The 144179-nt window shown below is 42.5% G+C and overlaps 3 protein-coding genes and 1 pseudogene across 4 annotated transcripts in view; 1 reads left to right on the top strand and 3 right to left on the bottom strand.

Annotated features, from left to right (window-relative positions):
• Positions 1–27177, top strand: part of HEATR1 (HEAT repeat containing 1) — a 51885-nt gene extending 24708 nt beyond the window's left edge. Inside the window, exons 21-45 of the mRNA XM_046653743.1 lie at positions 4094–4263; positions 4677–4835; positions 6152–6394; positions 6673–6804; positions 7638–7741; positions 7908–8051; positions 8705–8823; positions 8921–9042; positions 10840–10968; positions 12381–12611; positions 13377–13503; positions 14735–14895; positions 18010–18056; positions 18167–18290; positions 18913–19053; positions 19563–19852; positions 20562–20712; positions 21664–21822; positions 21987–22121; positions 22269–22373; positions 22461–22629; positions 23137–23291; positions 24072–24230; positions 25704–25812; positions 26798–27177. Coding sequence (XP_046509699.1) covers positions 4094–4263; positions 4677–4835; positions 6152–6394; positions 6673–6804; positions 7638–7741; positions 7908–8051; positions 8705–8823; positions 8921–9042; positions 10840–10968; positions 12381–12611; positions 13377–13503; positions 14735–14895; positions 18010–18056; positions 18167–18290; positions 18913–19053; positions 19563–19852; positions 20562–20712; positions 21664–21822; positions 21987–22121; positions 22269–22373; positions 22461–22629; positions 23137–23291; positions 24072–24230; positions 25704–25812; positions 26798–26886 — 3674 coding nt within the window. The 3' untranslated portion in view covers positions 26887–27177. The remainder of the gene's footprint in view (positions 1–4093; positions 4264–4676; positions 4836–6151; positions 6395–6672; positions 6805–7637; positions 7742–7907; positions 8052–8704; positions 8824–8920; positions 9043–10839; positions 10969–12380; positions 12612–13376; positions 13504–14734; positions 14896–18009; positions 18057–18166; positions 18291–18912; positions 19054–19562; positions 19853–20561; positions 20713–21663; positions 21823–21986; positions 22122–22268; positions 22374–22460; positions 22630–23136; positions 23292–24071; positions 24231–25703; positions 25813–26797) is intronic.
• An 832-nt stretch (positions 27178–28009) lies between these two features.
• LGALS8 (galectin 8) lies at positions 28010–49202 on the bottom strand. Of its 2 annotated transcripts, XM_046653744.1 has the most exons (10): positions 49046–49202; positions 47385–47534; positions 38983–39071; positions 37796–38006; positions 36165–36284; positions 35275–35331; positions 34231–34353; positions 33662–33750; positions 32741–32906; positions 28010–29804 (listed from the first exon to the last, which is right to left on the bottom strand). In XM_046653744.1, exons 2-10 carry the CDS (start codon positions 47424–47426, stop codon positions 29655–29657), a joined length of 1047 nt encoding a protein of 348 aa, XP_046509700.1. In that variant the 5' UTR covers positions 47427–47534; positions 49046–49202; the 3' UTR covers positions 28010–29654. The 2 variants fall into 2 exon arrangements, with proteins under 2 accessions (XP_046509700.1, XP_046509701.1); XM_046653745.1 differs by lacking the exon at positions 34231–34353 and having other exon boundaries at positions 49046–49200.
• A 6318-nt stretch (positions 49203–55520) lies between these two features.
• LOC124236548 (uncharacterized) lies at positions 55521–55670 on the bottom strand (annotated as a pseudogene).
• An 18951-nt stretch (positions 55671–74621) lies between these two features.
• On the bottom strand, positions 74622–135678 carry EDARADD (EDAR associated via death domain). The gene is made up of 6 exons (XM_046655091.1): positions 135184–135678; positions 125797–125855; positions 121743–121782; positions 113938–113996; positions 91622–91667; positions 74622–80575 (listed from the first exon to the last, which is right to left on the bottom strand). The coding sequence occupies exons 1-6, from the start codon at positions 135212–135214 to the stop codon at positions 80193–80195; spliced, it is 618 nt and encodes a 205-aa protein (XP_046511047.1). The 5' UTR covers positions 135215–135678; the 3' UTR covers positions 74622–80192.
• Between the last annotated feature and the right edge of the window lie 8501 nt (positions 135679–144179).

Raw genomic sequence — 144179 nt, 5'->3', positions numbered from 1 at the left:
CTGTAATTTTCCTTCTTTGTGTTGTCCCTGTCTGGCTTTGGGATCAGGATGATCTTGGCCTTGTAAAATGTGTTAGGAAGTGTTCAATCTTCTTCAGCTTTTTGGAATAGCTTGAGAAGGATAGGTATTAAATCTTCTTTGAATGTTTGGTAGAATTCTCCAGAGAAGCCATCTGGTCCTGGACTTTTATTTTTTGGGAGGTTTTTAATGACTGTTTCAATCTCTTTATTTGTGATTTTTCTATTCAGATTCTCTGTTTCTTCTTGATTCAGTTTTGGGAGGTTGTATGAGTCTATGAATTTATCCATTTTTTCTAGGTTGTGCAGTTTATTGGCATATAGTTTTTCATAGTATTTTCTTATCTTTTGTATTTCTGTAGTATCCATTGTAACTTCTCCTCTCTCATTTCTAATTTTATTTCTTTGAGCCGTCTCCCTTTTTTTCTGAGTCTGGCTAAGGGTTTGTCACTTTTGTTTATCTTCTCAAAGAACCAGCTGTTTGTTTCATTGATCCTTTCTACTGTTTTTTTGTTGTTGTTTCAATTTCATTTACTTCTGCTCTAATTTTTATTATTTTCCTCCTTCTGCTGACCTTGGGCTTTATTTGTTCTTCTTTTTCTAATTCTGTTAGGTGTATTTTACGATTGCTTATTTGAGATTTTTTTGTGAAGGTGGGCGTGTATTGCTATGAATTTCTCTTGTAAGACCTCTTTTGCTACCTCCCATGTGAGTTGGTATGGTGTAGTTTCATTTTCCTTTGTCTCCAGATATTTTTTAATTTCTCCTTTAATTTCTTCAGTAATCCATTGGTCGTTCAGTAACATGTTTAGTCTCCACATTTGTCACTTTCCCAGCTTTTTTCTTGTAGTTGATTTCTAGTTTCCTAGCATTCTGGTCAGAAAATATCCTTTATATGATTTTAATCTTCTTAAATTTATTGAGGCTTGCCTTGTTGCCCAACATATGTTCTATCCTTGAGAATATTCCATGTGCACTTGAGAAGAGTGTGTATTCTGGTGTTTTTGGAGGGAGTGCTCTATATATATCTATTAAGTCCATCTGGTCTACTTTTTCATTTAAATCCACTATTTCCTTGTTGACTTTCTGTCTGGATGATCTATCCATTGATGTAAGCAGGGTGTTAAGGTCCCCTACTATTATTGTGTTGTTGTTAATACCTCCTTTTGGTTTGTTAACAGTTGCTTTATGTACTTTGGTGCTCCTGTGTTGGGTGCATATATATTTATAAGTGTTATGTCTTCTTGGTGGAGTGTCCCTTTTATCGCTATATACTGCCTGTCTTTGTCTCTCGTTCCTTGTTTTATCTTGAAGTCTGCTTTGTCTGGTATAAGTATGGCAACACCTGCTTTCGTTTGCCATTAGTTTGGAGTATTGTCTTCACTCTGAGCCTATGTTTGTTTTTAGAGCTCAAATGTGTTTCCTGGAGACAGCATATTGTTGGGTCTTGTTTTTTAATACGTCCTGCCACTCTGTGTCTTTTGGTTGGAGAATTCAGTTCATTTACATTTAGAGTGATTATTGATACATGAGGGCTTAATGCTCCCGTTTTATCACTCGTTTTCCAATTGTTCTGTATTTCCCTTATATCTTGTCCCATGTATTTTGGACTAGCAATTCAGTCTGGTAGTTCTCTATGATGGTTTTCTCACTATTTGTCATTTGTGTCTCTGTTCTGATCATTTGTTTAGTGGTTTTCATGAGGTTTGTATAAAAAATGTCATAAATGAGATAGTCCATTTTCTGATAACCTCTTATTTCCTTAGTCTAAGCTGATTCCATCCCTTTTCTATTCCCCCTTTTAAGTTACTGTTGTCACAACTTATTCCATCTTGTGTTGTGAGTTTGTGGTTAAAATGGTAAGATTACATTTATTTTTGATGTTTTCCTTCCCTTTATCTTTAATGTTATAATTAAGTGTTTGGTAACCTGTTCTGATAGAGAGCTGCAATTTTCTGATTTCGTCTGCCTATTTATCTTCTTGCTCAAGGCTTTGTAAACCCTTTCTTTTGTTTTGTCAGGTATGAGGGCCTTCTTGATCATTTCTTGTAGGGGAGGTTCTTGTGGCAATGAACTCCCTTAGCTTTTCTTTATCTGGGGAAGTTTTTATTTCTCTTTCATATCTGAAGGATATTTTTGCTGGATAGAGTATTGGCTGAAAGTTTTTGTCTTTCAGAATTTTGAATATATCATTCCACTCTGTCCTAGCCTGTAAGGTTTCTGCTGAGAAATTCGCTGAAAGCCTGACGGGGTTTCCCTTGTAGCTTATTTTCTTCTGCCTTGCTGCCCTTAATATTTTTTCTTTGTCATTTAGTTTTGCTAGTTTCACTACTATATGCCTTGAAGGTCTTTTTACATTGATATATTTAGGAGTTCTCTTAGCTTCTTTTACATGTATTTCCAGCTTCTTCCATAGGTTTGAGAGTTCTCAGCTATTACTTCTTTGAACAAGCTCTCTGCTCCATTCTCCTCTTCTCTCTCTGGAATACCTATAATACTTCTGTTGCATTTCCTAATTGAGTCAGATATTTCTCAGAGAATTTCTTCATTTCATTTTAGTCTTAGTTCTCTCTCCTCCATCTGAATCATTTCTATATGTCTGTCCTCCAGACTGCTAATTCTGTCCTCCGTAATATCAGCTCTGTTATTTAGGGATTCTGGATTTTTATCTATCTCATCCATCGTGTTTTTCATCTCCAACATTTCTGATTGGTTTTTCTTTGTAGTTTCAATCTCTTTTGTGAAGGATTCCATCTGTTCATTAATTTTGCTCCTGATTTCATTAAACTGTCTGTCTGTATTTGCTTGTAACTTGCTGAGTTTTTTTATGATAGCTGTTTTCGATTATCTGTCATTTAGATTGTAAATGTGCCTTCAGGATTGATTTCTGGGTGCTTGTCATTTTCCTTCTGGTCTCGAGTATTAATATATATCTCCATACTGTTTGATGGCGTGGATTTGTGCCTTCATATAGTGGTAGTATCTGGTCACACATTCCACCTGCTGCTGCTGAGGGTGGGTCATGAGCTGTGTATTCTCAGCCTGCAGCAATCCCTGGTGTCTGTGCCTATCCTTAGAATGTATGCTGACAGGGCCTCTCTGCCATTTCCAGCTCGCTTGTTCATAGCTGCTGCTTTTCTAACATATGTGCAGGTACTCTGGCTGATGGGCTGAGCTGGACTGCCAGGCAGGGGTAGAGGGGAGGTGTGCTTTCTTCGTGCCCACTTCCAGGGGCATTCTCGCTCTGCCCCTGCTATCTGCTCTCCTGGGGTGCTGAATTGATGAAACCCCTACTATAGCTTAGCCACCTCTGTGTGGGGCCTTCCCACGGGCTGTGAGGGAACTTGGAGAGTGAAGGTGTTCCCACGGAGAGTTGCCTCCACCGCCTTTTCTCAAGCTGCATGGTCCCATGCCCTTGGTTGCTGCCAGGCAGGGAGAGGAGATCCCTTTACCTCCTTCTACTTCCTCCCAGGGGTCCAGCACCTCTTCCTTCAGGTATATGGCTGCATGGGTCTCTCAGATGTCTTTTGTGTTGTGTGACTGTCCTCTGTTGGTAAAAGAATGTCCTTTTCAAACGTCAATTCAGGACAAAACACTCACAAAGCATGATGCACAAATGGGTACTCTGCATACTTTGCAAGGATGTATATACACGTGAGTTTGTTGCAGCGGTTTTAAAGCCAAAAGACTAGAAACAACCTAAACTTTCACCAGTAAGGTACTGGTTTTAAAAATATGCGAAATACAACAGAGAGCTGTATGATTTTGAAAGGATAATTTCATTTAGATGTGTGTGTACTTATATGGAAAATACTTCCAAATACATTGAGATGTGATAGCAGTTGGTGCAGAATAGGGTATATGTACTATGCTCTCATTTGCATATTTTCAGAAGAATGCACTAGTGTATGTCTAATTTTTCTAGACTTGTAAACAATTACACAGTGAATAGTCTTTGGAGAGGGAGCTTGATTTGGTAGGAAAACTTTTCGTCTTATACCCTTTGGTACTATTTAAATTTTGTACTGGTTAAATTTTTTAAATTGTTCCTTAAATTTTTTTCCCTTTGGTTTTAGTGGTGACATCTCTACTCATTAATTTGGGAAGCCCAGTAAAAGAAGTCCGTAGGGCTGCCGTTCACTGTCTGCAGGCCCTCAGTGGAGTGGCATCCCAGTTTCATCTGGTAATAGATCATTTGGTTCCCAAAGCAGAGGAGATCACCTCAGATGCCACCTACGTTGTTCAGGTAAACTCATTAGCAAAGAAGGTTTGAGTGTGCACGTGCCTGTGTGTGCACATGAACAGTTTGCCCCTTTCTTGACATTTTGCTTTGCAGAGAGTTTGATCTACTAAATCATTGAATTTAGAAACTGATGTCAATGTCTGCAGATCTTTCTTGCTGCATTTTAAAAAGATAGCTGTCATATTTCCATTCTGCTATCCTTTCATCGGCTAACAGAGCAATGTTTGTCTTTTGATGGTAAGCTAACTGAGATGGTAAGCTAACTAATTGATAACCTTCCTATTAAGGTTTCAAGGTGAGATGAAAAATTTTGAGCCATGTCTCATCATTGGGGAAAGAATCTTCCATAATTAGTACATGCACCCTTTGTAGTTCCTTAATCCTTTTTTTATCCAATTTTCTTTTTCGTATCCTAGGATTTGGCTACTTTGTTTGAGGAACTACAGAGAGAAAAGAAACTGAAATCTCATCAGAAGTTGTCTGAAACTTTGAAAAACCTACTTTATTGTGTATATAGTTGCCCATCTTATATTGCAAAAGATCTGATGAAAGTACTTCAGGAAGTCAACAGTGAGGTATACGCAATTTGAGTGGATTATACATTCCATATGATGTTACTAAAGATTATTCTAAGGAGGACATTTGCAAGAGTTACATATATGCACTTAGAAGTGAAAATCTTCTTATTGATTTGGAAGGGGAAAGAGTTGGGGTGGAGAAAAAGAGAGAGTGAGTTTCTTTCTATTTGAAAATTGTGTGTTATTATCCCTGTCTAATCACTGACTTGGTTTTAAGTGAATTTAAAAGTCATGTGGGGAAATACACTGAAGTGCACTATTGAAAGAACTGTTCGTTTACGTCTATTCTTTAGGTAAAAATTCTCCCCGAGGTAATATATTTGGACATAAGAGTCTGAACATTCCCAAATCATTTGCTCATTTTTAAAATGTATGTAGTTGTACATTTTTCTAGGGGGAAAATCTATACCTTTCAGTATGTTATCGAGGAAGCCTATGATACAAAAGAAAGAGGTTATGAACCCCTTGTTTATATGATGATATGTGCTGATGAGCAGTGAAAGAGTTCCTCATCCTAGTGTTCCAGAAATGCTTCTGTCCTTCACCAGTTTTGGACTGACTGCAACTTAAAGAACTAAAAGAAGGATAAAGTGAAGTGAAAACCATTTGATTTTATTTTCTTGGTGTGAGCCAACAGATGGCATTTATCAGCTCTGTGTTGTGCCTGGTATAGTTTAAACTAGGAGTTGAGAGTCTTGTTCTGTAAAGGACCAAATAGTACTTATTTTAGGCTCTATGTGCCATACAGTCTCTGTTGCAGCTACTCAGCTCTGCCATCATATTGCAAAAGCAGATGCAGACAGTATGTAAACGAATGAGCATGGCTGTGTTTTGGTAAACAAAGTTTACAAAAGCAGATGGTCCTCTGGATTTGGTCTGCAAACCATGTCTTGCTGGCTCCTGATTTGTTATTAAAGGCTTCACATACGTAATTTGAATTAATATTAATTATACCAAGATGGAAACATTGGGGAAGTGTGCAGTGTTTTAAAAAAGCTGAAATTTATTTTTATAGTCTAAAACTTTAGTTTGTATTTCCTATTTTCAGAAAGTCTTGGGACACTCAGATTATTTCTCCTCTGATCTCTGAAGGGTTTAGAGCGTTTGGCCTTTACAGCCTGAGCAGCAGAGGGGACCGAGTGCCTTAGTTGGATTAATAGTCATCCCTGTGTCCAGAAGGTCATCATTTTGGGGTTTTTTCTCTAGGCTGAGCTCCCAGTCTTCCAATATGATATCTTTGGATGTCTTTGTAAAGCAAGCAAAACTATTATCAGTATAGATAACTATTTAATAATAAATGTTCCAAATTTTAGATGGTGCTTTCTCAGCTATTGCCTATGGGTGAACAACTATTAGAAAAGATTCAGAAGGAGCCCACAGCTGTCCTGAAAGATGAGGCCATTGTTTTGCATCTCATTCTGGGAAAATATAATGAATATTCAGCTTCCCTTTTACATAAGGACCCAAAGAGTCTAGATATGTTTATAAAAGCTATGCATACAACAAAGGAACTGTACACAGGAATGCTAACCATTCAGATTACAGCCCTCGAAAAGGTCAGTGACTTCTTTCAGAAACTAAAGCATGTTCAAGCTTTTAGAAATTTGAAATGTTTGACTTGAAGAAGATAAAGTGGACTAGACATGTTTTAAAGGAATATGATATATTTGACCCATTTTACAAAACTACACGATGTATTTGGATCATTAAAAAGAATTGCATTTTAACTGATAAAATTGGGAACAATTTTACATTGTAAGAGAGAATGATATAGGGTCATTTTGTGGAATTCAAGTTTGTTCATTGAGCTCAATTGCCTTTTTTCTACCTCTAGATTACAAAGCCATTTTTTGCATCTATATCAGATGAACAAGTTCAGCAGATGCTTTTGCGTATGTTGTTTGATTTATTGGTGAACTGTAAAAATTCACGTTGTGCTCAGACTATTAGCAGTGTTTTTAAAGGGGTAAGTTGCAAACTTTCTGTAATTTGTTTATTAATGTCTGTTCTCTTCCGAGTAACCCCATGTTTAAGTATCCTCCATTTGACACTGCTTTTAGACAGTCGGCTGTTGCCATTATCAAGAATCGTGGAAAAGGTGGTCATAGAGAAGTAGAAAATCAGAATTAGAAGTCTTCACCATTATTTTTATTGTATGAAGTATTATAGTTTTAATCAGGTAGGGTGTGTGTTAGTTTGGATCTTACTTGTATTACGTAGGATCTACCAGTTTTATGCAAGGAATAGGAATGAGTGATGGCTTGGTGTTCACCTTGGTAACAGATTACTTAATTTAGATAGTTGTTTAATGACATTTAATGGGATTGAGAATCTGCTCAGGGCTTTATATGTGTATTAAAACCTAGCTCTACATCAGAATAACCACCTGGTTATTCTGTTTTGTTTTGTTGTGTTTTTTAGGAGAAAACACATTCACAAAATAAATAGTAGTATGGTGAAGTCCTAGTATCCAGACTCAGCAGTTCTTAGAATTTTAACATATTTATTTAGGTTTCTAAGATACATTAGGTGGAACAAATTAAGGTACAGAGCAATTTTTAATATGCTCCTGTTTGCGTTCTTTTTTTGATCTTTATAGAGCTATTAGTATATGGAAAATTTCCAAAAGAATACATAAGAAATTGTCAGTGGTGTTTGCCTTTGGGATTGGGCTGGGCCCTAGAGTTGTCGAGAGACATAAAAGTGGACATAAACGTTTTCATTGTCTTTCTTAATGTTTACTGCTCTAAGTTTATCCCATGGAATTCTATCATCAACCATTCTTCCTTCATATTTCAGATTTCTGTCAATGCCGAACAAGTCAGAATAGAACTGGAGCCACCGGATAAGACTAAGTCCTTAGGCACAATTCAGCAAACAAGAAGGCAAAAAATGCAGCAGAAGTAAGAGCTATGAATGCAGTGAGAATGTGCTGTTGTTCCTGAGGCTTTGAATGTTTTGAAACTGTTGTGATTTTTTGATACCCATCATTTTGGTATAATCAGGTATGATAATTGTTGCTTGGCATTGTGTTTGCTTTTCCAACTTTTTGTCTTATCTGTTTCCCAGAAAATCACAAGATCTAGAATCTGTTCAGGAAGTTGGAGATTCTTACTGGCAAAGAGTAACCCTCATCCTAGAATTACTGCAGCACAAAAAGAAACTCAAAAATCCTCAGATATTGATACCGACTCTTTTTAACCTGCTATCAAGGTAATGACACTTGCCCTTCATCTGTGAGGGAATAGGATTCTACTTCTTACCCATCTTATTTTATTTAACATTGTGTTTTCAAGATATTCTCTTCTTGCTTAACTAGTCTGTAAAATAAAGCAAATTGAGTACTATAGTTGAAGATTTAAGGAATGGTTTCAGGTACCCATTGCCAGTGCCAAACCTGAGCTTCATCCTGTATCGTGTATAAATGATGACTCACCTTACAGCCTCCTTCCTTTCCTAACTTTCAATACTGTGTCCCTGGGGCATCATTACTGGTATTTGAAGGTGCAGTGTGACACCCACTGTATTTTGTAGGTATATATTATTAGATAGCTATAGTGTATGACATTGAATTGTGGATTTGTGCTTTCATCTGGAAAGCAAAGTAATTCTCAGGCTTGTCCTCTGAGAAGATTCCAAATAGGTTGATGGAAAGTACAATAGAGAAGAGAGGTAATTTGACATAAGCAGCTGCCTGTATGAGAAAAAGTGAGAGAAATCTTACGTCTTGGTTTCTGGACTTTATGTTTAATGTTATTTTAGTTTATTCCTTATTTAATATGTGTTCTGAACAATGGTCATTAATGTATCCCTGAAACTGTACAACTGTTTCATTTTCCATCATTTCTCTTCTGGGGGTCCCAAAGGTGTTTAGAACCTTTGCTACCGGAGCAGGGAAACATGGAATACACCAAACAATTAATTCTTAGTTGTTTGCTCAACATCTGCCAAAAACTCTCTCCAGATGGTGGCAAAATACCAAAAGGTATGTACTTCATTGGAAGGAAAAGGTGGAAAAATTATTTACTTTGAGTGTGAATGTACCTCCCACTTAAGAGATTTTTTATTTCTCACCACTGTAGATGTTCTTGATGAGGAGAAGTTCAATGTGGAATTGATAGTTCAGTGCATCCGCGTTTCAGAGATGCCTCAGACCCATCACCATGCCCTTTTACTTTTGGGTACTGTTGCTGGGATATTTCCTGTAAGTGTTAATGATTTAAGGTTCTAGCAGATACTTCAGATAATTTCTTCCATGAAAATGCGTAGATGCTTGCTGGTTTGAACTCAGTTTGGGATCTTACAGCCCTGCCTCTTGAATAGCTGAGACAGTGTGAGCTGGTTGATCTTGCTGAGCTTCGGTTTCCCTTTTTGTAAAATAGAGAATAAAGTAACCTTCTTCATAGGATTATTGTGAGGATAGGATTGGATAATTGACGGTTAGCATTTAGCACAGTGCCTGACACAATGTTACTTTCTAATAAGTGGTAGTATTAGTGCTATTTGGAAAAAATTACTGTCCCATGAATCCTCAGATAACCCTCAGACAGCTTTCAACCTGTGACTTAAGGAAATTAATTTGATTACAAACTACCTCAGTTAAAGAAATCTCTGCAAATCCATTGTCCCTAATAGAACTACATCATTTAAAGATTTTTGAAGAGATTGAAGCTATTTTTATATTGGGGATGCAGGCCACAGGTTCTTAATCTGTGGTTTCTCCATGAGCTTTAGGGGGTCTTTTAATCTACTAAAATCATGTGCAAGATTTATGTGTATAGAATTTTTTTTTCCTTGGAATAGTCAGTGGCTCTCAAAGGGGTTGATGATCCAGACACAGTTAATCATTGATATTTTTTCCTTTGTTTTTATTGAAATATAGTTTGCCATAAAATTAACCCATTTGTAGTATGGACTCAGTGGTTTTAGTATATTGACAAAGTTGTGTAACCATTACCATTTATCTACTTCCAGAACATTTTCATCACCGCAAAAAAAAACCTATACCCATTAGCATTCACTCCCAATTCCCTCTGCCGCCACCAGCCCTGCCCCTGGCAACCACTAATCTACTTTCTGTCTTGATGGAATTACTTATTCTGGAAATGTCTTATAAATGGAATCATATGATATGTGGTCTTTTGTGTCTGACTTTTTTCGCTTAGCATAATGTTTTCAAGGTTCATCTGTGTTGACACTTGACTCAGTATTTCTTTTTATGGCTGAATAGTATTCCATTGTATTTATATGGCACATTTTGTATATCTTTTTACCGGTTGATGGGCATTTAAGTTATTTCTACTTTTTGGCTGTTATGATAAAATTATACTGTTATGGACATTTGTATGCAAGGTTTTGTGTAAACATGTTTACAGGTCTCTTTGGAGTATACCTAGGAGTGGATTGCTGGCTTAGATGCTAACTTTATTTTTAACTTTCTGAGAAACTGCCAGAATACTTTTCAAATCAGTTACACTGTACACCAGCAGTAAATGAGGGTTCTAATTTCTCCACATCCTCCCTGAGGCTTATTACTGTCTGTCTTTTTTATTATAGTCATCCTAGTGGGTGTGAAGTGGTATCTTGTGATTTGGATTTTGCATTTCCCAATTACTAGTGATGCTGAGCATCTTTTCATGTGCTTATTGACCGTTTGTTTATCTTTGGAGAAATGTCTTTGCAAATCCTGTGGCCATTTTTTGTTTGCTGAGGAAGATTAACCCTGAGCTAACATCTGTGCAGTCTTCCTCCACTCCTCCACTTCATATATAGGTTGCCCCCACAGTTTGGCTGACGAGTGGTGTAGGTCCATGCCCAGGATCCTCACCTGTGAACCCCAGCCACTGAAGCAAAGCACACCAAACTTAACCACTAGGCCCTGGGACCAGCCCCTCCTTTGCCCATTTTTAAATTATTTCTCTTATTGTTGTTGAGTTATAATGAGTCATTGATATTTGATGTGTTTAAAATAGAAGATGTTGAAAGATGTGTATTCTTTCAGGATAAAGTTCTACACAACATTATGTCTATTTTTACATTTATGGGAGCCAATGTCATGCGTTTAGATGATACTTACAGTTTTCAAGTTATTAACAAGACAGTGAAAATGGTTATTCCAGCACTTATTCAGGTAAGCTGTCTTTATACTGACATTACTATTATTTTTAAGTTGAAAAATCTTATGTAGTATGAAATTCAAGTAGTAGTAAATCAATGACATTAAAAGCCTTTCTGAAATGTCAAGTATTCATGCCTGTTAAATTTTAGAATGGTGAAGCTGAGAAGTAATCTTGGAAATAATGTCTTTTCCAAAAATATGAGTAAACATGCATAGCTGGTTCTGCTGTGCTGCAAGGGTGTAACTATAAAAGCGCCTTAACATTACTCTCACAAATGGATTTACATTGACTGTGTATTTCAGGACGTTGCATGAGTTCGTTAATACCCTTATGCAGGTCGATGAAGACAGGACATTCTGGAGCGATGGTGGCAAATTTGTTAATATGCACTTCAACAAACATTTTTTAAGCATTTTCTAAGCGCTAAGTAGTCAAAGAGATGAGTGAGACGTAGTCTTTGCCATAGGAATCAACAATTGAAACTAAAAAGCAGCCTTGAAGATGAAAGAGCTTGGTCGTCTTCTTGAGTTTTCTGTTTACCCATACTCGGCCCCTTCTCCTTTGAATCTTGCTATTAGATTGGTGTTCTCTGTGTCTAACAAATTAGCCGGTACAGGACACGTATATATAAAAAAATAATTATATGCATTAATATGACATATGCCAAAAGAATAGATAAATATGCTGAAGAGTTCAGAATAGGCGAAAGTCCATATGGGCCAAGGAGACCACAAAGTTACATAAGAAATAAAATTTGAACTGGTGTGAAAGAAGGCTAGGATATGCTCAGTGAGATGGCAGAGCCATCAATAGCATGTGAAAAGGCCTAGTCTAGGAATGTGCACAGTGTGTGTGAAGAATGTCATCTAGATCAGTTTGGTGAAGAGCCAAGAGTTGAGACAAGTAGAAGGAGTGGAAGGCGTTGTTTAGTGGTACACTCAAGTATTTATTCGTTCTTCCACTCAACAAGCATGTTTGGAGCACCAATACCAGCGTAAAATGGTTTGAATTTATTGTGGAAGCAATAGGGAGTTGTTGGCCTTTCTGTGCTCTGCTTCTCTAGATTGTACCCATTCTTCTCAAGGCACAGAATCCTGCTTGATTTTTGCAGCTTCCCAGACGGCGCATATTGGGATCTGCCATGTAGTGCCTCCTGTTGTCTTTTCAGGTGTGTTTCTTGTTTCATATGGATGATAAATCACCTTTGAGGCAGAGCTCACATCCTATGCCTTGTATTCCCCTCAGGGCCAAGTAGTGCCTGGGACATAGCTCTACTCATTGCGTATTTCCTGACTGGTCTTTGATTATTAAAGTTATTTTGATAAGTTTTTTGGGCACACGTGAAGGCCTTTTCGTTTCCACTTAAAGCTTGTTTGGTGAAGGTTGTTGCTCCTACTCACTCTCCCTGCTTGCTCTTCTGTAGTCTGATGGTGGAGACTCTGTAGAAGTCACAAGAAATGTGGAAGAAATCGTGGTCAAAATCATTAATGTGTTTGTGGATGCACTGCCACACGTTCCAGAGCACAGGCGCCTGCCCATCCTTGTTCAGCTAGTTGATACACTAGGTGCAGAAAGATTCCTCTGGGTTCTCCTCGTCTTGCTTTTTGAACAGTATGTCACTAAAACAGTGCTGGTGGCTGCCTATGGAGAAAAGGTGAGAATATAGGGTGGGATGATAAGGAAAACGGTGATGTCTCACACAGATTTTGTGACATTTTCCAGTTTAAACATGGTGCTGGTGAATGCTTACTGTGCATTACTTAACAGTGCTTGCTCAGAACTACTTTTAAAGATGTTTTTGGCATTCTTTAAAACTGCTCTCAGAGCCTGTGGCCATCTGAATATCCTCAGTAGCAACAAAATATCTCCTGAGGGTGATTTGACTTTTCTAAGAAACAGGTCTGATACCAGTGCCATGCTGCGTGGTTCTTTTAAGCCCAACAGCGTACTGCTGTAAAGTAATGAAACTGTCTCTTGAAAGTGGTTCTAAGGGCCTTTCGTGGGGAAAGGGAAGATTGTCAGTATCATTGAAATCACAACACAGGTGACTGTTTTGAAGAGCCCTGTTCGCATAGATGAGGGTAAAACTTACAGGTCCAGGGCTGTTTTTAAATGACTTCTTAGACATGGGCTCTAGGACTGGACCTACACCTACTCTGAATAAAGTCGTACGTTCAGTTCTGCCAGAAATCGTAATGCAGATTATCCTGGAATGAGGCCCTCATAATTCTCATAAATTGGCTTCTTCCTGTAAGGAGCTCAGTACCTCATTCCTCTGGTGATGCATGTGACTGTAAGGAACAATATATAGTGACTTTGTGTGCTAAGAAATATTTTTAAAACATTTCCCTTACTTGTACTTATTAAAACATAAATTTAATAGGTACAGTTTTGTTACCTATTTCTCTTCTCTGAACAGGATGCTATTTTAGAGGCAGACACTGAATTTTGGATTTCAGTCTGTTGTGAATTTAGTGTCCAGCACCAGATACAAAGCTTGATGACTATCCTCCAGTACTTAATAAAGCTGCCTGAGGAAAAAGAAGGTAAGCAGGAGTCAGGTGTGAATCATTGTTTAATCTGAAGGCTCGGGAGAAGCAGAAGACAATGCAGGTTGTCCTTAGAACCCATAGTACATCTTTGGAAGGATTTTAAGGAAGTTAATAATGTTTAATTTGAGTATGTGGTTGTATATGTTCTCAAATCTTTATGGAAAATAGTAAGTCGGGTTTCTCCTTGTCTTTCCTCACACACTGGCTTTTATCCCTCTGTACCTTTACGCTGATGTGTTGGCTGTGGAGTGTTACAAGTGTCAAGAATGAATTATGGTACAATGACAGTTAGCAGGACCTTATTAGCTATCTCTTAGTTTCCCATTAAAGTATCTGTGAAGACGTTTGCAAGAAGGAAAAAAATAGATACCACAGCAGTGGTAACTAAATATTCAAATTTTACCATATATATATGGTCTTGAAAATTCCACTAATTGCGGCACCAATGTGATTACCTTAAGAAAGGGTAGATGTGTTGAGCGTTCTTAGTTCTCTGCCCTTCGAAGCAGAACAGGAAGGTGCATTAGAAAGGAGGTTCTGAGGACTCCGCGGGGACTGTTATCTGGGTGGCTGACCGTTTGCCCCGTCTTCCCTGCTTGGCCAGGCAGTCATCTGACTCATCCTGCAGTCGGCTCAGGTTAGGCAGGGACAGACTGGAAGGTGCCTGGGGAGATGTACATGGTGACATGCTTCAGGAAGAAGTCTTTGTTTTGAGTCACTCTTGGACAGTAATTTTTAAGTGGCCCACCATAGCCTCCCAACACTGCACCCCTTACCCCTTTCATGGTAGATACACTTGAATACAAGATAAAAGTTTTAGGATATACATTTTCAAACTTTTAGAATTAAACATTGAAGGCTAGAATTGACCCCGCTTCAGTCTATTGTGGGCCACCAAGTAAATGCCTCTGAGGCTTCAGAAGTTGGGTATGGAGCCAACATTTAAAGACTCCTCTTGTAGTATTTTTGTCTTCCATTTGCTTATCTCAGTTGCCCTGCTTTTGTTTGTTTTTGTCATACACTGTCTTCTCAGGGCCGTTGGGTACTTTGTTGATAAGTACACTCACATCTTTCACTAATTTAGAAGAGGAAAAACTGGGTATAATAGATGAACAAATTTCTCTCTCAGAATTGTATCCCATTTACCATTCTCCTTATATCTGTATCTACACTAAAGAGTCAAGTGAAGTTGAGTGCAGTCACTTGTTGTATTGCTCTTTTTCAGAAACCATTCCCAAAACAGTGTCCAATAAGAGTGAATCACAGGAACAGATGCTACAGGTTTTTAATGTAGACGCTCACACTAGCAAGCAACTGCGGCATTTCAAATTTCTGTCAGTGTCCTTCATGTCTCAGCTCCTGGCTTCCAATAATTTTATCAGAAAGGTGATGTGTTCTTTAAATGTGTTTATGATAAAACGGTTTTGCTTTTTCTAAAGGAACTGTGTTTTAAACTAGTAAAAATAGCTTGGTAAATAATCTTATCAAAACATGAGACATGCCTTTAAAGATAGTAGAAAAAGAATAGTACAATTCACCATGAAAAACCGTTTGGCGGGATCTACTAAGTTTGTACATATATAAACCCTATGACTTGGTAATTCCATTTTCAAATGGTATATACCCAACAGAAATGTATGAACATGTGCACCAAAAGACATCTTCAAGAATGTTAGTAATAGCATGATTCATGGTAGCCCAGAAGTGGCAGCAACCCAAGTGTCTGTCAGTACTGGAGTGGATGAAGTGTCTGTTGTCATAAATGGACACGGGTGAACCTTGGTGAGACACAGCCGTCTGATGATTCTCATAAACATTATAGGAGGAACGATGGCAGACACAAAAGGGTGCATCCGTGATTCCAGTTGTATAAAGTTCAGAAATAGGCAAAATAAATCTGTGGTTTTATAAGTAAGGATAGTATTTATCTTTGAGAAGGAGGAAAAGAGTAGTAATGGAGGTCAAGTAGAGGAGGGATTCTGAGGTACTAATAATACGCTTTTTTTTTTTTTTTTTTTGAGGAAGATTAGCCCTGAGCTAACATCTGCTGCAAATCCTCCTCTTTTTGCTGAGGAAGACTGGCCCTGAGCTAACATCCATGCCCATCTTCGTCTACTTTTATATGTGGGATGCCTGCCACAGCATGGCTTGACAAGCAGTGCGTAGGTCCACGCCCGGGATCTGAACTGGCAAACCCAGGGCCGCCGCAGCAGAATGTGCAGACTTAACCACTGTGCCACCAGGCCAGCCCCAATATGCTATTTTTTTTACCTGAATATAGTGAGCTCTACACATATGATTTGTGCACCTTTCAGTTTGTGTTTTAACTTTAAACAATGAAAGAGAAAGGAGGAAATACAGAAACAAAATGAAGAAATACAGAAGCATTGAGAAAGAAGGGCCACGATCCTGACCAGGAATATAATATTGGCTGAACATTAGAATATCTGTTATGTATCTCTTATTATGCATGAAAAGATCAAGAGGGGAAACCGTATGATGATTGAAATATTTATAGGAAAATGATTCAATGAATTCCATATTTATTCATGATTTAAGGAAAAAAATCTTCTTAGCAATGCAAGATGGATGGAAACTTCCTTGGCCTGATAAAATATCTGTCAGAAATCTGTAGTTTACATCACACTTCACGATGAGACATTAGCAGTGTGCCTGTTAAAGTCTGGAACAAGGAGGCCCTTGTTTCAATTGAGCAAAAGAAATGAAGTGTGAGAGCCCTGGTGGCCTACTGGTTAAAGTTTGGTGCTCTCACCACTTCAGTGGCCTGGGTTCGTTTCCTGGTCGCAGAACCACACCACTCGTCTGTCAGTTGCAGCGCTGTGGTGGTGGCTCACAGAAGAACTAGAAGGACTTACAACTATGCTATGCAACCATATCCTGGGGCTTTGGAGAGAAAAAATAAAAAACGAGGAAGATTGGCAACAGATGTTAGCTCAGGGCCAATCTCTCCCTGCAAAAAAAAGGAAGTGTAAGAATCAGAAAAAAGAGAATCAAGAAGCTCATAGAACTAATAATTAGTTTAGCAAGCTTGCTTGATGGGGATGACTGTAGACGCTGCTCTGTATCAAACAGGCTATCCAAGGACAGTGGTGGTGCAGAGTGATCACATGGATCAATGTGACTGAACATAAGCCCTGACACACACCCGTGTGCGTGTAAGAAATGCGTCGTGTGGCAGGTGACATTACAAAGCAGTGGGGAGAAAGGCTTGTCCAAGAACTAGAGCTAGCACAATTTGTGTTCCATGTGTGGAACAAAGACTGATCTCACACTGTAAACAAGAGGCAATTTTAGGTAGGTTAAAACCTTTGGTCTGAAAAGGAATACTTAGAACTTTGAGGAGAAAATCAAGGGGAAAATCATTGTGACCAGAGGATGGAGGAGAATTTCCTAAAAACTTCAGTTCAGCAAAAGCCACCATAAACAAAATGCAAAGAAAGCCGCAGACTAAGAGTAGATTATTACTCTATAAATCAGAAAGCATCAGTTTCCATTAGAACAATTGGCAAAGAATATGAATTCACTAAAGAGGATCACAAATGGCCATTTAATGCTTGACCAAACAACCTCCCTAATGAGGAAAATGCATGTTAAATGAGATGCCACTATGATATCCATCAAACTGGCAAAAATTGAAAAGCTGTTAATACCACAAAGTGGCAAGGCTGTGGGGAGACAGTCGTTTCTTACCCAGGGATGGGTAGCGTGAGTCAGTACAATCATTTTAGAAAGCAGTTGGCAGGTTCCAGTCAGGTTGAAGATGCTCATCTCCTGTGATTAGTAACTCTTCTCAGTATATACGCTCTACGAAAACTTGCCTAGATGCTTGAGACATAAAAACGTTCTTTTTTAGCCTTGATTACATAGGTTAAATGTCTGCCAACAGAGGTGAATGAATAAATAAGTTGTGGTATATACAGAGTAATAATACTGTGTGCAGTTAAAAATGAATGAACCAGAACAACATAAGTCATCACAGGTAGATCTCAAAAATCTAATGTTATCCAAAAAGCGTGTTGCTGACTGATATGTACATTCATGTTTGTGGGGCCTGAGGTAGTGAGAGACTGGGATCAGGGAGCAGTGCAAAGGGGACGACAGCTGTATCCATATGTTTAACATCTTGAGATTAAAAGCGAGCTATTACATAAGAGCTAACGAAAGATGAGTGTTTCATAAAATTAGTAGGTAAACGGGTGTTGATTGTTTGCCATATTTTCCTGAATCTTTGTACTACTTTAAAGATACTACTAATACCTATAGAATATAACTAAAATAAATGAACAGAATAATTTAATTAAGGGAAATAGAGTTATTGTATGATGGGGATGATCTGAACCTGATTAAATTGTGCTGTCAGAAAACACTGTTGGAAGTTTGAGTTCAGTAGTCTTAGATGAGTTTCATCGAGCCCACTTCAAATGATTTTTTTATTATCAGCTTCCCTATTGTTCTAATGACGCCTTCTTTAAAAATTAGGTAGTTGAAAGTGGTGGTCCTCAGGTTTTAAAAGGCCTTGAACAGAGGTATGTTACTTTTCTTTTTAAAATTTTTATTTGATAGTAATTTCGAACTTTTTATCAAAAAGCTGGAAAAATAGTACACAAAACTCTCACATTCGTCTCCTGTGTTTTAGGTTGCTAGAAACAGTCCTTGGCTATATTAACACCGTAGCACAATCCATGGAGAAAAATGTAGACAAACTAACTGTGAAGTTTTGGCGAGCGCTCCTTAGTAAAGCGTATGACATGCTAGATAAGGTAGGTTCTCCTTTCTCCCCACCTGCTATGTTTGGTTGGTTGCTGTTTTTATGTCATTGTGGAATTATTTAACAAAGTTCTACTTTATACAATACACTTAGCAATAGCTTCCCTTAATGCAGCTCAGATTTTTCTTGGAAAAGAATCTCTTGATGACTAGAAATAAATTTGTCTGGAAAACAGTTGTTTCTGTACCAATTAGGAGATCATGTGCCTTAATATTTAATGTGCTTAAATGTTCGGTCATGTAATACTTTATAATGTTCCACTTTATTTATGTGGAATAAAAGAAACAGACCCATTAGGTAGAGTGTGTGGTATATTAGAAATATCACTGGCCTGGACATTAGGATCTCTGTTTAAAATCTAGCTAAATTACTTAGCTCCGTGGCACTGAGCAATTCACTTAGCATCAGGTTGTTGTTGCTGTTATTGTTTTTTTAGTAAATGTGGTTAGTAATGCCTACCTGAAAGGGTAATGTAAGAATTAAGTAAGAAAATGTGTATCAAAATGCCTGACCCCTAGAAGATATGCAATGAATAGAAGTCTGTGTTAATCTGAATTGATCTTCCCTTTATTATTATTTTTGTTGTTGTTGTTAAATGTAAAACTGCCGTATAGGTCAATGCCTTGCTGCCCACAGAAATGTTCATTCCTGTGATTAGAGGGCTGCTGGGTAACCCACTGCCATCCGTTCGCCGGAAAGCTTTGGATCTTTTGAACAACAAGCTACAGCAGAATACGTCCTGGAAGAAGAAAATTGTAAGTGAAGACTGTGTAGCAGCCCCAGTTACTGTTCTAGGCTTTATCAAAGAGTTGCATTGAACTCCCTTAGGCTTCTCTAGTGGGTTTAAATAAGTATATCATTATCTGAATGCAATGCTGTGATGTGTGTATGCATTTTAAAATGGGATATTAATTCTGACGGGAGCGTGTATATATGTTGTAAGAGCTCTCAGAATGGAATTTCAGCCTAAGGGAATTCTTGCTTAATATAGACCATACGTTGCCTTGGCTTTAGCATAACTCTAGTCCTCTTTTACTCCAGACTAGTAGAGTGCTTTCTATAAATCAAAAATTGGGCACAGGTACATGCATTCACTTAGTAATAAATGAAGCAGATAGAGAAACAATTGCTTGTGTATAATCATGTGGCTTAGGACCTTGGTCTGATTTCCAATTAGGCAGTTTCAAGCAATAAAAATGGAGATAGGGACTAGCATTTTTTTCTGCAGCTTTAATTATTTGGGAATTTTGGCTGTCCTCTTCAGGTTTACCATTTCCTAAAACTGGTTCCAGTCCTTTTGGCCATTGTGCAGCATAGAAAAAAGGCAGTAGAAGAGCAAGCAATAAACAGACAGACAGCGTTGTATACCTTAAAGCTTTTGTGCAAGAACTTTGGTAGAGAAAATCCGCAGCCTTTTGTGCCAGTGCTGAATGCTGCAGTGAGGCTGATTGCTCCCGAAATGAAGGAGGAGAAGAATGTCTTGGGAAGTGCCCTGCTGTGTGTAGCGGAGGTGGCCTCCACGCTGGAAGCACTGGCCATCCCCCAGCTTCCCAGGTATGCTGGCTGGGGCCTGCCACAGGAGCCGTCACACCGGCTTTCTGTACAGATTGACAGATGATACCTTAGTGACTTTTTTTGCCTCTAAGTAAAAGTTACCTAAAATTAGATTTGTTAAAGAATTGATGTTTTCTTCAAACTGAAAAACAAAACATTCTCGTTTACCTTTATGATGTTTATTATCCTCCAGTTTTCACTCCCCTCTGACCAGCTGCTGTTAGGAAGCAATAGGTGCTGCTCCTTTCGAGGGGCCCCGTCCAGTTGGGCAGAAGCTGCCTCGTGCTGCCCGCGTTCGGAAGTTGGATGCTGCTGGCTCTCTCCTTGGCTCTGGCGTCTGTTGGCTGTGGGGCCTTGGGCAGGCTACTCGGCCTGTTAGAGTTTTGCCATCTATAAAACCGACACAGCACCTACCTCGTGGGATTCCCGTGGGGCAGTGTGTGTAAGGCTTTTTGCACAGTGCCTGACACTTAGCAGGTGTTAAATTGAAAGATGTTATTTTTTTAAATGACTGTTCTGTCAGTACTGTTGGCACTGGGAGATTTCTTGCTCTTAGTCATGTACAATGTGTAGACGGTACTTTGTAGGCTGTGACACACGCAGAGATGTAATGAGCACAGGTGTTTGGATTTTTTCACAACTTCTACTCCATTCTCCATTCTCTGCTTCTGCTTAAAGTTACTCTAGAACTCTCATTCTTTGTGTGCAGTCTGATGCCATCATTGCTGACGACAATGAAGAACACCAGCGAGCTGGTCTCGGCCGAGGTCTATTTGCTCAGCGCCTTGGCAGCCCTGCAGAAGGTTGTTGAGACTCTCCCGCACTTCATCAGCCCCTACCTAGAAGGCGTGCTGTCGCAGGTGGGTCACAGTGACCACGACATGTATGTGAGGTGGCAGCAGGAAGGGAAAGATTATAAATTTAATAGTTTTATTTATTAAGTTTTTAGTTTTTGTTTGGCAGGAAGTTTATTTCTGAAAAGATTTGCTTGTTTTTACTGTATATGTTCGTTTTTCTCTTCCATTTCCACCGTCCCTATCTGCTTAATCATGACAGTGATATGGTATCACTTTGTCATGAGACTCTGCTCTTTTTTTGATTTTGCAGAATGTATTTTATTGCTTTTTTTCCCCCTGAGATATCTTTGGGGTTGGGTTGCCTCTTATTACTTCTTCTAGAAACTGGTGTGCCCTATTTGTTTCTACTGTGAAAGGTTTCTTAATCCTCAGATGTCTTTCAAAGCAGAATTCCTAGGTTGCAGGCCATCGGTTATTTGCAGACAGACAATGGGCAGGTGGCACTTCTAGTTGAAGATGCCTGAGAAGGACCCCTTGTTCTGTTCTGTCTTATGATCATCTGCCATTTATGAGGTGAAGAGCCGAAACTGCCATGATGCAAGTGACTCCACCAGTTCACCTACTCTAGAGCCAGGGCTTCTTACAGAAAAAGACCTCTGCATCTGAGGAGCTTTCTAGATTTTTTTAAATAGAACTTGATTCTTCTCAAGGTCCCTGGATTCATGTCCTCTAAGAAAATCATCAGTCTGGATGCTCTGTGTCCTTCCCCCTCCCACCATCTACCCCCATCCCTGATTCCCACCTGGGAAGGGAGCGTCTGCCCATTTTTATCTACAGACATTCGGGGGTTGGCTTTAAAAGGGATTCCATGTGAAGCTGAAATGCACTGAGCTTTTCCCAATCACTAGCATTTGGATTGATTTCTCACATCATCATCCTGACTTTCCTTAGGTGTGTAGACGCTCTCAATGAGTGCCCATTATGGCCTTCATCACTGTTTTGATGTTCCTATAGGTGATTCATTTGGAGAAAATCACTAGTGAAATGGGCTCTGCCTCACAGGCTCACGTCCGTCTCACATCTCTTAAGAAGACACTGGCTACCACGCTCTCACCTCGAGTGTTACTGCCAGCCATCAACAAAACGTACAAGCAAATTGAGAAGAACTGGAAGGTTAGACCACATTGGGTATTTGACTTTGGAGAAGGGAGATATGGTACTGAAACTTTTAAATTTTCAGTTGAAGAGGAGTGTGGTTGTTTAATTCATTTATAAATGCATTAGTGAACTCTAGGAATATTGAAAATTGGCACATCTCTTTACTGTGTTGTTGGTAGAATCACATGGGTCCATTTATGAGCATCTTGCAAGAGCACATTGGGGTCATGAAGAAGGAAGAGCTCGCCTCCCATCAGTCTCAGCTGACTGTATTTTTCTTGGAGGCCCTGGACTTCCGAGCACAGCACTCCGAGGTAAGCTTATTTCCAGTCCCCCAAATCCTGAACTTATCTATACCTATTTAAGAGCCAGAGAAAAACCAGCTGTGTAACCTGTTGTACTTGCCAAAATTATTAGAGCTAGATGTCAGTACTGTAATAAATCAGCTCTTCTATTCCCAGAATGATCTGGAGGAAATTGGAAAAACGGAAAATTGCATCATTGACTGTCTAGTAGCCATGGTTGTGAAACTTTCTGAAGTCACATTCAGACCTCTGTTCTTCAAGGTACGCTTTCTTCCTCCACATCTCCTATGGACTCATATATGTGTTACAGGATGTGTAGAAGAAACTAATACTACATTATCTTTTTAGCTGTTTGATTGGGCTAAAACAGAGGATGCCCCAAAGGACAGACTGTTGACATTTTACAACGTGGCAGATTGCATTGCTGAGAAACTGAAAGGGCTTTTTACTCTGTTTGCTGGCCATTTAGTGAAGCCTTTTGCTGACACCTTGAACCAGGTGAACATCTCCAAAACAGGTTGGTAGCTGACTCCGGTTCTGTTGATCTCCTTGCTCTATGTACCTTGCACAAAGTACAGTTAGTATAATAAGCATGAGGAGGGTGAATTTTATAGTCAGGCCTTAAGCATTGACGTGTTTGTTTTAGCATAGGGAAAACATGCTGTGATTGACTCACTTGGAAGGCAGGGTAAAGTAAAATGGGCATTGTTATAAGTTATTGGAAGTAACTTTAAAACATTGAAGTTAAGATTGGTTTGTTCTTTAATACTATTAATCAACCCACTTGACAACTGGTAACTTGCCAAACTAAGCAATATTAACAACTGAGAATCTTAACTCTAAAAGGAGGAATCGCTTATCCGAGAGACCATCCCTTTTATTTGTGTTCTGTCTTCATCCTGATTATGACCTAGGTCATTTTAGAAAACCCTCCTGATTTAATAGTGACTTGAATTTAAACACTGGAGATCAAATTGTGAAATTCAGTTTTTTTGTTTTTGTTTTCATTCTCCTCTATCTACAGATGAAGCATTTTTTGACTCTGAAAATGACCCTGAAAAGTGCTGTTTGCTATTACAGTTTATTTTGAACTGTTTATATAAAATCTTCCTTTTTGACACTCAGCATTTTCTAAGTAAAGAGAGAGCAGAAGCCTTGATGATGCCCCTGGTGGATCAGGTAACCAAGAAGAACCATCTTTTGTTAAAAGATGAGGAAGCTATTGGTTAAATTTTTATGGGTTTTATATCTACCAAAATGACAGTTGCTGGGCTTTTTTTTTTTCCTCCAAGTTTTGTTTTTCCTTTTTTACAAAATTTTAATTTCAGAACCAGTTTCTCATTTTTCATGGATATAACTTATCTTCGTAGTGGTGTTTACTGAGTTTTACTTTTGAATTTTTTGAGTGAAAGGTGTGATACAAGGTCTAATGGTTACATTTTTTTTTTTTTAAAGATTTTATTATTTCCTTTTTCTCCCCAAAGCCCCCTGGTACATAGTTGTGTATTCTTCGTTGTGGGTTCTTCTAGTTGTGGCATGTGGGACGCCGCCTCAGCGTGGTCTGATGAGCAGTGCCATGTCTGCGCCCAGGATTCGAACCAACGAAACACTGGGCTGCCTGCAGCGGAGCACGCGAACTTAACCACTCGGCCACGGGGCCAGCCCCCCCTAATGGTTACATTTTTTTAAAACTGGGTTTATTGAGGTGGTTTCAGAGTTTGGCTGCCCTCTGAAAAAAACTCTCTAAGGTGTTCTGCTGGAGGAAAAGAGATGAAGCTCAGGGCGATGTGATTTTCTATTTGAGTCCCAGAAGGTGGTAAATTTGCTCTAGAGAGAGTATTAGAATACCTGGTTTTTGAGCACACTAATATTATGAAGGATAGTAAAATATTATTTACACATTGGGTATTTTTTCAAACAGAAATGAAACCTGTTGCTCAAGTCCTTGTCTTTCAATAGCTGGAAAACAGGCTCGGAGGAGAAGAGAAGTTCCAGGAACGGGTGACGAAGCACCTGATACCATGCATTGCACAGTTCTCAGTGGCCATGGCAGACGACTCTCTGTGGAAACCACTGAACTACCAGATTCTGCTAAAGACGAGGGACTCCTCACCCAAGGTTAGGAGCTGTGGTTGACAAGCCCTGTTACTGTGCTGTCCCATATAACCTAAACAACCCTGAAGTGGTTATGGACGTAGGACCGTGGTAAACTAGCAGGGACAAATATCACTGCTTGTCTTCTAGGACTAGAGGTTGGGCTGTGTTAGGCAGAAGTTTGAACCTGAAAAATGTTTGGCTTTTACTTTAGGCTATTTAAAAATAGTTGTCTTCCCCCCACCCCCATGGCGTGTTAGAGACAAGTACTGAAATACTTTCTAAATACTTGTAAATCTTGAAAAGACTTGCAGTATTTCCTGTGTTTTTTAAGCACCATTTAAACGTCATTGTGCTCCCAGAGACAAATGCTTTCAGTTTGTCCACAGAATGTTCCTCTGAGTTAGAGCAATGTATCATCGCCATTGTATACATTAGGCTTAGGATTTTGTGGAAGAAAGGTAAGTGGTGGCGGTTGACACCCACTAACATGGGGGGCGGGGATGAGTGGAAGTTAAAATTCCATACCCGAGTGTCAAAGTTTTCAAACTGTTCTAGCAATGAATCTCCATTTCTCCAACTAATTATCACACTAGAACCTCAGTGGATAAAACAGACCAAAACAGAATTTTATTAGTAGATTTATTAGTTGAAATTCATAACATTTATTTATTAGGAAATAATGAGAACAATGAGGCTATTTTAATGAAACCCCAGATTTTAAACTGTAAGTTCTTATAAAGTTGTAGCATTAAATTTATTTTTATTTTAATGTTTTGATTGTACAATATCAAGAAAATACTGATTGAACATAGGTAGTTACAAATGTTCTTTAAACAACTCACTTACTGTATCCAAATATTCTTTAAATTATCCAAACCAGAAAGCACTAGTACAGCTGTTGTTTCAAAGTGAATGGCTAACACTACGCAGCAAGTACTTGCATTCCTTGTCATAGACAAGTCATGTGGGAAGCACCTCAACTTTTTTTTCCAAGTTCCAAAACTAGGACATTGTGACACAGTGTGTTTTTTATTCAGGGCTGAGATAGTGTGTGACCAGAGCTGGTCCCTTGGCCCCTCACAGCTATGGTGGTGACCACACAGCATTCTGAGGGTGGGGAGTCCTGCCTGAGATGGCCTGGGACACCGCCAGGGCGGCATCATCTCTGTCAGCCAGGCGAGCGGTGAGCTCCAGTGCAGTTAAATTCGTTTTTTTAAAGGAAAATGTTATAAAAAGACATTCACATTAGAGCCCTGTCATACTGGAACACAGTCGGAAAAACACTGATCTATAAGGTTGCCACAGTATTAACAAATCCCAAATTGGTAAATAAACTGGTTTTCTAAGATGAAAGTTGAATGGACGTAAAGTGAAACAAACTCATGCGAAACAACAGTTTAAAAAGTTAGAACTTGTCTCAAGTGAGGCAGATCTTAAGATAATAAATATAGCAATACTTGTTTTTTTCATTCTTTATCATTTTATCCCTTTCAGGTTCGATTTGCTGCTTTGATTACCGTATTAGCACTGGCTGAAAAACTAAAGGAGAATTATATTGTTTTGCTACCAGAATCCATTCCTTTCTTAGCTGAGCTGATGGAAGGTAATTCCCAAACTATTGAGAAATAATTACAGTAAAGTTCTGTGAAAATGTGCCCATGATAATGGATAAGTGTGATTAGCCCTGGGCTCCATCCTCTGCCCCACCCTAGAGGCCAGGTTCCTACTCTGAGTGGGTGGAGGGAGCAGGTTAGGAAGGGACAGCCTCCTGACCATTTGAGATTTTGTTTACAGTATAGTCTTCACTGTCTTTACTTTTGTTTTTTTGTGATAGTACAAAAAGACTACAATATTTTTTTTCATTAACCTCATACATTTATATGATTGAAATTTTGGTCCCAGATGTAGGGTACTGTATCAAATGTCTCGTGCTGCCTGTTAATAATGACCAGCGTTTAGTGTTCTCCATAGATGATCGCATTTAATCCTCACAACAAGGCATACAGTATGCCTTATGCCTGTTTTATAAAGGAAGAAACTAGAGGTTTTAAAAGGACTAAGTAATTTAATAAACTAGCACAGTGAGTGTCACAGGTGGAACTGGGGTTTAAGTCCAGGTTCGTGTAGTGCTGCACCTGTGGCACAGTAAGCACTGTGCCACCACTCGACCCAGGAAATAACAGTACATCTTATTATTAAGCAGGGATGAGGGAGGCAAATAGATAAATGCTTTCATATTAACGATTCACTCCCTATCTAAAACAAAGTACATTCACCTTTGTTTCTTACATCCGGGAGAGGAGCCGTGTGAGCTACTCAAGAATGGCATTGCTGGGAGTCTGGAATTTTCATTTGCGCACTGCTATTCTGGGGGGGTCTATCTTATTCAGCTTCCAAGTCTAAGTAGAAGGGAAGGAAGGAAAGAGGAATACGGAGGAGGTATTCCCTGATGCTTTCTGCTTCATTAATGTGCTTCATTTCTCTCCCTTGATTGAATGATTGCCAGAGAATGGAAGATGTAAAGAATTAGGCTAATGGTAACTGAGGCGGGAAGACTGCCATGTTCGCTGTGATGTTTTCTCTTGTAGATGAATGTGAGGAAGTCGAGCAGCAGTGCCAGAAGACTGTTCAGCACCTGGAGGCTGTACTGGGAGAGCCACTCCAGAGCTACTTCTGAAACTTGGGTTTTTTGGTGTTTCATACTCTTTTGAGAGTTCAGATTTATTTTTCATACTTTTGTTTCTGGTTGTTTGGTACCATGTTACTTTTGGTGCCTTAACACCCACTTGGACTTCTTTACAAAATCCCCACCTGGTTTGTGCTCCCACACCAGTTGTAGAGAATTGCAAAAAGAGTAAATGATACATGGTGTTTTTATACAGACTGCTGTGCTTATTTAAACCTTTATGGTAGTCTTTTCTGATTGATGTTATTAATATTACAGATATGTTTAATTTTAGCACCCAAAGCTAACAAAACCTCATTTAGAATGGAAAGCCGTAACTCTTCTGTAAAGGAATGTCTTAGGTACATGGTCTTCGTGTCAGAGATTGCATTCAAAGCAGCTCTTCAAGGAAATGACAGTTATTCAGCACAATTGGGATTTTTACTTCAGCAGTCATTTTTGTGTGTGTGCCCACCAAGGGAAGTGCTTCTTTCCTTCAGGACTATGATTGTCGTCTTTATCCGTCTGTGTCTTGTGGGGGTGGAGGCAATAGGCTGTTTATAAAACAACCACACCTGCCTGACCCGCAAGTAGAAAGGGCCCAGAAAAGCTAGGTGGCAGGAAGGAGCCCCTCTAGGATTAGAAATGATCATGTTTCTGCTGGGGGTTAACCAACAATTACTCATAGGAGAAAGAAAGTAAATATCAGATTTTCTTCAAAGCTTTGAAGTTCTCTAATCTCTGTACTATGTCATGGTGAAGCTGGAAAGTGAGGGCTCAAATAAAATTAAATCTGCCCAAGGCATTTTATTTATTTATGCCTTTTTAAAATTTAAGAACTGTCCCATAGAATGTTCTAATTGAGCTTGAAAGCCTTTGATCTAATTTAATATACAAATTTAGTGCAGAATTATGACAAAGAAGCAAAAGGCTAACTTGCAGTTTTAGAGAGTGAGCTTGCGAGGAATGCATATTTCTCTTTAAGAAATGTCTCAAGAGGATTCATTTATAAATGCTAATAGCTTATTTTCAGAAAATATCTTTAAGATTTTGTATTATTTATTCTCTCAAAGCATCAGTTTTAGGTCTTAGTAATACCTCCATGTAAAGAAAAATGAAAATGAACTATGTTTAAGCCTTAGAGGAAACAATGTTAAGTGGGCTTTTATTTTTTCCTAAGTGGCCTACAGTCTCCAACATCTCAGTCCTGCCCTCTGATGTTCTTTAATGAAGAAAAAAATAACCCTGGGGGATTCTAGAGCCTTCCTGCTTCTACCACTTTTCCGCAGCACCCCCACCCACAATGTTTTTTTGAGCCTGGCAAGAAAGCATAGTAAATAAGATGCAAAAGTAGAAAAGAATTAAGAGCTAGAAGTTTCCACACTAAGTACTTTTAAAAAGTAAGACTGGTAATAGTATTCTTTTCGATATACAGATACAAATAAAATCTAACCAAAGTCTGTTATGAAAATATTCCTAAATCCTGGCAGAATTCAGCCTAGCAATTTAATATGATAAAATGATCTGACTGACTGAGCTTTTTCCCTCCCCACTCCCAAGTCTTTGGAATTTCCCGTAACAAGTTCTGACCTGTAAGAATTCCACAAAGAACTTCTGCCGAGTGCTTCAAAGATTAAGAGAAAAAAATACAGAAATGCAACAATTTAACCTGCTGATGCAGGTTTGATTTTAATCACTTAGAAAGAACAATGTTTGGATCTCAGTTGCTAATGATGAGGGACTGACCTTTAGAAGAGCAGAGGCAGTGCTGGTTTGCATGTGGAGAAGCAGCAGATTTCTCTGTTGCCTCTGCTTCATTGGTCTCGGGGTATTTTACTTTCTCCTAGTGCCTACTTTATAAACAATCATTAAGTCTAATCTTGACATTGCTTTGTTACCCATAATCATTTTATAAATTGAATTCATCTTGCTTCTACCTTAAACTTTCTGTAGGAGTATGTGCAGACCTCTGACTCACCCTAAATTCAAATATTCTAAAATAAGCATTTACTGGTATAGAAATCAATGGCCTTGAGATTGATATCAAGTGAATTTCAACACCATTTGTTTTTGGTTTTTGCCTTAATCTTTGTGCCATGTTCAGATTTCATAATGTCAATTATTTGGTAATGCTGTAGAGCTAGATATTTATTATGCTGAAGAAAATCGCCAGATGTAGCTCAACATCAATCCTTTCAGTTATGGGACATGATAGAACACTGGTTACGAGAGCGATCACTGGTGAAGGGGTAGTGTATTCTATAAATTAGTGTCTTTAGGTGATTTACTAGCTGAGTGGTAAGTTTATTCAATGCCTGTCGAAAAAACAGTGGCAGAGCACAGAAGATTCTGAGCTCAAGACAACAGGGAACAGATTGGTTTGGGGCACCACTGTGTATATATCCCCAGCTCCTAGCACGGTGCTGGCAAAAAATAAGTGCTCAACGCATGTTAGCTACTGTATTGTAAGAGGCAGTTAATAAATACTTGTTGAATGTAACGTGGGTTTAAAAAAGAAGAGGCCAGGTTGGGGGGACAGCTTAGAAAGGCCTTAATAATAGCTCTAAGTTGCTGTTGGCTCAAATTTCCTCATTCTGTTCTAGACAATCACACTGCATGGCAAGGACTGAGAACACCCAGTAAGTAGGACTTAATGTTATGCAACCTCAATTTAACAATATATATAAATGACATAACATAAATGACAGTGAGATGCATTTTAACAAGGCCAGTGTTACATAAGCCATTTTATATTTCAGTTTTTGTAGCAGCCATGTCAGCTACCAGCTCCTTACTTCCAGTAAGTGGATATCTCCATCAATTTCCAGCATGTCAATACTGCTCAGCTCTTTAAATCTGTGTTTATACTCCAGGCTGTGTACACCATTTACCGCAACCTTGAATTCTCTAACATCACAATAAATTATCATCTGGAAAGAAAGTACACACAACATTAATGGTTCCCCTTGGTTTAAACGTTTGTTTCTTGCACACTAACAAGAGTGTCAAAAAGTGAACCATTTGGTTTACTTTATACATAGAGAAGTTCTCCCAGCCTGCTGCTGTAACCTCCCTCTTGGGCTTTTTAAGACCCTAATCTAACGAAGGGGTATCAGGCAGTGGCACCTTCTGCCTTGTTCTGAGGGGAAGTGACTCTCAAGATGCTTGGAACCTCCCACTGTCCCCGGGGCCTGGCTGGCCCTCTTGTCCTCACAGGCTCCCTCTCCTGCAGCCCTCTCGTGCCGGTTGCTCCTGGGGAAGTGGAAAGCTGCCGCTCCTCACTGATAGACGTCTGGAACTCGGACGCAGCAGGAAAACTGCGGACTGAGCCTCCCTCTCAGAGGAGCTGACTCCAACTAAGAGGCTGGGAACCAAGGGACTTGGATCCTGACTTTTCTCCCTCAAACTCTAGGGTCTTGCACAAATCAGACTATGAAATTTCAGAAGTGCAGAGCACTTGCTAGCGACGGCACAGCTGCTTGGTGACCCTGATTTCCATCCCAGCTCAGCACATCTTGGCCGCAAGTCTGTTTCTCAAAAGCTCTTCAAAGCTCAATATTCTATGACTCTATGGAGTAATTAGCATTCTGGTGGAGATTCGGTTCAGATTCACCACTGGTGTTAGCCCTTCAGAGTTGTCTTTGGCTAAAACTCAAAGCAGTAAAAAACTAAAGAAACTACTATCGTCTTAAATTACTTTACACCTAAACCTCATACTTTCTGATACCATGTTCCCACCACCAGTCTGGCCACTGATTCTACCGTTTGTTTTCCGCCCACGCGGAAAAAGCCAGTTTGGTGAACCTGCACTGTGTTCTCCCCTATGCTCTGGCCTCCATCAAGCCTTCTAACGTGGCCCCAGCCCCAAAGGTAGACTGAGGCACAAAATCTGAATCTGCAAAGAAGCAAACCAAGGCTGTTCTTTTGATAGGACTAGTGGCAATGGCTCCTGGGGGAAACAAGGAAAGGGGGAAATCCCGTGGATAATAGAGCTAAGTGACAGAAATTAAGGCTTTAGGGCTCCAGAGAGAACTGGGGAAAACATCCATAACCTCGGATTATATCCCCACAACAATGGTGGAAACCCAGTTTCAACCAGGTGGAAGGGACCTTTGGTAATGAATGTATGTTTAACAAAATCTCAAGAGAGCACAAAACACACAGCTTCCTGCTCAGGAGGGAAAACAAGTTGGCATTAGATGGATGCAGTGGAAAAAGAGTCACTTAGTTACTCATATTGTATCAGAGCCAGTGCATTACGAACAAATGGCAAAGAGATGGCATGCAGCCAATGAACATACTATGCAAAACAGGAAAAACACATAACAAGCCAAAAAAACCACAGCCCAACCTAGAGGAAAACATGGAACAACAAAATCCCTCACAACCATCTAATGTTACAGAATAGCTCACAAGAACATGAATTTGATAAGAGCTCACAGATGAAATTACAAAACTGAAAAGTATTTTTTAAAAGATTGTAGCTGGAACTAATAAATTTGAAATGGCAAGGAACAGAAGATAACTTTAAAATCAGAGTAATGGCAAAATGGAAAGATCAGAGAATCTCAATGAAAGCATATTAATAAGGCAAGAGTTTGAAGCAACTGGAAAAAATTTATCACTGTACAAAACAGAGCGGTGATCCAACATGAGGATAATTAACTGTTTCTGAAGTAGAAAACTAGCAAAAGGAAAAGATTATTTAAAAGAATTTATTATTATTGTCCTTTTTTATTTTACTACAGTAATTCCAAACTTGGGGCTCAGATAAGTAAAAAAACAAGTTGTGTCACTGGTTTCCTGTCACCAATCACAAGGATCAACTTCCTTCTGGAGCATTCACCTCTAACTCCCTTCCGTAAACCCTAAGACACACTTCATGCCTTGACTCCTGCCAAGTCGACAAACCCTTGGGCTGCCCTTCTCTCCTCCAGAGACCTGTGCAGGTCATCCCCTAAATCTGGAAAACCCCACTTCACCTTCAACCTCCCACATCCTTCTGAATTCCAAACCCACATCCACCATTTCCAGGGAACCTATAATTAGCCCACATCTGCCTGTTACCCCACATCCCAGGACTCTGCAGTAGACGGGAACTTGTGAATAAACATTAATGTCAAATCGCCATCCTTCATTCAGCCTTGATGTTCATGCTTTTAACAACTAGTTTTGATAAGTCCTCAAGAACTCAAATGGTCCAGAGCATGTGACAGTTTAAAAAGATGTTGAAGCATGACCTAAATCAGTGACCCTAAATGACCATGTGAGGCAGTGAGTCACCTAAGCTGGTGAGTGAACCCAGCCAACCACCCAGCATCCACATGTCAAGGAGACTATTCTCTGCTCAGCATTCCAGACACATATTCTGGGAAAGGCTGTGTTATAACACGCACATATGTGGGGACTCAGGACTACATGCCTTCAAGTTCCAATGGTCTGAACGTGTCCTTCCCTGGATATATACAAACAGGACTGACTCCCTGGAAGAAAGGACTGCCACCTAAAGCTGTGTCTAACCAAGAGGGCTGGCGACAGACAGTGCAGGCAGTTCTACAGCCCCTATGTCCTCGTGTTCACTTAGGATTAAACGTGTCACTCCGAGTCCTGAGATAAGGTTCCTATCAAAATTCCTATTAAGTAATAGGGGGCTACACAGTAATTTGCAACAAATGTCAAATAATTCTAATGCAAATAACATGGTATTCTACTGGCTTTGCCATTTTTACTGATTGTGTTATAAAAGAGGACATTCAAAATACAATCTCCAAATAAACAAAAACCACACACAACCTCCACAGACTAAGTTAGGACTTGATTGAAATGGACTTTTTCCTGTTCTATTTTCAAAAAAAGATAATCTCACCTCAAAGTACATCCCAGGACTAAATGGGAAAGAGGTAATGTTTCTCTCTTCTTCTCCCCAGGACTCCTGAAGAAAAGAATTTCTTACAAATGCTTTCGTATTGAAGCGTGGGTTCAAGTGGAGAGCAATATCCTTCGATTTTCCTGATTTTAGATCAACGTTAAAGCTTTTGAGAGAATAAAAAACCTCTAATTAACCAAGTAGAAGAGTGTAGTGCAGTTTCTGCAATTTCATCAGTCAGAATTGAACTCCGATTACAACTACACAAAACATGTATGCACATGGACACAGAAACAGATGAAGGGGAATTTTAAATTCTGAGTCAGCAGTCCATTGATATAAGTATGTTATTTGCAAAATAAAAATATAAAAACTTTAAAATCAATGTTGAGACTACAGATCTGGTTGGAGGAAACTGAAGGGCTGAAGCAAGTAAACCAGACGATGCCTTCAGGCTGCAGAGTGCGGATGTTCTCAAGCAGGCGCTCCCTTCGAGCATTTACAAGTTTTCTTCCCTTCTTGAAAATAGCTCTAATTTCAAGCTTTCATAAATCTGAACATCTCTGGAGAAGGTTCTTAAAGCAAAAATTTCTAAGTCACATGACAAGAGGGGCCCTAACAAAAGTGCCCTGATCTCACAGGGCTGCCCTGGAGTTCGAGGTGAGGGTGGGCCTCATAGACAAAAACGCCACCCTCCTGTCAGCCACAAAAAGCCTAGGTCAGAACACTGGAATCTAGTCCTGGTTCTGCCACCAACTAGTTATTGGCAGTCTAACTTCCTCTTGCTTTAATATACTCATCTTTCCAATAAGGATTAGGACACTAGCCCTACTCATATCTCAAGACTGCTGTGGAGTATAAAGCAGTAAGAGACACACATGGAAAGTATCACACTATTACTGATAACTTCCTGATACCGACCGTTTGGCATTTGTATTCACTTCTCCTTTAACGACGATAGTTCGTCCAGGGCCCATTGAGGAGTTCAACCTTGCAACAAATGGCAGAGTCTGAAAAGAGACCACAGTCAGCACTAGGAAGCCTGCAGAAAGGGACCTCATGGGAAAACTGTCCAAACACACTGGGGGATGTTTAAAGGCCAGGACCTTGTAAAGCCCATGAAGGGACAGACTAAGTCAGCACTGTGCCTGGCTCATAGCAAGCACTCAGTGAGCACTTTTTAGACAATGAAATGAATGGACGTGGAATGGGACCTGATATCCTCTGCATGAGTAAAACTCACTCTTGCTTGGGGTCTGAAGTAGTGCTCTGTGTCCTACCTCAAGAGGAAGCAGCCTAGATGGAAGGAGTTAAGGAAATACACAGTAATGGCTCAGAGACTTTATGCTTGGTTGACTGAGACCTGTCCAGAGACACCATATAAGGCAAAGTGGCTGCTCTGGGCTTCTACTGAGGGTAGGGTTACACATACCAGTTAATTAAAATTTAATTTGTTTTACAGAAGTAAGAAAATTTTTGGCTTTTCAAACCTTCGACCAACAGTTGGTACGTAGTATTTTGGCGCAAGTCAAAGTGTGACTGGCAGTCGAACCTTTGCTCTTGGTGTAGACAGTTCTGGGTACGATTTTAGAAATGTCTCCTCTATTACTAGGCTGTAGGGAAACAGTTCTGCAATAAGGTATGGAATGAATGAAGCTGACTTCCAAGGTTTAAACTATTCATCGACTAGGCAATTTTAGAAAATGTTCCACTTGCTATGACCTAGGCAAAAATATTTACAAACTGTGACATGCCAGACTTTTGTACCTATTGGAAGAGAAAGACAACATGAGGATATTTGAAAAGAATTACATTTTATAATATGAGCAGTCAGATCTTACTGGTGGTACTGGCCAGAGCCCAGGACAGCAGTGCCTGCTCGGCCCTGGGGGTGACATGTGGGCCACTGGTGCTTTCTGACAGCGTGGGATAGAGCAGAAAAGGGCTACTCAGTCCTACGGTCCTGCTCATCTGAATCCTGAATCCTCCACCAGCAATTAATCATTTTCAGAGGACTACATGTGAGCTTCAAACACGTTTTATTTGGTCTTTCCAGGGTGCTCCCCAAATGTTGAGTTTATATTCTATCTAAGAGGGAGGAACGTGCTGAGGTCACTAAGGCTCACTTTTTCCCCTAGTAAGAGCACAACTCCATGTGTAAACCGCACTTGTTCCCATGGGGGAGAAGATGCATGTGGAAGTTCATTTGCCAGTGGGCTGATGGTGTTCAATGTCTAGAAATACCTCATGACAGTACTATTCGACAGTTAAGGGTGAGAGAGTTCTTTTTATATAAGAATGGTGGGCAGTGGTCACATACACTGAGAGTTTAAGCATCAGCAAAACTTACAGTACCTGGCACCTAAGTATATGCCTCAATTTTCAAATGATTACTTCCAGCCTATTAATATTAAAAACAATTCTTCATATTAAAAACATAATTTTAAAAAACTCAGCCTGACTGCCACCTGATTTACATGGCAATTAAAGGAAGATTTTTAATCTAGTAGTTCATTAAAAGATTTAATATTTACATTTTCTCTACTTATCTCTGTTAGTTCCAGAGTTGACGCTTGGGTACTTCTTAAATCCTGAAGAAAAGATAAGATTAACTTTTAACATCCACCAGAATTCTAAATATAACCTGACATATCAAAAAAAATTATAAATGGTACTACACATAAAAACATGCGTAAAAATTACAATCCAAAAATGAACTTAACATTAGGGTCCTTTTCCCCCTTATCAAATTGGCAAACATTAAAGAGATTAAGAACTAATTTCAAGAAGAATGTGAGAAAATGGGCCCAGTTGTTGAGGGCACAAATTGTTTTCATCTTTTTGGAGAGCCAGTAAGCAGTACCAATCATAAGTTAAGGAGCAACATCCTTTGACTCAGACATTCTACTTCTAGGAAGCTATCTCAGAAAAATACTCCATTGTACTCCTGTGTCAAGGAAATATACCCTGTCCAGCTAAAAAGGACTGTTTGTTTGGGGTTTCTTCTTAGAACAATACTAAATTTGAGATCCTACAGACAATAAATAGCATCCTACTAGTCTGAAAGACTTGCTTCCAAAAAAGTAATACACTAATGAGGGAGACATTTACATTATCTTCACCTTAACAGAACATGTTAATTAAAGATGTTTTCTACCATTTCATCAGAAAACATCATCAGGGGGCTGGCCCTGTGGCTGAGTGGTTAAAGTTCACGTGCTCTGCTTCAGAGGCCCAGGGTTCGTGGGTTCGGATCCTGGGCATGGACCTAGCACCACTCATCAAGCCATGCTGTGGTGGCGTCCCACACAGAAGAACCAGAATGACCTACAACTAGGATATACAGCTATGTACTGGGCTTTGGGGAGGGGAAAAAAAAGAAAACATCATCAGAGAAGACCTCGGGCTATGGAAAGGCACTCACCGAACTGAAGCTAAAGCCAACAGAGTGAATATTCACTTTGCCAGAAATGCCCAGAGTGTCAATCTTCTCTGGGCTAATCCTGTGGGCATAGAGCAGTATATGTTTTCCATTTGCAGCCACCTAGATGGACAGAGAAGACAGCCCCCCAACCAAAAAGAAAAACAGTTAATAAATTAATTTTATTAATTTAACCAAATTTAAATCTGTTTACCGGGTTTAATTTCGTACCTTTTCCCATAGGTGTCCACGTTACACAGCTGATCAAACTGTGACTGAAAGTATCCACAACACTAGCAGAGTTCCTTCTTTTGAGTACCTGATCTGATTAAATGCCATGAACCCTCTCTCCAGACAGATTATGCACTCATGAATATACGTACATATGTATGTGCGTACCTGTGCATATATATGAGGGTTCAAATATTCCCTGGATGCTCCAGAGGCCTGTGAACCCAGGTCAGAGATCTGCCCTGCAAGCTCACCCCGCCACTGTCCTTAGGACCACACCCTAAGAGAGATCACCTGGCATGTGGCAGGCATTCAATAATTATTTGTTGAATTTGCTGGATGAATGAACATGGGCAAGTTACCCAACTTATCTGAGATTCCTATCTGTAAGCAGGAAAAAGCTCTCCTTCAAAGGGCTGCTGTTGGGAGGAGACGACAAAGTCACTTCTGAGTCCCCTAGCACAGAGCCTGACACAGAGCAGGTCTCCATACACACAGTTCCTTGTCCTCCTGCCCAAATGCCAGGGACTGGGGTAGGGAGTGTCGGGAAAACACAAGCAGAATACAGTATGTTCTCTGACCTCAAGGAGCTTAAAATCAAACAAAATAAACCCCGGAAAAAACCAAAGCACAACAGTACAGGAACATGTGTTAAAAAAGAATGATAGAGATGCAAGTGCTGAAAAGACCAGAGAAGGGAGGGATTGATGGAGTTCAGGAGATTTAGGGGAGAAGTTCTGGTGGGAGCAGAGTCCTGAAGGACAGAAAGGATCTGCACCAGAGAGCGGAGGGTCCTCACTGTAAGCGGTTCAGATCTCTGGTCTGGGAGGCTCCACAGGCTTGCAGGCAAGTAGGCGGAAGAGCCTCTCGGAGAAAATTCCACCTTACACATCTGCACTAGGATGAAGTGCTCAAGGAAGCCGGTCATGGTATTTACTACACGTTGGATCTCTAAGAGCTCCTTTGGGTCTCAAATCTCATGATCCTAAAGAACTATCTTGTGGCAAGACTTAACTTTACAAAACCCTTCTGACTTCCACACTAGATTCCTGAGCTGTCTATTAGTTCCAGATTTCCCCAAACTCTGAGTCATGGTGGTTATAATTTACTACCCCAGAATTAATATAATGCTGGGCCAATTCTGAGCTAAATTCAGTCCTGCTAGGAGAAATATGACCTAATAAAAAGATCTGGCTGCACCGGAACCTGTATTCCACACAACAGCATTGGTGCGAGACAGCAGCTGTGCCCCACCCACATATAGGTACCTGCCCATCCTCTAACTTTAGAGAAAAATTAGAAAGCCAAACTCTTTCTCTGGATTTAAAAAATGTAACGTGAAAAGCATGCTTGGGCATTTGTTCTCATTAATGAGGATTCAACCTTCATTCTCCAAAACCTACCTGGAATTTGTCTTTCAGCACCATAAACACAATTTCAAAAGATCTTTCTTTCTTGAAAGGCATGTCATAGGTGATCTCTTCCCATCCCCATTTTTCATTTTTCAGAGTATTGCAAACAATGTAGTTGGACCTTTTGAAACGTGGATTGAAATGGAAGGCCACATCGGCTCGAGGCTTCACACTGCTGCCACACTGTAAATCCACCTGGAACCTACATGAGGAAAGAAACATGGGCCACATAAGTACTCAGAAAGGAAGGCTGCGGGGAAAGGCCTGGCAAGCACAAAAATCCAGGCTGAGTGACATATGACTGATCCTTTGTTCATTCAGCCATGTGGCCTAAATGCCTAGTTGCCTCATCTTCCTTTCCTTCTTCCTTAGTAACAGAATCCCTGAGCCATCACTGGGGCCTATCTGTCCAGAATAGGAGCCTATGTTTTCCAGCCTCCCTTGCAGCTAGGCATGCGCGTGTCCTTAAAGCTCTGCCAATGAGGTGAGAGCAGTGTTCAGGGAAAACTAATTATTAGAAATGGCCTTAAAAGTCAGCTGGCATCTGCCTTTTGTGCACTTGCTGCCCCCTCCCCACCCATATGCACCCACCTAGCTATCCAAAACACAGATGTGAGAGCTGGAGTTCCAGCCTCTAAGATTCACAAGAAAGAGAACCTCACCCTAGGGACAGCAGAGTGGTGAGCCTCAAGAGGCCTACGTCTCTAACGACCTTAGAGAGCTGTGTTAAAAGGTTGGGCTGTTTCCTTGAGACTTAATTTTCACATCTTCTTTGGGTGTCAGCCACAAAGAGCTCTAACTGATAAAGCCTAGTCCAGAGTTTGTAGCCAAAGCAAGCATTTGATAAAACCATCCAGGTCAGATCTTAAGAGATGCTGCGGGAATGTTACACTGTAACTAGACTTTGTCCCTGTCATCTGACCACAATTCCCTTCTTTAACTACATATCTGATTCTTTATATTGAAATCAGATATAGCAATAAAATAAAAAAATCCAAATAACTTTTATTTCAGCCATTCATTCCAATCTCCTTGGCACCTTGTCCAGGGCTGCTGAGGAAAGCAAAAGCAGGCCTCAAAGTTTCAAAATGGTCTCTCCCACATTGTTTGTTGTTGTTCCACAATCACAAAAAGATCATTTATTCATCTTCTTTTTTCATCTAAAACAATGATTTTACCTGTCCGAGTCGTTAGGAACATGCCCACGTACTACAATCAAAGTTCCAGGCTCCAACTGCTCAGGAATGGTCCCAACATAGGGGATTATCTAGGAAAAATAATTTTTACAAATGCGCATTTACATAAACAATATTGAAAGACCACATTTTTAAAAGCTAGCATTTTCCAAGTTGTCCTCACTATTCAAAGAGCTACAGGGAATAACATGGCCAGGATATTCACAATATCTGCAAATCACTCTGAGTCCTTTGGAAAAAGACACAAGATAAACACTATTTCTAGTATTTGGCTAAGGATTTTGTAAAATGAAACTTCCACTTAATAGGATAACTCTGATAATAGAAAAAACAACTTATTGCAATGTCATGCCCCCTCCCTTCTTCCTAATGTCCCACTGATGTTCCCAACAGCAGGATGAAGACCACACTAGGCCCTTCACCAATGCTGACGGAGATAATGATAAACACTCACTGCCCATGGAGAGGGCTGCAAACTTAGCCGCTCCTCCACGCCTAGGATTCAAGCGCCTAATCTTCTCTGCTGGGCTTCCAGACTACCACTCACACTACAACGCTGGAACTCAGAGAACTGCATGATCTTAAGAAGCAGCTCTGGGTGCCTATGCATCTCTCAAGACACGGGCATCCAGCTACCCTGGCCTGGCTGGGTCTGCAAGCTTGGGTGGGCTCCAATAGGTGGTCCTGCACAGTATTCAGGTCTAAACCTGCCCGCTCACCACGTGGAACCCAGCCTTTTTGTCTGGGGCATGACGAACTTTCAGATCTTGTCACTCCGCTTCCCCAGAGGTGACTCCACTGTCCTCCCCATCCACTGGGGACCTGTGCTATCTGTCTGCATCTCCTGCATCATGACCATCTCGTTCCTCCACGTGGAAGCATCAGAACCAAGCCAAGCAAGCCAGACATCATCCTGCTTTATGCCAAGCTCACCTAAGTTATGACACAGATGCTAAGATCTATCCAAGGTAGCTCTAAGTATCAAGAAATAAGAAATAAAACGAGAGGCCATATAAGAGTAGTTGTAAATTGGTGGCTCATAGGTGAAAGATCTCAGCTCAAACACAATCTCCTCTCTGGAGCCTTTTTCAGACTCCCTGGGCCAACTGAGTTAGCCCCTCTCTGAGGGTCCATCAGAGTACCTTGTATTCTGGTCATCTGCACACATCTCTGCCTACATTGTGAGTTGCATGGGGCAGGACTGGGTCATTACCTTTACATTGCCAGGACAGAGGTCAAGAGATGATCAATGATCACACTGTGAGTAAATGAGCTCTCACCAGCCCAGAAGTTGGGCTCTGGCAGGCCTCATACATGCAGAAGAGCAGCAACTAAGCAGCTGCTGAAGAGCAAGAGTTGTTGCCTTAAGCAATAAGACAAGAAATTACGGAAGCCAGTTATCATCTGGTGTCATGGCAACTGCTGAGGAGAGGATGGGTAGGATGAACAGAGCCCATCAGACCAGAAAATGAAAAACAACAGACTGTGGCCACAGCTACACATCAGAGTGGTTGGTTTTTGTGTATAGAGAATGTGGAAGAAATTACACCTCTACACTGATCTTTTGGGCCACAGCCGATTTCAAGAACAGAGAGCAACGTCTTCCATAGTGTAAATCCTAATAAAATGTAAACAGTTTTTGTAACTTCAAATTTTATATATGTTCAAATTATACTTATGCAGAATATTTAATAACACAAAATGTCAGTGATATAAATATCAGTGAGAAAGTCACCTATAAAACTATACACAGTATGATCTTAACTAAGTTAATATTATATTAATAATATAATATATATAAATAAATATAAAATATAATATAAATATAAAATAAAATAAAATAAAAATTATATAATATAAATAATAAATAAAAATAAATATAACAAATATTAAAAAGAAAAAAGAAAACACTGAAAAGAAATAAGCCAAAAATGTGACAACAGTTTTATTGGAAGATGGGATTTTAATTTCCTTTCTCATATATTTTTATATTTTACATATTTCTATAATAAGCATTTATATTTTTTATAACCACACACACATTTTTTATTATGTATTTAATTTTAGGGTTGGAAAGAGCTTTTTGAGACCAATAATCTATTCCATCACTGCTAATAAGCTGTTCACAACCGTTAATAAATTGTGCCCGTCTGAGAAACAACTGTGCTGAAAATTTGGGCCATTTGCTGTTTTAGTCATCTGGATTAATGCTCTCTACTCAGGCAAGTACTGTCAATGATATAAGTAACATTCAACTTTTTTGGACCATGTGAGTGACACAAAATGCCCCGCAGCACACACACTGAACCCAAGACTTAGCTCCTGTGAAAAGCAGAAGAAGGGCATTGCTTCCTAGGCAAGTCCAAGCTTTGATGCTTTGATGTTTCACAAATAATTTATGCAAAAAATGGAAATATAGATATGACCACATTGGAGACAATATAATAAGCTTAAGCCCTAGTTAGGTTTGATATTACTTTCAAAAGCATCCTAGCTCATTCATATTGCTTTGCCTTCTTTATGATTATTCATTAAATGTCTGCTATACGCAAAAGTCTCTATCAGGTAGATTGCAGCTAGAAAGAATTCTGACAGTCCTGTCGTGAAAAGCTGATAATGCAGCTGAGAAGTCAGATACCCATGGAAAGATAATTAGACTGGAGATGTGATACTTTGTTTGGCTGTTCAAAATCAGAATCTCCTTCCACACCTGGAAAATCCTCTACCTACGAACACTAGATCTCAGCTAGACTGCAGCGAGGGCAAGGGCATATGATGAAACTCTGTCCGTCAGCGCCCCCAGCTCAGACTCTAAGTTAGAACTAGTGACAAGAAGAAGCCAGAATCATGCAGGATTCCCTCTGGCAAGGGGGCAGCAGCTACATCCAGGGTGATAGGCATTGCTGGCATTGGTGGTGTTGCCAGTGTAAAAAGTACCATCCGTGTCAGGTCGTAGCAACAGATGTCTATTTGTGGGAACAGTCCTACAGCATGATTTTGGGTGTTGTCTGTGACTATGTAGTCGCCAAGCCTGCTTCTTCAGTCCTGCCAGAGACTCTGAGAACCACTCAACATCATTTAATAAATTCCTTTTCTGCTCAAATTAGAGATTGGCTTCTGTGCTTGCAACTATAAACCCTGAGTAATTCAACAACCAAAAATATGGGGCAGTAAGTAAGTGCCAGATAAATGCTTCAGAAAAACGTATAAAGAATTCTAAGTGAGGTGGCCAAAGAAAGTTTACGAGGCAGGTGTGATTTGAGCTGGGAAGAATATAGTTAGGCAGAGAGAAGGAAGCCAGTTCAGGTAGAAATGTCAGTTTACAGAAGCAGAGAGGTAGGAAAAGACAAAACTCATCTGAAGGACAGTACGTAGTAAGGGAGCAGTTACAGAAAGGCAGGATCAGGTCAGATTTTAGAATGACATAATGACAGCGGGGTTGGGGAACCACAGTCCAGTGGGGTTACAATGCGCTGGAGGGGAGGGGATCATCTGGGTGACTGACTACTTCCAGTAAGCCTGGCATAAGGAGATAAGGATATAATCCAAGATGATGGCAGCAGACATTGGCGGGGGGTCGGGGTGGGGGCGAGGTGGTGGATAGATACAAGAGATATTTCAAAGGAAATTATCCACACAGGGCCACCATCTAAAATGGTAAAACTGGGAGGAAGGTACATTTCTGAAGGAAGGTAATGAATTCAGTTTTCAACACTTTTAGTGTGAAGGGTTGGTAGGACATCTAAGAGCAAATATACTGAAAAGAATAGGAGACTCAGTGAATGGCCAGAATTCATACTTAAAAGTCAGAGTAGAGATTATTATTAAAGATATCAAAATAGATGAGAGAGAGGAAAAGTCAGGGGCAAAGCCTCAATGGTTTGTAAAATTGAGGGGTGTGCAGAAAAGGTCAACAAAGCAGACCTGAGCGCTATCCTTGCCTCCTTATAAGGCTGGCCCTTGGCTGGGGTCTAGGAACTCGGATATGGGGGGAGCACCCACTTCCCTAACTAACAAGGGTGGTTTACTCTACCTAAACTGTTTGTGAAAACAATACAGTTTATGGTAAACACTTGCTTTCCTTTTGGGAGTCTGGAATTTTGGAATGTGCTAGGCAGAAGCTGCCTACATGACCAGCCCTCAATAAAAACCCTAGGTAGTGAGTGTCTAATGAGCTTCCCTAGCAGACAACATGTCACGCATGCTGTCACAACTCATTGCTAGAGGATTTAAGCACATTTTGTGTGACTCCACTGGGAGACGACCCTTGGAACCTTGCACCTAGTTTCCCCTGGATTTTGCCCCATATGCCCCTTCCCTTTGCAATTTTGCTCTGAATCCTTTCACTGAAATAAATCATAACCACATGATATCACTCCATGCTGGTAAATTATCAAAACTGGGGATGTGCTGGAGACTTGGACACAGGGGGTGAGAAGAGAAAGAAGAGAGAAGAGTCAGTCAGAGCACGGCAATCACATCAAGGAAGTCAATTTCAATAACGGGGAGGGCTGTTAATTTCTTTAACACAGAAAAACAAGGAAGATCCAAAACATAAAGATAGTGAAATGGAGATCCCACCCTTTGACCCAGTGATTCCACTTTTACAGATTTATCCTATAAAATACTGGCACACGTGCACAAAGATGCATACGCAAGGATGTACACCATAGCAGTGGATACAATCCCAAAAGGAAACAGTCTTTTAACAGGGGACTGGTTAAATAAGTTATAGTGCATCCACGCAATGGACTAATTATGCAGCCATACAATAAGTGAGGAAGATCTAGATGTGCTGATGTCTCCAAAATGTGTTAAATGGGAAAGAGCAGGTAATAGAACAGTTTATATCCTATGATACGTACATAAAGAAACAGGATATATACAAGGTGACATACACAACACACACACTCTTGAATAGATCATATATTCTCAGCAAGGATATACAAAAAATTAGTGAAAAACCATTACCTTTAGGGAAGAGAACTGAGCACCAGAATAGAAGGAAAATTTATGTTTTAATGAAACCTTTAAATACTGTTTGAATTTCAAAAATGATTTACACATATTATTTTTATATTTTAAAAATAATAAAAAAGGGAAAGCCACTGGGTTTGACAGAAATGAACTTTAAATTTTGAAGACATTATCTTCACACTCTTGGGGGCTCAGTAGCACAGGAGGCAAAAGTTAACCAGCAGAAGGGCACTGATGGAGATAGAAACCACAGGAGGGAAGCTGGTTTGGGAAGGAAAATGCGAGTTCAGTTTCGAACTCATCCGGAAGGGTTAGCAGGCCATCTAAGAAAGCTCATGGTGGTGAAAGGCCAGAACTATATACACACTGTACACATATTCAGGTCTAAAGGTGATCAGCAGAGACGCGAAAGAAATAAAGAGAGAAGTTCAAGACAAGATTGGTAAAGACAAGAAAGAAATAAGAAAGAGTGAAAAATCAGAAGGCAGAGCGGGGTGAGGAAATCAAGGCAGCAGAGACGGACCCCCTCAGAGGGTGGTCAGCAAAAGGAGGAACGACAAGGGAACAAAGGCTGAGAGGGACCTCAGAGGCTAAAAGACAAAGATTTTATTGTTTTGTGTTTTAAGATTAAATTGTAAAGTAGAAAGAGAGGTCCTTAGAAAACTAAGGAGAAAAGGATAATGTGGAAGCAAGGTTCCTAAAGGAACTGGAATGATGAGTTTTGATTAATGTTAACAAGCGGTTTATTAACTTGGAGTAACAACCAATCTGCTTAACTCCTAATAACTTATTAACCAGGTAACACTCAATGACATCTTAAGAACTCTATAAACAACAATAATAAAATATTTAGGTAGATACTGAGCTGCCAAACAAGAGATTTCACTGAGGGCATTTCTGGTATAGATATCATCTTCCAAATTATTCACTCAATTTGAATGGGAAAAAAAAAGCAAGTCTGACTCTTTTTTTTTTTTTGGCTTTTTCTCCCCAAATCCTCCCAGTACATAGTTGTATATTTTAGTTGTGGGTCCTCCTAGTTCTGGCATGTGGGACGCCACCTCAACATGGCTTGATGAGTGGTGCCATGTCCACACCCAGGATCTGAACCGGTGAAACCCTGAGTCGCCAAAGCGGAGAGCGCAGACTAACCACTCGGCCACGGGGCCGGCCTCGGTCTGACTTTTTTAAATCTTGGAATTCTATCAGTTGAACTAGTCAATGAAATACATTGAATGTGAAAAAAGTACACTGGGCCCGTTATACAATTTTATCTTTTCCAAGAAGAGTTAATACGGACAGAATTTGTCTACTGCCAATGTGGACCAAAACTTTAGAAACAGTAAGAAATAAAAATTAAAAGCTGGCAGCTCTGTGTCTTCACAATGCTGAATAAAGAATATGGTAGAAACTCAATAAACACTTCCCCAGTGTTTGAGTTAATCACTAACAAAATAACCACAATGCAAGAGGGTTTTTAAGTCTAGCTTGTACAATACCCTAACTGATTAACTTAAAATAGCTAATTTATTTCCAGCCTCTGTTTTTTTCCCATTGTCTCTTGAACACTGGAAGGGCAACTAGCTACAAATGGGAGAAAAGCTTAAGTGCAATTTGGGTGTTCAACACTATGAACAGTTAACAATAATGAGTATTAAACAATTTAAAGACTGATCAAAATGTTATTTTTGCCATTCAGTTCAGTCTTCCTACCTCTAACCTTTTCTACTTGTGAGAACTATGAAACAGAGAAACTTTAAAAAAACAAAAAGCTATTTGCCAAAAATATTTTCCTTTGGAAACCTGTTCTCATGAACTATCTTGGAACAGCACTGAGGCCCCTCGGGAGCCCCGAACGTACTTCACTGCTCTAAAGCGGCGCCACTCCTCCAGGCTCTCTTCACCAGGAAATGCACATCAACTTAGTTCCTTTCCACTCTACAGTGGAGGGTGCTAACCCCAGAAATTACAAGAATCATCAGTAAGCTAGCATCAAGAAATGCAGGGATTTTCATCTATAAAATTATTTTCTAAATAACATTCAAATAAGGCATCTTTGCGCATGAAGGGCAGAAGAGAGCAGCATAACCCAACCATCCGATACTCCTCTTCCTGGCTTGAGACAAGATTGCACTTCAGTCACCCTTGGCACGTAGCCTATTATTATTACTATTAGTTTTAATCTTTCCAGAAAGTCAGTCTACAACCTTGAGATGTTTTTAACTCTAAGATGCACAAAATCATTTAAAATGTCTCACTGACTTCAAATTCAGTAAATCTTCCTTTTTAAAACTTCTACCATTCTACTATTTCTTCCAAACTGAGTTTGCTTGATGTGGTGGTTGTACCCCATTCTTGAACAATGACATTAAAAACTTACGGAAAAAAGAATTACAGCTACAATGTAAATAACCAAAAAATGAACCCACATAAACTAGTAAAACTGGTTTAGGGCCTTCCTTCCAAGACTCTACCTTCCCTATTGCCCAGGGGGTTTACAAAAGCAGCAGCAACTCCACCTCTAAATTCAGAGTAAATTCACGATGCGGTGTCAGATACCTGAGGACTAGACATCTCTAAAGACGCTCATCACCACAGAAAACTAAAACAAGTTTGTCACTTCCCAGGACGTACAGTGAAATTTCCAGCAATTACAGTCATTCAAGGGGTTCTTGGACCAGCACGAGGCCCAGACAAGACCCTTAGTTTTTCTCATTCTCCATCTCACTGCTAGCTTCTGACATTTTCCCTGCTCAAGTACCAAGTGTATTTGAAAGGCAGAGGGAAAAGCTAAGATAGGAACTTCTCATGAGCACGTCTAATTATAAAAGAAAATTAAGGGGCCGGCCCTGCGGTGCAGTGGTTAAGTGCGTGTGCTCTGCTTCAGTGGCCCAGGGTTCACAGGTTCGGATCTGCACAGGGACCTACACACCGCTCATCAAGCTGTGCTGTGGCAGCGTCCCACATACAAAATAGAGGAAGTTGCCACATCTGTTAGCTCAGCACCAATCTTCCTCAAGCAAAAAGAGGAAGATTGGCAACAGATGTTAGCTCAGGGCCAGTCTGCCTCACACACACACACACAAAGAAAATTAAAAACTTGTACAATAAGAAATCCATTTTCCTTTGAAAATTATGCCTTATGATTATTTGAGCCTCCCTACTACCAGCAGAGTTGGCATTCCCTCCACTGTACTCCCATGTTCTCCATTCATAACACTGTTCTCATCGCCTCATATTGTAATTGTGACCTCGTCCTCCACTAGACTAGAGCTTCAAGGGCAGTATCTGTTTTTCAGTCAACACCCACCACAGTCCCCCAGCCCCAGAAATGGATCCTAACTATCCAACAGGGTTTGCTCTCAACATTACCACTGGTGAAGAAAGATTTTATAGAAATCAGTTACCGGGTTAGAGATGACATTCTGTAGGTTGTTTAAGGACAACATCCTTCTTTTCCACCTTATTTTTGATTGGGGTCTCTCTTCCGTGTATGCGCTAAGATTTTAAGCAAGTTTTATTTAAAGCCTTCCCAGATCGAAAGTGAGGCACTTGCCCTGTGTAAAACCAAAACAGAGGGAAAGAAAAATAAGCACGTATCATTTTTCTTCATATCATAACTCCTTTCAAATTTAAATTATAAATTATTTTACTATTTGCCAACTAACAGGATGCTATCATAATCAAAGAGCTGACCCAAATTTTTACGTAGTGTACTTATATACTAAATAATTTTGGATTATGAATACAGGAAATATTGATTTAGAAAACATATCAGTAGAAAATTTCTAACACGGAACTTACTAAAAATACTAAATTAAAATAATAGCAAATACTCCTGGACAACTATCAGAGATATTCACTTAACCTTTCCCACCGGTATAATGGGAATAATAATAGTATTCACCTCACAGGATTGTTCTCAGGATTAAATGAATTAATAAAACAATGGAATATAAGTGCTTTGTAGGTTTTAGCTATTATTATTATTAATAGAAGGGAGTGCTCTTCGTCCTCCAAATTAAACAAGTCAAAGGAAAAAAATCTAATCCCTTGAACATTAATGATACAGTCTTCTCTGTGGCTAAAAAAAAAAAAAAGTGGTGGGGGGGAGCACTTAGCTATAGTTTTAAAGAGAAAAGTACCATGGGTACATTTAATTGCTTCAGGGAAAACCTGACGATTTAAGCAGAACTGAAAGAGAAAAGAAACTACAGCTTCCTACATTTTACTTCCGCCGATTCTGTCATTATACTGTACAGCAATGCGCAGACCACACTATTACCTTGTCTCTATTAAGAAAAAAGCCGCATACCTCTTGGTTTACCACCTAAATGTAACCCCAACCTATGTCGTTAACTTACACATTTGAGTCAAAAGCACAGAACTCTTCTGCTCCATAAAATTCAGGAAGTACGAACAAGAACAAAAAGAAAGGATACAGAGTTGCCACAGTCACATTCATAATTTACATCGTGACCAGAGAGTGACCCAATTTAAGCCACAGGTTTGCATGAAACCAGTTATTCCTCGAAGTATCCACAAGGACAGCATTCGCTCCCAAGAAGCCACCACTGTTTCAGGGACGATCAAAGGAATTCAGATGACTTGCGTTTCCTATTGTTTACCATCGCAGTCAATGACTTGGCATCTTTAAAAAGGGCGCGTTCAGCGTCCGGGAGGGCACCGGAGGTCCGTCATTAAACTTTAAAAACGTGTCATTGAAAATACGGGAAGGAAACCTCTCCACATCGCCCGGTGTGCAGCGGCGCTCGGCCCGGGCTGGGAGGGAGCCCGGGCGGGCGGGTCCGCAGCGGGGCCACCGCAGGGCCAACAGCCGGACGCCCGGAGGGCTGTCCCGGGAGGGCCCGAGTCCCGGGAGCCGCTCGTCCCGGAGCGCCTCGCGCACACAGGCAGCTTCCCCGCCACCCAGCCCCGACTGCCGCGGTGACAACCCGGGGGAGGGGGTGACCGGAGACTGTCCCACCATCAGAGTCTGAGTTGGGGACAGCGACGTCCGAATGTCCCCCTCGGCCGGCCCCCGGGAAGACGGCCGGCGCCAACTCACCCGCGGAGAGGCGTCGCAGGCGCTGCTCGCGCGAAGCTGTTTGTCTGCCGCGGAGCGTCGTCCTGGCTCCGGCCGGCGGTGGGGACTACGGGAAGCGAGAGGAGTCAGGCCGCCTCCATTTCCGCTTCGCGCACGGGCGTCGCCGTCCGCCCCGCGTCTGCGTGGGGGCGTGCTCGCCGCTCCCGCCGCCGCGGGCCGCCCAGCTCCGCCTCCTGCCCGCCTGGGGACGTGGACCGCGCCGGCCTGCTGCGGGACCGGCAGACGGAGACCGGGGCAGCGGGCGTGTTGAAAGGATTCCTGGGCCGCTCTGGCTGCCTCGGCCCGTCGTCGGGGCGCGGCGGAAGGATGTGGGAAGGAGGCAGGGAAAGCCTGGTGCTCCCTCGGCCGGCGTGTCCCCGCCCGCCCGGTGTCCCGGCGCGGAGTCCAGGAGGCGGGGCGCTTAGAGCTGGGCCCCCCCAGGGCCAGTGTGACACCGCACAGCCGCCTGACCCGGCGGCGGGAGGGCCCACGCGGCCAGAAGCCCCGTCTCTGGGCTGCCCGGGGCGGCGGGGTCCGTACCAGGGATTTCTCAAGGCTTGCTTCCTCGTCTGCATTGGATCAGAGTCCAAACAGTGCCACGAAAGATAACCCGAGTTGGAGGCGCCCCCTTTCTGCCTCCCTTTGGGTGTAAGTAACGTGGTGAGGCACTGAGGTCGGGACGGCTGGCCTGTGCCCAGCCCCAAGCCCCCATCTGGTAACTCTCACTTGGACTTGCCACCACTGGGGGTTATTCGCCAATTATTTTGGTGTTGGTGTTTTCTCACTAAGTTATACAATTCCCTAGGGAAGGATAAAAATACTGATCACAACTTGGAGCGTATTAGATGTTCAATAAATACCTGACTTGTCAGTCAAGGACCCACATTGACTGCTAGTTTGACCTACTGGCCATAAAAACGAGAGAAATACAAATAAAGTTATGTAAGCTACCTGGAACAGCTGGCTTTCTGCAAGGGATCACAAAGTTCTCATCTTTCTACTTGTCTCTACTTGATTTCTATCCACATTTGTTTTGAAAGACGTGTTTTGGTGTCATTGCTATGGGCTTTCTCCTCTGTAGCTTTTGTTTTCATTTAAATTGAGGAATTTCTTACACATGCCATACCAGTGAACTCACGTTCCGATTCACTTAGTAACTTTTCTCTCCTTTTCCTCCTGTTCATTTTCCAAGTTAGATTCACTCTGCAGGATCCAACTTAAATAGCTGCGTTTAACCCTTGACATAGGCTACCTGGGGTTTGTCCTTATCTTTCTGTGTGCTGTGTTTTATCTGTCCAACTCGACTGCAACTTGAGAGGATGGATTTATATATTCCCCACTGCCTAGTTAATGCTTTGCCTGAAGTCGACACTCTCAATATTCGGTTGAAATAATAGATTACCGATAAAGTGAGGAGCAATTGAATGTCTTCACAGTTCTGCCTCGGTTTAGTACCTCTCCTTTACAAAGTAAGTGGTGTTTAGGTGCGAATGGGACTGAGTAAAAGGGCCAGAAATCCAGTGTTAGTGAAATAATTCTTGATTAAAATAGCCACAAAACCAGAGAACTCTTAGAAATAACGCCCTCATTGGTCACTGTTTTGTTCAATGAGCCCAGTATGGTTTTTATGTCAGTTGAAATAGGGGCCAGCCCAGTGGCAGAGTGGCTAAGTACGCCTGCTTGGCTTAAGTAGCCAGGGTTCATGGGTTCAATCCCCAGCCCGGGCCTACACACTGCTCATCAAGCCACGCTGTGGCGGCATCCCACATACAAAAAAAAAACAGAGGAAGATGGCACAAATGTTAGCTCAGGGACAATCGTCCTCAGGAAAAAAATAAAATCAATCAATATGTACTGTATGCCTACTATGACAAGACATGGCAATAAGGAATACGAGTATACAAAAGGCTTTGTCGTATTTGACCCTTCCAGAGGCAGAGAAGAGACAAATATATGAAAACCCCACATCTCTGCCTCGGATTGTTGCAGTAACCTCCTAATTGGTCTCCCTGCTTTTGCCCTTGGGCCCCTGCAACCTCTTCTCAGCACAGCAGCCAGAGAGATCATGACAAAACCATTCAAACAATGTTACTCCTCTGCTGAAACTTTCCACTAGCTTTTGTTCCTTCTCTGAGTAAAGAGCCAAGTCCTTACAAGAACACTTCCTGATCTGACCCCAGCCCCGTACTCTGACTTCACTTCCTGCTACATTCGGCCTCCCTCATTCTGCAGCAACCGCTACTGCCTTCTTCATATTCTTAGGACAGGCTTGTCACGCTCCCACCTCAGAACCTTTGCCTTTGATGCTTCCTTTACCTTAAAGTCTACTCAGCTATCAGCTCTCAGTGAGGCCCTTCCTGACCACCCTGCAATTGCAAACGCCCTCCCAAAACACACAGACACAATCCCTGTCACTTCCTGGCTTTATCTTTCTCTAGCACTTACCAAATTCCAATATGTTATATAATTTATCTTTTTACTTTGGCTTCACCCGCCAGACTATAAGCTCCATGAGGACAGGGAGGTTGGGCTGTTCCTACTTCAGTGGAACGTATATTCCAGTGGGGGACGCAGATAGAGATGTGTTTTGGAGAAGATTAAAATAGGATGACGTAATTGGGAGCACTTGCGTGGCTACTTTAGTTGGGTGCCGGGCAAAGCTTTTCCCAAGAGATGAGGTTTAAGCTGCCGGTGAATGAATAAAGGAGGCAGCCATATGAAGATCTTGGGAAAGAGCATTCTAGGCTGAGGGAACAGCTAGTGCAAAGTCCCTAAGGCTCTTGAGAATGCATTTAATACGTTCAGGAAGAGGGAGGCTACCAGCATGACTGAAGCACAGATGGGGAGAAAATGATAAGAGGCGAAGTCATGGAATTTGATAAGGTCACCTAGGAGAGTAAATAGATGGAGGAACTGTCCTAGGACAGAGCCCTGGAGATAGAAGTCAAGAAGAGAAGAACCAGTAAAAGGACTGAGAAGGGGCAGCCATGGAGCCCTGCTGAGAGTGGCGTCAGACGCCAAAGAAAGTGTTTTAAGGAAGAACAGCAGCCAGTGGTGCCAAATGCTGTGGAGAGGTCGAGGAACACAGAAGTGACCAATGGATTTAGCAACATGGAGGTCATCGGTGGCTGACTCTGAAGTGAGTCGAGAAATGTGAGATGAAGACGTGATGGAAATAACAACTATAAATATTTTAAGTTTTGCTGTGAAGAGGAACAGAGAAACAGTGTTGTAGCTAAGGAAGGAGTGGAAAAAGGGAAGATTTTGATTTTCTTGTTTTATTTTTTTTTTTATTTTAAAGAAAGACAATACTACATTGGTGCCTTTTAGACTTCAAGTAAACCACAGTAAGAACTACATTTCCATTGTGACTTGCTGCATACATGCTTAAAATTATGGCAACAAAAAGTTCACAAAATAATACTCTTGTTATGTGTGAAGCATTCTAATTTTTCATTAAAAAAATGCTGCTTATAACCCCTAAAGTGTTTGCAAGATCCGCTAATGGGTTATGACCTGAGGTTTGAAAAACACTTGGTGTACTGAAGCTGGCTCATACCGGCTCAGAGAGCCAGTTTGGCACATGTCTTCCATGTTGGCACCTTGAAATTGGCCAGGATGGGAGTATTTACATCATGGAAATAGACAATGGCTACAACTGACGGCTTTGCTGCTACCGCCAGAAACCAGATGTTAAACATTTACCAGCATACTACTAACGGTACTCATGTAATCCAGTAGAGAAGAGAAACTGATGATGCAAGAGAGGAGATAGTTACAAAAGTGGCCCTTGAAATGATTTTGCCCAAAAAAACAAAAGAATAAAAGTTGAGAATATCCGTTCAAAATAAAAATGTAGGTGTTACAAATCATTTACAGACAATTGCCTTAGAGTTCCAAAGACAAAGGGATCATTTCTGGTTGGATCAATTTCTTTTTTATTGTTGTTTTTTTATTTGTGTGTTTGTTTGTTTTTAAATTAGCCATGTTTCATCCTACTATATATCCGCTGTTTTACCTTGTTTTTTTTAAAGATTGGCACCTGAGCTAACAACTATTGCCAATCTTTTTTTTTCTTTCGGCTTTTTCTCCCCAAATCCTCCAGTACATAGTTGTATATTTTAGTTGTGGGTCCTTCTAGTTGTGGCATGTGGGACGGCACCTCAGCGTGGCCTGACGAGTGGTGCCATCTTCGCGCCCAGGATCCGAACCAACGAAACCCTGGGCTGCTGAAGCAGAGCGCATGAACTTAACCGCTCGGCCACGGACCCGACCCCCTGGATCAACTTCTTTTTCATCAAAATTATTGTCCTCTTTCCTTATCCAGGAAACCATATATATATATATATATATATATATATATAAAGTACAGTAATATTGTGATAAAAAATATTGTCTTATAAGCAAAATGTGACAATATATATTGCCCAAATTTTTTAAAAAAACTAGTAAGAAAATCACGATTTTAGGCTTATGAATTGAAACTGTATATGCTCTTACTACTTGGCAAGATTAACTGATTAAACAAATACCTGCCATATTTTGTCAATGATGTGAACTATGTTGTTTCAGGCTAAGAAATACTTCTGGTGGTGATTTCGCTTATTATTGCATTCCTGTGTTATTTTTGTTAAATAATGATACTATAATTTAAGAAAAATTTTTTGACCCGCCAAGCATGTATTAAATGGTGGTGCCAGCGCTGGGAAAATATGCCCCCAAATCAATAATTTTGGAAGACAAGTTAGATGTGATAGAACACTGTAAAGAACTTTAAATAACTGCTTTTTTTTTTTACTATGAATTTAGGAGCCAGAACTCTAGAATCTTTAGCAACAATAATGATAAATAAAAAGCAATAGAAAGTAAATATTTTGCCACAAGAGTTATAGATTTGTGAGCTCTGAGAACACATACCCTGCTTTCCCTTTTTTCTCATGAGAAAATTTGTCTTGAATTAGGCAAGTTGCATCTTATTCGGGCTTTAGAAGAGTGCATTCTTTACAAAACCACAGCACTGTATTTCTTATACATATGTCTACTTCCCAGAGAAATTTTCATGGTTGGTGTCATCTGCCTCTTCTGACTGTCCTCCCCACTCTAAAAGGACTCATTTCCTCTTTGAATCCTCTTGCTTTGAGCTATTCTCGCCCACTCCCCAATACCAGCACCACCTGTGAACACTCAATCTCTTTTGTCACCCTCCAGACCCCTGTATTCAGATTCATCAGGCTTACCCCTTATGTTCTACAGGATCATGTCCCAAATCTAGTCTTCTCAGCTGTGAGAGACAAGCTTCTAGAACCATGGTTTTGTCATAAAATAAAAGAATCTTGGAGATGGGAAAGATCTTCAGAGGGGTGTAAATTAAATTAATTCATCCCAATGGCTCAACGAATGAGATGCTGTCCTATTTTTAAAATACTTTTCTTGAATGGCTTGGCAGGCTATGGTATGTTAACTAAAGAATGCTGTTTTGTTATTTGACATGAGAAGAATATATCTGAAGTTATGCAAATTTTAAAAGTCAAAACAGAATACTTAAAAAGTTTACATATATAGGGGCCGGCCTGGGGGCGCAATGGTTAAGTTCACTCCTTCTGCTTCTGTGGCCTGGGGTTCACCAGTTTGCATCCTGAGTGCGGACCTAGCACCCCTTGTCAAGCCATGCTCTGGCAGGCATCCCACATAGAAAGTAGAGGAAGATGGGCACAGATGTTAGCTCAGGGCTAATCTTCCTCAAAGAAAAAAAAGTTCATATATATAAATTTTGTATATATATTCCAAAAGTTTATATATATATATATACATATATATATTCCAATGTACCAGGCAACATGTTAGGTGAGTAAAAAATATAGCTTTCCTGGAGCTTAAATCTAGTGGGAGTTAGACATTAAGTAATTACATATATGTATTTTAAAAAGTGCAAAGGAATGATATTAGTAACTGTTAATGCTTATTGTGGTCTTTGTTCTTGCAAAGTTGCTGAGATTGATAATACTGTTAAAAGGTCTCCCTTTAGCAACCCCATCTCGATATTTAACCAACCCGTCTTGCACATAGCTAATCCTCTTCCGGCTTGTATTTACACAGTTCATTATAACATAAAGTGACAAGTGGAACCTCAAGGGAAGAATTTCTGTGACAGGTTGGAGCAAGCAAGAAATTCAGGTGGTTTTTCCAAATAGAAAAATGTTATTGAGTCCAAGTGCTTTTTAAAAAACTTTTTATTTTGGAAATTAAAAACATACACATAAGTAAAGAGATAGCATGATGAATTCCCATCCACTCCTTGTCTAACTCCAGCAATTATCAACATGGCCCATCTTTTTTCATCTACACCTTGCCCACTCTTTCCCTACCAGTGGCTCATTTTGAAGCAAATCTCAGACTTCCTTTAATCTATAAAAATTTCAAAACTGATTGTTAGACTTAAAGGTTTAATAAGACCCAGCCTCAATTCTTTGGCCAGAAGACTTCATAAGTGTTATGTACTTCCAATTGCGAATCATCAGGTGGCACTTAAGTCTGGTACTTTTTCTATTAGCAATAATCGTACCTCAGATAAACCTCATTGGCTACAATACTGTCACAGCGCAAAACTGGTTGTTTTTCTTTGTATGATAGCAAGACTGGTCAGTGGTTTCAGATGTTGTTAGCCTTATCCATCTATTACAAAGTTCTTACCAGTTTTTGATCAAATGGTTTTTAGAAACTAGCTATTGCTGGTCATTGCCTAGATCCATTATTTCATTAGGAATTGAAAAGTGGTGATATATCAGTTCTGTCATTTCTTCTGCATTTATGAGTTGGAATTCTTCAATAAGGAAATACTGTTTCCTTCATCAACTATTTGGTGAAGTTTATGCCAGAAAGGTAGGGTAAGTGCTGGTTTCTTCCCTTTACTTAGGGGTTTTCTTAATAATAAATTTGTTCCCTAGCCTCCCTGAAAGGTAACCAAGGAGTTGGTTTTTAAAAGTCATTATGAATTCATAAATATTAATATATTTGGTGTGTTTATTACTTTTTTTGATACTTCAGTTATTCCATCTTTAACCAGAGGATTAACCCTTTGATTGGCTTTTGACACATCCCGGTCATCTTAGATAGTTTCCTTACTTTCTGGTATGACAAGATGTCCCGAGCTATCATTTTCATTTCCTGCCAGACCTGGATTTAGCAGTTTCTCCAAGGAAACTTTTAGTGGGAAATGGTATATAGAGACCACCATTTGGACTAGGGATGACCATGGCAACTGGGTTGGTTTCTAGACTTCCTCAGTGGGTGGAACTAGGAAAAATTTTTTTTAAAAAATCTGAGTTTATACCAATCTCTCTTCATTCAATTTAGGGTTACAATGTTTTCTCTTAGTTTTTTAATTTTATATTTACGTCTCATTTTTCTTATGAAAATCTTGGTTTCTAACAACCTAGTCTGCAATCCTATTATATATAATAAAATTTCAGGACAAAAATATAAATATCATAACAATATGATTACAAAACAAAATCAAGGTTTATTTGCAGTTTTTTGTCTGTCCTTAGGCTATATCTCACAAGAGATATATAATCAAATTTCTGTGTTTTAAAGTAATTTGACAGTGCTACCCAAAGCAATCTATAGATTTATTGCAATCACTATCAAAATCCCAAAAGCACTTTTTGCAGAAAAAGAAAAAAAAATCCTAAAATTCATATGGAATCTCAAGGGACCCTGAATAACCTAAACAATCTTGAAAAAGAACAAAAAGCTGCAGGTCTCACACTTTCTGATTTCAAAATATTACAAAACTAGTAAGCAAAATAGTGTAGTACTGGCATAAAGACAGACATATAAATCACTGGTATAGAATGAACCCTGAAATGAACCTTTGCGATATGATCAAATGATCAACAAGGATGCCAAGACCACGCAATGGGAAAAGACAGTCTCTTCAACAAATGACACTGGGAACATTTGATATCCACATTCAAAAGAATGAAGTTGGACTCTTACCTTACACTGGATACAAAAATTAACTCAAAATGGTTTAAAGACCTAAACGTAAAACCTAAAAGTATAAAATTCCTAGAAAAAAACAGAGAGAGAAAACTTCATGACGTTGGATTTGGGCAATAATTTCTTGGATATGATACCAAGAGCACAGATAACAAAAAATAGACAAATAGGACTATATCAAACTTAAAAATTCTGTGCATAAAGGACATAATCAACAGAATGAAAAGGCAACTTATGGAATGGGAAAAAACATTTGCAAATCATGTATCTGATGAGAGGTTAATATCCAGAATGTATAAAGAAATCCTACAACTCAGTAGCAAAATAACAAATAAACCAATTCAAAACTGCAAAGGATTTTAACAGACATTTCTCCAAAGATGATACAAATGACCAACAAGCATATGAAAAGATGATCAGCATCACTAATCATTAGATAAATGCAAATCAAAATCACAATGAGATACCACCTCAAACTCATTAAGATGGCTATTATAAAAAATAATAATAATAAGTATTTTGGCAAGGATGTGGAGAAATTGGAATCCTGTGCATCTTTCTTTTTTCTTGTAGTGTGGTTTTCTTTTCTTATTAACAAATGTAACCTTTTTCGTATATTACTTGCCAATTACATTTCTTCCCTTTTTTTTATTGCAGTAACATTGGTCTATAACATTATATAAATTTCAGGTGTGCATCATAATATATTTCAATTCCTGTGTAGAGTACATCATGTTCGCCACCCAAAGTCTAATTACAATCCATCCCCACACACCTGTGCCTAATCAGTCCTTTCGCCATGCTCCCTCCCCACTTCCCCTCTGGTAACCACCAATCCAGTCTCCGTTGCTATGTGTTTGTTGGTTGTTGTTTTAATCTTCTACTTATGAGTGAGAGCATATGGTATTTGACATTCCCCCTCTGACTTATTTCACTTAGCATAATACCCTCAAGGTCCATCTATGTTGTCACAAATGGCCGAATCTCATCATTTCTTAGGGCTGAGTAGTATTCCATTGTGTATATATACCACATCTTCTTTATCCATTCGTCCCTTGATGGGCATATAGGTTGCTTCCAAGTCTTAGCTATTGTGCATAATACTGCAGTGAACATAGGGGTGCATGAATGCATTTGTTTTCAAGTTCTTTGGATAAATACCCAGCAGTGGAATAGCTGGATCATAAGGTAGATCTGTTCTTAATTTTTTGAGGAGTCTCCATACTGTTTTCCATAGTGGCTGCATCAGTTTGCACTCCCACAAGCAGTGTATGAGGGTTCCCTTCTCTCCACATCCTCTCCAACACTTGTTGTTTTCTGTCTTGCCAATTATAGCCATTCTGATGGGAGTGAGGTGATGTTTCATTGTAGTTTTGATTTGCATTTCCCTGACAGTTAATGATGTTGAACATCTTTTCATGTGCCTATTGGCCATCTGTATATCTTCTTTGGAGAAATGTCTGTTCAGATCTTTTGCCCATTTTTTAACTGGGTTGTTAGTTTTTTTGTTGTTGAGATGTATGAGTTCTTTGTATATTTTGCATGTTAACCCCTTATCAGATGTGTGGTGTGCAAATATCTTCTCTCAATTATTAGCTTGTCTTTTCATCTTATTGACGGTTTCCTTTGCGTGCAGAAGATTTTTGATTTGATGTAGTCCCATTTGATTATTTTTTCTTTTGTTTTTCTTGCCCAGTCAGAATGGTACTTGAAAATATGCTGCTAAGACCGATGTCAAAGAGCGTACTGCCTATGTTTTCTTCTAGAAGTTTCATATCTCACAGTCAAGTCTTTCATCCATTTTGAGTTGATTTTTGTGCATGGTGTAAGATAATGGTCTACTTTCATTCTTTTGCATGTGGCTGTCCAGTTTTCCCAACACTATTTATTGAAGAGACTTTCTTTTCTCCATTGTATACTCTTGGCTCCCTTGTGGAAAATTAGTTGTCCGTGCATGTGTGGGTTTATTTCTGGGCTCTCGATTCTGTTCTATTGATCTATGTGTCTGTTTTTGTGCCAGTTCAGGTTAGCTGGGTTTAAGGGCTTTGCAGAATGGGCAACAATCATCCCAAATCTCCTTCTGCTTAGTGGTTATATCCATTTTTTTCTCTATAATTTAGCTGTAATTTTAGCTATAATATTGCACCTTTTAAACTCTATCTTAGGAAGGTGAGGCTAAATTTTATGGTATTTTGCATTTGAGCCATAAGTAAAGAGTTGTTGTTTATTTTAATAAATAAAATGGTTTACTTTAATAAAAGTGGTTTCCAGCTTAAACTCTGACTGCCAACTGGCAAAACCTTAGGATTGTGTGAGGTGAGGCATGTTGATACTTTTGTTTATTTAAAGATGGGAGAGGCAGGAAAAACAGCAAACCATGCCATACCTGGAGGTGATATGGAGCTTTATGCTTAAGATCCTGAGCTTCGGAGTTGAGAAAGACAGGGAACTCAGTCCTGGCTCGACCATATCTAGTTTAGGTAAATTGTCTTTAAATATTTCTGCTCACATAACCTCTAACAGAATTTTGAAAAACTGTGTAATTTTTCCTGTAACATTGTACTGGAAGTCCCAGCTAATGCAATAAGGCAAGAAAAGGAAATAAAAGGTATACAGATTGGGAAAGAAAACATAAAACTGTCTTTGTTCACAGATAACATGATCATCTATGTAGAAAATCCGAAAGAACTGACAAGAAAAACATCCTGGAACTCATAAGTGATTACTGCAAAGTTGCAGGATACAAAGTTAATGTACAAAAGTCATTGCTTTCCTATATACCAACAAGGAACAAGTGGAATTTTAAATTAAAAACACAATACCATTTATATTGGCACCCCCCAAAAGTGAAATACTTAGGTATAAATCTAACAAAATATATTTGAAGAAAACTACAAAACTCTGATGAACTAAATCAAAGAACTAAATAAATGGAGAGATGTACCATGTTCATGGATAGGAAGACAATATTATCAAGATGTCAGTTCTTTCCAACTTGATGTATAGATTCAAGGCAGTCCTAATCAAAACCCCAGCAAACTATTTTATGGTTATTGACAAACTGATTCTAAAGTTTATATGGGAAGGCACAAGACCCAGAATAGCCAACACAACATTGAAGGACAAGAACAAAGTAGGAGGACTGACACTACCTGACCTCAAGACTTACTATAAAGCTAGGGTAATCAAGAAAGTGTGGTATTGGTGAAAGAACAAACAGAACAGTGGAACAGAATAGAGAGCCCAGAAATAAACCCACATAAATATAGTTAACTAGTCTTTGACAAAGGAGCAAAGGCAATAAAATGGAGCAAAGATAGACTTTTCAACAAATGGTGCTGGAACAGTGGAATAACCATGTGCAAAAAAATGAACCTCGATACAAACCTTAAACCCTTCACAAAAATTAGCTCAAAATGGATCACAAACTTAAATGTAAAACGTAAAACCATAAAACTCCTAGAAGATAACACAGGAGAAAACCTAGATGAGCTTGGGTGTGGCAATGACTTTTTAGATACAATACCAAAGGCACAATCCATGAAATAAAGAATTGATAAACTGGACTTCATTAAAATTAAAAAAAACTTCTGGGGCCAGCCTGGTGGCACAACGGTTAAGTTCACTCATTCCGCCTCTCAGTGGCCTGGGGTTCACTGATTCAGATCCCAGGTGCAGACATGGCACCACTTGGCAAAAGCCATGCTGTGCTAGGCATCCCACGTATAAAGTAGAGGAAGATGGGTATGGATGTTAGCTCAGGGCCAGTCTTCCTCAGAAAAAGAGGAGGATTGGCAATAGTTAGCTCAGGGCTAATCTTCCACAAAAAAAAAAAAAAAAAAACTGCTGGTGAAAGACAATGTCAAGAGAATGAAAGGACAAGCCACAGACTGGAAGAAAATATTTGCAAAGGACACCTCTGTTAAAGGGCTGTCATCCAAAATATATAAAGAACTCTTAAAGCTCAACAGTAAAAAAAAAACCCAATGAAAAAATGGGTCAAAGACCTTAACAGACATCTCATCAAAGAAGAAATACAGATAGCAAATAAGCACATGACAAGATGCTTCACATCATCTGTCATCAGGGAAATGCAAATTAAAACAACAATGAAATAATACCACATGCCTATTAGAATAACCAAAATCCAGAACACTGACATCACCAAATGCTAGTGAGGATGTGGAGCAAGGGGAACTCTCATACATTGCTGGTATAACCTCTTTGGAAGACAGTTTGGCAATTCTGACAAAACTAAAAATATTCTTATCAGCAATTGCACTCCTTGGACCCAAAGGAGTTGAAAAGTTATGTCCACAAAAACCTGTGCATGCATATTTATAACAGTTATGTTCATAATTGCCAAAAGTTGGAAGCAACCAAGATGTCCTTCACTAGATGAGTGGTTAAACAAACTGTATTACATCCAGATATTCAGTGCTAAAAAGAAATGAGCTATTGAGCTGTGTTTCCACTGACCTCTCCCTTCCATTGATCCTTTAGGCCTAAAGGTGGTAGCATCTGCCTACATTTGTTAGCCCCTAGTTGGTTCCTTTAACTCTGATAGTTTCTTGGTTAAATTGCCCTGATAGAACTTACCATATGTTTCCCCATAAAGACACTGATTGGAACTAGTAGAGATTCTAAATTCTTGCTATCAAAGATAACCTTTGGCTTCCTAATATAACAGTTGCCTGTTTTCCTGTCTGTCTTCATTCCTGGACTTGTTGGCTCCTTGGGGTTGGGGACTGTCAGAGTTGTCATTGTATTCCCAGAAGTTAGCAGGAGGGCCTGACCACAGCAAGTGCTCAGTAAATGTTGGTTGAATGAATTAATGTGTTTTCTCCTATTAGTGTCTATTTAACATTAAAACTAGAAACCATCTAAAAGAGGTACAAGCAGTTAGTCCAAGGCAGTCATTCCCGAAAAATAGCCCTTTTCTGAGGCAGTTCATGTCAGAGACAGACACTTAGAGGAAGAAGAAATCCTTGCCACCTATTTCTCTTTATCAAGGGAAAATGGGCTAAATAATTGTTGTTATTTGCCTATTGCCTACTCAGGCTGTCACAAAGCTCAGGCTGAGTGTTTACTTAGGCCTAAACTCCACCATTTCTCCAGGGAGCCCAATAAAAATGTGCTGTTGTCTTGACAAAAAGAGGAAAAATTAGCAAACAAAGGAACACTTCTTTATAAAATATGTTCAAGAGTTAATGTCCTCATGAATAACTACACTTAGGTTGAATTTAGAGTATTTTATTGAATTGAAAGTGAAGCTGTTATACTTTCTGCATCTGTAAAATCTGACTTTTTTTTCCCTAAAGAATGGCACCTGAGTTAACATCTGCTACAAATCTCCATTTTTTTTTCCTCCTTCTTCTTCTCCCCAAAGCCCCCCAGGACATAGTTGTATATTCTAGTTATAGGTCCTTCTGGCTGTGCTATGTGGGATGCCGCCTCAGCATGGCTTGATGAGTGTGCCATGTCCGTGCCCAGGATCTGAACTGCTGAAACCCTGGGCTGCCCAAGCAGAGCATGTGAACTTAACCACTGGGCCACAGGGCTGGCCCCTCTAACATCTGACTCTTGATGAATTCCAGAATCCTTCTAGTTCTAAAATTATGTTTATGCAGGTTTTTATGCATACCATAGTGGGCAAATTTTACTAGGCTGCTAGATTTTTGCCAGCTATTTTTTTGGTCAAATATTATTTTCATGATGATATTACTAATAGTAGCGCATTAAAAGCAGAGAAATATTTTCCGTTGGTTGAAACGTTTACTTCATCATGAGCTTGTTTCTCTGAGGCTCAGCTGAATGTCTTTTAGATCTTTTTTTCTGTGTGTGTCTAACTTTTTTCCTAGTTGTAAATACAAAATCTATACAAGAAGAGAAGTTTCACCTTAGCCTCCAATTCACTGGAGCTTTAACAAATTTGATGGCTCATGAAGAATTTGTACGTCACCGTGAAAAGCTTTGAAGGACACTGACTGCTGAGTTGTGCAAGTGCTTCCCAGCAGCAGAAACAAAAGTTTTAAATCTGAACGATTAGGCAAGAAATCGTCTTGGTTTGACAACCACAAACATTGAGGAACCCTGTGCCCCTCAAGTTATCTGCATATCATCACCCTTTTAATCTATAGAACAAATTCATTGAAAAAACCATTACTATAGTCATGAAAACTGTTAACGGCTCAGTTCACATTGTGACCCAGCTGTGGGAAAATTTTTGTGGGACCCTTGAGGGTGGGGCTTTTAGAAGAATGAGTCATCAAAAAAGTCACCCAGGTAATTTAGCACAGGAGGTGGAATTTGAGACCACCAGCTCTCCTTGCGTCTTATTCTTCCTTATCTACCGTTTAATATCCAACATTGTTAACACACCCATTTTGTAGGTGCTGGGGACAGAGATATACTAAAAGCTATAATCAGCACCCAGAATTGGAGCCATTCAAGTTGTAAGTATTGTCAAAATTCTGCCCGCTGTGGGTTTGGTCCTGAGAGCTGTACCTCATGGTAAAGAGTCCTGACTAGACCCTAAGACAGCCCCGTCAGGGGGAAGAGGCCCTGGCCACAGGGGATCAGGCGACCTGTTTCTGGGAACAGAGCCATCTGTTTGTGTAGGACCCAGGTCACATTTTAAGGACACTTTGACCTTTAGCACTTCAGGTGGTGAGTGTATTAGTTTAACCACTGCACTTACTCATAATAGTCAGACAATTCAGGATTAGGCATATGAAAGAGCAACTATTAAGAGAGACAGCCCAGTCCCCCTTGAGAGTTCTTCAAGGATGAACCCAAAAGATTTGGGAAACAGAACTGTGCATGACCACTAGTTCAGGCATTTAAAGCTGGATTCATTTAGAAGCTAAGTATTTTGAAAGAGGTAAAGGCAATGGACCTTAAAATCAAATATAATCCCAAATGCACAGGTGCCTTCTTCCTGTAAATTTCCACCATCCCTCCTGACAAGCTGTAGGAGGAAGGGAGGTAGAGTGATTTTAATGGACAACCTCTGACAGTGGGCAGACTGCCTGCCAGGACTGACCCCTGCCAGCAGGATGAGGGGCAAGGTGAAGCTGAGAGACTGAGCATATCTAGGCACCCAGCAGTACATTTAAAGAGGGCTCTTAACCAGTCGTCTGGGCCTGGGGCCAAGCAGCAGGTCCTTCTGTGTTGTTTTAGTGCAGTGAGCACTGGATTTAACTGGGAGTTTTCCTTGGTGAACTATCTGTGTGCCACAGAGGTCAAAAGAACCCCAGCTTTCCCAGTCACCCCGCCCCCCCAGGTCCCACCCTATAAACTCACACTCTTCTTTCTAGAATGCCACCTCGTGGTGAAGTGACATGTTGCTTTAAAAGACAGAAGATGGGTGGATGAATGGATAAAGAAGTTGTGGTATAGGTATGCAATGGAATATTATTCTGCCATAAAAATGAGGAAATCCTGCCATTTGCGACAACATGGTTTGACCTATAGGGCGTGATGCTAAGTGAAATGAGTCAGACAGAGAGAGACAAATACTGCATGATCTCACTGATATGTGGAATCTAAGAAAAACCCACAAACTCAGAGAAAAAGAGATCAGATTATCTGTGGTTACCAGAAGCTGGGGTGGAGGTGGGGGGAGTAAGGGAGAGTAGGTATCGGAGGAAGATGGTCAAAAGGTACAAACTTCCAGTTATGAGATAAATAAGTACTAGGGACGTAGTGAACAACACGACGACTATAGTTAACATGCTCCATGATACACATGAAGGTTGTTAAGAGAGTAGATCCTGAGTTCTCATCAGAAAGAAAAAAAATTTTTTTCTTTTTATTGTGTCCATATGAGATGAATCTTAACTAAACTTATCGTGGTAATCACTTCACAATATAAGTCAAACCATTATGCTTTATCTCTTAAACTTCTACAGTGTTGTATGTCAGTTATATCTTAATAAAGCTGGAAAAAAGTTTTTAAAAGGAGGAGGATTAAACCCAGCTAATACTTCAAACCTATGTGCCATCCCAACTTCCTTTAGAAATGCATAAAGTTAAGACACATTTGTTCGAGATCTTAGCCCTTTGGAGATAATTTGTATTTGGAGGTGTTCAGGAGAAGATGGTAATGTGGGGTTTTTAAGATTCCTAGGAGTCCATCTCTGCTAGAAGACAAAGCTGCACAGTTCATAAAAATAATCAAGGAATTTTCCTCTATAAGTAACCAGCTTTTCCCCAAGTTAGTGTAGTATGTGTTCCTCATAATTACATACTTATCACTTCTTTTTGGTCTATCTAAACACGTTGGCAAGATTATACAATGACCTTGTATGCCTAGTAAGATAATTATTTACCCATTCCTAACACAGAGTACTATGGCACGAAGGCCTTAACAACCAGGGAGACAGGCATTTAATTTTCTATCACAGCAGACCCCTAATCTAGCCAGTCTGTTGAGGGGATATCACGTCCAAATATTTAAGATCATTTCTGGCTGTTTAATTTAGAATTCTTGGCTTTGCCAGCTGACCACCCTGCCAAGAAATGTACTAGTAAGCCTAGCAAGATGACTTGGCTCCATCCTATATGCTAGTGTAGACATGGAGCTCCATGGCATCCTCTAAAAGGCACCAGAGGCCTCATCTGCCTTCGTTCATCTCTGCCAACCTTGAAATGGAATGTTTTTATTTCATCAAAGGAAAATTCAGTGCCTGGCCTGAGGATCTTGATTTTTTACATCAGTTTTCTTCTTGATTTTTGCGTGGCTCATGTCTGCTCCTCTCTTTAATTGAGCGATGTGAGCCTGTGGCCTCTCTGCGCCACTTGCCTGGGGAATTTGGTTGAATGTCACTGATGCAAAGACATTTAATCGCAATTGTACACTTAATTGGATGTACAATTCTTGTTCTGCCCATGAGGCCTGAGTGAGCCTTTAGACATTTTTAACCTTGAATAAATTTCTTGTTTCATTCAAGTAGAAAGTTCAAAGGCTACTTTCTTTGTAAGGGAGTTTTTGTAGTTATTGTTTTGTTTTTAATGAAATCATTTTGACCATGCATGTTTAGTATAACGTCAGTGCACTCTCATTATAGAAATGATAACGAACAAAAAGAACACTAAAGATAACTACCATCCCACATACCAAGGGCTATCACAGAGAATGAACGTCTTCATATGCCAATAAAGAGACTGTGCTTTTCCTGCAACATTTTTTTGTGTGTGTGAGGAAGATTGGCTCTGAGCTAACATCTGTTGCCAATCTTCCTCTTTTTGCCTGAGGAAGATTGTCCCTGAGCTAATATCTGTGCCAGTCTTCCTCTATTTTGTATGTGGGACACTGCCATAGCATGGCTGATGAGTGGTGTGTAGGTCCGCGCCCAGGATCCGAACCCACGAACCCTGGGCCATGGAAGCGGAGCATGCAAACTTAACCACTACGCCATCGGGCCAGCCCCAACATCACTTTTTATGTGTAGAAGTCTATGAATGAATACAACTTTGCAGCGTTTTAAAAAAAATAATCTTTTCTAATAATCTAGGTCTTGTAAATATTTAATCTGAACGTTGTAATTTGTGTAACGTAGCACTAATCTGGTTTTAGAAAAGTTAGGTCATCGGGGCAGCATTTAAGGGTCCCTAAAAGCAATTCCAGATGTCCTCCACAAAAGTACTGCACCCCAAGTTGGTGGAGGTGTGTGTGGAAAATACATGGTTTGTTCTTTGAAATTTCTTTGTTTCAACAGATAGTTTGTAAATACATTGATACTGCAGTTTATATAATTTTTTCCTTTTAGAAGCAAGTATTCTCTTCAAAACAACTATATGAAATCAAGTAGCTATTTAAGAACTTTCAATGGTACTGGCCAGGCAACAAAAATTTCAGACCATGTCCATGGGCAACTCTAACACCTGGAGGCCCCCTTTGCTCCCCAAGTCTTGTTCTCGACATGGCCATTGTGCTCGGCATTTTTGCTGTTCCTGCTCTGGGTTTTTGCTGAGTGTTGTGGGAGTGCAGGGGGTCAGGGGCTGGCCTTTGAGGAGCTGGCTGCACGAAAGGAAGTCCCAATCAAAGCAAAGCATTCCTTGGACCAAAAGATTCTGCCATAAAGCAGTCTGGCTAATGTGGTCTCAGGAAACGAGGGATTAATGTGTACTAATGGATGTGTATCTGGGAATCCAGCGTGCCTTCTCCGGGGTAAGCTAGGGTCCACTGTTCACCTCTCTTTTTTCCCTCAAATCCCCAAAGGCAGAGCCTGTTTTCTTTGTTTTTCCTAAATCTGCTGCCACCTACAATTCCCTCGGGCACAGTGGAGTGGAATGTAACCATTCCAGTGTTCCCCCCAGCTTTCCTGCCACCCCACCCTCTCGCCTACTTGTCTCTCCTTCCATCTCCCTTCCCTTCCTTCCTTTCTTCCTTCCTACCTTCCTTCCCTCCTAAATTTTACTGAATTCACTGTAGGGAAAAAGACAGGGCTTTTGAAAAACAAGAGTGAAATTATAGACGTTCCAGAAATCTTCTGACTTCCTCGTGATAGTAATTTCTGAATGTGTATTTCTTCTCCTTCTGTCCTTAGGTTGTTTTGAAAGCATAGCAGTGGTTTAGCACAGAGCCTCTGGGACCAGACTCCTGGGTTAGGATCCTGATTCCACCATCTACTGGTTGCGTGACCTTAGGCAAGCAACTTAACCATTCTGTGCCTCACTTTTTTCATCTATAAAATGGGGATAAGAAGAGTACTTACCTCACAGGGCTGTGAGGACTAAATGAGTTAACACAGGTAACATACATAAACATGTAGTCAATGCTATGTAAGTATACCAGGCTTAATACTTCCAAAATTCTGGAAACCCCACGACCCTTTTGGTTTGGATATGACTTTTGCTCCTGAAGGAGCAGGTAGAACAAAAGACAGGAATTATTTAAGTGCCACAGTACTTATATCTCAGAGGTGCTCCAGAATATCTCCATAGTAACAGAAAATAAGAATAGGTTACACCTTGTCTTAACATTTATCGTATTTTATCTAGGTCTTTCCTTGCAAAATAAGACAGCCTAAGAGCACAACACCAGTGGGGGTGGAGAAAGTGGAGACATGTTGTCCGACTCAATTCATACAACTGCTATCCCAGCCGGTTACGGGGATTTGGGAGAGGTGGTTGGCCAGGTCCAGGAACAGACACTACATTCCCCAAGTAAAAGGAGGTCGTATACTTTAAATACTCTTGGCATTTAACCTCTCGTGATGTTCTGAATAAGTATTCTTTTCATTCTTGTGCCAGTCATTCTATTTTGTGATATGCAGAATGAAGACCCAGAACTTCACAGGAGTGGGTCTTAGAACTAGTTTGTTATCTAACTAACGATTTGATCGGTAGAGCACTCTCAGAACTTTACTGAAATACAGCTCTATCGATGTGCCATTCAGGTTTCCTGACTTGGCAGAGCTAAGAGTATTTCTGCTTTCATTCAACCTGTGAAGTCCCTTTACTGATTAAAGTATCTTCATTGTAGACACTTGGAGCTATAGCTTTGATGATTCCCTGGGTATTCTCCACCCTAGGCCCTCAATAATTTTTTTACTGTGTTAGAGAGTTGATATTTCCTAAAAGTATTCTGGATTCAGTCAAACATGTTGACATGCTCTGATGGTTAATTTTATGTGTCACCTTGACTGGGCCATGGGATGCTCAACCATTTGGTCAAATATTATCCTGAGTGTGTCTGTACCAGGAGTTGGTGTTTTTAGGTGAGATTAACATTTGAATTGGTAGACTGACTAAGCAGATTGTTCCCCTTAATGTGGGTGGGCCTCATCCAATCAGTTGAAATCTGAATAGAACAAAAGTCTGACCCTCCCACAGGTCAAAGGTAACTCTTGCTGCCTCATGGCCTTGAGCTGGGACGTTGGTATTTTGCTGGCTGCAGACTTGAACTGAAACATCAGCTCTTCTTGGGTCTTGAGCCTGCTAGCTTTCAGACTGGAATTTAATACCATCGGCTCTCCTGGGTCTCCAGCTTTCAAAGTCACCCTGCAGATCTTGAGGCTAGTCAGTCTCCATAACTACATGAGCTGATTCCTTATAGTAAATCTCTTTCTATACATATACATACCTCCTATTGGTTCTGTTTCTCTGAAGAACCCTAACTACTACACATGCATTTTGAAAACTGACTCTTAGTTAGCTATGATAGGAAAAACCTGGCCCAGTAGGCCCGAAGCTGCTTGATCCAGCACTAGGGGGAAGAGATGGGCCTGAGAGGGCAAGCAGTGCTGGCGTGGGCTGCCCTGGACTCTGGGCACACTGGTCAAAAGGCAGGGTCATGTCCCGCTAGTTCATCAGGGCCTGCCACAGTGCTTGCACAAGGGCATTATTTGTTGAATGAATGAAGCTTTCGGAAACCTTCCAGTGAATACCTCCCCCATTTGAAAGCTTTCTAATTAAATATTTAAGTGTTAACTTGGAGCAAAACATCATCTGCACAGTTAGCCTTCTTGTTGAGAGCTAAATAGTCCTTGCCAAGAAGAGGTAAGACAATGTCCATTATGTATTTTTTCTGAGTGCTGTGTAAAAGACTTTTGTTTTCATGAATGGAAGTAAAATTACATCCATCAAGGACCTGAACGGAATATTGCTTCTAGCTACCGAGAGTGTGTTTGACTTGGACCGAGTTTTTAAATGAAGTTTTAAATTGAGTTTTTAAACAGTATTTAGGCTACAGTGACCATGAAGCTTCCTCACTATGCCTTCACTTACAGGGACAGTAATTTTATTTGGCTGCAAGCGGGAGGGTGGCGGAGGCAAGGGGAAGCAAATCAAGGAATGAAGCAGGGTAGTAATTTGACTTGATTTTGACTTTGGATCACTCTAGCAGATGGATGAGGGATGGCCTGTGAAGGGGTTGGTGAGGCAGAAAAGGAAACTGGGGGGCGGGAGGTCAGTTATGATTATGGCAATAGGCGAGGCAAGAGAAGATGAGGCACTGGGCTGGCCTGGGCCGTAGGGACTGAAGCGGGGTCCTGATCAATAGGATGTGGTCATGAAGGAGGGCAACACCAAACTTGAATTCCCAGTTTCTTACTGGAGTAAAAGGACGCTCTTCACCGAGATAGGTAATTTAGAGGGAGGGGCAGGTATTGGCCAGGAAATGATGTCTGCCTTTTTTTTTTTTTTTTTTTTTGAGGAAGATTAGCCCTGAGCTACCTGCTGCGAATCCTCCTCTTTTCACTGAGGAAGACAGGCCCTGAGCTAACATCTGTGCCCACCTTCCTCTACTTTATGTGTGGGATGCCTACCACAGCATGGTGTGCCAAGTGGTGTCATGTCTGCACCTGGGATCTGAACCGGGGAACCCCGGTGGCGCAGCGGTTAAGTGCGCACATTCTGCTGTGCCACCGGGCTGGCCCTGTGTCTGCCATTTTTGATGTATTATGTTTGAAGCACCTGGGACTTGCTCAATAGAAAATTGCATATATGTATAGGAGGCATAAGAGGTGGTCAGGGCTAAGAAATAAAACCATGGTCACCAGCACAGAGGTGGTAACTGAAGCCAGAGAGATTGAGGATAACGTGAGACGGCGGGGAAGCGAAAAGGCAATGCTGAGGGCCACCAACATTTAATGAGACAGGCGAGGAAGAGGCGGCTACAAAGAAGAGGAGAAGGAAAAAATCAGAGTAGAAAACAACCAGGAGAGAATGGAGTCTCAGAAGCCGAAGGAGCGATGAATTTTAATATTAAATGTAGCAAAAGGAAAATTTTTCCTCGCTCCTCACTTCCACCTGTGCACATGAGGCCCTCAACAGCCCCTGAGCCTCTCCAACCAAAAATGGTTCCCTGGGAGCCCTTGGGGGCATCGCACCTGTGTTTCTCTCCCATGGAATTTTCAGGCTTCTCTGTAAGAGGCATTTCTCCCCTGAGCATGGTGGACTCTTCCAGCCACATAGCCGTGGCTCCACAGTACCTGGAGGTCAAGGGCACTGCTCCTCCCGACTCTGTTGTTCATGGCCCTTTTCTGCCACAGGCTACCCTGAGCAGTCAGGATGCCACAGCTTCATGGAGATTTGTGACAGAGTGAGCTAGGATGGTTCCCTCTCCTTTGAGTCACTGTTTGTTAGAGGTGTGTTATTTGTTGGAGGAATCTCAAAGTTTTGGACATCCCCTGGGGGAAGATTCAAGAAACACCTACTACGGTGTGATTAAAATCCCTACTTCCTTCCTATGAGTATGTGTTGGTTCCGTAAGAGTTTGTTATGCCTGGTTCCTAAGCTCAGAATCTGCTTTTAGGAGGCCCAAGCAAATGTGACTTCTGTGGGAAGACCTAATTTCCCCAACACACCCCTACCCATCTAGCAGTAGCCATGGCTTGAGTTCGGTCTCAGTCTCAGTAGCTCCTCAAATCCTGTGCGACCATTCTCTGTTGGGTCTGTCATGCCATTTTGTTAACCGATTTGACCCTCACCAGTGGACACTAGAGCCACCCATGGAGAAAGGTGAGCTCTTTTCTACATAAGGATATGGATTGGTACGGAAAAGGGGATGGCTACAGTAATTAGAAGGGCATTCTTCACCTCTGTCACACACTTTCATTGGAGTCAGACTTCAGCAAGTCACAGGATCCAAGGGGAAATTTAGAGTTCCAGACAGAAAGAGCAGACAACTCTTTCAAGAGGCTACGCTGTAAAGGAAAGGAGAAAGATAAGATGGCAGGTAGCTATGGACAACCATGAAGTTGAACTTTTGGGGGTTTTTGTTTGTTTTTTTTAAGGAGGGAGAAATTTGAATGAAAGACAAATATCAACAAAATTTATTTTTTGTCTTGAATTTATGCACCCTCTGTTTATGAGATCCAGTTGGTTCTCTTATGCTGTTATTTTTTGAGTCCACACCAAACATTTGATGACTTTCTATACTTTGTATAGAAAAGCTACAGCCCTGATCACTTTGGCCTCATCCGTGTTTTCTCCTGTCCTGAGAGAGGGAAGGACCAAGGGGGCAGCAGGGTAAGGTGTTTGGATGAATGGTGGCATTGGGAGCAGAGTCCTCAGCTCCACAGACCCTCTGAGGAACAGGATCTTCAGCCCTGAGTCAAAACAAGAGAGCAGTGGAGAACAGGGCTCCAGAGCACTTAGCTTAGCTGTTACCACGGAGATGGATGACCTATCAGAGGGCTTTTGTCATCTTAGCTCTTACCATGGAGGTGGATGACGCATTGCCTAGCTGGGCTCATGAGCAGTCTTCACTGACTGATAAGACCAGCTTCTTTCTCACCTTCCCCCTTCCCGCCTTCTCCTCCATTCCCACCAGCTGCAGACTCCTGTCTCTAAGCTGGGAGCTGCTGTTTCTGTTTGACTTTCTCCTGTGGGGACAGCTTTGATTATTTTTTAAGCTTTTTTTTTTCCATTGGGATACAATTCACATAACATAAATTTCACCATAGTAACCATTTTATTTTATTTATTTTTATTTTATTTTATTTTTTTGAGGAAGATTAGCCCTGAGCTAACATCTGCTGTCAATCCTCCTCCTTTTGCTGAGGAAGACTGGCCCTGAGCTAACATCCGTGACCAACTTCCTCTACTTTATATGTCGGACGCCTACCACAGCATGGCTTGATGAGCGATGCCATGTCCGCACCCGGGATCCAAACCAGCGAACCCCAGGCCGCTGAAGCAGAACGTGTGCACTTTGCTGCGCCACTGGGCCGGCCCCCATATTAACCATTTTACAGTGTCCAATTCAGTGGCTTTTAGTATATTCACAAAATTGTGCTATTGTAATTAATTCCCTATGTAATTCCAGAACATTTTTGCTCTGATCTCTTCAGCCCAGAAGATGAATGGAAGGGGATGGACTTCATCAAAATAAACAAGACTTCCCAGTGTACCAGAGGTGTTCGTGGTTTGGTAAACAAATCCTCTCATTTTTATTTTCTATTTATAAACTTTTTCCTCCTCAAGGGCCATGTGATTATGAAGAAAGGCTTTGCTATATTGAGAGTCTTTCATTTATTTGTTCATTAGCTCCATTTCACCCATTCAGCATATTTAGAATCTCTTCTAGGCCAGTTAGCACTGATGATGAAGAGGTGAATAAGAGAACAAGGCCCCTGTCCTCTGGGGTTTGCAGCCTAGCAGGGACGACACTAATAATCAAGTTATATTATTGTGATTAGTGCTATGAAGGTAAATAATAGGAAGACAACCAAGTCTGGGAGTCAGGTGCAATTTCTCTGAGAAAAGGGCGTCCAGGGTGAGACCTAGGGGCTGTGTAGGATGAGCTATGGAAGGACAGTGCGTCCAGGAATGAGTGTAGCTGGGGTATGGACAGGGGTAGAGGAAGCAGCACATGCTGAAGCCTTGGGCAGGAAAAAGAATGGGAGCCATGAGGACCTAGAAGTCCAGTGTGGCTGAAGCATCAGGAGCTGCGGGAGAGTGGCGCAAGATGATGCTAAGTGGGGGGTTGGAGGCAAGTCACACAGGGCCTTGTAGGCATATCGAGGATTTGGGACTTTATCTTCAAAATGGGAACCCACTGAAGGGGTTAATGTGGGGATGACAGGATCCACCAACTATATGGAGACCAGCTGGGAAGCCATTATAGGGTGAGAAAGGGTGGCTGCTCAGGTTAGGACGGTGGTCATGAGGATGGAGAGGAGGGAAGAGATTTAAGTGATATTTGGGAGGTGGACTAGACAGGGAAGGGGAGAGGAAAGTCTGAAGGAGGGTACCAGCAACAAGGTGGATGGTAAGATAAGGAACTCTGGTGAGAACAAGTTTGCAAGGAAGGAGCATGGGTTCAGTTTAGGACAGGTTGAGTTTGAGATGCCTGTGAAGCATCCATGTGGAGACATCAAGTTGATAGTTCGGGATGTTTGGCAGAAGCCTGGGCCAGAGACACAAAGTTAGGATGGGTGGAAAGTAACCGTGAAATCTCCCTTCGCATACAGATATTACAGCGTCTGAAGCATTTTATCAGGTTGTTTATTTATCCATCTTTCTTCCTACTTCAGTGATTCTCAATTTTTTAGTGAGGAAGATTGTCCCTGAGCTAACATCTGTTGTCAATCCTGCTCTTTTTGCTTGAGGAAGATTGGCCCTGAGCTAACATATGTGCCAGTCTTCCTCCATTTTGTATGTGGGAAGCCGCCACAGGATGGCTTGATGAGCTGTGTACAGGTCTGCATCTGGGATCCGAACCTGAGAACTCTGGGCCACCAAAGTGGAGCTCGCTCACTTAACCACTACACCACCAGGCCAGCCCCAAGTGATTCTCACTGTTTTTGTCCTGCCCATTCCTGGACCTGTGCAGCACTCTCTCTAGAAATGTCTCTCATTGTGTACAGTGATTCTCCCTGGGCTATAGGCTCCGTGAAGATAGGAAGATGTTGCTTATTTTTGCATCCCCAGCATCCAGGACATAGTTTAGAAACTCACTAGGTTTTTGATTGATGACTGACCAACAGAACACATGAATCAATGACTGTGTTGGAATCTACTTAAGAGCACCGATTATAGATAGCAGTTGACATCAATCTTTTATTTTTAAACACCCATTATTATAGTTAAAAATAATCTTTATTTATTTATAAGAAAAATATAAAATCATACAGGGGATCAAAATGAAGGCAGCTTAAAAAGTACAGCACAAATATATATAAACATGTAGTACCACAAAAACTCGTAGTTTAAAAGCATTGCCTTCATCAGCTGAAGAAATGTCCTCCATGAAGCTTCTGAGGGCCTGCCTCAAAGGAGAATGGTCACTGGCTGTCACATAAAATGGAAGAGCATGGCTCAGCTCAGGAAGTCATGAGAAGCTACCCCTTACATTTCCAAAAGGGTTGACAAAACTCAATCATTTCATTTCGAGTTGCACCGTCAGCTCCTTTGATCTCTTCAGTTCAACTGCGGAGTTGATTTCTAGGAGGCATCCTCAGCTGAACAGAGCCACAGGAAGAAAGAGAACAGGCTCTCCTCTGCTGAGGACCACAGGTGCGGCACCCACTCCCCCAGAGGCTCCAGCAGGCCCAGCACATGGCTGAGCATCAGGGCCATGATCCTCTCTAAACACAAGAGAAGCAAGTCTTGCCCCATCCATTTATGACCAAGTGCACAGGGTTCAGAAGATTGGAATCTGAATTCCCAAGTAGGAAATCACAGAACAAATGGGGTGAATGTTTCCCGTCACTTCCTTGGGCATATGTAGTTATGTATGTTTCAGTTACAAGGGCAGAAAACAGTGTTAATGTTATCAGGCCCAACGTGTCATTAAATGTGAAAGACAATCCAACAAATTGCTTCCGCATGTGTAAGTCAAAAAAGGAAGCAGATGTTAGCCTGCAGCTGGGACAGAAAAGGCCAGGGGCATATAGAGGAAATCTGATTCGAGAAATGAGGGGATGGTTCTAAAGTTAGCAACACAAAGAGCAGAAACATGGACTCAAAGGAGAGGAGAACTACGCAACAGGGAGGGCAGACGTGGAAAAAATGTTCTAAGGAGGATAGTCCTGGCTCAAAACTAGACAAAACAGATTTATTCATCTAAAAAAGAAAGGGAAAGAAAATATGCCAGACCTTACTTATTAATATTGTATTGAAAGGAAGACGTGTTTATATTACATATTAGAGAGGAAGAGGACAGGCTAGTGCTCCTGGTCGATGTCTGCACAAGTGAGGGAGCTCAACTCCTCTGCCTTGTTACATGAAAGCCACTGTTCCTCACCATGGTAAAGAGAGAGCATTGCTACGCTGAGAGAGAGAGAGACCAAATGCCCACAGACGGCTCACCCTAACTCGACATGGAGGAAAAGTCCTACTGAATGCTAAAAGTAATTCCCAGAGTATGGAATTCTGAATGACGGGCTGAGGTAATGATGGGCACCTTCAGGAGGCTGGCACCCCCATCTCAATTATACCGACCTCAATCTGCTTATACCTGTCAGTTTGTAAAAGAACTCTCCTCTTCCTGTCTTAGCCGGGCTGCTCATAAGGGTTCCAACAAACAACCAATAATTAATAGAAGGTTGGTCCTAGGTTGGTCTTAACCAAGCCATGAAGGATGTGTGTGTAGATTTTATACTCCAGCAGAGGGCAGTACCACATAAAAATTACTATTAAGGAAAAACTGAGGTGCAGCCTCTTTTGTCAATTACCCTGAATTTTCTGTATTATTGAATAATTATTATTTACTGTCACAAAAATGGGTAACTTGTTCATACGGTTATCTTGAGTATCAGTGGACAATCCTGGCAATCAATTTAAGCCCTAACAACTTTAAATCTTACAATTTTACATAACACTTGCTTTACGCGAGTCTCTCTCCTCTCACATGAGTCTTCCTTTGTGTGTGTGTGTGGATGTGTGTGTCCTGGGTGTGTGTGGTGGCTAACACAGCTTTACTTTCCATTCTCTTGAGTCTAGTAATTTTTTCGTGCGGCCAAATAAAATGCATCTTAGTATAAAGCCTCTTCACATAACAATGCAGGTGAGAATTTTGTTGAAGAGAGTTTGTGTTGGAACTTAGCTAAAGAGATTTCCTCTTTCTATAAGCAAAAGGCCCTCATCACAAGCAGTTTAGCTCATAGTGTGGTCAATTTAAAGTGGATCCCTACAGACAGCATAATGAGCAAAGCTCTTATGTATTAATGAACTTAAATCTTAACAATTATTTGATCAATTAGTCATAAAGTAATTTCCTTCCTCTTCACGCTCCCCTTTGTAAAGTATCAGCATATTTATGCTATTATGGTACTTATTTGCTATAGATTAAAGAAAATTACTTTGGATTATTGTACAATTAAGATATAGTTCTATTTCAGCTGAGAATTACTCTTTGATATGTCTGGATGTAACACGGATAAAAGTCATCCCACATTTAGTCATTAGAATCTGAATGAACTTTAAAAAAATCTTTTGCTTAAATTTCTCTCTGCTAATATTAAACTCCTAATAATTAAAACTTTTCCTAAGGGAAATGCCAAGAGATACAGATGGCCATATGGGCAAATAATGGTAGAGTCAAATTAAAGCAGCACATTGACATCAGCTCTCCATTTTAAAAAATCCCTTCCCCTCTGGCGCTTCCCTCATGCAATTACGATAGGAATTTTAAGCTTTCAGAGCCAGAAAATTATTAGCAATCAGGACTTTGGAAATAATGATGCCAAACGGAGAGAGGAGGGGGTGGTGTTCTGTGGTCACAAGGGTTTCCTGTAATTCCTGAATTTAAAGATAAAGGAGCACTTGGCTCTGCCCGCCTCTGAGCTGCCTGAATTCTGTGTCTTAACCTTTCTGATCCAACTCAAAGGTAAGTTCAGCTGACACTTATGAACAACAGCCATGTTCAAGATATGTATGATGAGAAGTTCAGTGTAAAGTCAGTTTCGAGATTGGAATTTTGAGTGTGGAATTTTGGAGCCACGTCCCATGGAAGCAGCGCCGACAGGGACCCATGTTCCCAAGCCAGCCCACAAAAAGCTTTTAATTCAGAAATGTGTGAAATATAGAACTGACGGTTCTATAGAAACTAATCATTATGTATATCAGCATTTTCATGGGAAAATTTTCATCCCATTTTCTAGATTTTAAATCTGGGATATTAGGAACCTGTTTTGATTTTTCATTTGTAGCCGTGGCCTTATTGGAGGAAGTTAGAAGCCTGCCTCCCTCAGCTGCTGTTCCAAGGCACCGAGATGGCCCTCGGCCTGCTGTGGCCTCCAGTCAGCAGGGCCTCAGGGAGCTGGGAACTAGCGAGAAGACCAGGGCAGCGCATGGGGCAGCAGGGGAAGGAGGGCAGGGTGGCGGGGAGGGTGTTATTCCCATCCCCTCCCCCCTCAGCCTGCCCTTTCTTTTTGCTACTCCTCTGCCCCCTGTCAATCACAGGTGGGGGGAGGCTCGGGAAATAAGGGAAGCCTTCCCAGCCTTCCTCCGTAGGAATGATGGCTGGGGCTGGGGGCGGAGGTGCCACCTGTTCTGCTTTCCTGTCTCCGGGGAGGTTGAGGCCTAGATGTGGGAGGAGGAAGGCGCAGGCTGAGGGAAGGGAGCAAGAAGGGGTTTTCCCTCCTCCCCTCCTCCCGCTCTCCTCTCCCACTGCCTCTATGTGGTCACAGAGCCTGAAGGCTGGTGTCGAGCTGAGGCGACAAGTGTGCCTGGGTGGGATGAGGGAGGGGCTGTGAAAGGAAAGGAGTGGAGGCAGCTCCCCAGCAGTGTGGCGAGGGAAGGGACTTTCTGGCCAGGCAGCAGTTAGCAGGACATTTGTCAGGCTGGGACCCACTCCTGACATCCCGGGGGGTGCAGGGTCCAAGGAGTGATGCCTGTCTGACTGCTGGGGGTCTGGGACCACAGAACGAGAAATAATCACCCCCTTTTAGTTCCATTTCCCTAAAATGTCAGCAATGAATGCCAGAAGCTCATCTATATTTTCCCACAGTCAATTTTGGGCTAACATATGAGGACGTGTCCCACGTAGCTTAATGAGAACATGGTACATAAAACCAAATTCCTAGAAGACAAGTTCTATACGGGGCCTAGAACGTGGCTGACAATAAATATTTAACAACCACGTCATTCAACATCAAGTTGCAAAAGAATCTATTTTTAAAAATCTCTACATTTTATTACTGGCTGTTACTTTACATACATCTTGCAATAAACCTGACATTTATCTGATAAATCTGACAAGGAGAGATGAGCTGGGTGTGATTAACCCTGAATCAGAAGTGTGAATAAGTCTCTTTGGTAGATTGTGCTAGTTTAGAGCTTACATTTGATGGTGAAGCCGACTTCATGTATTAGCAACCCAATAAAAACAGCTGTAATCATTAGTGGAAAAAAATGGTGGTGGTTTAGAAAATAACTTGCTTTTGAGTTGATCCTAATCTTTCTTGTACTCCAATCAATGTTATTCATCATTTTTGTCCATTTTAATCAGGGTCTTGGACAGAATCCCCCCAAAGTGAACAAAGTGCCTTAACTTTCTAAACCTACAGCCAAAACCAAACAGCACTTTTAGGAAATTGTCAAGCAAACCAAGGCTTTGTATTCTTCTCTCTCTCTCTTTTTCCCCCCAAAACTAGAAAAACCTGATCTCTCCCTCCTATCACCATACTTTCTCTCCCTGTAAACCATCAAATAAGAACATTAGATATTCTTTGGATCCAATTTTTCACTTGGTTTTAAAAATCCCTTAAAATTTGGATTTTAATGCATATCTTCCCTCCCAGGATCACCATTAAAGACCCCCCTTCTTGGCGAACCTGTTGTGTAGTGTTATTGGGCCCTGTTTTAAGCTGGGACAGTAGGTGCTAGAGGTGGTTACGTTGTACCTATGGGCCAAGTGATTTTTATTTATTTTTTATCAGAGCTTCATCTCAGGGGTGAGACCCTCAGCCTTAGACAAAAGATGTAAAAGTAACTTTTAAATTAATTTTTTAAAAGTCATGGGTAATACAAGGGCATTTTGAGCACTCTTTGCCAAACACCTTTCCCATGGTCCTTATCCCCCTCCTAATTCCTGACTGTGCTCCCAATAGCCATCGGTTTATTTCTTTCAAAACTACTTGAGCAAATGACATTTTTGATAGCAGTTCATATAGTATTTGAATAAAAAAGATGGCACATGTGTTCTGAAGGGTATCACCACATAATACCAATATCCTCTAATTCACCTAAGCATAACAAAAAAAAGTAACAAACAGACCAAGCAAGGTGATTTCTCTGTGTCATTTCCTTCTAAGCTGTGGGAGTGCCACTGTCGTCAAGGATCTTATGGATGATGACTGTTTGCTGCCATCAACAATCTTAGTTCCTCTTTCAATCTTCAACAGTATTTAAGGAAGAGGATAATTTTATTTTCATCATGGCACGAATCCATTCGGATTGTGGGCTTTGGCCCTGGTCCTTATATGAGCCTACCAAATGTTTTTCCCAGTTCCAGATTCAAATATTAAATTAAAACAGATGTGCAAAACTAAACAAATGAAAATCCACCACCGAAACATAACCTACCCCTCCACAAAACCACCAGCTTTGGAGAAAACCAATGTCCACTGTTCCATGTCCTTATCCTAAACTCTTAAAAAAGAACAGATTTGCAGTCCTCCTTAACCTGTGGCTGTTTCAACGTCTGAAGAGGCCGAGAAGAAGCAGAGGTCTAGAAGTTCCTGGCGTGGTCTCCATGGCCCCTCTTGGGCCACTCCTCATCCACCCACCTGCGTAGGACCCTCTCCACATCGGCCCTGTGGTAGAGTCTGCAGAGCTCCATCAGCTGGCCCACCGATCTCTGACTGTTCCGGAGCAAGAACTCCAAGGTGGGGCTCTGAGGCCTCTGCTCCAGGAAGCACAGTTCATCATAGGGCATGCCCCATTTGCTTGCAAAATTCCTCCAGTTTTTGACTGTTGGGTGACATGGATCCAGCTTTATCCTGATCACGTCTAGTAAGTCCTGATCATTGAGCAAGTCACTTATGGTGGGGGCCCGGGGCGAGCAGGAGGAACAAGTACAGTTCTCCTTGTAGGACTTGTCCTTGCTTCTATCTGCAGGAACAAACAGGACAGTCCACATGTCAGCAAGAGGCCTGAAATACGCCTTCATCTCCTCTGTGCTTTATTTTCCCTGCTGAATCGTCAATAGCATCAGTGTAAGTATAACATAGCATATGTTACGGAGGAAGATTTCAGGATCTTCGTTTCTATATACTCACACAATAACGTGTTGTTCTTTATGGCCAAGGACGGTTGCTTAGCTGGAAGCAGTAGTAAGATTTCATTAAGCCAGTTTCCCTTTCTTTCTGAGACTCTCTTGTCTTACAAATGTGCATTTGTGAGACTGCTGGCCAGAATGAGGGCTCCGAGGAGCAGAGCTCTCGCTGTGGCAGATTGCCAGTCCAGCAGGGGTCAGACTCCGCTGACCCACACCTCAGCCATCACCCCTTCCAAGTTACAAGTCAGTCCCGACAGCTTTTTAATGCCAAACAATAGCATGTTAGGGTGTAAAGGACTGCACAATTCTTTAAAAGGTCTTAAAAAAAACACACTGAAAACTGGAATATCCACTCCATACACATATTTGAAAGTGAGTGATAATTAATAATGCCAGAAAACTTTTTAAATTTATGGCCACCTTATCATACCTTTGCCTTTATCCGTGTTTTCTTCACCCCTGGGGCTGCCTTTGAAGTGCAGCCAATACCCTGAGGTGTGTGCAGTGGGATGGATGAGTGGGGGGCTTGTGAGCTGAGCCTCACCAAGAAGAGCAGCCCACGCCCAGAGGAAGGGCAGCATTCTTCCAACATGCTGCGAAGCGTGTTAGGAGGAGGATGAAGCCAGCAGCTAAAAGGTGTGAAGTCATCTATAACAGAACTGCGAGCAGTACTGCACAGCACAACAACCCCAGCGACTTAGATTCCACCACAGCGCTGGGTCTCCTGATCCCTCTGACCAGGGATTTCAATAGCCAAAGGCTCCGCTAGACTTCGCTGGCTTGGAAAATTCTGGAAGGTTGTTATGGTCTTTACCACACTGAGCTATGGACCGCCCAATTGGGAAAGTAAAGACTTTGGATAAAGGGAGTCACTTTGGTGAATGTAAGGTTGAGAACCAGCAATTTTGAGGCAAGTACAAACGATAACAAGAGCCTTGAAAATTATGTCCGTACTCTTTGACCTACTAACATACCTTCTGGGAATCCAGCCTAAGGAGAAAATCTAAAAATGTACATACATGAAAATTTTTATTAGTCTTACGTATATTATCCATTTTTTAAAACTGAAATGTCAAAATTAGGGGACTAGTGAAATATATTATTGTACTACTTGGAATATTACTTAAATAATTTCGAAAGCTAGGTAGCAACCTAGAAAATGTTTGTGCTGTAATATCAAGTGAAAAATGCAAGATAAAAAGAATGTATGTACTCTGATTAGAACGATGTGAAAACTCTAGGTTAACATTCCCATGGAAGGAAATGTACAAAAGTAATAACAGCCATTGTGTTAATTTGGTAGGATTATGTTTCTATTTTCCAAACTTTCTCTAGTGCTGTTATATTTCTGTGACAACTAAAGCAATGTATTACATTAACAAATACGTTGTTTAGCTTAACACAGAGAAGATGTATCAAACAGCATCCTTCCTGCTTGGCAAGTTTTACCCACGGTTGAGCCTACCCCTTCCTACCTTCTCCATGATTTGTTTCATCAAATATCTCCTTTCTTTCCCCTCATCTCCACCACCCATCTCTATTGATTCTCTTTCCTTTATCTACAAATATGTCTAGGGCTCCTCTATCATAAAAAAACAAGAATCTCAAACTACCCTCCTCTGGTTTCATAACTTGCCGAAGTCATCTTCCTCTTCCTCTTCTTTTATTCCCTGTTACATTTCTGGAAGGAGAATTCAAAACCTGCTGCCTCCAATGACTCACCATGTTCTTAATCTTCATCTTCTTTGGCTTCAAGCAGCATCTGACCCAGCCTAGTTCCCACCAAACCTTGTGGAGACTGGCCTCAGTTCCCCGCACCCCAACTGTTGGCCAGAGTCCAGTTCTGATTGGGCAGGAAAATCCAGAACAGAGAAGGAGATCCCCACCTGACTTTGAGGATCACCAAGACCTCCTGTTGCTGCTTATGCCCCCATCGCACTAGCTCCCCTTGGATGTGGCTGCCTCTGGAACCGGACCCAAGGCTCTTTTGCCCTTTGGACACGGTATATTGCCTTGCAGGCTGCATCCTCGGTGAAGGTTCCTTCTGATAGTCAAGCCCCATATCACCAGACACATCCCACCAGGTCCCGGCTGCATCCCTTCCCCTGTCTGCCTGACATGCTGCGATCCCAGCCTGTCTCATCGCCGAGGCCTCAGGAGATATAAGGAGGTGCTCCAGTTAGGTTCTTAGCCCTAAACCTTCCCCTTCCACGTTCTCTGCTTTTGGTCATCTCCTTCACTCCCAACAACCCCTACAAGGCTCTCCCACTAGCATGGAAGGCCCTTTCTTATTGTAACTGCAGGACTCAGCACTGCCCCTGGCATATAGTAAATGCTTAGCCAATGTTTATTGAACGAGTGGGTGAATACATGAGTGAATAAATGAATGATTAAAATTGCCGGCTCTCCTGTGTTCCAGAACTGACTCCTGGAAAGCCCCTCTTGATGTCCAGATGACATCTCTAACTCCATGGATCTAAAACAGCACTTAAATGTCTCCCTCGATGCACCAAAAGCACCTCGACTCCCCTATTTACATTTGCAATTCCCTGGCATCCTTATAGACTTCTTCACTGTATCCAACCAGTTCCCATGTCCCAGCCTCCACCAGAAGCTCTCCGTGATACTACGCCTGTCTTGTTTCCCATGACTTCCTTAATATAACCTGTGCTCCCGACAAGCTAGACTATTCTGTTTCCTGAATAAGATACCCTGAATCTTCTTTTTTAAAAAAGCTTAATTAAATTACAAGAAAACTAACAGAAGCTCAGTATAGAAAATTTAGAAATTATATATGATTATGGATTTTTAATAAACTATTGAACATTTAGGATTTTCCTAAATTTTCATGACTCTCAGTAACAATTCCATGCAGACCCTGGCATGTGTATTTGGCCCCATCTTTAATCACCTCACCAGTAACTGGATTATTAGGCCAAAAGGTATGAGCATTCTAAGGCTATCAATGCATGTGCCCCAAACTGCTTTCCAGAAATAAAGGCTGGACCAATTTACACTCCAACCAGAGTGTACAGTAACGGTGCTGATCTCACTTCACCTCTGGCAGTGCTAAGGTTAGCTTTAAAAAATCTCTGTCAGGGGGCCAGCCGTTAAGTTCGTGTGCTCCACTTCAGCTCCCCAGGGTTTTGCTGGTTCGGATCTTGGGCACGGACATGGCACCGCTCATCAGGCCATGCTGAGGCAGCGTCCCACATGCCACAACTAGAAGGACCCACAACCAAGATACACAACTATGTACTGGGGGGATTTAGGGAGAAAAAAAAAAGCAGAAAAAAAAAAAAAGGAAGATTGGCAACAGCTGTTAGCTCAGGTGCCAATCTTTAGGAAAAAAAAAAAATCTCTGTCAGTTTCATAGGTGGAGAAAGTATACCTTCTATTTTTCTACCTCCCTGCTTCCTCTGGTGTTTTCTCTCTTCTTCCCGTCTCCCTCTCCCTGAGATTCCTCTGCTGACCCTCCCTTCCTCTACTGGACGTCATCCATCCTGTAAAACCCGCCTCAGAGACGCCCCTTCCATGAACTCTTCCCGGCTCCTGCCCGGAATGCCGGCTCGCTCCAACTCCCAGGATTCTGTTCACATCTCCTGACTCTGCCCTGCAGGGGGACATTCTGCATGATTTCCTTGTTCCTCATTATACCTTCAATGCTCTGAGAACAGATGCATAGCCTTCGGCAGTGTGTTCCACATCTTAGAGCTTTAAAATGTGGAATTACGTTTCTATGTAATGTAGGGAGAGTTATGCTTCAGCTACAGTAATCATCGTGTATAAAGAAGACTTTAGCTGCATGGTGAGACAGAAGCTCATTTATCTAAAGAAAGAACTTTCTAATGGTGAAGGTGGCTTCTCACAAAAACACGGGTATAAGAGGAATTTTGCAATTTTCTTTGCCCTTGTTTAAAGATAAGGTCAACTTAACAATATTCTGCCAAGTGGAAAAGAAAGCAGGTTACCAAAGAGTATGCATAATTCAGTTTTTGTAAAAACAAATAATACAGTCGCTCATATCCATGTAAAGTATATTATATACACATTCATAGGCATAGAGAAAAATCTGGAATTATGTATAAGAAAAATGTTAACAATGGATGTTTCCCAATTTTCTATAATTATTGTGTTTATTTGGATACTTTAAAAGTATTTTTTAAATGTCACAGAAAAATAAACTAAGATATAACCTCGAAGTCCAGAATTTAATGGCTGAAGTTCCTCCCTGCTGTTACTTTTATAAGATTCAGTGTTGGCAATGTTTTCTCCTTTAGCGTCAAGAAGAAGAATAAAAACATGAGTAAGCTTTCTGAGAAGCTCCTTGAAACCTTCTAGTGTCTGAGAAGGTTTCATTTCTTTGAACAATCACACTGACCACTTACCAGTTTGTTTTAAAAATAAATGATGCGCCAAAAGTCTCTGATGTTTTTCTTTGTATTTGCAATGACGCAAATGACAAACCATTTACTGAAGTGGAATCTACACGAACTGCCAACACTACTGAATTTAAAGCTGGCTTTCAGAATCATAAACTATAATTAGCTCTCTGGGGGACTTAAGTGGGGAAACGTCTTTTTTCTATCAGATACATTTAGTCCTGCCACGCTTTAAACACCTATCCGTAATAGTGCACATAAAGGATGGACTGGGTGATGCCTTGGGGAAGAAACAATCGTGGGGAGAGAGAGACTTAGGACCAAAGAAGTTTTCATCAGAAATGGAGGAAAAATGGGATTAATATTTGACGCCTTGCAAATGATAAGCACAGCGTTGTTGTACAGTAGAAACTCAAAAATTGTTTGCTAAATGAATGAATGAATGAGAACTGTGCTTTGTCCTCAGAACAAGTCAGGCAGATTTGTTATTATCATTTAACGAATTTTAGAACCTGAAGAGAGAATTAATAGTAAAGGAAAGAGAATGTTGCTGGTGACTGCTGGCAGTAAACAGATCTCGGTGGAAAATAGTACAGAATTGGTCTGAAAATACAAAAAGATGGATCGATTCTAGATTTGGGGAGGAAAGGAGAGGGTTGTTGAAAATAAAGAAGTTAATTATGAATGAAAATTCACTTAGATTCTCTAATAATTAGGGTCCTCACTTGCCATATTTGGACCTGTGTATTTTCCACTGATGCAAAGCAAGAATGGAACACACTGTTAATTTATGATGACTTCTTATTTTAGAGGTGAAAACCCTGGAAGGACTTGCTCTCTGTAACTCTAGTTTGAGTGCTGATGTGAACGAAGGAAGAATTTATCAGAGGAGGAAGGGCCCGATTTCTCAGTGGGTTTTCATCATCACAATAACTCATTTATCAAGTGCCTAGTGTCTAACTAGTCCTGCCCTGAATCCTTTACATGCATAATCCTGAATCACACCAATTCTGGATCCATATTAGATGGGCCTCATGAAATCCCAGTGCTCCAACTTCTGAGAGCTTATGTTTATTGCCTGTCACTCCCAACTAGCATGTAAGCTCCTAGAAGAAAGGGACTTTGATGTTTGATGTCACTACTCCATTCCAGGGACACAGCAGGCATTCCATCATATTTGTTCAGTAAACCAAATCAACGAAGAGTGTGACAAAGAGAAATAGTCAAATTAGAAACCTCTGGGCAGCCCATGAAGAGCTCTGTAGACATTTTCAAATCAACTGAAACTTTTTTTAGTGCTGAGTATATACAAGGCAGAAGCAAGATTACTGGTTGCCATGGAGAAGGAGCACCCTGTGTACCATAGAGATTAACAAGAAGAGCTTTAGAGGCATGCCAACTGACTGTCAATACCAGTTAACACTGTGCAGGTGTGCGACTTGGCAGTTCTCGAGCTGCTAAGCCCGTGTCCTCACTCCCAGTCCAGGCAGAGCTATGCCTATCTCATACAGTTGTTGAGAGGATTAAATGAGATCATCCATTAACGCCTCATCCGAACACGTGGTGAGCACGCAACAAAGAATTAGTCACTGCTGGTGAGGGGTCATAACCCACAGCCTTTTTTAAAGCAGTGGTTCTCAACCTTGGTGCACCCCACCCCCCAGGAGATTTACAAAATCCTGATGTCTGGTCCCACCCACCGGGATCCTTCTTTAATTGGTCTGGGGTGCAGGTAGGACATGGGAATTTTAAAAAGCTCTCCTGGGAAGTCTAAGGTGCAGCCACAGTTGAAAACTACTGCCTTAAAGACATCTGCAGATCAAATTCTTAGTCGGAAGGGCCTACCAAAGTTAGATTCTGGAACTACAGCTGCTCGTCTTTGAGAGATACCATGTCCGTTAGGTGATTAGGAGTCTGTGGATAGATAACGTGTCCCCAGACGCACGAGCAGATGAATGGATCTTTCTCTCGGGGTTTTCCGACCCTCGCCCCTACTCTTCATCCTCTCTCACACACATTTTGCATTATACCTAACGAAGAGTTCCGGAAGCAAGCAGTTCATCAACAAAGTATGTCTACGTCATTGAAGGCAACTGTAAGAAACAGGCAGCCTATAAAAAATCGGTCAATTAACAGTTGTGAACGGGAACAAGATTCAGAATTCACAAAGGTCATGATTAGCTGAGCCTAGAAAATGGCTCCAGTCAGGATGTTGGCAGTGGATCACAGACTGACTTAAGGTGCCTCCCTGCAGCGGAGGTGCTGTCTTAGCTGTCTTATCTCGCACACTCCGGCTCTTCGACCCTGTTAGCACTGGGTCTTTCCCTCCAAAGCGCTCAGTGCGACTGTCAGCTCTCAGGTTGTTTATATAATAATGCTCCCAGATAACTAGGTCTTGAGTTAGTTCAAATAGTTAAATAGTAAACATTTTACGTTGGCAACTTTGCAGATGGCAAAACATTGTGGTTCTGAAATAAAGTAACTCTATCCCAGGTGTCTATAAATTATCAGATTTGGAGCCTACAAAATACCAACAAGTGTCAAAGTAGAGTCAAATACTTCTGCAGTTATGTTTATGAAGGGTGTAAATTCGTGCTTTTTTCTGTGTGTGGTTTCCAATATGGTTGGAAAGAAATATATTTAAAATGCCAGTTCATGGCTTTGATATATCATTGGGGCGCGCACACCACATTATTCATCAGAGGTAGGTAGTCACATGCTATGAGCTGGAAAGTGATGAAGAATTATTTTTATCTACTAAGAAACTGACCCAAGGGCTTTTGATGGGCGTTTGATCTCTTAACCAAAGAGAAAAACAAGATGATTTCATTTTCTCTCTCCAAAGCACCCTTCGAGGAGACAAGTTGGTGGCAACACTGGGGAGTCTAACTGACAAATTGGATGGATCCAGGTAATCATGCTGGGCCTCAACCTTGTCATCAAGCAAAATTGGAGTGTAGAAGGCATGCGAGAAAAATGAAACTCTTACAAAAGAAAGGACCCAATTTAAATTCAGCACAGAATTTTACGTGAATTTGAAGTCTGAAATTATGTGACACAACATATTAACAAAGTGTCATTTTATGGACCTAATTTGAAAAAAAACGAAAATCCTATTTTACGTTCATTTCTATGGGGAAATTTGATTTAGATCAGGCAAGTGCTGACTTATTCGAGGTCGTCAGAAAGTCATCCTTGAAAAACTGGCAACTGTTGTGAACAGGTGCAGAAAGTGTTATGGTCCATGTGAAATCTACTGCCACTAGAAACGAATACGAGAAGAGGTTTTTATTTTCCAATTTGGGGAGTTTTTTGTCTTACAACTGAGCCTTTTTTCTTTAATGCCCAAATGTCTTCATTTTGAAAATCTGTATAAAAACACTGTACAACTTCAATGTCTCCTTTAACAGGGTGAACTGAACATCCTTTGTTGTTTTAATCCAGGGCATTGCCATGAATATCTTCTCCTTTCTTGTGCTCTGCCCTGGGGCTGTCTGCTTCGGTGTTTGAGGGTTCCACAAACACGGCATTGCTTTTTTGGTGGTAGCTGATTCTGAATCACATTCTTTTTCTTTCCTCGATTACAAACTGTCAGCTGTCATGTCTCACTCCTGTCTTATGCCTCCTTTTATCGGATTACCCTCCACCCTCCTATCTTAACCAGCTAAAACTGGATCCCAGATGACTAAGGTTTTCAAACTACAAGAATTAAATAAAAAGCCAGGCTCTGAGTTAAGGCCGGAGGGCCTGATCCAGGGAAAAGTAGCAAGCTTTTGTGAAAGGTATTTCAGCGGCTCAGAGATGGACTCGTGGGGGAGTGGGGCTGACGGACTTTTGGCTTTGTTCCAGCTTAAGACACTGAGAAAGCTGGAAGTCTGACCTTCACCCCTTGTAGGACACGGAAGCATTCAACGGGTGTACACAGAGGTGGGGCCAGGCCAGGGGTTTGAATCCCACTTAGGACCTGTGTGACCTGGCGCCAGCCGTGTGACCCAGCACTGCTTCCCTCGCATCTACCTGGGGAAGAAAATAATTGGACCTATGCACAGAGTTGTCAGGAGCACTTTACGTTTGTAAAGGGCTTAGAAACAGGCCTGGTATACATGGTAAATGCCACATTAGCATTTGTAAGTAAAACAATAAAATAAATCTTTCTTAAGTTGCTACTTTCATTCAAAGACAAACTACGCAGATCTGCTTTGGCCATTTCATCCAAGAGCAAAGCCATTATGGCCAGGTCTCTCATATACTGGTTTATGGGGAAAAAAAAAACCAAACCCAACCAAACAGACACCTGAACAGTCCTGTGTCAAAACACCATGCTGGGTGCTACAGATGTCACTTCAACAGCGCAGGTCCTGCTCTCGGTAACAGGACCACCATCACTGTGAAGTTTTCTCTTTGAGAGCCTTCCATTTTATTCCCACACAGGTAAAATTTTTTAGAGATAATTTGAAACTTGATGAAAGTTAATTTATTAATCATGACCTTAACACTTAAGAATCCTTGAAGGGTTTATAGATATTCCTAACCAACTTACTTTATTCATTTTCATTTGAGCTGACATTTCACACTAGTGTGTGGGCTGTTAGTTTTTAAAAAGTTTAAATGTACGTTTTTTCAATTAGAAAAGAAATATGTGCTTGTCACAGAAAATCTGAAAATTTGCATGAGCATATGGAAGAAAAAATTCACACTCTTACCACCCAGGCCAATCACAGTTAGCCTTTTAGAGATTTTGTTGGTTATTTTACCATGCATTGTATGTATTTGCCTATATCTGATCTTTGTTATATACATATTTGTATATACAGATTAAAGTTTTTGGCAGGGGAGGAGATTTTTCTGATACCCACTCATGTTTAAAAAAAATTTTTTTTTTTTGAGGAAGATTAGCCCTGAGCTAACATCTGCTGCCAATCCTCCTCTTTTTGCTGAGGAAGACTGCTCCTGAGCTAACATCCATGCCCGTCTTCCTCTACTTTATATGTGGGACTCCTAGCACAGCATGGTTTGCCAAGCAGTGCCATGTCTGCACCCAGGATCTGAACTGGCAAACCCCAGGCCGCCAAAGCGGAAAGTGTGCACTTAACCACTGCGCCACCGGGTCAGCCCCTAAAATTTTTAAATTAAAAGATTTTTTAAATTTAGAAATTTAAAAAATATAGGATAGTGGAAAGAAAATAAAATTTGTCTCTGCTTGTATGCAAAGATGCTTTCCCCTCCTCCACGTCACCCAGCTAGGTGCTTCTAACTTGAGCCTGGGTCCGCAGCAGCATTTATGGATGAGGAATAATTACTGGCCAGTGGCCCCAGCCTCTGGTAGGAATAGGGGGTGGTCCAAGGAAGGTGAGTTCCAATGAGGTATCCAGATGGGACCCTGGACACTGGCCTGTCCCATGAAACCTGGTGGGAAGGCTCCACCAGAAGTTTATCTGGCCCAATCTCTCCCTTGACTTCTCTAATCACAGCAAGGTGGTGGCTGGGCTGGAACCAGAACCCCAACTTCTGTCCCCCAGAGCTGCACTTCTGCCACATGGCCTCCTCAGAGAGCCTGGCACACAGCGGGTTCTTAATTAATAAAAACATGTTGAACGAAAAAAAAATCACCCAGATCTCACTACCCAGAGATAACTGCTGTTAACATCATGTTTCTAAGGGAAAAAAGGAGTTGATTATGCACCGCGTGTTCTGATTTTCAGCATGGTTACCCGGGCACAGTCTGGGACTGAGGACAGATTCTCCCGAGGGTCTTACGGCCCCCAACCCCCACTTAACAAAGAAAGAGAGAAGGAAACCCTGAGGACTCAGTTCATTCAATATGTGTTTTAAAAGATGTAGAAAATGTTGGTGAGGTTTTTTGCTTTTAATTAGTATTTTGGCAGCTTATTTTAATGCTCACTCCATATTTTCCCCATGGTTAATTAATAAGAAATCTAAACATTGCCAAAGTTTCTGTCTCACAATAAAAAAAGGGGGGGTGGGGTGGGGAGACAAACTTTAATGCTTCTTTGGTTAAACACACTAAAAGCAGAAAAGGTGGGGCATAGCACATGGCCAATGTCAGGAGGGCACAGAGAGGGAGCGGAGCAGCGGATGGCTGAGCTGGCCCCTCCCCTCGCTCCTGAGGGTGCCTAAGGCCCACTGCTCCTTCCGCCTGGCGGAGCTCTCCACCGATCCTGTCACCCTGGACGCAGAGGGAGGGAGAGAAGGAGGGCCTCTGGGTTCTGACCTTAGCCCAACCCCAAACCTGTCCAATTCACAGCCCTGCTATGCCCCTCACAAGCAAAGGAGCCTTAACTCAGAGACAACGCTCTTTGAAGGCTTTTGTGAAATCTTCTAAGATTTCCTTGCAGCTCACCATGGCCTGTGGCTGGGAAGTTTCTCTAGTCTGTAATACAGATTTTGAAAGTTAATGCTAAACATATTCTCCAGTTATCTTTAATTTAGCCACGCCAGTGATCACTGCCGCCCAGATCGTTCAAGTCAATCATTTACCTGAAAGGGGGTCTCCAGTACTGTCTGGAAAGCCATTTTCTTCTTCCTAAAAACCAAAAAGCAACTGTCATTAAAATCATACCATATGTGAACAGAGATGGTATCAATTTCCCAATATAGTTAAATTTCCACCCAAACCTGAGCAGGGGAACAGATCTTGAAAACGGCACTTTAATGGGTAGTGAACTATGCGTCTGGCTCTAGAAGGGCAGCGACTCCCGCCCATTTGCTCCCCGTGCTGGGTCCTCAGTGCCCGACACACAAAGACAATCAACAAACGCTTGTTAAGTGAATTACTGTCCCTGTTTTTGAAAACATGTACCAATGCACACAACAAGGTGCTATGATTTAATTTTATTTCTCATCATGGATTATTTTCCTTATTTTATTCCCTGTCTACTTTTTGTTGGGCTTGTTGTTTGTCTGTCTAGGTTATAATTCTTTCCTTTATCGATTACACTTTTTAAGTATATACAACAAAGCAGCAAAGAGAAACTGTTAAAAAGCATGTCCAAATCTCTTGAGAGGTAATCGTGCTTCTGCCCAGCTGATTCGGGTTCTATTTTGAGAGCCAAGGCCGTGCCACGGAATATGCTAGATGGAGGGGTTTACTCTGATCTTCTTGGAGGGACGGGGTGTGTGTGTGTGTGTGTGTGTGTGTGTGCGTGCGTGCGTGTGTATTTTCAATGAAGCCAGCAGAGGAGACCAGCCCCAGGATATGTTTCTTCACGTTAACTCCATCTTTATACCACTAAAATCCCTCTCAGCAGCTAAGATCGTCCCCTGCAGCCACAGGATTGCAGAGGAAGCAGTAGAGTTCAGGGTCAAAGCCCTGGGTTTGGTCCAGCTGCACTCATGACCGCGGGCACAACACTGACCAGCGCTGCTCTCTGATGCCTCGTTTGCGTACGAGATGCTGAGGGATGAGCTTACCTGGAAGATGCTCAACATCCTCTGGTCTCTGAGAGATTCACCCTTAAAGACATGCTAAGTTGACCCTCAAGATGTCAAACATTTTATACACTCTCTTTCTCTTAATCTTCTAAGAGGTCTTTCTCCTCGCTCCTGACTCATAAATCCCCATGGCTCAGCAGGGTACAAACATTTGTCTAATTACAAGCCTCGCTTTTTTTTCCCCACACCAGAAGCATTCCTCTGTTTTATCAGCTAGATTTTTCCCCTAACCAGTCTAAATATTTCTTGCTTCTGTCTGAGTCTCGTTCCTCACCGCTGTCCTTACTGGGACAAAAGCAACCCGCTCACCATATGTATATAGAGTTTGTAAGAGTTACGGGAAGTCTCTGCAAGAACAAAAATGTTTCTGCACAAACTTTTTACTTTTACAAGGCTAACCCCAGAGGCTCTGCAATGCCGGGGCCACTAGGCACCAGTCGCCAGGTCAGGTAGGGACCTGCCTTTTCGCATCTGCCCGACTCCAGCAGGACCGGGCAGGTCTGCTCTTTTATCAACATGGTCACGGTTCTGCTCACTGAACTGGAAACCTGCTGGAGGAAACAGAACCAGGACCTTCAGGTAGGGTTAAGAGACACGACTGTTAAAACTTGACAGACTTCGCAGCACAATCGGGGTCCCTGCTAATGCATGAACTTTCATCTAAGGAAGGACTACACTACACGGCATATTGGACTTGACTTCTCAGAAGCTGGAGAAAATTTTACCAAAGTCAATGTCTGGCCAGAATCACACCCATGATGTAGACAAGGGACACGACTCAGAATTACCTGTGAAGGGTGAGGAAGACAGAATTCAGCTTAATATCTGCGATCTGTGTTCTTGCTCTGATTATTATGTTATGCTACTTCTTTTAGGTTAGTTTTCTGAGTGAAATTAGTAAAGACGCATTTTTGTGTTTTTTAGGGTCTTACTGAAACCACGTTCGTGCCTTTATTCAACACCTCTGTATTGAGCAGCTACTATGTCAAGCTCCTGTGTTGGAACCTACACACAAAGATAAAAGGACCTCAGCCCTGACCTCAAGGCCTGCCCTCCGATGTGCTGGGGAAATAGAGACGCACACGGATAACTAAAACACAAGGCAGAAGACGGCGAGTCCAATAGGGAGGCAGAGACAATAAAGTCAGAGGGGAGAGGTTTCTCCCAAGAGAAAAAACAGTGGCGGTTTCTTTCAGTCAGAGACATCTGAGATGAGCTTTGCTGACGATTTGGAGAGCAAGGACTTGGGAGGAAAGGGCATTTAGCCAGAGGTCCATGGGAGCCGGCAAGGAAATGGAAAATCATGGGGCACCTCTTGGGCATTTTGTCTTAAGCAAAGGCAATGAAAGGGGAAATAGAGGGAAATGAGACAGGAAAAATGAACTAAGGCAGACTGAGGCCTGAAAGCTTGTCTAAGGAGCTGGACTTCCTATCACAGATAATGGAGAGTCATTAAAGGACTCACCAGAAGCAGGGCATCTCCAGAGCTGTCTAGGAGCAGAGTGGGAAACACCCGCCCGGCTGAGGGGTGTAGCGTATACATGGTAGTCAGGGAGGGTGTGGAGGCAGGGGGACTAGGGGGTGGGAGAGCATGACTGACTTGCGGGAAATGATCAAGGGGACCCCAAACCCGAGGAAGGGATAAAGCTGGAACCACTGCAAAGATATAGCCATTAAGGGGATAGGTGAAAGGGGGAGAAATGAAGAACGAACTGTGAAGAAGTGATGGATAAGATGATGAGCTGTCTGTGGGAGGTGAACACATGATACTGGTCCTTGTGGGACACCAGGGCTAGAGATGGAAATACAGATGCTGAAGCGATTATGGAAGAAGAGTGGGGCTGTGGAGAGCAACACGTGAGGTCACAACCTCGAGGAGTACCCAAACACCTCCCTTTTGGTGGCAAGGGAGAAAATGAGAAAAGGAAGCAGAGAAGGGAGGTGGGAGAGGAGGGGAGAAAAGCAGGAGGCAACAGCATCAAAAGCCGCAGAAAGGTCAGGGGCTCTGAGGGCCACGTGGCGACAAGATTTGGTGAGGAGAGGAGTGGTGATTTCTGAAAGGAGTTCTAGCAGAGTGGTGGAAGCCAAAGCCAGCTTCTAGCAGGTGGGCGGGGAGACATGGAGGTGGCGGGAGCACACACGTGCAGCTGTGTCTGCCCGGAATGCTCCCCTCGCCCAGCCGTTCTATCTGCTTAACTTTTTCTTATCTTTGAGGCCTCGGCTGAGACACCACTTCCTCTAGGCAGCCTTCTCCAAACTCCCTGTCTGGGTTAAGTGCCCTGGGTGCTCCCATGGCAGCCTGTACGTGTGACCCCACAGGGTGCTTGTGACACTGAGTGTAGAGGTTTGAAGAATCTTTCTTCTGCACGAGACTCCAAACTATGAGGCAAAGGGTCTCGTCCACGCTGTACCATGGTGACTAGCACATCTGAGACACATAAGACCTAATATCTGCAGAAGGGAGGCCGAGCGAGGGAGAGAAGGAAGAAAACTTAAATACAGCACGGAGTGAGTGTTTTCCAAACGAGGGGAAGGACTGCATTCTTCATGATGCTCTCCTTCCTTACCCCTCCGTCTTTCCCTCGGACCCTGCTCTTTGGCTTCATCTCCTTGGCCACCAGTTGCGTGGCCTCCACTCCCACTCCATCCTTCTGGTCTCACCTGGGTTCCTGTCCACTCAGTCATTGTCAGGCCTCCTAGTGATATGTTTAAAAATACCCTAGATTTGTCCGTCAACTGCGGGCCCCTTGTCAGTACTTAACTCTGCGTGAACTCCACTCTACCAGTCTTGCTCTAAACTGCCGAGTGTTGCTGGGGAAAAAGAAGTGACAGAGCTCACGCATTCAAGAGATCTGATCTCAGCTGGGCCCAGAAGCAACATGGTCATTCTTGGTTTCCCTTCTAATTGTCCTCCTTAAGGCCCTATTGGGTCCTGTTCGAAACCTTCTCCAGTCTGCTGGAGGCCCCATACCCATTCGTGCCCTGAGACGTAGGCAGGGCCGATGGATTTGCCCACCTTCTTCCCCTTCAATCCTATCTCCAAGGAGATGGTGTCTTTCCATCTTCAAGGCCAGTCCTTTTTCCTTGAATTATGGTTCTGTGTAGATGTTTTTAATGGAACTTACTGCAAAGGGTGGGGCATGTCTTATCCATCTTTATATCACTAGCACTGAGCTCAGACGCTCTGTTCAAAAAATGTTAGCTGAATTTAAATGAACTCAGAATCACTGCAAGGTGGCCTCTTGCTACAACACGAGACTTGCCTCCAGGACCAGATCAGCCCTGAGGAGCAGTCTGACATGGGCAAGGGAGCGGAGGTCCAGATGACCAACAAGACATCGGATGCAGAGGATGAGGCAAGTTCTGTGATGGTTCTGGAAGCAGCTGGTGCAGGAATTTCCAAGAGGAAGATGTGGGGCTCCACTCGGATATCAGAGAGCTGAGATACACCAGCAGGGAATGCGGGCCGATGACACCCAGTGACAGGTAGGGCCAGTACCCATCCTCAGGAGGGAAGCTGGTTGTGGGAACCCACTATACGTGCAGTTCTAGGACTGGAGTCCAGGGGCCTGGGGGAGCTGTGACTTGGGCCTGGAGGCTCAGTCCTGTGACATCTCTACGACACTGGGTCTGGGTCTGAGGGAATGAATGGTGTTCAGCCTCACAAGCTGCAGCTTGAGCACTCGCTGCTCCCATTCAAACTGATCCAGGAACACAGAGGACAGCGTCGGGGGTCAGAGCCTCAGTGGGCTTAGCTATGAGCAACCCAGGAGAGCAGGAGAAATGAGACAGGGGCTTAAAATGATCCCCCTCCAGCCCCTCCCTTGAATGCTTGTCCCTCTCCCTCCAGGGGACCCTATCCCTGGGGCTTGAAGCACATACTACCATCCCCAATTCTAAGCCAGCTCCCAAAAGCAACCCCCCCACCAGCCCCCTCCTTTCTTCCCTCCTTCCTTCCAGATTTCCCAATGACTGACTTCTGCTGAGTGCACATTATGTGCCAGGCAAATGACGCTTTATTGGGTTAGCTCATTTACTCCTCCAAATGCCAAGGAGCTAAGAACTGTCATCCTAGAAATGATGAAACACTGCAGATATGTGGTCAAAGGCCTTGTTTTCATTCTGAATGAAGCTCATGTATAAAGTGTGGGTTTTGCGGAAGAGAATAGTTTCTGGATATGGTTGGGTCTGTATGCCCAAGGAGAAAGGTGTAGATAAGAAAAAAGATGGAAATGACCCAAATGTCTATTGACAGATGAATAAATTAATAAAATGTGGAATACTATTCAGCCTTAAAAAGGAGGGAAATTCTGGGGCCAGCCCAGTGGCGCAGTGGTTAAGTTCACATGCTCTGCTTCAGTGACCTGGGGTTCACTGGTTCGGATCCCAGGTGTGGTCCTATGCACTGCTTATTTAGCCATGCTGTGGCAGGCATCCCACATATAAAATAGAGGAAGATGGGCATGGACGTAGCTCAGGGCCAGTCTTCCTCAGCAAAAAGAGGAGGGTTGTTAGCAGGTGTTAGCTCAGGGTTAATCTTCCTCAAAAAAAAAAAAAAAAAAAGGAAGGAAATTCTGACACATGCTACAACATGGATGAACCTTGAGGACATTATGCTTAGTGAAATAAGTCAGACACAATAAGACAAATATTGTATGATTCCATTTATATGAGGTACCTAAAGGAGTGAAAAAGAGAAAGTAAAATATTGATTATCATGGTGTGGGGTGAGGGGAGAAAGCAGAGTTAGTGTTCAATGGGTATGGAATTTCAGTTTGGGGTGAGGAAAAAGTCCTGGAGATGGATGGTGCGGATGGTGCTGATGGTGCTGATGGTGCTGATGTGATGATGGTACATTCACAACAATGTGAATGTACTTAATGCCACAGAACTGTATGCTTAAAAATGGTCAAGATGGTGAATATTATTATTACATGTATTTTACCATAATATAAATTTTTTTTTTAGTCTCCTTAGTTAACGTGAAGGTACTGCCAAGTTCAACACCAATGTTGAACACCATATATTGAAGTAGGCTAAAGAAAACTCCCGTTTTGTAAAACCTCACTGTGAATATGAGGGAATTACCTGATAGTTGGGCAAATGTGTTAACTGCTGCCAAGAATTCTTTGAGCAGAAAGAAAGTTGGCTAGGTTACACTAATTTTGCTCTTTGGTTAGTTTATAAACAGGTAGTCAGGTCCTATTTCTGCTTTGGGAGCTGACAGCACTGGGTGCTGAAGAACAGCCGTCTCTGGAGAGTTGCACCTGGTGATTTCACAGCAGGCCCCAAGCACCAGAGACCCTGGGGCCAGGAAAACACCCCGGGAAAGCTCTCAGCTCAGAGGTGAACATGTCTCTTTGCGTGCAGTCCATGTGGGGACGGACTGAAGGGCCCAAGACACTGACAGATTGATGGGGAAGGTTCTGACTGGCACCGAGAGGGTAGTTTTCCGTGAATCATACTCTTCTGGACTGTCTAGTTCCATCTAAGGGGAAGATAACTGAGTAGGAAAGCACACGACAGGTTGGTTAACCTGATTATAGCCTAAGTCTGGTTGGAAACCGCCATGAAGACCCAAACCATGTCATCCCTGCTTATCTGGTGGCAGCAACCTAACTCACAGGCAAAGAGCCTGAGAAGAAACGCCTCCCATGTGGATGACTTACACACTTGTGGTACCAGCTCGTCAAACTACTTCACTGGCTTCTTTGGGAGAACAACCAATGCTAAAGTTTGATCCCTCGGTTTTAAGAAAATATTTTAGTAAGTGCTTTGAAAATATGATTTTAAACGCCTAAGCGTGCAACAGAAACAGGGCTTAAATAGCATGGATTTAGCTATTCTAGCATAGACATTTCAAACTCTCTCCCATCACACGGTCAGTGAAACTCAAGTCGCTTTCAGAGGTATGGATTCCCAAAACAGACCAGGTATACACATCACTCTTCCGAATGCATTTAACAATTATCCACTTCTACACTTTTAGACTAGACTATGAGTCTCCTGTTGGGTTTTTCTAAAGCAATTTATACTCAGTTCTTTCTCTGCAAATTAATCACTATTATTGTAATAACTGTTTATACTTACTTTTACTTTTTATTGAAGTATAATATACATATGGAAAACTGGACATATCTATTTGTTTGAAAGTATATTCCAGAAATTGGCTTTTAGAAATTCATTTAATTTAGGATACATTGTATGAAGCACCTATGCAGTGGAAGGGACCATTGTAGGCCTGGAATACAGAGACATATCCCTGTCGCCTCCAGGTTACAATCCAGTATGGAACAAAGACATGCATAATACTGATATCACAGGAATAACGTGTTACAAAGGCACAGACAGAAGGCCAAGGGAGCACAAACGTGGGCAAGAATTCAAGTGAGACCTCAGGGAACAGGGAAAGTTTCACTGAGGATCAAAGAACTAAATATGGAAGGATGGAAATTTGAAATAAATGCTACGGTGCTTTGCTGGGATGAGAGCAAACATGCGGGTTTGTGTACATTCGGTTCTTTCTTCTCCCACCGAGTTTTCTATCCAGGTACAAGACAGACCTGCTACTTCTGGAGCAGAAGTGGGGGTCAAGGACTGTGGTAGCTGCTCTGTGAGTCTGAGGCCGGGCACGCTCAGGTGTAATTTCATACCTTTGCTATGGTTTCAAAGATGAAAGAGGGATTTTCCCTTTGTGTGTGAAGTATAGCCAGTTACTGCTCAGAATATCACAAAGCATTGCACAGGAGATTATGGTTTGCACGTGCGAATGCAAGCAGACCACGAGGCTCTGGATGTTACAGAGAGGCAAGGAGTTTTTGCCTGTATTCATCACATTCACAAGCCCTAGGCCGTGGGATACAAGCGGCACGAGAGCACAGGCTAACCGAAGGCTGCGAGATGAGGACGTGCATTCATCAACTCCTAATTTCATCTATAACTTTCCTGTGATGTGTAATGATATGTTGGCTGAAGAAAGATGACTTGGTTTCAAGTGCCAATATATGAAAAGTTTATTGAGCCTAAACACCACCTAAATGTTTGGGTCTTGTTCCATTAGTTGTTTTTTTAATTTGAAAAAAATACCAAAAACGTACAAAAATAAAAGTATTCAAAATCATACTTTTTTTAAAAAAGCAACAAGAGATGTAAAAATCTTTTTCTCTCAATCTCTCATCCCATCTCTCTATCCCACCTCCCGCCTCAGAGGTTACCGGTAATAATCTGGAGCATGTCCTTCCAGATTCATAGTTACAGCCGCATTTACAACCTATATAGAGACATTTTTAATTCCAAACCATATTAGTCTACAACTTGCCTTATTTGTTTAATAATATATACAGATATCTTTTAAGGTCAGTGATCTTGTCTCTTTTTAATGGTTTAATTGTATTACTCCTTGTCAAAGTACCGAAATTTATTCAACCAGCTCCTACTGATGGGCACGTAGGTTATCTGCAACATTTTTCTATTTCAAACACACTCTGCTATGATTTCTGTAGCATCAAGTCCTTAAAGTGGGATTGCTGGATCAATGAATACTAGACGCTGCCAAATCATCTTCTGAAGGCCGTATCAACTCACATTCTGAGCTGTGGGTGAGGGCGGCGGCACCCTGACACCCACACCTACTGGAAGTTTCAGTGAAATTCTAACCCACTTGTGAAGTTCAAAGGCACTGCAGTTAATGGAGCACCGAACGATAATGAGAATAGAAGCCCTTAAGTCAAACAATTAGAGCAGACACAATAAAGGACTGTACAATTTAAGGATTAATAAACAATCTTCTCTTATGCAGTTCTTAGGGAAATAAGCCCTGAGTGCTGGAAAGCAGGCATTTTTGCCCTTTGGCTTGTACATGTCTTACGACAGTTTTTTGACTTATCCTGAAGTGGAAATAAGTCAGAGACATAGACGTTAATAGATGACATCAAATTCAAGTCCTATGATTTTTCTTTTAAAATTTCATTTCTGGGAAGTTCATCACAGAAAAAAAGTATTCAAGTCCCTGAAATGATGGCTGCGGTTTGGTGGCATGAATTTATAGTGGGAATAGCGGTTTGTATTTCATCATTTTCTCCAGCAATCAAAGACAGAGAATGCAGGTGGCCCTGGTTTACCTAAGCCGAGGGCTTGGCAAGGCAGATTCCACCAAAAATCAGTAAGAGCATCACCGAAATGCCCGACGAGTGGAGGCTGTTGAAAACTCAGCTTACATGCAGAGGACGTGAGGAAGGAGAAGGAAGAAGACGCAAGGTTGGATCTGAGAGGGGAACTTCAGAGTCTGAGGCGGAGGGTTGGCGCCCTGTGATAATGTGCTATGAGATGCGACTGTTGCCCTGGATGGCAGGAGCACAGGAGGAGGAAGGTCACTGGAAGATCGCCATCCAGGACACATAAATTTAGTCTAGAAAAAGTAGGTTGACACAACTTGAGGAAGTTAGGTACCAAATGGCAGATAGAATCAGATCATTATCTGTTTTACGCAAAACTGTCTAGAAAACAGAGAGAAAAGATCTATGGCTTTTAAAGACACTAATCAAGTTCACCTGGTATGACTCACTTATTTTTAACTTTCTAATGGTTAGGGTATCTACCCATCTATTCTAATGTGGCACCTCCATCACCCCACTAGAGGTGAGATGGTCAACGCTACAGACTGATGGGAGGGTGAGGTAAATGAGGAAGAGCAGAGGGAGCAGGGGGAGGGAGGAGCACAAGGCCAAGAGAGATCAGCGATACTCAAATTCACAGCATAGAACAGGTGACTTCCACTCTACTGAAACCAACCCTTTGAAACCCCTTCTCCCTCCTCTAAATGCCCAGACAGCTCTGCATCCAGAACCCTTTCATAGCCTGCTTCAAGGCAGTGCAGTCTGTTAGGACTGGCAGATAGTGACTGCAGGGCTGACGTGAGTCCCTCTCACCAGAGTTAAAATGACCAAGTATAGGCTCTAGTTTTCTAGTTTTACCTAGTAGCACTGGTTCCCCATTCTTTAAACTTCATATCAGGGATGAAGCGAGGAACTACCAAGTATTTCCTAAAAGCAGAACTATCTGATTTTCCCTTCGAGAAAAAACTAAAGGACTCGCCAATCTATTAAACAGATCTTGTTGGAGCTTGAAAGGATTGTTGCATATCAAGCAGAGCAGGCAGGGGCCTGCTGGGCTGACTCACACAAGATATCATCTACAGCAAGTGCTGGTGGGGTCCATTCCCTGTTATTATAAGGCGTGTAATTGCTTCGGGTCTGCAGATAGTCTGCTGGGCCGGTTGCTCTGCCAAGGCAAGGAGGCTGTTGGATGGGATCCTGCTGACTACCTCGCAGTCCAATTTAAAGAAAAGAGCAACCCCTCCATTTACCAGCTTTATTCGAGTAGCTTTTACCCACAGTAGTGCGCCAGACTGATACCATTTAGAACTGTGGACAAGCCTGAAATCTCCCTAGCTTAGACAGGGCAAGAGGCCCAGCAGCACCGGGTAACCCAACTGCTACTGACTCAGAATGCTGGGCTTTGGGGGCAGAGGAGGGGGGAGTGATGCTAGACAAGGCCCAGGTCCCAGCTCAGCCACTCACGGACTGTCTCAGGTCCCCTCTGAAACAAGCGGCTGACCAACATGATTTCTATGGTCCCTTTCAGCTTTAAAGATGCCAAGCTGTCAACTTGGGCATCTGGGCCCAGATCCACTTTCTAAATTGTCAGGATTAGCAATGCCAAGCCACCCCTCTGATTTAGTACCGAGTGGCACCGAGACAAGGCACAACAGACAGGATCAGCATATGTCAGGATGGCAGGGCGTGTGGGGGAGCTGGGAGGCAGGTGAAAGGAAGGCACAGACGGTGTGTGAGGGGTCAAGGCCACAGGGGACAGTCCCCCCTAAGATACAAAATATGTGTCCTTGGAAATAAAAGACTTCTGTTTCTTTGGTGAATAAGAAAGACACAAAATGAGTCACAATTTCTTGGGCTGCTACTTTAGCACCAGTCATTGACTAGGAGAGCTGTCTGGCTTACAAGGGACCGAGAACTTCAGCCCTGGCCACCATATTGTACTTTGTGTAAACTATCAACAGACCAGCATGCTTGGAGTTCCATGGCCTAAAAACTGGGTGTGTGCCCTCTGCCCACCATTTACTCAGGGAAACAAATGTGGAACTTTATTTTTGAAAGATATTTAACTTCAAAGAACTCAATGAGCTGTTGATGGGCTTTCAACAAATAAAACTGCATCTTTTTTTTAATCTGGTGGCACTGGTAACTAGGAATTGACTTGGAGCTCATGCTGCTTGCTGAGTGGAAGAACACACGGGCAGCCTGGCCTGTTCGGTCTAGTCTGTAAACAGGGATGTACACGGAGTCTAAGGAAACATACAGCCTCACATCGCAGGGGGAGGCGGGGAGGGAGGGATACTTGGACGTTCACCACGGCAGTATCTAGAAGAGCAAAATACTTGAGACAATCTCAAGTCCCATAATAGGGACACTCTTAAGTAACTCTATGGCACAGAATATAACAGGATATGAGACGGGATGTTTTCCTAGTGTCTTAAGAGTTTTGATTGGGGTCCCAAGCTGAGCACAACGGTATGCATACATTCCACAGAGAGGTGCCAGGTAAACCCCAAAGGACCAGCTAAGAGGGGCCTAGAATAGTGGTATGAGCCCCACCTTCAGCTTAGACAAGGGGAAGAGATTTCTTTGCAGGAATTAGTGGAATAAGTACGAGCTGTGGCTGCTTCCCTTCCTCTGCCCGTAAGGAGGAAGGCATGGCTCTCCATCCTACCCAAGCCAAGTAAGGGGGGTTTCAAGATCACTACTTGTTGGGGGTGCTTGCCAGAGGGGGAGACCAGCCTCTCACTCCTCAGCTGGATGCTTATTCATCTGTAGATCCCCATAGTTCCAACCCTTCTGCCATTGGGAGACCCTAACCTGTGTGTATGAGGAACCAGACGCTAGCTGGAGCTGGCCTTCAATGTGGGACAGTGGGGCAAGTTTTCCATGGCCAAGTGGACCAGAGCCATCTTGAAAGGAGCCTGCCCAAGGTAAGAGGAGCGTGATGCACCACCGTGAGAGAAGGAGCTGGGTTAGCTGTTGGCGGCAGATGCAAACATTCAGCCGGGAGCCCGGCTTCACCCTATCAGGCAACTGCACAGTGCTGAATTCTCACTCGCTGGGGAAGGGGAGGAGAACCGGGTCCGCCTGCCCTTCTTCTGGGCCTCCACATTTCAGACCCGGCCAGAGTCAGAGCGAAGAGAGAAGCTTTGAACTGGATGAGAGATTTAAGTTCTGTATGGAGTTCATTTCACTTAAACATAACACTAACCAGGTATTTATTGAGCATCTATTGTGTGCCAGGAGACTGGTATTATTACACCCATTTTACAGAGGTGGAAACTGACTGGGAGAGGTTACGTAACTAGTTCAAGGTGACACAGCTAAGTAGCAGAGCTGGGGCCTAGGAGGTCTGTCTAGCTCCAAAGCCCACAGTGAGGCTGGTATCAGCTACAAGCATGGACTCTGGAGGCAGACTGCCTGGGTGGTTCAAATCCTGGCTCCACTACTCAATAGCTGTGTGATCTTAAACAAATGATTTAACCTCTCTGTGCCTCAGTGTGCATCTGTAAAATGGGCATAATAATAGTTCATCCTGCATAGGATCATTTTGAAAATTAAAGGAGTTCATACAGGTAAGCGCCTGGAACAACACTTGGCCTTAAAAATGTTAACTATAATTATTATTCTTTTGATTACATCAAATTAATTTCTTATAAAAATGCTTATGACACTATATTAAATGAAGAAAGGAAAACATTTCATTGTCTATAGAGTGTGATTATAACTATACAAAAAGTGGTTATACTCGTGCAAAGGAAAAAAAGAGGAAATAATACTTCCCTCCTCTTCTTCTAATAAGCACATTACTTTTACAATGGAAAAGTAATCATTTAACAGAAAGAATTTTTTATTCCTAGCTCAGAGTTACATTTCACATTTTAAATCAATAATGAATGCCTAGCATATCCAAGGCATCGTGCTTCAACAAAGGCTCAGTAAACATACACAGCGTATCCCAGATGGGGGAAGGACCAAAGAGAACACCTAGAAGGTGAAATAAGTGTGACCTATACAGACAGACTGAATGACAAATAAAGCAAAATCATTCATAAGAGTTGAGGTTCGTGGTCGGGAAAGCTCTGGCATTCTGCTCAGAGGAGAATGTAAACAATCTGGGGTGTGTTTTCTGACACAGATTAACTGCCACACACACACACAATACCCCGGATGCCAGGGGTTATGGGTCCATCTATCCACTCTACTTGTTAAACACTGACTGGGTATCAGATTCCAAGATAAATGCTGCAATAGAATCAACGCCAAATCACTGCATGCTGCTGTGAGCTGAATTCTACCCCCCAAAACTGATATGTTGGAGGTCTAACTGCAGTGCCTCAGAATGTGACCTTATCGGGAAATAAGGTCTTTATAGAGGCAATCGAAATGAGGTCATTAGGGCGCACTCAATCCAATATGACTTGTGTCCTTATAAAAAGTGGAAATTTGGACACAGGCACCCACACAGGGAAAACGCCATATGAAGAGGCAGAGATAAGGGTGATGTTTCATAGCCAAGGAATGCCAAAAAGTGCCAGCAAACTGCCAGAAGCTAAGCGAGGGGCATGAGCAGATTCTGCCTCCCAGCCCTCAGAAGGAGCCAACCCTAAAAATCCTTTGATCTTGGACTTCTGGCCTCCAGACTGTGAGACCAGAAATTTCTGTTTAAGGTGCTCAGTCTGCGGTACTTTGTCACAGCAGCCCTAGGAAACGTGACATGTTCATTGCTTCTCTCTGGGCCTCTGTGTTCACATCTGCAAAGTGAGAAATGGACCAAATGACACAGCGTCTTCCACCTCTAATGTCTTGAAGGTCTCCATAACCTCAGTATCAGAACGCACATTAGTTAGGTGAAGACCAAATCTAAAATAGCCCAAACTCTTACTCAGAAAAACACTGCATCAGCATTTCCCAATGTGTGTTCCTCGGATTCCTGGGCCTAAGAGATGAAGAATGGGTTTTGGGGTGTCAAGGAATCCTCTCTTCCATGCTCTGTACTGACAGCTGGGGCTGTCCCCTTGCGCCTGGTCTGACCATAGCAGGGGACTGACTCCAGGATCAGGCCACCCAGGGTGCCCCAATTCTACTTCTGCTAACTGGGCCACACCGGGCAGTGGGTAGGAGCAGCCTGCATGCATGCCAAATGAAGAGTTAATGCTGCGGACGTGGACATGTCCGGATTCCTCTACCCTGTGGACTCATGGTCTAGCCAAGCCTTCCTCACTCTGGCTGCACAGTAAGTCCTGGGACATTTATGAAATATCAGTGCTTGGAGCCTAGCCCAGACCACTTCAGCTAGAATGTCTGGGGAACGGGACCCAGGCATTGGTATTTTATAAAAGTTCTCCAAGTGATTCTGATGTTCAGTCAGGGTCCAGAACCATTGGTCTAAACAGATCACAGGTGGGCACAAATAATTTCAGTAGAATATCTAAATCTGTTTTCTGTGGGCCACTAATAGGTGCTTTTCATGTTTCTGGATTTTTTTTGCTGGGGAAGATTAGCCCCAAGTGAACACTTGTGCCAATCCTCCTCTATTTTATACGTGGGTCGCCACTACAGCATGGCTAACAAGTGGTATGGATCTGTGCCCAGGATCTGAACCTGTGAACCTGGGCCACGGAAGTGGAGCGCACCAAACTTAACCACTAGGCCACGGGGCTGGCCCCTCCGTGTTTTTAAAATCTGTCCTCAAGCATTCTCATTACTGTGTATAGTGCCAGATCACACAGCAGCCACTTGACGAGTACAAGACCTCTGCCTCTTTCCAGGGCCAACGTCTGAAGCACCTTCTATGTGCAAAGTGATGTGCCAGGCTCACGGATTATCCAAAAATGGCTCAGAAGGTTAGGGTGGCAAGAGGATATGACAGATGAAGCCTAAGAGGTACATTTGCGACTAATCTCACAATAACTTCCACTGTAGATTTATGTTGACACAAACTAAAATTATTCATACATAGACTTTGTTGTGGAAGAGGTGAATTTCACCCACGGGCAGACACTTTATCCCTCCTATACAATGATTTTTTGGGGGGGAGGGAGTGGGTGCATCAGAATCACCTATGAGGTTTCTAGAAACTTCTCAGGGGCTTGGGAAAGTTCTGCTCTTCCTCTTGCTGTTCTGGAAGCTCAGAGCTCTTGCAAGCCAGCTCCATTTCCTTCCTTCTACCTCACCTGCGTCTCTTCTCAATGATGACCAGCAGGATGCTCTCACTAATGCATCTCCACTCTCCCTCCTGCCCCCAGGTAAGAGGACCAACCCACTGCAGGAGCGAGTCCTGGAGAATCCCTGAGCGCCCAGCCTTTTGTGCGTGTGCCCAGCTGGGCCCCACAGTCAGTGTCTCGAGCTGGGTCTGTTCACCCTATGTGTGTCCTGCCAGCTCAGCTCCTCTGTGGGTTTCTGGAGGGAGGAACCTGGCCTTGTGAGTCCTCTGCAAACCACATCGACACACCACGGCCTGTGCGGCGGAAGAGGCAAGGCTGTTTGAACCTGAATTAGCAGAAGCTCTTGGTTTCTGGGGACTCTCCAAATCTATTGCTTTCATGGCTTTCTTTAACACTTTCCAAAAATACATCATGTGCTCTGATTCCCTGAAAACCGCATAGGTTGTTTCCGATTCCCTGTTACAAATGGCACCTCCCACCAGTCTTGGCTCTCCCCATTCCCCTCCTCTGCTTTATTTTTCTCCACAGCACGATTACCATTAGAAACGCCCTATATTGCACAGATTTGTTCATGGTTAGTCTTATTCGTTCGCTACATACCCAAAAAGTATTTATGATGTGCTTGATGACATTTGAAGAGCTTAAAAAAGATTAACCCACTTTTTCCCCCCACTGCTCAGACAAGCTATTTTCCTATTTTTGGCATTGCCCGCCACGCACCACTGGTCACCAGCTAGGATTCTCTGAAGGAGACCTTCAACTCTTCCCTGCTTTTCACTCCCAAATCCTGTCGGATACTGAATCCTTTTCATCTATCCTTCGAATATGTTGTTATTGTTATTGTTTTGCTCTCAAACATTGCTAGGGGTTGAATTGTGTCCCCAAAAGAGAGGCATTGGAGTCCCAACCCCCAGTACCTCAGAATGTGGCTGTATTTGGAGATAGGCTCTCCACAGAGGTAATCAAGTTAAAATGAGGTCGTGAGGTAGGCCCTTCGCCAATACGACTGGAGTCCTTATGAAAAGGGGAAACTTGGAGAGAGAGGCAGACACACACACAGAGGGAAGATGATAAAAAAAGACACAGGGAGATGACAGCCATCTACGAGCCAAGGGGAGAGGCCTGGAACAGATTCTCCCTCACAGCCCTCAGAAGGAACCAGCCCTGCTGACATCTTGATCTCAGACTTACAGGCCCCAGAGCTGGGAGACAATAAATTTCTGTTGCTTAAGCCGCCCCATTCATGGGGCTTTGCTACAGCAGCCCTAGCAAACAAATACAAATGTTTTTGGGTTGCGCTGTCCCCTCTTCATTCTCCCTTCCCCAGCCTGCATCTAAGTCCTTGGGACTGTATTCCTGGATGATCGCCAATTGCCACTTGGGACCTCCGGGCCTCAGTCTTTCTTCCTACCCATCCCCGTGACCAGCCACTGCTGGGATAACCTTTCTAAAACTCTGTTTGTATTGTACCATTCCATGGAAAGACTCTTTCAGGAACTTCCCAGGGCCTGGGGGATCAAGTCCGTACTTCAATCCTAGCACTTAAGACTTCCACCAGAGCAGTGCTTCCCGAAGTAGCATTTAGAGGAAACGCTGGAGCAGGGGGGTGAACAGGTACGTGGTGGGAGAAACAAGTCTTCCTCTGTTCAAAGAAGTTTGCTTACCCGTTGAATGAACTCAATCTTGGGTGTCTTCTCTCTCTTTTCCCTTCTTATGCATATGGGCAGAGATTCTCTAAGAATCTAAGGGAGAGCTTCTTAGCTTATCTGCCTATGGAGCCTCTGTTCTGGGAGCATCCATAAAAATTCCTACTCAGCTTTCCAGGCCAGACATTTTAAATGCTAAATTTGACCTTGCTCTAAGTATTCACCATTGTACACCTAGCACCTAAGAGAGGGGTGGTAATACATTCTTCGCGCTCAAATACTTGATAGATGAATGGATGAATAGATGTTTCATCCTTTATCCTCTTGCAATGTGTTTCCAATTTATCAGAAGCTATCATACCACTGCCTACTTCACGAAGGCCTACGGCCACCCGCTGTATGAACAGAACAAACTCCTTAGCCCCCCAACATCTTTGCTGGGTTTCCTCCCTTCCTGCCCCATTCAAGCATCATCATTTAAGGCACAACTCAAATTTGACATCAACTAAATCAATTTCTTGTCTTTAATCTAAAAAAACTGTTTATAATATCTTTATCTATCCAGGCTTCGTTTAATCCCTCCTCTGAAAAAGAATGGCAGGTCTTACTTTTGAAATGCTAACTCGTCTATCTGTGCCTGTGATAACTTTATTTATCTAACATACGTGTACATACATCTTATCTTCCCTGCCGGATTACAAATTCCTGGAGGGAAATCAGTGTGTTCCACATTCTCCACAAAACACTGCTAAGTATACCATCAATAAATACTTGCTAAGAGGGGCTGGCCCCGTGGTCGAGTGGTTAAGTTTGCGCGCTCCGCTGCAGGCAGCCCAGTGTTTCATTGGTTCGAGTCCTGGGCGCGGACATGGCACTGCTCATCAAACCACACTGAGGCAGCGTCCCACATGCCACAACTAGAAGGACCCACAATGAAGAATATACAACTATGTACTGGGGGGGCTTTAGGGAGAAAAAGGAAAAAAATAAAATCTTTAAAAAGAAAATACTTGCTAAGAAAATTAATCCTCTTTACCTTCCACAGGGAAAACAAATCCCATTAATTATTCCATTTCTCTCTCTTCTCCCTCTTAGTTTTTAATCTCTCCACTCCTTGGAGATACCTTACCCTTTAAAATCTGATGTTTCCCATTCTAAGCTTTTTCTGTACGTTCCAACAGCCTCAAAGGAGAGTTTAACATTTTCCCTTGCAAATTTAATGAATTTGACAAAACCGCATAAACTTCCTTCTCACCCACTCACTCCTTAAGTCTTGCCATTATGTTTTTGTCCCCATGATCGATTTCCTTACTGAAGGGTCCCAGTAACATCTGAATGGACAAGTCCAGTGGTGTCTTTGTATGCCTTCCCCTTGACCACACTGTGCTCCCTGGTGATGCTGACAGTCCTTGCCTTGGCACTTAAGGCAATGCCTACTCCTGGCCTTTTTCTCTCTTTATTCAACATATATTTAGTGAGACTTACTATATACGAGGCATTGAGGATACGGTTCTGAGCAAAAAGACACAGTAGTTTCAGCCCTCACGGGTCACAGGTTAACCGCTGGGGGAGACGATTAAATCATCAGAAACGGAACTATAAACTGGTATGTGCTACGAAAGAAAGTACAGTTGCCTTGACCAGATAGCTTTCTTCTCTGGCTGCTCCTCTGTCTGCTTCTGAGCTCCCTTTCTTCCTCTGGCCTCTAAAATGAGATCTTTCTCGAGGTTCCATCCTGGGCTCTCCTGTTTGCTTTCCTGCGAGGACTCTGTCCTTGACAGGCTCATCCACTCCTAGGGCTTCAACTGTAACCTCCTGATGCAGGAATCCTAAGCCAGTACCTAGTGCTGCATTTTCTACCACTTACTGGGCACCGCCACAAATTTCACAGACCCCACACTCTACAAACTTTTATATCCTCTTTGGCAACTCATAAACAAACAAAACTCAATCCTAAAAACACACAAATCTGATCTTCTTCCTGAATTCTTTTTTTATATAGTTAGTAGCAATCGTCTTCCAGTCACAGGCCTAAACCTAATCTCATCTTCTCTCCAGCACCCCCAGGGTCCCAGATATGGTCACGGGACCATCACTTCAAACCCCCAAATACCTTCCATGTACCCCTCTCTGGCCTTGAAGGCTCTGGGGCCCTGGCTGCAACTTATCTTTCAGCCTCATTGCCTGATCTCCCAATCCTTCAGCTCCAGGCAAAGTTCAGTCTTTGCCATTGCCGCTCCTCAGAGCCCTTGCTTTTACCATTTCTCCCAGAAGGACTATTCTCATCCTGCCCTCAGACACACATCCGAGAATCTATTTCTGTGTCAGAGATGATAATAGAGGTAGCATTCAAACTGATGGTAAGGCTATGCAGCAAACTAGATAAAATGTTTGTGAGATAATGTTATATAACAAAAGCAAGACATACAATTATTTACAAAGTTTTTATAATTATGCACATAAAATGTATAAGGGAATACAGCAAAATAACAAGAATAGTTATATTAGAGTGGTGGAATTGTGGAGGAGTTTTTTCACTTTTCTAGATTCTAAATTTCATTGTGTATTTTTTAAAATAACTTTTTATTTTAGAATAGTTTTAGATTTACAGAAAATTTGAGAAGATAGTATAGATAGTGCCTGTATCCCCTACAGCCAGTGTCCCTTATTAACATCTTACACGTGTAGGATACTTTTGTGACAACTAAATGAGCCAGTAATTTAATGTGGTCTTTAACATTTAAAAAACTTGAGTTTGGTAAAACCAAATAAACAACATAAATAGAGGAAAATGTCCTTCTTTCCATAACTCCAACTTAGCATCCTGACATGTGCTATTCTTATTTTTATTATTACTTGAGTCTTCTCTTGGCATGGATTCCTGGCTACAAACTGGAACAAATTTTGCTTTACAATCATTTGCTATATATTTGTATATGTAGTTAAAACTTTATTGCTTGATAAAGACTCTGGGAAATGTTTTCTTTAACATAAAGGACCGTAGGAATTTTTTCAACATATGAACCATGTCTCCATGTAGAAGCTAACGTTGTGTGCGCTGCCTCTCCAACAAGGCTGGAAGCTCTGCTTAGGGTGTGATCTCCTCCCCACCCCCACCACTCTCCCCCTCCCCCACCCCCCTGCTTTTTACGTCCAAGAATACCAACTCCAGATCTGGTCTCAGAGCTTAATAAATACCGGTTGTAATAAACTGTAGGAGTAGGATAGCCCTAGGATAGCCCTGGTAGACGTGGTATTGATTTCCAATTACTAAAAGTAAACGGTTTTTTATAAAATTTGGTCTGAGACGTCCAACTTTAATCTTGACACCAAGATATCACAATGTTTTTCCTTTGCATCATTCAAAAAAGGCAGCTAAAATTAAATCATAGTAGAATTGGATTTTAGCGTTTAAATTATAAAGATCAGTAAAACAGCAAATATTAAATATTCTAAAGAACATATTTTCAGCTTGATTTTAACGTCTGAGCCATAGAAAATGGAGTGTGGGATTTTTTTCCTTGTTTTTTTAAAAATGTTTCTCCTCTAGTGCACTTTCTTTGTTCTAACTGCCAAGTTGGTTTCAAAGTATCTTTCTGGATATCTACCAGTTCGAAAAAATCCTATGGATTAAACAAAGAAATTACCAACTGAAGCAGCTTGGTACAGTGCTACTTTTTATAGGAATATAAGACATTCTGTTTTAAAACAGAACTGAAGAAAAATCTCAAATCGGCTATTTGCCCTTTTTTTTAGTTGACAAAAACATTTTCATCTTTTAGGATAGTCTTTACTTGATGTACTCAGAACTATAACACTAAAATTAGAAAAATACTGAACACAGTGTCCCAATGTATATTCTGTACCTAATCTTAAACGGTTTTGGAAAATGCCTACAAGAAACTAAACAAACAATGCTACATTCTTCTATCTTCAAGGAAATCCATATCATGTCACAAAAAATGTGAGGAGTAAACTTTGTTAAACAAATTAAAGATTGCAAGAAAGAAAACATTTATACTTTAAGTTTACTAAAATAGTTTAAATTCAGTCAGTGCCAAAGTCAATCATTAGATTGTAATTCCAGGGAAAACGCTGAGCGTCAGGGCTAACAAATAAGAATATGATATTCACAGCAAGTGACTGAAGACCCTCAAATCAAAGACAAAAGTAGCACCATTGACAATTTTCAAGAGAGCTGTGTTTACAATTAAGATTGCTTATTTTATCAACTATTATGTAACTTGGCTTTACTACAGAAGTGATTTGACTATACAAGAATATCACTATTGATTTATTGCAGACTGATGGTTTATTTTTTAAAAACTTGGCACCTGGGCTAACAACTGTTGCCAATCTTCCTTTTTTTTTTTTTTTTTAAGGATGGGCACCTGGGCTAACAACTGTTGCCAATCTTTTTTTTTCTGCTTTATTTCCCAAACACCCCGTACATAGTTGTATATCTTAGTTGCAGGTCCTTCTAGTTGTGGGATGTGGGACGCCGCCTCAACGTAGCCTGACGAGTGGTGCCATGTCCGCGCCCAGGATCCGAACCCTGGGCCACCGCAGCAGAGCGCGCAAACTTAACCACTCGGCCACGGTGCCGGCCCCTGCAGACTGATGTTTTAAAAGCAAGCCTAAATAAAATTTCAAATTTGTCTTGTTAAAAATCAACTTGGTGTTACAGAAGGAGCAGGACCAAACCAGCCCATCTTGAGGCAAGACACGCTTTTTGAGATATTTAATGCTCTAAATATAGTTTAGCAGATATGAAGTGTTGTGCAATTTTGCTAATAAGCTTTGAGTGAGTGAAAAGAGATGTACTGGACAGTACAAGAAGTAACTGAAGCACACAGTGACCCAAGGAAGCTTCTGGAAGGATCTACCTTAAAAGGTGAACAGTAGAATGATAAGCAATTCTTGTTTGTTTTTGTACATTTTGTCTTGTCTGAAATTTAAAATAACCATTCTTTTATAATCAGAAAACAATAAATGCATTTGTTTTTTGGAAAAAGACAATAAAAATAATATGTTAAAAGTTTGACTTCTGATATCTGAAAGAAGTGAAAGTTTTATAAAAACATTATAAAAATGTTATTAGTATCCAGTTTTGTTGTGGCTTAAAAAAACATTTCTATCCACAGCGTATCAACTACATCTGAAAGAAAACAACTCTCCTTTCTAACTCACTAACATTGATGGTCTGTCTTTGGCATATAAATATTTATTTCAAAGAATTAATTAAAGTACCATAATTACTAGAAATAACAGAAGTTGTATAGATATGCTACGTTACTGGGATGCTTAAGGATCCTTTCCAAACTTATTTAAAAATCCTCTTCTTTATTTTTAAAGCTCTAGAAGATAATTCCTAAAAAATTATAGTTGGATTAGCATGTACCTAAGAGTAAATATGTAATTGAAATTATTCTTACCTGATGCTGCACATGAGAATTTGTTGGGCAGTTCATACCAATTGGATCACACTCCTCAACTAGAGGGGAAAAAAAGACACAAGGTTGGATAAAGAAAGCACACACTCTGTGGTGTAAGGCCTGAAATGAAGACTCAATCTTATGTGCTGCCTTGACATCTGGTAAAATCAAGAGGGCCTCAAATGGCCCAACTGCCCATTCCCCTCCCCACTCTGCTCCATGGGGAAGGTCCCCAGCTAAACAATGCTCCTTATCAAGGCGACTAAGCACAGTTCCTGCTTATCACTGCACAGTGGGTTTCAGTTCCCGGCCAGCCCACAGGATGATTCAGACAAGCCAATCACATCCCACCTGGGGAACCAGGGCCACCACATCCTCTTGATACTACAATGCCTGTCTCCCACAGTGGCTGGTTATTCACTCTGTTCCCGAGTGCAACCCCTGTGTGATGCTGCATGGAATGCAGTGTCCTCCTCCCCTAGGCCGTGAGTACATGTGACCCATAAACTGCTGTTATCTCCTCTGTCCCTTGTGATGGGTGTTGCGTGGTTGGTCACTCCCATAGCCCCAGGGCAGGATCCCTCCCCCATCCATGGGGTGAATAGGAGGTGGTCAAAACAAGTGGCATAATGAACAAGATGGCCCAAACGCGACAAAGGATGCCTGGTCAGATTTAACTAACTTCAGGGATGTGGAGAAGGCTGCCTGGGATGGAATTGCTAATTGCTGGCAGACTTCACTTTGGCCTGTGCAGTACCACGTCGTCTTTGTTGTCTGTCCTCTCTTCCCACCTCAAATGTTCTCATCCCCAAGACGAAGACTGTTGTTAACTGACTGTACCCCAGTGTGACGTGTTGTCAGGTTCAACCTACGTTTGGCAGGCGCCCCTGAGAATCCCACCTAGAAGAATGTGGTAGCACAGCGCTCTAACAGGTCGCTGCTCACATCTCACTTATCAGGGGTTGGGCTAGAGCTCTCTGGGCACTGTGTCTAGCCTGGTGACCACCACTGGCTAATTAGTGGCAGGGGGGCAGGCAACCATACAAACACTGTGCTGGTACACCATGAGACGTTTGCACACTTTGTGGCAAGGAAGGACACTGCCGCCCCAGGGAGAATTAAGCAAGGCACCCTGGTTGTTGTTGTTCAGGCAAGGGTAGCCACCTTGCCTGTCTCCTGCGCTGCTGCTTCCCTTGCTGCTGCCACATATGCTCTCCTGACCCCCAAGGGTATCACAGTGCACGTGCATGGTAGCCTGTGGCCCAGGAGCTGATGAAAAAAGGGGAGGGCAGGGAGCATCTGGTACTGGACTGCTCTGCCAATGTCAAACTCCTAGCCGGCACACTGGGGCTGAGCACAGCTGCTCACCAGCACGCCAAAAGCCTAATCTTGCAGTCATGGGCTTCATGGCCCCCACCCGGGCCAGAAACACAATGACCTTCGGGGATGTGGACCCCAACCCCAGGGAGACTGACGAGAATTCCCTGGAGGAAGAGGTGGTTGCCTGCAAAGTGGGCCTCACAAGCCTCTCCCAGTAACTACCCAGAAAGTCTGCACCACGGATGATCAGACAGAGACAGAAACTGAAAGCTGTGACTTTATGCAACCAGAAATCCAAAATATTCTGAGAGAATGTACAGAGAAGGAAAAAAACCCAAAAAAAACCCCAAAAAGCCCATGTGGTAGGAAAGGCAGGGCCGCAGCAAAGCTCGGTTTCACTGCATCAACCTTTAGGTTACAGGCCTAGTGCTCTCCCACTATGCCACTCTGCTGCCTCTGCCTGGGTGCAGCCAAGACCCTGATCTCAGAGTCACAGGGCAAAGCCCATGGTAGCTGGGCGGCACAGCAAAGGGGTTAATTCAAACCTGACGTGAGCCTGGGGTTCTTAAACCATCTGAAAGCAAGCACTGCCATAGGGAAGGCCCCTCACCCTGACAGGAGTGATCTGAGGCTCTCTGGAGGAGGAAACTTATCAATACGAGCAGAGTAGGGAGGATCTCATCCCTTTCCCTTCCCACCTGCACCCAAAGTATATCCAGAGACCAAAAAAAGGGAGGGAGAATGAAAGAAAGATGGCTAAAACCTGGATACAAAGAAGGAGACAAAAGGGAAAGAAAAAAGAACTGAAACGAGGTCCGCAACTTGACCCAACTGGAAATCTAAAACTTACTAAAATAATTTTAGGTCAACAGATCAAAGAGGGCTGACTGGCTTTGTGCCCTACAACACAGGTTCTGAAGTAACTTACTATCTGCTGAAACGTGTGAACTGGTAAACCTTCATGGACTTAATCTCAGTCCTGGGGCTCAAATTACAGTTATACCTGGAGATGCCACTAAATTTAAACGTGGCAGACGCCCAACATGTTGGGGGAGTTCCTAAATATAAAAGGGGACAAATAGGCACGCCTCTCTCCAACCATCAGAACTACTGCTTTGCCTAAACGTCCCATGGTCATAGCACCCATTTTCCTAGAGTGTCCCATCGTGGGCATGGTTTCTCTGACCTGATAAATTAATATTAAATTCCATCTTCAGCAGTTAGAAGTTGACTTGACAAAATGGGACCCTGTGAACCCCCCAGTTAAAATAATTAATATGGCCCAAGGTATATTAAACAGGACCTTCAAAGATCAAACTTCTTATATAAGACCTAATGAGTGAAGAGGTGACTATTTCCACTGGCTTCTCCATTTAATAGCCTAATTTGGCCTCTTCTTAAACTTGAAAGAAAATGAATGGTGCCTCACGGTGCATTACTCTGACCATAATACTGTGGTCCTATCCATTAAGGCCCCCACACCCAATACCCAATATTATTGAAATTACTGACTTCATCTGATCAGTAACCAGTAGTGTTTGGCTATTACTGATTTAGCTAATAAGTTCTGCTCAGTGCCTATTTGAACAGCCTCTCAGTCGCAGTTTGCCTTCAAACTTCCAAAGGTACATAATACATCGTGACCAGGTACCCTCGGGGTACCTAACAGCCTTGTCACAGCACACAATCTTTGCAGGTTACAAGATCTTAACTGCGTCCAACTTTCTCTAGCATCACGGGTATGACATTACATGGATGACATCCTCCTCTGAGGACATTCATTTGACATACTCATCCAGGCCACACAAACACTCATAAAAGAGCTCCCAGAAAGGGGATGGGCCATTGCCCCAGACATAGTGCAAGGCCCTGCCACCTTGGTTAAATTCCTAAAAATTATTCGGTAAACTAAGGGCTCCTCCATTCCTGACACTGTCAATACAGAGCTATTAACCCTCTCAGCACCCACCAGTTAATACAAGTCCAACATCTTTTAGTTCTTTTGGGTTCTGGAAGCAACATATTCCTCATTTACGTATTTTACCTAATTTCATGGATACTGTTACTTTCAAATCAGCCCACTGTAAATTTGGCCTCCTTCAACAAAAGTCTACAAAAGGCATTCCCGTTAGTACCCCCATAGACTCCTTCACTGCAGGGGTTTTAGCAACCTCCCTGCATTCCTCCTGAAGTCTCTGGACCACTCATGACAGCTATAAGTTGTCCATATGCTTCTGACGCAAGAAACTACCCTCCTAGGCCCTTCTCTATATACCATTAGAGCAGCGATCGCTGGCCGCCTACTGGGCTCTTTTGGAAACAGACGATCTCACTGCCCCTGAGCTTGTGAGCCTCCATACCCTGCTACCCATTACGCTTTGGATCATGGAAGCAGCACCATACAAACTTGACACAGCTACTGAGGCCTTCTTGCTACTGGATGGAGCTAAACCTGGGCTCTCTGGCATATTCCACCTTCAGGAAGGGATGGCCTCCCCTATCCTCAGTCCCTTGCCAGATGCCATGGTACTAGAAGAGGTTACCTCTCTCCCGGATTTCTAGGTTACCTGGGGAGCCCCTTCAGATCAACTGATGAACAGGAATAGGAGTTTGTAGACTTTACAGATGATATCATCACCATCATAAATGATGGAGCTCAGGGGATTGCTGCTGCTTTCCATTCCTTCACCAGGATGTCCCTGATAATGGATGGGACCCAAGCGTCAGCACAACTGGCCCAACTTCGGGCAGGCATCTTAGTGCTGGATGGCCTGGCCAACAAACGACCCCATCTGCACATTTTTTTTTTACAAACTCTTGGACCATCGCCTAAGAGTTGCCCCCTTTGGGATGAAGAACTCTGGAAATCTCTTGCCTCACAGATGAACAAAATACAAATCAAGGTAACAGATGTCTCTACCTATAGTAAGGCCACAATATAAGGCCTCACTAGAACACTCTCTCCCATTCAGAGTTCCAGACATTACTGACAGTGACCAAGACATTCATTTCACTTCTCAGAATACACAATGCTGGGCTCTGAAAGAAGCCATTCAATGAACTTCCACCTACTCTTTAGGAAGGTGGTTTAATCAAGAGATATAACATTACCTCAGATTCCACTGTGTTCATTCATTTGTCCAACATTTTGCTAAACCTTTCAGATGGCAGAGAGTAGGATTCTACCTGTCTTCACAGCTCATCCTTCTAAAAGTCAAACCAAAACCATTGCATTTCCACTGTTACAGCGGGGATCGCCGGCAGAAATCAAAGAACATGATATGCACGTGAAATGTTCAACACCTTTCAACATAAACCCTTAGGAAGGAACTTCCATTCCTATGTTGTCTCACGTACATACGTGTTACCCTCACAGCTCCCCACCTTGCGGTGAAGATTGTACAGATGTGTTAAAACTGATTTAGTTCCATGAGATTTTAATCTCTTATCACAGAATTCTTTTTCCAAAGACAGTTTTCTCTCAAAATGTGAAGAGTCACATTCTCTTCAGAACTCAAGCCAGCAGTTTCTGAGAGACATCAGGAATTCTGTGATACAAAATAAACCCCAACCTTAAACGAATCCTGAGTTTAGTGGCTGCAGACTCACAGAACGCTCATCATAAAAGAGGCCTGACCCCCTGAAATCTCGTAATCAGAGGTTGGCTGACTGAGGCAGAAGCTACGCATTTGTCCCTGATGAGAATACAGGTATAATAACACGTGTAACCTCAAAAACGTGCTGACCACTGAGATTGCAGTAGATCCAGTCAATTTAAATCACATCATTCAGAACCACTCCTGTCTGAACTGTGTTAAGGAAGAGCTTTACACTGTCCATGAATAAAATAGGAATTAACCAGAAGTATAAGAAAGATTTTGTGAAACCCGCCTAATTGGCTTCAGAAAATAAAGTCTGAGGACTTTTCAACCATATGGAAATTGTTCAAGCTAATTACAAATGACTTCTATTAAATAGAGTAGCCCCCCAAATTCACTTAAATGCCAGAGTCCAAATTTGTACGTAATGTAATTAGATTACATTTCCTTTTAAATCTCTAAATTAGTCTCTTTGCTAATTCATATTAGTTTTGTTTCCCTAAAAACAACTTCAACGAGAAAATTACAATGTTTAATGATGATATTGGCCCCATTGGTATGTTAAAAAAAATACTAGCAGACACTAAATTGGTAATATTACTGAATAAAAGTGGTGCAGTAAGTTTTTAAGCTTCTGGAAACGTCCATTACATAGAAGACCATGTATTTCTTTGGAGACAAGAAATTATGTGCTAATAGTGCTGTTCCCCATGAATAAGGACACAGGAAAGATCTAGAGTATGGTTTTCATAGTTATGTTACCTATAAAATCATCACCATTTTAATGAAGATTTGGTAAAATTCAAATTCGAGGGGAAATGCAATAGTATGGTTACTGTAGTATCAGGTTGCTAAGCAGCAATCTTTTTCTTTCAAAACAGGAAATCACTTTTGAGGGTGACAGAAAGATCTGTAGACAGATCGAATCATGACACTGCACTCTCAGGGCCCCTGTGGCTCAGGCTTTGTCTAAAACAGGTCCGCTTTTGCCACTCTGCTAGGAACGTTTCTGACAGTCCTGGACCCTGATTTTTCACAATTCTGCCACGTTTCCCTCCACACCTGTCTGACGCTCCGTGTGCCAGGCGCTGTTCCAGACTCATTTCATTGAGTCTCACAAGCGCCCTGGGAGGTGGATGCTAGCAGTGTCCTCCCTGTGCTGCAGACAGGAAACTGAGACCCGGAGACATGAAGTCGTCTGCTGAGGCCACTCAGAGCCGAGCAGGGCGGTTTGGCTGAAGTTTGGTTCTCTCTTCTCTATGTCTCACAGGCGGGCACACCAAATCCTTGAAGCTTCTTAGGCAGGTTCTTAAGGTGAGGTCTGCGTCCTAACCACCCCGGTATGCGATAAAACACAGCTGCTGGGCCTGACCTCAGACCCACCACTTCATGACTTTGGAACAGCAGGGCCCGAATCGGTCCCTCGTACACGCCCCCCCAGATGACTCTTCACGGCACACTGACGTCTAAGGAGCACCACCCAAGCCTGCCTCCCACCCCTCCCTGGCTGCCTCGCTTGCACCTCCCACTTTCTTGCTGAACTAGAGAATCACAGGTTGGGGGATTCAGGACACCTAGAAGTCATTCATGGAGAGGGGAAAGGAGGAAGTGAGCTTCCAGAAGCCTCCCCTGGTACAGCCATGATTTGGGCTCAAACCTGGCCTTCAGCCTCTTTTCCCTCCATCACTGCCACTCCCAGGACACGCACTCATGGTGTGATTTCAGGAGCAGGGAGAAGAGTCTGGTGAATAGGGAATGGAGGGGAGGGAAGACTTGGCAGAACACTGGGCTTAATCACAGCTGGCCCTGACAGGGAACTCCCAGTCCGCCAGGCCAGTGACCCTGTGAGTACCCAGACCACAAGAACTGCCAGGAAACCCATGTTAGCTATGCTTGGAAGTCCTACTTCTTGAGGGGGCAGCGGGGCGGGCATCTCTGAAGCTGGTCAGATCTGATTGTTCCCCATGCCCATCCCATCCAAACCCTCCTCTCTATGTTGTCTGCAGAGCACAATGTGACAACCAGCAGGTTGGCCTCCATAATGGATACAGCCTTGCAGACTGCCCCACAGAGGAAATTACGAAAGGCTAAGGCCTAGCCACCTTTATGGTCTGCATCAGGCCTAAAACATTAGTCTATGGGTTTTTGTAAAAGATAGCTGCTCTTGCTTTGGGGCCTGACAGGCATCCCTCGGCCCTTCGTCTAGTAACAGAACCCTTTTTCCCGCGGTTCACGTGGAACTGACTCCATACCCGACCCCACCCAACATTAAGGCTCGTTCCTGGCCAAAGTCCTCCATCCTCCTGATGACAACTGATTTCAGGGATGGCCACATGACCAAACTGTTCATAGCACAACTGTCCTTAACGTTGTGCTATGGGCGCTGGAGGAAAGGCACCCTCTTTCTCCGCCATCTTGAGCAGCACCAAGTAAAGCTGGAGGCGTTGGCAACCACCTTTCCCGCCCTGTGGGGAAAGTCTGCCTGAGAAAGGAGCCAACAGAGATGACAGAGCCATGAGAGAGAGAGTGAGCCTGAGACATCACTGAAATGCTTGTACCTAGCCGCATCCAAGGACCCCAAGCTGATAAGTCCCTCCCCTCTTTCTTTAATTCGAGTTAGGTTTCTGTCACCTGCAACCCGGAGTCCTGGCTACCTTCACTTTATTCACGTTAAAAACCCCAGAGGAATTGCATGTATAATTTGTGACAAAAAAACTTATAGATTTTGATAAGAAAGTCATGCCTGAGATAATCATAAACAAGCCATGAACTCAATTTTTGGTGTCTGTTTTACAATTTTAAATAATGAAAAATTACTTTGACTAGTGCTTTGTTCAAGATATGAAAATAATCACAAGTTCAAGTAGTTATAGTAACTGTACATACCTTTAGGGAGTCCTGTATCTTGAATGGGATATTTGTCTGACTGTAGAAACCAACAAAAGAGAGAGTTATTTTTAAACACCATAGTCAATTATAAGATCAAAGTGAAAGGAAAGCTTTGTCTTGACAAAGTCATGATTTTAATTCAAAACCTTGCAAGTTTTTAGCCTTAGACTTATCAATAGGCCTGACCCATTGTTTGTTTTTATTTTCAGTTTAGAGAAATGGAATCAAGGTTGATGAGGAGTTAATGTTGGAACATGAAACAGAATAAGCCTTCCTCGTTTCCTCAGCTCTGACCACTAAACCACACTTCCTCTCTTTTCTGCAGTGCTATTCTCCCTTTCTACTTCCTGCAGTTCAAAACTGAGGAGCATTTGTTTTCATGAATCGTGGGGATAGACCCAGTTCTTCTCACCATTTCTGTGACGTTCATGCAGGTCAACAGCGTGTGCTCTGAGCAGTACTCAGTACTGTAGAGCTCTGGCCCGGGTTGGCTGGGACAGGATTGAAAAGGTGACCATCCTACTGATTGCACGAAGCTCTACAAATCGGTCACTCATGATACACAATTATGTACAGTTCCCCAATGCATTAGGTGAGGGCAGTACTGTTCAGGGAATTCAAAATAGCAAATACTCTCACACTCACATGTTTCTTTGTTGGTATTTACACGCAGGTATCTAATGTTCTGGAAACTTCTATTTCAGACAAAGCAATATAGTCATCTCTGAAGACTTCCAAGAGAGGAGTGAAAGTGTGCCCAATTTCCCTATCCTGTTCCCTAATCCCATATCCACCCCATCTGGGCCTTTGGGTCCACTGTTCTCCAACTTGAAAAAGCTGCACCTTCCAACTTTCCTGTAGGTCTCACCCATGTCTTCCTTTGACAGAGGAGGAAAACAAACTTGGAACCAAGGATTTTGTTTTCAATGCCTTTTCTTGGAGTTTCTTTGGAGCTGGGCTATAAAGTTTCAGACTTCTAGGAGCCTCCAACCCCTTTCCACAAAAGAAATCACTCATCAATCACAGAGAACTTAAAAGTCAAATAGTTCTCCTCCAGGCTAAATCCTTCCCGATGCTCTGCTCCCCAGAGCCTGGAAAACACACCTGCACCTTGACACTCAGCAGGCACTTTTTAAAGTACTTGTGTGTTTCCTCAGCTAGACTGGGAGTTTTTCAAGAGAAGGGGCTATGATTTTTGCATTCCCAGATTTTGACACAGTGTTGATCAAACATCTACCAAAAGTCTGCATGAATGAACAAACAAGCTAGAGAAAGTGCAAGTTTCCCGGAGAGATTGACATCCGAGCTAGGCCTGGAGGACGCCCAGGACTCAGATGACTGAGGGACAGAAGGCTGGTAATTGCAGATGGCGAACACAGAGGAGCAAGGCCAGGTGGTTCGAAGAATGGGAAGTGTAGGAGACGGGTCAGCCTGAAGCAGAGACGCACGTTGGAGGAGGAAAGAGGAAGACAGGGTTAGATATGAAATGATGGAGCCAGTTTGCATGGAAGACCCTGGAAGTGAGGCAAGGGATTTCAGTGGGGTGCCATTCTAGGTTCTCGGGAAGTTTGGCTGGCTCATCGAACATCTCCTGCCGCCTGCCTCATGCCCAGCTCTGCCTGTGGGGAGATGTCTTGTAGGAACACAGACAAGCAAACAATTCCAGCACAGCGTGATAAAAAGTAAGGATTGGGCTGTGAAGAAGGGAGCACCTGAAGGTCCCAGGGCAAGGCAAAGAAGGCTTCACGGATCAGGGCGTGCTAGAACGGAGAGGAGAGGCTCCGGAGGAGTTCAGTAAGTGAGGGAGCAGGGAGATTTTCCTCGCTGGAGGGAACAGCGTTATCAGTATCCAGGAAGGTGAGAAGGCGTCGGGGATTTGAGGAGCAGCAAATAGCTACACACTCAGGGGGATGTTGAGATAAGGCCACGGGGACCTCCTCTGCACTGTCAAAGAGTATACATTTACTCCTGGGAGAAGCAGCCATGTTATGGGTTGAATTTTGTCCCCAGAAAAGATACACTGAAGTCTTAACCCCGAGTACCTCCGAATGGGACCTCATTTGGAAAGAGGGTTGTTACAGATGTAACTAGTTAAGATGAGGTCGTACACAGAGCAGGCCCTTAATCCAATGACTGGTGTCCTTATAAGAGAAGAAGAGACACCGAGACATAGACACACAGGGAGAAGACGACCATGTGCCAAGGAAGAGAGAATGGAGTGGTGCAGCGAGAAGCCACAGAACACCAGGGCCTGCCAACAACCACCAGAGGCGAGAAGAGATCCCTAAGGGTCCCAGAGGGAGCACAGCCCTGCCGACAGCTTGATTTCAGACTCCCGGCCTCCACAGCCGGGACACTCAGTTTGTGGTACCTTGTTATGGCAGTCCTAGCAAACTAATACAGGAAAGCTTCAGAAAAATCCCTTTGTGCCCAGAGCAGAGAAGTGATTAAAGGGAGCCCAACTCCAGGTGAGCAGTAAGGAGCACGGCTCAGAGGGAGGGAGGGCCTGGCATCTGGGAAGTGAGTGGGAGACCAGTCACCAGTGGGGCCCAGGAAGGGCGAACTGAGTAACACTTTATAGAAACCAAAGGCTTTAGTAATAGACTACACCTGAGGGGATCATAAAAGCGACCACAGCGTCCCTGTGCGTTCTGTGTTGATGAGAGTTAAGAGATGGAGTCTTCCATGTGAATCCCACTGTGTGTTAAAGCTTGACCCCTTACGCGGTCCACACTTAGCAACCCGTGCAGTGGTAACTACAGGACACAAAACTCACACCGCAGGTCTTCAACACACTGACGGGCCTTGTGAATCACCAAAGCCTTGAAGACATTTCAATTAATTATATTGTTAAGTGTATTTGATGTCATTCTAACTAAATTAATCAGAATTTTTCATGACTCAGTAGATCCCATCCTCCAAACATTCTGAAGAAAAGGACTATGTCTTACACTATCTGCATAGTGACACATGTAGCTTTGTCAAAGGCGCTTACTTGGTCACAAGTAAGAGCAGAGCAGGGCTCCAGTCTGGGTGATTTTATACAAATGAGCTACCCTCCGTTTCCTCCTCTGTAGAATGGGGATAAAGGCACCTGCCCCGCCACCTCAGAGGCTATCCGGAGGATGAGAAACAGCGTGTGTGACTCTCTGGTACACCTAAAAGCAACAGACACCCCACAGGGGGTTCCGGGAGGGCGCGGCAGGGGTCTGAAGCCAGCTGCTGGGCTTGAACCCCACCCAGGCTGCTTCCAAGCTGGGCAACTTGCCTCAGCCCCTGGGCCTCAGTTCCTCAGCTGTGAAACAGGCAGGGCCTACCTCGTGGGCTGGCTGCAGGGACTGACCTGGTAACAGAGGTCAGTCAATAGCATGTGCCCACCTGGCACAGAGGCCACACTCAATTCCCATAAGGTAGCCCAGTATTTTGAATTCTGAAGAAGGGGTAGTTAAAAATAGACAGATAGTATTAAAAGTAGACAAGTAGGGGCCGGCCCTGTGGCCGAGAGGTTAAGCTCGCCAGCTCTCCTTCGGCGGCCCAGGGTTTCACCGGTTTGGATCATGGGCGCAGACACAGCACCACTTGTCAGACCATGCTGAGGCGGTGTCCCACATACCACAGATAGAAGGACCAACAACTAAAAATACACAACTATGTACTGGAGGGATTTGGGGAGAAAAAGAAGAAAAAAAAAAAGATTAGCAACAGTTGTTAGCTCAGGTGCCAATCTTTAGAAAAAAAAGAAGACTGGCAACAGTTGTTAGCTCAGGTGCCAATCTTAAAAAAACAAGTAGACAAAGACCTCACGTCAATCTAAGAAGATCACTTCTCATACGTGCAAAACAAGGACAGAGGCTAACCCCATTTTTAGTCTGGAGAAGCCCAAAATTTATTACATCACAGATAATATCATGATAAAGAAATTTAACTTGGGAAAATCTCATTTTGGGCTTTCTGATCTTCATGTACATACTGAGTAATAAAAATGTCAAGAAATAAAGGGAAAGGAGGAAAAACAAGAGTCGTCACCATTCATGTAAAATTTGTAACCTACCATGTTAAAGGATAAAGTGCTGGGGTCCGTGTCCTCCACTGGCTCCTTTGCCATATGCTCTGTGAGAAAATAAAAAGGAGAGGATTTTGTTCAATTTAAGAGCACAAATGCATCCTTTGATAACCGTCTTCACAGAGATGCGAGCTACCCTAGTAAGCTTGGAGAAAAACACACTTTCAATCATTAGTGGAGACAAAATAAGAAGGAGTGGGTTCAGATTTCATCAAGAAAGAGATTGATATAAATTTTGTTTTTAAAAACACCATATTTTCAGTTTACTTACAAATATCTACAAATACCCATAGTTACAAACAGCCACAAATCATGCAGCCATGATATTAACAACTCATTTGCATATTAGATTTGATCATAACTTTGAACAGGAATGATTTAATTCGGACTTCTTTCCTTATTTTCTACTCTTCTACAATTCATATTTATCATTTTAAAATATTAAGCCTCTGAATGTGGCTCATGTGAATCAATAAAGTCAAAAATACCTCACAGTATCTTTATCAAACAAAAAGTGGGTTTTTTTTTGAGGAAGATTAGCCCTGAGCTAACATCTGCTGCCAATCCTCTTCTTTTTGCTGAGGAAGACTGGCCCAGAGATAACATCTGTGCCCATCTTCCTCTACTTTATATGTGGGACACCCACCACAGCATGGCTTGACAAGTGGTGCCACGTCTCTACCTGGGATCCAAACCAGTGAACCCCAGGCCGCCGAAGTGGAACGTGCGCACTTAACTGCTGTGCCGCTGGGCTGGCCCCCAGAAAGTGGTTTTGATATCTCAATATTTTGCTTCTTACGTTTTACCATTTGTTGCATTTAAGGAAGTTAATGAGGAAATACAGAAGAAGGTACAGGCCACCACTACATCTTATGAATTTGTACAAATTAGAAAAAAAAGCCTCCCTTTCCAAGACACTTTACAAAATATCTGCCAGAAAACTATCTTAATAAAGAACCAGATCTGTTTAAGTGGGGTCTTCTAGATTTGTGCAGTGCACAACCTGCAAAACCCTAGGGCCAGCCAAGATTCAACTTTCATTTTTTTCCCAAATCCTCGTTAAGTCCATGCTGTGGACAAGGTGCTAGGTCCTGGGAATGCCTTTGGGGACCCAAACAAGCACAGTAGGACAGTTTATTGAGATACTGTGTTTGCTCTCCCTAGACGTTTCCCACCTGGAAATGGGCGTTCCACATGCTGCCAACAGCCATAGGAGAAACTGTGAAGGGAACACCTCTTTGTTTGTTTTACGACAGCCCACAGTCACTGGAGAGATTAAAGGAGGTGACCTCCAAGGGAGCAGGGGATAGATGTCTGCAGCTTCATGAGTGGGGACTGTGCCCTGGTCCCTGGCAGAGCCCAGAGGTGCAAGATCACATTGGGGAACGCACAGAGGGCGCTAACCCCTGGGTCCCAGGGTTCCCAGCCCCAGAAAGACGGCCGTCATTCGTGTCTGGCACAGAAACGGAGGGCTGCTGGATCTCAAGGGTCTTCTCAAGGGTGGACAATGAGGACATCAATGCCTACTCCAAGGCACTAAAAAGTCAAGGCCCAGCCCTGTTTTCCAAGCACCACATCATCCTCTCTGATTCCTACGTGACCCGAAGGAGGGGGCCAGGGCTCCAATTTTGACTGAAGTGGAATTTCCTGCCAGCCCAGTGGAATATAAACTCAGATTTGGATTTAAATCAAGTAAAGAAAATAAGAACGGGGCCGGCCCGGAGGCACAGCAGTTGAGTTCATACATTCTGCTTCTCGGCAGCCCAGGGTTCGCCGGTTCGGATCCCAGGTGCAGACATGGCACCGCTTGGCAAAAGCCATGCTGTGCTAGGCATCCCACGTATGGAGTGGAGGAGGATGGGCATGGACGTTGGCTCGGGGCCGTGTTCCTCAGCAAGGGGAGGAAGATTGGTAGTAGCTAGCTCAGGGCTAATCTTGCTCAAAAAAGAAAGAAAGAAAGAAAGAAAGTAACAAATGTTTTGCTAACTCCATGCTGAGTTTGCAGAACTCCTGCTGCCCAAGTAACAGGTAATTATAATATAGAGCATTTAGTGTTAAGACAGTAGAAGTGCAGAATGATATGGAAATACACAGGAAGAGCTCATGCCCCGTCTGGTGTGTAGGGAGGTGGGGTGGAAGAGGTCAAGAAGAGCCTGCAGAGGAACTGATATCTGAGTCTGGAAGGCTGAGTTGAAGCTAGCCAGGAGAGGGGGTCAGGGAGGGAAAAGCATTCTCAGCAGAGGGAACAACATAGACAAAGGCCTAGAGACAAGAAAGAATATGACACACTAGTGTACTTCAAATAGGTCCAGCCAGATGCACCTGCATTCGGTTTTCTAGTTTTTCCTTTCCATACTTCTCCCATTCTGCTTCCTGGCTGGGAGAGATGGTCAGAGTCACCACTAAGTAGCCTCAAGTCGCTTCTTTCCTCCTCCTATCACAGCCTCATCCCAACGATCTCATCTTCACTGAAGTGTACCTGGATGATATACTTTAAAACATTACCTCCCCCAGGGGTGTGGTATTTTACAGGTATCGACAACAACGGGATTTCAGGTCAATGGGCTCTGAAGGACTTGGAGTGCTGGGGTACGGGAGGAGTGGGGGGTTTCTAAATAACTCAGAGAGTATCCTGTGCAGATGCTGCCCACTATGTTTAGGACAAGTTAGATCTGTTTCTTACAGAAGAATTCGTATGACAGCAAGAAAAAAGACAAAGCAGAGAAAAATGGAGGAGATGGCTGGGAAAGCAAGGATTCCACCAAAAATGGCAGCAAGGATGCCAATAGTGCAGGAAAAAGGAAGACACACGGGGCTCGGCTGGAGGACGCCTGAGTCCTCACTGGCCCGCCTCTGAGACCGGAGGTCTGGCCTTGGACAAGCCAGCACTGGGACCTTGGAGGACTCCCATAAGCGTGTGCAGCCTCAGGCTCTTCCTCTGCAACACGAGGGGGCCCAGGTATCTGGTTCCCACCCTCAGCTGAGCATCGTTCCTCTGGTCAGGCCAGGTTGGGAACCACCAGGCTGGATGAACTCGCACTCCCCGTCAGACTCTGACGGAGCTCTGTGACAGAACTGAGCACGTCTCACAGGGTTATGAGGCGAACAGGAAGATGCAGACAGGGGACCACAGGGTCTGGAGGTGCAAAGTCTCTCGCTTTGGTCTGAAATCTCTGACAATAAATGGAACTTAAGGTGGGAAGGGCACACGGAATTTAGGTTTTTTGGTGTCTGAAGCTTGACGGCACAGTGAGAGGGCACTTGGGAAAGGCTACCTGTTTAGAACAGGGATTGGCGGCACTTCAGGTCTTTTTTACTCTCATTCAAGTGGCTGTGACCGCATCAGCCTCTGATATCGATCAGGCTGCAGACGCGGTTCTTCCTCACGTGCTATCCCAACGCGCTCAGGGACCCAGGCCCGCGCGGGGCCCATGTGCTCTGTCGACCCCCCCAGCTCCCTGGCAGTTGTTGTTGTTCACACAGGGCTGTCTCTGTTCTCACAGGCCCGGACTGTTGTGTACCGAAGAGATTATCTGGAGGAAGCCCATCCTGGTTGAGACGGGTCTAGAAGCAGGAAGTTGTCCTGAAGTATTTCTGAGAGCTCTCGGAGCTGCATGTTTACAATATGAAGTCAAATCCTTCATTTAGAAGCTTCAAAATGTTTACTTGTACAGGTCCCAGGTAACAGCAGCCTGAGTCCCCAGGTGAGGCTCTGATCTCAGATGGGACATGGGGGCTGAAGCAGAAAGGGGGATCATGCGGGCTCTGAGGTGGCAAAACCAGCAGCTGCGCCAGTGCTGGCTGGAGACCTTCCTCCTGCTCGTGGCTGTGGTTTTAATGTCTCGGGAGATGCTTTTCTCCCTAAGCTGTCTCCACTCTCCTGGATCGGTCACTCTAAGCGACGCACAGAACACCCCAAATTAGCTGGCAACTGCCCAAGGGGATCTCACTGGTGGCAGTGAGAATGATGTTTAATTCAGGTGAGCATCTTCTGGAGAGTTCCTCAAAAGGCACGAGAGAAACCCACAGTGAACTGATGCAGCACTGCCCCTAGAGAAGGCACCTGGCCTGGCTCTCAGAGGCCTCAGGTGACAGCAACCTAGGCGGGTTGCACAGTCACTTCTTTCTCTGGGCCTCAAGTCCCTCACCTGTAACATTCGGGAGTAAACAGAGAGCCTCCCCATGCCTTTCCAGCTTTAAAAGTCCACAAGCGGTGAGAAGTAGTGGCCCCACAGGTCAAAGGGCATCTTCAGGCTGAAGGTTACTATGACAAAGGACGCCCGGGTCCACAGCACTTTCATCTCCAATGACAATTAGAACTCCCACTTACCTAGTGCGCCCCCCCCCCGCTCCGTGCTGCATGGTTTACACACAGTCTCAGTTCATCCTTACAGTAACCCTAAGAAATGCAGTGTCCTCCTTTTTATATACTGAGTGCCCAAGGTCACGGGGTAATGGAAGAGCCAGAATTTGCATCTGGGACTTTCTGGCTTCAAAATTGACCTGTTTTCCACTACCTCCAGGGTTCTAGAAGTGGTTCACACACTGCCCACCTGACAGAGTCTCCTGGGGGAGTCTCCGTGTCCAAATTTCCCCTTTTTATAGGAGCACTAGCCATACTGGACGAGAGCCCACTCCAATGACCTCACTTCAGCTAGAATACACCTGGAAAGACTCTATTTCCAAATAAGGTCATGTTCTGAGGTACTGGGAGTCAGGATGCCAACACAAATTTTGGAGGGGGCACAGTTCAACCCCTAACAGCCCACTCTTTGACCCCCCAAATTCACATCCATCCCAAATGCAAAATACATTCATCCAAAATCCCCAGAGCCTTAACCATTCCAGCATCAACTCTAAATTCAAAATCTCATCCACTCATCAACCACTCGAAGAGCCAAATCTCCTCATCTACTGACTCCGAACCTCTCCAGGAGCGCCTGGGAACCGTGCACTGCAGCCAGCAGCCTCTCCAGAAAGAATATTCGAGTAGTAGCCAACACAGACACTGCTGAGTTGCCCAAGAGCTGCACTGTCACGTTCTGACACCTCCCTTTATTAGTCACATTAGATAAGGGCCAACAGTTCCTAGAGATAGTTTCTCAAAGGAAGTTCAAAGATTTCCTCTAAAGATGACCTTTCAGAGAAAACAAAGAGGAAAGCTTGTCAGAGCTTCCTGGCTTCCTCAAGCTTCGTGAGCCAAGAGTGGGCTTTTTGTGCTTTCTAGTGAAGAATTAAAGGCAATTCTTTTAACTTGTGATTTCAGAGTGAATTTATTTTGATTTGTTATTATTATTATTTATTGTACCACAGCTTTTCTTTCGACCTACAGCTGTTATTATACATTATTAGTTATTATAAAGAAACCCTAGAGTCCTAACCATATTCGAGATTACAAAAGCTTTCAGAACAGCAGAAATGCTGTGTGGCAGTGCTGACATACTGTCTAATTTATCTTCTTCTCTGTCCTTTGCAGCAACCCCACTCTGTCACCCTCTGACCTCAGAGCAGGAGCTGAATCAGCTGAGAAAGGACCAGGGATCAAGAAGGAGCCCTCCTAGAGTGACTTCTCCGGAGGGTGGCTGAGCGTGAATTTAATTAAGTGTGTCAGTCAGGGCCTGGCCCTACAGAGGGGATCAGACCAAAGAAGGGTGAGGGCAGGGGAGGAAGAGGAAGAGACGAAACAAAGGGATGAAAGAAGAAAACTTGGAAAACAGAGGCATTAGAAGAAAGGAAAAGAAATGAAGTGGGCATTGGAAAACCCCACAGGGAGGGGAAGAAAAGAGGGAAGAAGGAGGGGAGAAAGGAAAACCAGACTGCCATTACTCTCTGGTGGATTTGGAGAAAGAATTGGCTGGTCCAGCCTTTCAAATAAGGGTGCTCCTTGAAGTGGTTCTCCTTGAGTCCTGGCTTCTGCTCCCAGTGCTACTGGAGCAGCGAGGAGGGCAGGTTGCCGCCTCGGACCCATCTAAGCACTCAGGAGGGCTCGGAGGCTGGGTGACAAGTAACATGCCACCTAAGGGGCTGTCCTGACCTGGTCTCTTGGGCCAGGGCCCCCAGGGAGAAGGCTCGTTGTGCGTGCCAACCAGTCCTTGGGAACAAAGAGAGAACATACGTTGATGCGTTCCATGGCCGTGGGCACTTCGCTCATTGCAATGAAGCAACGAATTGTACCACCTCCCCAACCCAGACTTTCAAAGCCTCTTTCTTTATTTCTGCTTTGAATATCTGTATGAACATGAACCAGATTTTATTCACATTTGACAGACAGTTCCGACTTATTCTGTGTTACATTGTTTATCAGTGGTAGAGACAGCCTGAGACAGCTACTCTGTAACCAGCACGACTATTTTCCTTCCATGAGACCTCAACAGTCTTGTAAATTTTCTTAGTGTAAAAAGTTGTTATTTAAAATTAAGCTCATAACATAGTGTAATAATATATATACACCTTTGTTATATGCATGTGGATATACAAACATCTTTTTTAAAAAAAAATTTTACAAGGTAAACTCAGTTAACATATCTAACTTGAATAAGTTCCTAAGATGCCAATATGGGAAGAGCTTTTTCTGTCTACAGTTTGAAGCATATGTGCTTAAAATTTATATCTTTCATGCCTTCCCTGAGGTGACAGTACTTAGCCAGGGCTTACTATGTGCTGGCTACTGCGCCAGGTGTTCAAGATAAGCTGCCAAGCTAAACAGACATGCACTCGGTCCAAGAGCGTAGTCTAATGGGGGAGAGAGACTGGTGAAATACTCACAGCTACAAACGGTGACAACGGATAGAAAGGAGAGGTACAGGGTGCGCCAAGAGTGTATAATGTGGGGCTTGATCTGCATCGCTTTTGAGCTGAAATCTGAAGGATAAGGAGGAGGTAAAGGAGGTAACTGGAGTGGAGGGAGGCGAAGGGAGCCTTGCAGGCAGTGGGAACAACCTGTGCAAAGGCCAGGAGGCAGGTGGTACAAGGGCTCTCGAGGAAACACAAGGAGGCAGTGTGGCTGCAGCGCAGAGAGGTGGGGACTGAACAGGCACCAGTCCGTTGAAGGGATACGTAGAGATGGATGTGGAGAATGGGGACACCACTTAAGGACTGAGGATTTGTCGGAGAGTTAGTGCAGGTTTCTAAGTAGAGGAATGACAGGATCTGGTTTGTTTTTAAAAGCTCACTGTGGCCACCTTTTGGTGAATGGGTTGGTAGAAGGCAAGAGTGGTGTGAAAACACCAGCTGGGAGGTGAGGGTAGGAAATCGGGCTAGAGAGTATGGTAACTTGGTCTGGGGTGGAGAAGTGAACACTCTATCTAACAAGTTCCACATGTTGGCACCATCTGTGGCTTCTTTACAGAAATAGAAGGGGGAGGGAGAGTGTCCCGGAGGTTACAGAAACTAAATGGAATTCTAGAAAGGGAAAGTCATTTTCAAGTGTTTTTTAAATGGAGGAACTCTCATCTTATTGATAGAGCTCCAGAGTGGGACACCTTTCAGATGCCTGGATATGTCCTTCAACATCTCCAGGAGACGTGACAAGGAGATCTCTACCTTAGGAGGCTTCTCTTTTCTTTGTAGGAAGCCAAAAAGAGTTCACCTAGAGGTGTGGTTTCCATCTCGTAAAGTCAAGGAGACAGATTCCTTCCAAATGACACCCTCCTGCCATCACATCCTCAGTTCTCACATCATGCCACAGGTGCTGGGATTTCCAAGTCTCTTTGTTCCAGGTTGCCCATTTGTTCCAGGTTGTAAGCATCCGCTTTGGCTGGGCCAAGCAGACTAAAAGTACCATCACCGCAATTCTAGATCTGTAGCGTTATGACCGTTATCTAAGATTATCTTTGATGCCCCGGTGGCCTCATCACACTATTGACTCACTGAGGCTTTTTATACACTGTGTTGCTATTAAGCTGTGTTTCCCAGGCCCCACCTTCTCTGATGCCATTGATTTCGGGGGGCCCAAGCGAGTTTACATTTATCCCCATTCGATGGATCCCTATCAGGATCTTTCTGAATCCCCCTCACCATCATCACTTAATGAGATCTGAGACCACTTTTACTAGAATCTGTCCTAACACCTCTTGGCACCTTGTCAGTTAGGTTCTCGAAGAGGAGGTGGAGGTGAGAGAGGGGAGGGGGAGGGGGAGGCTTTCTCCTTCACTGCCCCTGCTGTTTTTCCAAACAATGGGTATGGAGGGAGGGAAGGATATCCAGACAAGTTATTTTCCATCTCCAATCCATAAAATGTTTACCATGCCCCACTTAAGGAAGAATTTATATCTTTAAATAAAATCTCCAGGAAACTCTCCCAAACCCAGCATATCACAATGCCAATTTAGTTGTCTTCTGACCCACACACTTCTCCAAACACTTTGTCTCCTTCTTCTAGCTGCAAAAGCCACAAATTAAGGATGGACCATTCAAACGGCCCCTGCCCAAGCCCAAGAAATAAAATAGGAAACACGTTTATTTAAGCAGTTCAATGCGGCTCTGTATCTGTATATGTGGTTCTCTCCCGAGCCTTTCCAGCCTCAACAAGACTAGGAAAAGCTCCAGTGTGCTGTGGGGGATACATCATTCATTCACTTGTGCGATCAACAAACATTCAGCAAGGAGCCAGCCTAGGCAATGGGAGAGCAAGGACAGAGAACTCCTGGAAGGTGAAGTCTGAGGTGGATTGTAAATTCAAGTGAGAGATTAAAGAAAAATCTAGATTCTGGCCTCAGGCACAAACACAATATTTTAAAATAAGCATAGAACTAGAGGCCATTGTAATCAAAGGCCTGTACAGGTGGGATCCCACAGGTGGGAGCAGCCTCTTGGTTTTGCGGATACCAGTTTTTTAAATAGCTCACAAGACCAATATTTAGAAGAAAACCATTTGATAGAAGTGAAATAAGGAGAGAAGAGGAGAGAAGAGAAGGCACGTGAGTAGGGAGAAAGGGAGAGCCTGGAAGGAAAAAATGAAATCCACCCCTTGCACTCTTTACTGCCAGAGGGACTTGTTTTAACCTGGCATCCGAGGTCCAGAACAAAGCGGCTGGGGCCACAGAGTTGGAAGAGGGAAGGAGCGTCTTAAGCACGCGTCAGGGGACGAAGGCCAGGGAGCCGTGGGGGGCGCAGGGGGCCAACGCGCCCCCGGTGATGGGCAGCCCCTCGCAGGAAGAACTCGCGCCGCCCCCTCGGGGCCCGGGCGCTGCTGCTGTCCCCTGCTGGGCCCCGCGCGGACCCGGGTCGGGCGCCGGGGTCCAGGGTCGTCCGGGACGCCCCTCGGGGATCGCGGGAGGCTTGGCCCCGACAGCCCCGCCGCGGCCGAGGGCGCCTCGCGTGCTCCCGGCCTGCGGTCCCCGCTCCGGGTGAGGGCGCGGCGCGGTGTCACTTTACCTGCGCGCAGAGGGTCGTCCGGAGAAGCCATCGTGGCGGGCTGGTGCCGACGAGCGCCCGAGCCAGGACAGGGGAGGAGAGCGGGGCGGCTGGGACGGAAAGTCGCGCTGTGCCGACGCGGCCGCAGCACACCACGCCGGCTTTGCGCGCCCCTCCTCCTCCTCCTCCTCCTCCACGTCCTCCTCCACCTCCTCTTCCTCCCCGGCTCTCCGCAGCTTCTTCCTCGCGCTCACTTCCTGCTCTGGCAATTAGCAAAACCCCTTCTCCGCGCGTCCCTCCGTCCCTCCCTCCAGAGGCGCAGGGCGGGAGCCGGGGTGCCGTGGGCCGGGGCTGGGGCCCCTGGGTGCCCGGGGCCTCCCCAGCGCCCAGCGCGGGCGTCTTTCCTGCCGCGCGCCCGGGTCCCCCTGGGCAGGTCCCAGCGCGGAGCTCACGCGATCGCAGCCCGAGACGGGCTGCGAAGGAATTATTAGCCTCAGAACCCGGCTGCGGTCGCGCGTCGCTTTCCTGACTCCCTAAACACGCCCTCAGCCGGGACACAACTCTCCGTACACAGGTCTGGGCTGAGATGCCTGCCGGCGATCTGATATTTAAACAATTTCCTGATCTTTAGGCAGAGTATGCCGCTGCATGATGGCACACGCTAATCATGTCTATTTTGATTTTCTTTGGCATTGGTTACTACTTGACCTCCAGGGTAAGTGCTACGCAAAGCGGTGAAAAGAAGACACTGGATACTCCCAGCCTCTCTAGAAAAAGAGCTTGGGGTTCTCTTGGAAATGCTGACTTGGTCCTTAAAAAACCCTGAGGTTTATTAAAAGGGATTTTTATACCACTTACTTACGTGAGCACAGATTGGAATCGGTTACTAAGAGTATATTTAAGATGGTTATACTCTAATTAAACCTATCATCAATCATAAATTATACAAAGGTTACAGGCGAGTGAAATTTAATAGGGTTTGAAAGCAATTTATGATAAAGGAACACCTCTGGCTAAAAGCTCAGCTCTGAGAAATGCGGGAAAGCAGCGAATGTTACATACCCTCTTGGTGAGGGGGCGCTGGCTTCGTGCCTCTCCCCATCTGTTTGGTAGTCCTGAAGCCCGTGGATTAGCGTCCTATTCTCTGCAATGTGCCATGGAAGCAGCAAGAGGCTCAGAGAAGAGGGTCCTGCCGGGTGTCTAAAGAGAGCAAAACCTTCTAGATGGAAGGTTTCTGGGGAATTTGTGGGTGGGAGGATAAACTTCCTTTTAGTCTCCCTTCTGATAGGAAGGAAATTTTTTAAAAGGTATTTTCACTTAGAATCCATTCCGAGGTTTGGTTTGTGGTTCTTTCTGTGCTTCTCTTGAATTGCTTCTGAGGTAGGTTGTCAGGAACCACATATGAAGGCCGGCCCCCTTGTTAGCAACACGACCTCAAGAGCTGCTCTAAAGCTGGCTTGCTTTTTAAAACTCTGAACTATAATTCGTCTTTTTATCATTCCCATTCTTTATTATAGCAAATAGAAGGTGAGCGGCAGAAATGCATTTTAAAGGTTAGATTTTTTTAAAGCAAGATGCCCACGTAAATGGGTTATTATTCCCTTTCACTCCATTTCCTCCTACCTCCTTTCCTATGAATTACAACCATACATCTCATTATCTTTATTTTTCCCATGTGCTTTGTGAATTATCAAGTGTAATGCAAATAGGAGCTATGATTTTTGCAGTTTACTAAAGAAATAATTTAAAAACATTCTCCAATGCAGTTCCCAAAGGGTTCCATTTTCAACAGTTCTTTTTTTTTAAGTATGCTTTTTTGTGTGTGTGAGAAAGAATTGGCCCTGAGCTGACATCTGTTGCCAACCTTCCTCCCAAAGCCCCAGCACATAGCTGTATATCCTAGTTGTAGGTCATTCTAGTTCTTCTATGTGGGACACCACCACAGCAGGGCTTGATGAGTGGTGGGTAGGTCGGCACCCAGGATCCAAACCGGTGAACCCTGGGCCACTGAAGCAGAGAGCACAAACTTAACCACTTGGCCATGGAGCCAGCCCCCTCAGCACTTCTTATAGCACCTAAATACTTATGAATCTCGGCATCACAGTAAATGGGGATAGTGAACTTGGTAATCACGGAGTCAGACATGCTGGATTTGACTCATGGGCCAGTCACCATGAGTTTGTGTTACTTTAGCAATCTCTAGGTATGTAAGAATTTGCAGGTTTGTAAAAATTCAATGAAATAATGTATATATATAAAAATACCTAAACCAGTTCCTGTCACATATTAGGTACAAATAAATCAGCTACTTTCCTGCTTTCATTCTTCCCTTGAATTTAGTCTGAGAAAAGCTCCTATTGCCTTTGTTACAAGAAATGAAACAATATTTTTTATTGTGTTTGTGCATAGTGTGGATCAAGGGATTGATTCACAGCATTTATTAATGCAATTTTTAAACTGCTCCTCTGCCCCCCGGCCCCAAATAAAATGCCAAGTCCTGGGGAAACCAAAGTGAGAAGTCCCTGCCTCTTAGGAGTTTATAGTCCAGAGAGATTTGCAAATATTGTTTAACTATGGAACTGGGGTAATGGTTACGAAGAGAGAGTGGAGATAATTCTCAATCTTAGAGAAAGAGCGTTCATCACCAAAAAGTGAAAGGTACTGGTTATCACTTTTATACCATGCTAGTGACTTTGCTTTTTAAATGACTGGACAATGATGTACAGATTTTACTGTGTGGCTACTGGTTTAAAGAAATGCTGGCTGTGTTTTCATTCAGTTGTGTGGGAAAGAGGGAGAGGGACTTGTACGTAAGCTCAGTTCCTGCTTCCCCAGAATCACGTCAAACGTGGCCCACACTGTGGGTACAGAAATGTCGTTAGTTGTGCATTTGTGATTTTATCACTCCCTTGTTTGTGTGTGTGTGTGGAAGAAAGGCACTGAAGATACCTGGAAGCCAAATGGCTTGGTGGTGACCGCTCACAGACGGACAGTGTGCCAGGGAAGCCTTCTAGCAAATTCTGAGGCCTTCATTCATGACAATACGGCTACCACCTCAAGTAGGGAAGACACTGTCGGTCTTGAGTCTTTTCACAAACAGATGAGGACAATTATGAGACACGTTATCTTCAAATAGGGAAAACAGCAACTCAAAATATATTTTATTTGATTCATCATGGAATATGTTGCTTTTGTTTATTTTACACCATTTTGGGTGTTACTTAAATTTATGCAACCTAAGATAAAAAGTTATCTTATTGAACCACATACTTCCTTATTTCAAAGGGTATGTCCATTGTGTGCGGATGAACCAGCTCACTGGCTCCCCAACAGGGTCTGATCTCTGTAACAGTGGCTAGAACTGCCGTGGTAGTGTAGACGCAGGACTCTAGGATAGGAGACTCTTAGGTTCTGGGTTGGGACAGTCTCTCAGTTGAATTTGCTTGGTATACCCATGTGGAATTGTGTGTGGTGGAAGAGGCCCAAGTAAGAGTTAATAAGTTTGTCTCCTCATTTTTGGAACAAATATTTGTTAAATTTTGTCCAGAGTGTGTTAAGGCAGTTGTCTTTGATTTCTGTTGCTTTGCCATCTAACTTCTCATAATAACGCCCAGTTTTCTTTTGGATAACCACTGTTCCCACTCTCGGTCCATGCCATTTGGTGGTGGCAACATCACCCCTGAGTCCTGACTCCAGGGGTTGACATGTGACCCAGTAATAGCCTTTCAGAAGATTGCTGAATGAGCCAGTGAGCCTAGGAGATGTGTGGGACCTTTGCTGCGACAGTTGGGAGATGAGTCTTTAAATAACTAGCCCCAGATCACACAGGTGGTACGTGGTGGAAGAAATGAGCAGAGTGAAATGTTCAGGAGGACCACATCATAGAGAGCCTTGAATGCCAGACAAAAGCATTTGAAACGAATTTTCAGGCAACAGGAAGCCAAGAAGCTAGTTTTTGCAAAGTGGCATATGAAAATTGATGTTTTTGGAGGATTAGCGTGGCAGCTGTGTGTAGGATAGAATGGAGCAAGGAGAGAATGCAGGCCAAGAGACCATTTAATCTTTACACTACACTGTAATTTATTACAGAGCTGAATTCACATCCTTGCCCAAATGTGAGGGAAACTTATATCTGAAAATTTAAAATGTTCTTTTGTTGCCTTTTTAAGCATTCATTGTCTAACGTGAATTGATTGCCTTGTAGATTTGCAGATATGTATAAAAATGATGTATTCCAAAATGTTAACAGAGGGACTAAAAACTTAAATAAATAAAATAATATTTTTGCTGATTTGAATCTTGTTTGACAGGGGGACAACATTCTGGTGCATATATTAAAGCGTGAATAGTTCTTAAAGGCTCCTCTACTCACTTACGCAGTGCCCTTCCACATACCGGAGATTACATCTCTCTTGCCTACTCCTACCAGCTTACTTTGAATTATTTACCCATTAAGTTGCATGAGCTAGAAAACCACAGTTTTGGTGCTCTTTGGTTTCCCACAAAGAGAATGGCACAGTGTGGGTGATTCTCAGTATGATACATTGCTAAAAACACTTCGAATGCCATGGGTGGGGAGTGGGAGATGCGGAGAAGAAAAAAGAGACGGGCAGAAAAGGTGCAGCTGTGCAGTGAGCACTTTTATTCTAGAAATCCTCCTCCAGCCTCTGGTTCCTCATTCAGCACTCACAGGTGTGTCCTGATGCCTTGATCTTAGATGCTGTCATACCGAGCGTCATTTCTAGCTGCTTTCTCAGTAAATATCTTTATATATAACAATATATTTCTTGCTCCAGATTTGGAGAGAAAAATCTGTTCAAACAGATGAACTTTATATATTAAAACTTGAAGCCCAACTAAATAAAGTCAGCTGAAGGAGATTTTGTTTTGTTTTTCTGTTAGGAGAAAAGGGCAAATGAGAAGAAAATCCGGTGTTATCAGTGACCGAGTAAACATTGCATAGTTGGCACATGAGAGCCCCATTTCCTGGGCTCTGCAGCCCCAGAACGCAGGAAACAGGCTCAGGTTGGTGACTAGACCATCGCCAATCTTTAAAAAAATTAATTTAACCAATTGTCATTCAGAATTTATTCTGAGCTAAGACAAAAAGGTGGGCTTAGATCCAAGTGAGTCAACTGAGAAACTATTAGAATCATTGAATTGAGTCTAAAGGAGGGAGAAAGCTCGATGTGTCAGACGCCAACAGCTTTCTCACATATCAACAAAAACCGACTGCGAAAAAAATGTCCTGTTTACAGTGGCAAATAAAGCTATAAAGTAACTAGGAATAAATTCACTAAAACTACAAAGCTTTGCTGAAAAACATAAAAATAAATCTGACTAAATAGAGAGCTATACCAGGTTAATAGATAAGAAGCCTCAACACTGTAAAAATAGTCATGATTTCCTAGTTAATCTATAGATTCAATACAACCCAATCAAACTAACAAGATTTTCTTGAAACATCAAACTGATTACAAATTCCTACGGAAGGGTGAATTCAAGATAATTTTGAAAAATAATAACAAAGAGAGGGGATTTGCCCTACAAGATATTATGAAGTAACAGTAATTAAAACAGTGAGTATTGGTATAAAAAAAGTAAAAAAGGATTAATGGAACAGAAAAAAATTCAACACCCACACTCATGTATCCTTTCGGAACTTGCTATATGATAGAGATGGTTAAATGACAAAAAGATGGACAGTTCAAAAATAGTATTGGGATATGTTGCTATATACTTGAATAATGCAATTTATATCCCCACCTCACCCTATACTCAGAAGTAAGCTTCAAATAGATTAACTATCTAACTGCAAAACATTTAACCTTAAAATTATTCAGAGAGAATGTAAGAGAATCTCTTAATAACTTCAGTGAACAGGAAAGGCTTTCATAAGGCAAAATATCAAAAGACTTAGAAAAAAATCTGATAAACCCAAAAAAGATAAAAGTTTTATTTCTATGCCACAAGACAATAGAAAATTATAAAACAAGACAAAAAATTATATATATGAAATATTCTATCCTACAATTATAAAATATAAAAAGTAATTATAAAATATTTATATTTGTAATTATAAGATAGAATATTATATAATATATAATTTATATATAAAACAAAAGATTAGTATCTAAATTTTTAAGCACTTATTTAAATAAAATATGATGAAAAATAATTCGGTATAAAGTTAGGCAAAGACTAAACAGAAAATTCCTAAAAGAAACAAAAATGACCAATAAAAATATTAAAATGTACTCAACCTCACTAAAAATGAGAGAAATGCAAATTAAAACAATAATGAGCTAGCAGACTGGCAAAAATCTAAAAGCTTGCCAATATCAAATATTGGCAAGATTGTGGAGAAACAGGTCTTCATACACTGTAGGAGTATAAATTGATATGGCCACATTGGAGAGCCATTTGAACTATGTACTTCCCTAAAGGAACTCACATATGGTACGAGGAGTCGTGCATCAGAATGTTGGTTGCAGCATTGTCTGTAAGAGCAAAGATCAGAAACAACCCTAATGTCCATCAATAGGAGAATGGATGAATATGCTATAATAATCATGCAATGGAATATCTTATAGAAAGTTATAAAAAAAAGCTCAAAGACATTTTAAATGAAAAAAAATAAGTTGCAGAATGATATGAGGGAGACATAAACCAATGTATATATTTTCTATTACTACATATAAAATTGTTTTCAGTGGATACATGTCAACTTTGCCTTGCAGCCAAGACAGAGTAACAGGAGCCAGATTTACCCTGCTGCCTGAAACAATAACAACAAAAAAACCCCGACAAAATAGATGCAACAACAGTTTTTAAGGCACTGCACATCAGGCGAAGAAGGGCCGTGACCCCTTAGAGCTAGAAGATAAACGAGGTGATTGCTACGATTGCCCCTGCTTACTGCCTTGAGAGAATTTCCAGTTAGTGCAGAGAAAGGGAACCAGGCAAAGCCTGATGGACTCCCTGATTTGAAGAGATGTAGGTGAAGGTGGGAGGAGAACAAGGCAGCTGGAAGTCACAGGACAGAGTGCTGTAAAGACTTCACAGAAAGGTTCCTGGAGATCCATAGAATGTTCTCCTTGACTACTAAGCATAACACTTACTGATGGGTGCACTCATGTTGGAAATTACCCAAGGCTGGGGAAGGGAGGATTAGAGGGAACAGCACCTGGTCCTCACTCAGGGCCAACAATAGTGCTTGTTCCCACCAACCAGACTGAAAAAACCCTTATAATTCGTGGGCGTTTGATAGAGTGCACAGAAGGGTCTTGCCTCAGTGGTGGGGAATAATTAGCCCTAGACTGAGCAAGCACTAGCCCAGTACCATCTAACAAATCTTAAAAACAAGACCCAAAAGAATCCAACTCTTTTCAAGTAACTTAGCTGCGTCCCAAGAAGCTTGAGAAGATTTATAGAAATACAAAAATATTCACTGCTCAACAAGGTAAGTGCACAATGTCTAGGATACAAAGATTACCAAGCTTGCAAGAAGTGGGAAAATATAGGCTGATAATGAGGAGAAACAGTGGTCAATTGAAACTGATCCAGAATTAACAGAGAATTACATTAAACTTTTATTTTAACTGTATTCCATAGGTTCAACAAGCTAAGGAGAGACGTGGAAAATATTCAAAAACCCAAAATAGAATTTTCAGAGATTAAAACTGTAATACCTGAGACAAAAAATGGGATTAATAGAAAGCAAGATGTTGTGGAAGAAATGATTAGTGACTTGAAGACTTAGCAATTAAAAGTTCCAAAAATGAAACTCAGAAAAAAAATTTTTAAGTGAAAAATAAGAGAACCACGGGACAACTTCAAGTCCCCGAATACACATATAACTGAAATCCCTGAAACGGAAAGAGGGAGGGGGACCAAAAGATGTTTGAAGAAATAATGGCTTATTGGGAAAATAAAGTTTTCCAGATTTGATGAAAACCTTAAACCCACAGATTCAAAAAGCTCAATGAACCCCAAGAATGAGAAACATGAAAACAACTTCACCAAGGCACAGCATAGTCAACATGCTTAAAGCCATGAAGAAGACAAAATCTTAAAACAGTCATAGGAAAAAAGACACAATAGAGAGGGAGGAAAATAAGGATGACAACAGATTTCTCATCTGGGTTAAGCAGAAATTTCTTAGGTACAATACCAAAAACACAATACTATAAGAAAAAAATTGAAAAATTGGACTTCATCAAATTTTAAAACTCTTGCTTTTCTAGAGAAACTGTTGGAATAATGGAAAGACCAACCACGACTGGGAGAAAATATTTGCAAAGCATGTATTTGACAAAGGACTTTTATCCAAAATATGAAAAGAACCCTCAACACTTAATTATAAGGAAACAAACAATCCAATAAAAATGGACAAAACATTCAAAGAAACAATTCACCAAAGAAGATGGCAAATAAGCTTTTGACTGGATGCCCACACCAATAGTCTTTTGGGAAACTCTGATTAAAACCATAATGCGGGGCTGGCCCCGTGGCCGAGTGGTTAAGTTCGCGCTTTCCGCTGCAGGCGGCCCAGTGTTTCGTTGGTTCGAATCCTGGGCGCGGACATGGCACTGCTCATCAAACCACGCTGAGGCAGCGTCCCACATGCCGCAACTAGAAGGACCCACAACGAAGAACATACAGCTACGTACTGGGGGGCTTTGGGGAGAAAAAGGAAAAAAATAAAATCTTTAAAAAAAAAACAAACCATAATGCGATATTACTTAACACCTGTTAGAATGGCTACAATTTAAAGACTGACCATATTGAGAGTTAGCAAGGATGTGGAGGAGCTGGAACTCTCAGACCCTGGTTGTTGCAGTACTAAGGGCTATGACCTCTTTGGAAAACCATTTGGCAATTTCTTAAAAATTTAAATATACACCTAACATCTGATCTTGCTAGTCTATGTATTTATCCAAGTTTTTAGAAAGCACATGTCCGTACAAAGACTTGTACACAAATGTCCACTGCAGCTTTATTTATAATAGCTTCAA

Source organism: Equus quagga, chromosome 2 (assembly GCF_021613505.1).
Source record: "Equus quagga isolate Etosha38 chromosome 2, UCLA_HA_Equagga_1.0, whole genome shotgun sequence".
NCBI lineage: Eukaryota > Metazoa > Chordata > Mammalia > Perissodactyla > Equidae > Equus > Equus quagga.
Note: the sequence above shows the minus strand (reverse complement) of the source record. Positions and strands in the feature narration are given on the sequence as shown.

Coding starts and splice junctions, on each gene's coding strand:
- LGALS8 (XM_046653744.1), bottom strand. CDS start 47,426: ATGTTGTCCTTAAACAACCTACAGAATGTCATCTCTAACCCG. Junction 36,285..37,795: donor TGCTGAAAGACAAATTCCAG/GTAGGTTTTGGA, acceptor CTGTCCATCTAG/GTGGCTGCAAATGGAAAACA. Junction 29,805..32,740: donor GTCCTGGGATGTACTTTGAG/GTGAGATTATCT, acceptor CTTTCTTTCCAG/ATGATAATTTATTGTGATGT.
- EDARADD (XM_046655091.1), bottom strand. CDS start 135,214: ATGGCTTCTCCGGACGACCCTCTGCGCGCAG. Junction 121,783..125,796: donor GCACTTTATCCTTTAACATG/GTAGGTTACAAA, acceptor TGGTTTCTACAG/TCAGACAAATATCCCATTCA. Junction 80,576..91,621: donor TACTGGAGACCCCCTTTCAG/GTAAATGATTGA, acceptor TTGTTCCTGCAG/ATAGAAGCAAGGACAAGTCC.